The 143,655-nt window shown below is 43.0% G+C and overlaps 1 protein-coding gene, 1 long non-coding RNA gene and 1 pseudogene across 10 annotated transcripts; 2 read left to right on the top strand and 1 right to left on the bottom strand.

Annotated features, from left to right (window-relative positions):
- Positions 1-21,966: 21,966 nt before the first annotated feature.
- Positions 21,967-88,556, bottom strand: LOC131487838 (uncharacterized). Of its 9 annotated transcripts, XR_009249994.1 has the most exons (6): positions 88,506-88,556; positions 75,849-75,931; positions 75,541-75,622; positions 75,014-75,137; positions 68,727-68,874; positions 58,160-59,227 (listed from the first exon to the last, which is right to left on the bottom strand). It is a non-coding gene; the product is annotated as an uncharacterized LOC131487838 (long non-coding RNA). The 9 variants fall into 9 exon arrangements; XR_009249993.1 differs by adding an exon at positions 72,184-72,980 and having other exon boundaries at positions 75,014-75,931; XR_009249989.1 differs by having other exon boundaries at positions 75,541-75,931.
- A 10-nt stretch (positions 88,557-88,566) lies between these two features.
- Positions 88,567-139,867, top strand: NUP160 (nucleoporin 160). Its single transcript, XM_058688986.1, has 36 exons — positions 88,567-88,724; positions 88,993-89,104; positions 94,104-94,314; positions 94,626-94,848; positions 96,166-96,244; positions 97,093-97,207; positions 97,704-97,862; positions 103,805-103,882; positions 104,139-104,236; positions 105,849-105,933; positions 107,509-107,577; positions 110,853-110,936; positions 111,492-111,662; positions 112,419-112,518; positions 112,791-112,956; positions 113,415-113,542; positions 113,632-113,792; positions 116,366-116,499; positions 117,188-117,258; positions 118,116-118,275; positions 118,880-118,949; positions 120,363-120,461; positions 121,396-121,515; positions 125,738-125,833; positions 125,933-126,027; positions 126,123-126,219; positions 126,309-126,414; positions 130,852-131,012; positions 132,169-132,229; positions 133,189-133,299; positions 133,490-133,613; positions 134,539-134,640; positions 135,263-135,404; positions 136,590-136,715; positions 138,213-138,317; positions 138,789-139,867. The coding sequence occupies exons 1-36, from the start codon at positions 88,571-88,573 to the stop codon at positions 138,876-138,878; spliced, it is 4,263 nt and encodes a 1,420-aa protein (XP_058544969.1). The 5' UTR covers positions 88,567-88,570; the 3' UTR covers positions 138,879-139,867.
- Positions 139,868-141,531: 1,664 nt separating this feature from the next.
- On the top strand, positions 141,532-141,630 carry LOC131488935 (U6 spliceosomal RNA; annotated as a pseudogene).
- The last annotated feature ends 2,025 nt before the right edge of the window (positions 141,631-143,655 follow it).

The following is a 143,655-nucleotide window of genomic DNA, read 5'->3' as shown; positions in this document are numbered from 1 at the left end:
GAGCGACTCATCTCCATTTACCAACAAGGGCAGCAGGAAGTGAACTGCTTACCAGCATAGGCTCTAGAGCCAGACTTAATGAATTCAAAGCCAGGCTCTGCAACTGACCAGCAAGGTATGTGACCTGCCTATGCCTTGGTCTCCTCATTTGTTGCGAGGATAAATAAGTTAATAAGCTTATAGGGCTTAGATCACAACCAGAATATAGTTGAGCTCTCAGAAAATGTTATAGGAGCCCCTGGATGGCTCAGTTGGTTAAGCGTCCAGCTCTTGATTTCGGCTCAGGTCATGATCTCACATTTTGTGAGATCAAGCCCCACATCAGGCTCCTTGCTGACAGTTCAGAGCCTGCTTGGGATTCTCTCTCTCCCTCTCTCTCTGCCCCTCCCCTGCTCTTGCTCTCTCTCTCTCTCCCTCTCAAAATAAATTTTTAAAAATCTAAAAAATATTATATAGTATCATTATATTCATACAATGTTCACTATACCTCTAAGGAAATTGAGGCTCAGAGACGTTTGGCAATTTGTCTAAACGACGTTTCAAGAAAGGAATCAGCAAAATGGGGGAAGGGGGGTGGGAGGTACAGGCATCCGGTTATAAGATGAATAAGTCATGGGGATGAAAGGCACAGCACAGGGAATATAGTCAATGATGCTGTAATAGCATCGCATAGTGACAGGTGATGGCCACACTGTGTGCAGAGCATGACGTAGAGATGGCAAGTCACTACACTGTACTCCTGAAACTGATGTAACGTTGCATGCCAGTTCTACCTCAATTTAAAAAGTCAATATATAAATTAAAGTAAAATCCTTGATCGAAGGCAGGAAGGAAGGGAGGGAGGAAGGAAGCTGACAGCTCAGAGCCTGGAGCCTGCTTTGGATTCTGTGTCTCCCTCTCTCTCTCTGCCAGTCCCCCACTTGCACTCTGTCTCTCTCTCTCAAAAATAAAAATAAACATAATTTTAAAAAAGAAAAGAAAAGAAAAGATGAGTCAGTGGTTTAGGTATTCATTTCTGAAGGTTTCCAGGAAAATGAATTCTAAATCCCAATGTGAGGGGCACCTGGATGGCTCAGTCGGTTAAGCATCGACTTCAGTTCAGATCATAATCTCAAAGTTCGTGGGTTCGAGCCTCGCATCAGTCTCTGTGCTGACAGCTCAGGGCCTGGAGCCTCCTTCGGATTTTGTATCTCCCTCTCTCTCTGCCCCTCCCCCACTCACTCTGTCTCTCTCTCTCTCAAAAATGAATAAACATTTAAAAAAATAATAAACAAAAATAAATCCCAACGTGACACTTCATTTTAATGTATGAAATCCCACCCAATAGTGAGGCTCTCTCATTGCCAACCCGGACTTCGTCTGTTTTATTTTAAGGTCCTTTTCTCCTTGAGAAGCCTGAGGGAAGATGGACACTTGCTACTCAGCTTCTTTCTTTTATATCTTTCATGATCATTTTAGAGTCTGGCACCAAGTAAGTGCTCAACAAACGTATTATATGGAGAATATCTCAGTGGTTGCCAGAGGTGGGAGGTATGGAGGGGGGTGCAAAATGGGTGAAGGGGGTCAACAGGTACAAACTTCCAGTTACAAAATAAATAAGCCATTGGATGTAATGCACAGCGTGGTGATTATCATTAACAATACTATGCTGTATATTTGCAGTTGCTAAGAAAGTAGGTCTTAACAGGTTTCATCACAAGAAAAAAGACTTATAACTACTCGTGATAATGGGTGTTAATGGAACTTCTTGTGGTGATCATTTCACAATATATACAAATATCAAATTATTATGCTATACACCTGAAATTAATATGTTATATGTCAATTATATCCCAGTAACAAGACAAGGAAAGGCAAAAAGCATGTGTTGTATGAATGAACAAATGAGAGAATGGGTGCATGGCCTCTAAGGTCCCTCCCAAATCAGACAGACTCCATGCCACCCACCCCTGCCCACCCAGCTTGCTTCTCTGTGACTCCCATTTCTTAATCCCAGTGTTTCTGAAACAGGGGTGTTGCAAGGGCATTCTGAGGACACTGTGGAGCTGAGGTGGCCTTGGTATGTGGTGACACCCTGGGTTTCCTCATTCTTCATTCCCTTGGGCCAGTTTTTGACCAAGAGGGTAGAGATGGGGAAGGGTGGGGGTGGGGAGTAGAGGTGGGGGTGGGGTTAGGATGTGGGGTGCTGAGGTTGAGGCTGGGCAGGTGGATGGCGTGACTGGAACCCTCATACACGTTATAGCAGTTGGTCAAGGTCACAGGCGTTACAGGCAGAGGAAGGCTGGGAGTCCTGCTAGACATTCACTGTTAAGATAGGAGACCTGGGCCTTTACTTACAAGTAATAGAGGCCTATCTCAAACGAGCATAAGGAGAGGTGCCTGGGTGGCTCCGTCCATCAAGCATCCAACTGGTGATCTCAGTTCAGGTCTTGATCTTGGGGTTGTGAGTTCAAGCCCTGCATTGGGCTCCATGCCAGGTGAAGCCTACTTAAAAAAAATCAAACAAGCATAAGGAAAAAAGAAAAGTATGTATTATTGTTCACATAACCTGGAATTCAGGAATGGGGTCAGTTTAGGGTATGAATCTAAACATTCCAACAAAGCCTCAACTTTTCTCCATCTCCCTGCCCTATCGCTTTTCTCTCTGTGTTTGTGTTTCCTCAGAAGGCAGGCTTTCTCCAAATGATGGCTGCTGACAACCCTCAGGTGACGTCCTTCCAGCTTTAGCCGTCATGACTGTGGTTAAGTTGGGGGCAGATGGAAGGGGTTGTCAGGGGGAGGAAATGGAAACTGTTCCCTTTTGTCAAAAAATCAAAAGCTTTCTCAGAAGCCCCGAGCAGACTTCCCCGCAGGTCTTATTGGCAAAAACTGGGTCACATGGATACCCCTAGCTGCAAGGGAGGCTGGGAAGGGGGGAAATAGGGTTGTTGTTGGCTTGGGCATATCATGACCCATTGCCTAGGGCTGGTCATATGGTGACATCACCCAGAACAAAATCAGGGTTTCTTTTTTTTTTTTTTAATGTTTATTTATTTTTGAAGGGGGGAGGGGCAGAGAGAGAAGGAGACACAGAATCCAAAGCAGGCTCCAGGCTCCAAGCTGTCAGCACAGAGCCCAATGCGGAGCTTGAACTCATGAACCGTGAGATCATGACCTGAGCTGAAGTCACTTAACCGACCGAGCCACCCAGGTGCCCCAAAATCAGGGTTTCTTAAGCCAGAGAAGAGGAAGATGAGATTGGGTGCCTACCACACGAAGGTGTTAGGAGGTCACCTCACTAGATCACAGAGGGAGAACTGGGAGGAGACGCTTTGCAGAAGATGTGGAAACGCCAGCTGGACAGAAACAACTAATGTGCACATTACATTTGGGAACAAAGAGGGGAACGCCAGGGAAAGAGTTCAATCAGGAGAGGTGGCCGTGGCCCAAAAGAGGAGGACCAGCCAGCTGTGGGCAGCACCTGTCAGGACGCTTCCTGGAACCTACAGCTCTTTCCCTAAGGATATTCTGCAGTACGAGTGCAGCAAATCCAGAGGAGTCTTGGTGAGCAAGGAGCAAGTGAGACGTCTCCTCACCTCACGGAGTAGTTCTTCCTACTGTTTTTGTTCGACCCCCACGATTCATGTGCCAAGGCGACCCTAGACCAAAGCAACAAAGCTATAGCCTTGGGGCACCAAGGGGAGACACGCCAAAAAATCTTCAGTGGTTTCCAACTACCATGAACTCAAGTCCAATTTCAGAGTCTGGTCCCAGTACCCTGTCTCATCTGAGAACTTCCTCTGTCACTGTTTTCCGCCTTCAGCCTCTGCTCCAGCCCCTCCAGTCTCCCCACATCCAGCCTGCACCTTCCTGACTCCAGGATCTTGTGCTCAGCTGTCCTTTCTGCCCTTTCCTAACCGTGACATCTCTGAGCCTCCATTCTCGTATTCATAAGATGGTAGGCAGTTCTCCTATCAGGTGTTGCAAGAGTTTTGGAAATGAGACAAAACACGGTAAGTGCTTCAGAATACTGTCTGGCACATAGTAAGGGTTCAAGACATGTTAGCTCTTATAATTCATGAGTCCCTGTTTTAAAATCTTTACCAGTTTGGGGCTCCTGGGTGGCTCAGTCAGTTAAGCGTCCGACTTCGGCTCAGGTCATGATCTCGCGGTTCATGAGTTCGAGTCCCACAGCGGGTTCTGTGCTGACAGCTCGGAGCCTGGAGTCTGCTTCAGATCGTGTCCCTGCTCTCTCTGCCCCCCCCCCCCCCCCGCTCTCGCTCTGTCTCTCTCTCAAAAATAAAGAAACATTAAATTTTTTTTTTTTTTAATCTTAACCAACTTGATGTACTTATTATAGTACTTACTCTTTCCCTCCCTGCCGTCTGGGACTGAATGTGTCAAGGGGGTGAGCCTCATGAGGCCCAGGGTAGCGTGTCTGGCTGCCCTGGGCACCTCGTTCCTCTTTGCGGTGGCATGCCAAACACACAGCCAGCTGCTCTTGGACAGTTCAACCCAAACTGAAAGACAGCCGTCCTGAGAAGGGACAGGATGTATCCATCCAGGACATTTGGGAGAAGTCAGGGCTAAGCTGGGCAGAAAGTCAGCCTCCAGGGCTATTCCCCCTTGCTGGCTGTGGGGCCACACCAGGAAGTGGAGCCCACCCACAATTTCACAACAAAGTTCTTGGGAAAGTCAGATGAATTCATTCACCAATGGTGCGGTTAGGGCCTGTGGCCAGGCATCTCCCCCCAAGGGCAGGAACCTGCCAGTGTGAGGAGGTGAGGCCTGAGTGCCACTCGCCTCCCTTCACAGCCCATCAGCAGTGACTCAGCAGGAAGCTAGCCAAGGCCTGAGTCACTCCCTCCCCTGCCGCCACACCCAGGGTTTTCCTCCAGGGCTGGGAAGGCTGCTTAGAGCCGGAGGTGTAAATCTTCAGTACCTGGGTCTACCCAGGCTAATGAAATCACTTCTTTAACATAGCTTAGTGTTTAAGAGCACAAGCTCTGGAGTTACACTGCCTGGGTTAGAAGCTTGGCTCTGCCTTTTATTTAACCTGGGGCAAGTTTCTTAGATCTTCTGGCCACAGTGTGCCCATCTGTAAATGGGATACAATAACCGTATCTCCCTCAGTGGAGTGAAAGAACTTAGAGCAGTACATGATGTAGTGATACCTCCTCTAACACACTAGGCCAGCCCTACCTCAGGGCCTTTGCACTTGCCATTTCTCTGCCTAGAATGTTTTTTGCCCCAGGTGGCCAGTTCCCTCACTTAATTCATTCTGGATGAAATATTCGTTTTCTTAGTAGGGCCTACAATATCTAACTCCTCCTCCTCCAAAACTTCTTACTCTTTCCCATTTCTTCTCCTTAGTCCTTACCACAATCTCATCTACTATGCATTTTATTCATGTGTCTTCTCTACGGTCTGTCTCTCTCCACCCACACTGAAATTCAAGCTCCATTTTTTTCTGTCTTTTTCACTGCTGTATTCCCTAGACCTACAAAAGTGCTAACAGGGGTACCTGGCTGGCTCAGTTGGTAGAGCATCCAACTCTTAATCACAGGGTCTTGAGTTCAAGCCCCATGTTGGGTGTGGAGCCTACTTTAAAAAAAAAAATGCTGTGGCACCTGGTGGCTCAGTTGGTTAAGCAACCGACTCTTGATTTTGGCCCAGGTCCTGATCTTACAATTCATGAAATCGGACTCTGCACTGTCAGGACAGATTCCAGGATTCTCTCTCTCTCCCTCTTTCTCTGCCCCTTCCCCACTCAGGCTCTCTCTCTCTCTCTTTCTTTCTCAAAAAATAAACATTAAAAAAAATGTTTTGAAAAACAGATCACCAGTCAAGATACTATTATTCCATTACAGTGAGAATCAGAGAAAAGTTTAAAGTTGAAAACCTTACCACATTCTGCAAATCTGCTTTTGGTTCATTAATACTTGAAGGGGTGCCTGAGGGACTCAGTTAAGCACCCGACTTCGGCTCAGGTCATGTTCTCACAGTTCGTGGGTTCGAGCCCCACGTTGGGCTCTGTGCTGACAGCTCAGAGCCTGGAGCCTCTTTCGGATTCTGTGTCTCCCTCTCTCTCTCTCTGCCCCTCCCCCACTCACGCTCTGTCTCTCTCTGTCTCAGAAATAAATAAACATTAAAAAAAATTTTAAATACTTGAATAAACAGATTCTCAAAGCTTCGAGACATCCAGTGTTAGGGTGGAAAACTCTGTTAGCCACAGGGGCTGGGCAGATAGCTGATAAGGTACGTATGTAATTCAGGTGGGGCCGTGATTCAGGTGGGGCCACTCAGGAATGGTGAGAACCAAGGACGTTGGGAAGGCAATCCCCAGCTAAAGGCATTAAAGTTAAAATTAGGGGTGCCTGGGTGGCTCAGTTGGTTAAGCGTCCGACTCTGGATCTCAGCTCAGGTCATGATCTCATGGTCCCTAAGATTGAGCCCCACAATGGGCTCCGCTTTGACAGCATGGAGTCTGCTTGGGATTCTCTCTCTCCTTCCCTCTCTGCCCCCCTCCTTCCGTCTCTCTCTGGAAATAAATACACTTTTTTTTTTTTAATTAAAAGATAAACTGCACATCTCTAAACAGCATTTCCCTGATTCCAGATTCTAACTGTAAGTTTATCTTAACATCCTTCTGATCTTCCTGATTTTAAAATATCCAAATATTAATACGACTCAGAGCCTCTCATTCTCCCACATCCTGACCTTCACAGGTACAACAGTCAGCTCAAATTTCAGCTACCCTGTTTTGGGCTGTTTTGCTGCCCTTTTAACTCCCCCAAACTTCAGCTGGGGACAACTCACCAGCATGTTCCCCATGCCTAGAACCCCATGCCCGTGAAACACAGGAATGACTGAATGAATGAATGACTTGATGGCTTAGAGGAGGCAGTCTCAAGGGCCCGTGGTACCTTCCTGACCTCCATTATGCAATCTTCAGTAGTCGCCAGGAAGACATCTACTGTCCAGTTAGAGTCTCTCTCCAGAACTGTTTCTCCCCCACTCCTCAAAGGTGAAGATCCCTTAAAAAGACGCCAATTCACATCATTAAAGAGAACTACATCAGTGTTCTGTGTTGTCCGCTGCATCTGCATAGAGATTGGCATGACCCAGCCCTCCTCCCCAAGGACAATTGCCGAGGACTTGCTTCGTGTTTGTCTAAAGGCCCATCCTGGTGAATTTTCCAGGATGAAAATGAAGAGAGCTCCAAAAGTGTAGAACATTTACTCCTAGAAATGGAAAATGCCAGCATCCCTCCCTCCCACTCCCCTCCCCTGACCTCCTCCATAGAATTTTCTCATTAAAATAGAAAGAAGAGGGTCACCTGGGTGGCACAGTTAAGCATCCAACTCTTTTTTTCTTTTTTTTTTTTTTGAGACAGAGCATGAGCAGGGGAGGGGCAGAGAGAGAGGGAGACACAGAATCGGAAACAGGCTCCAGGCTCCGAGCCATCAGCCCAGAGCCTGACGCGGGGCTCGAACTCACAGACCGCGAGATCGTGACCTGGCTGAAGTCAGACGCTTAACCGACTGCGCCACCCAGGTGCCCCAAGCATCCAACTCTTGATCTCACCTCAGGTCATGATCTCGCAGTTTGTGGGTTCGAGCCCCACACTGGGCTGTGAGCTGATGGCGCCCAGCCTGCTTGGGATTCTGTCTCCCTTTCTCCCTGCCCCTCCCCTGCTTGTGCTCTCTCTCTCTCTCTCTCTCTCTCTGTCTCACTCAAAATAAATAAACTAAAAAAATTTTTTTTAATAAAAAAAATAAAATAGAAAGAAGAAATTAAGTCGTCCCCTCCCCACCCCCACACCTTGTACAGATGGGAAAATGGAGCCTAGACAGGCTTGAGTTCTAATCTTTACAGGCTGTGTGACCTTGAAGTTCCCTGAGCCTCGTGAGCCTCATCCTTGAAATGGGAAGAAAAATCAAGTGAGCTGACTGGGTACTGGGAAGATTCAATGTGAGCCACACCTCCTCCTGATTTAGCCCCGCCCCCTTGGCCTCTGACCAAGGCACTCAGTGGGAGACACACGAGGCCACACGCGCGCGCGCGCGCGCGCGCGCGCGCGCGCACACACACACACACACACACACACACACACACACACACAAGATGTAGCCCGCCCCCTGCAGGTAGACCCTTTAAATATCCCGTATTGCCATTATCATTGCTGCTTCGGTTCACCCCCTCTAGGCCAAGCCAAGGCAACCAGCCCGTTCGGCCTGCCGCCCTCACTGCCCCCCACTGCCCTGCCTCTCAGAGGAAAGCACTTTGAAAGCCAAATCCCATGTAACAACAGATGCGAGTCTGTGCAGCATAAGTGAGAGCCAAATCGCAGTGGTGACTTCGGCAACCCCCACAGGCTTGTGGCTGCTCCCTGCTAGTGGCCCCAAGCCCCCACCCACCCCAGCCATTCGCCTGTAATAACCGTTTTCATGGAAGCCTTAAAAGGTCGCTGCTCACTGACACACGGGAGTGGATATTTTCAGGGAATTTCTGCCAGACACGTCACCATGTGAAGACATCACAGGAAGCCCCCGCCAGCCCTGTGGCCTTGAAGCCATCACTCAACCCGGTATTTCCTGAGCTCCCACAGCACCTGGTGCCGACTAGGTAGCACTTAACTCTCAGATTTCAGGGTGTGTGTGCTTCTTGGCCGCTCACTAACCTGCCAGTGCCTGAAGGGTTGGGGTTGAGTGCCTGGCACCCAGTAGGGCTGAATAAATACTGTGTGACTGTAAATCTGAAGAAAAGCCATCCAGAGAGGTGTTCTCTTGCATCCCTATCCCTCCCTATCTAGGGAGAGGAGGGGCAGGGGCAGGGGACAGGGGTGTGGGGGGCAGAGGACTTCCAGACTTTCTCCTCAGTTTCCTCCAGGCCTCCGTAGGCCTGACCATTCTTCCTCTTTCTCTTCTTCATTGACAATACAGCCCTTGACCTCTAAGCCTTACGTGGCTCAGAGGGTGGTGAAAAGATCTAGAAGCCCAGAGACTACCTTAGAGGATAGGTTTGCTACCTGCTGTGTTACCTCATGGCAAGTAACCTGGGCATATCTCTAAAGCTCTGGTTTCTAATCTGCAAGGACAGGAAACCAACATCCATTGCACAGGTGCTGGGGTGTTCAGACACACATTCGTATCGTCAGCTCATTCGATCCACAAAACGAAGGAGCTGGACATGTCATTTCTGAATTTCTTCTGGGAAAGAGTTCAGTAGATGCTTTCAAAACCACTCCAGCTCAGAGTCCCGGAAAGGACCGGTGATGTCACAGAGAGAGCACAGGATATGAAGCCAGCTGACCTGGTGTCTGGTCTGTCACTTCCCCATTGTGCTGATGTTGGGCAATTCGTACGGGCACTCCGAGCCTCAGTTTCCTCATCTACAAAATGGGAATAGTATCCCACTCACAAGGCTGCCTGGAGGATAGAATGAAATGGGGTACAGAGGAGCCTAGCACTGCACTTAGCACACAGTAGGGCTCAGCCATGTCAGCGCCTGCCCCCTTCCCGAACTACTCAGAGAAGATTTAAGGATCAGCCTTTATGCAAATTACCGCTGCTAACTGCTGAAGGCCTTCGCTTGGGTTTGGTTTGTGAGAAGGAAGCAGAAAGTTGCACCTGATGGGTGCCCACGGCAGAGGTTTCACTTTTGCAGACTTTGCTCCGAGGCAGTGTTGGATGGTCATCTATGCAGACCCCAGCAAAGTCAGAGAATCTGTTGCCCCAAAACAAATACATTTCTCAAAAAAATAAAACACAAAAAACAACCCCCCCCCTTTTTTTTTTCCATTTTAAAAGGTCTCCCTTCCCTGTGCTAAACGTAGTCCAGAATCTGGGTCACCTCCTCTGAGAGGCCCTCTTTGACATCCCACCCAGCCCCATTTGTAATTCCAGCCCTTCTCCCACCTCTGGCAAATCCCCATGGCCCTCGCCTGCTTTATTTTTCTCCACAGCACTTAGCACCACAGAACACACATGCACACACACACATGTGAGCGTGCACACGCATTTCCCCCAATGTAAATACTGTGAGGGCTCTAAATTGTCGGGGCTTTGTCATCTGCAGTGTCTCCAGTGCTGAGACCAGGACCTGCATTAGTAGGCACTCAATAAAAGGTTTTTTTGGTTTTTTGTTTTTTTTTTTTACATTTATTTATTTTTGAGAAACAGAGTGAGACAAAGCGAGAGCGGGGGAGGGGCAGAGAGAGAAGGAGGCACAGAATCTGAAGCAGCCTCCAGGCTCTGAACAAGCAGTCAGCACAGAGCCAGAGGCGGGGCTCGAACCCACAAACTGTGAGATCATGACCTGAGCCGAAGTCGGACGCTCAACCGACTGAGCCACCCAGGCGCCCCAATACAAGTTTTTTAAAAGAATCAATCTGGGCCCCAGCGAAAGCCAAGCTGGCAGTTACGGCCAGATAATAATAAAATACCACCTGAGTCCCTCATTTCCCAGTTCTCAAAGCCCTTTCACAATATTTATTGGATCTTGTGCAGAAGACTTTGTCTCTGCGTTTTCTAAGGGAAGAAGCCTAACTCAAGAGATGAAGTGTTTCCAGAAGACAGAGGAAGCTCTTTTGGCCTTCTGGCCTCGGGCAAGTCACTTCCCAGCTCTAATCTCATGTTTTCCTTATCTGTAGAATGAAAAGATGTGGACTGGGTCCCATTTGGGGCTAAGACTTTGAAACTCTGAAATCCCCTGACCTGATTGTTAACCCTTTAAAGACTGAGTCAAATGATGTCACTGGCAAACCGTGACTGCAGAATCAGGACATCCCGCCCCCTCGGTCCATGGGGTCCCATTTCTGGTTCTCTTTCAGCCCCCACTCCACTGGGGGACCGTGGAGAAGGGCACGGCCACGTGGCAACCTGGAAGAAAAGTGTTCTGGACAAAAGGAGCAGCGAAAGCACAAAGGCCGTAAGGTGGCAACAAGCTTCATGTGTGTTCTCGGGGAGAGACGGCCAGTGTGGCCCAGGCAACGTGAGCAAGGGAGAGGTTGGTAGGAAATGAGGTCAGGGAGGTGGCAGGGGCCAGCTCAAGCAGAGCCTCGTGAGGAGTTTGGATTCTGTTCTAAGCGCACAGAAGCCATTCGAAGATGTTCACGGGAGAGTGACATGGTCTGACACAGGTTTTAAAAGATGACTGTGGCTGTAGTCTGGAGAATGAATTGTGGCTGGTACGAGAAAAGAAGCAGGGAACCAGTGAGAAGGTTTTCGAAGAGTCAAGGTGAGGAGAGATGTGGCTTGAGCTGGGCGGGGGTGGGGGGGCAGTGCAGATGGAGACAAGTGGAGAGATCACAGATGTTTCTGGAAGCAGAACTAACAAGACTAGCGGATGGATTCGTTAGAGGCTAACATAGGGTAGCAAGGAGAGAAGCCAAGATTTTAGACTCACTGCCTTCCCCAACAAGACGTTATTCTCCTTTCCCTATTTTGTCTCTACCTCTCCTCTCTGCCTTCTCTTCCCCATCTCCAAACCTGTCGATTTCCACAGGCCACACACGCCCTGCCATTTCAGTGGCCCCTCCCCTTTCTGCTTTCCTCAGTCCCAGGAATTTTCTTCCTTCACTGAATCTCTGGATCCTTGTGTGTGCACATCTATCAACAGGCACCAAGATTTCTCTTTCGACGGCTGTGTTCTGTACCCCTTTTAGGTGATCGATTCTTTAAGGGTAGGCATCCCAGCAAAACTTCAGGACAGGATGGCATGTTAGCTATGAGCACAGCCAGAATCTCATTCATTAGTGACGTCAGATAACTTACTGACTTCTCTGAGCCTCAACTTCAGGTTGAAAAAAGGGGGGGGGGGTGGGCGCGTGATTAAAGAGCTTACGCATATAAAGTGCTTAGTACATTCTGTGTCTGGCTTTTAGTAAGCCTCGAATGAATGATAGCTAGGCCATTATTTGCAAGACAGTTGTGCTGCTTATGACTGTGACTTGAGCAAGTGGTTATCCCTCTTTGAGTCTCAGTTTGCTCATCTGTAAAATGGGATGTAGACAGAATTCAGCTCTATGATTCTCAATGCCTCTGTTCCATTTGTTAACACTTTAGAATCTACCTTAGGTAATGTTACCCAAAACCCGTGTGATGTGATTTATTCTTCCTAAGGTTGCACCGCCCTCTATCGGAGGTACTGTCAGCATTTGTTAGATCCTCAAATCAGCTTCTACTTAAAACAAGCCCAGATCTCCCTACCTATGTTCTGAGAACAATCTCTTAAGTAAAATCTCTCTCCATGTAGCGATGGATTATAATTACACAAACAAAAACAAAAAGTGGGTTTTTTGCATTTTAAAATTCTGTCCCTATTCTATTCCTTTTTTAGGTCCTTATAAGAATTCAGGATTTTTTTTTTTAATTTAGGTATTTATTTTGAGAGAGAGAGAGAGAGTGCATGAACGAGCAGAGGAGGGGTAGAGAGAAAGGGAGAGAGGATCCCAGACAGACTCGGTGCTGTCAGCATGGAGCCTGACTTGGGGCTGGAACTCACAAACTGTGAGATCATGACCTGAGCCAAAATCAAGAGTTCGGCACTTAACTGCCTGAGCCACACAGGCACCCCAGGGTTTTGTTTTATTTTTTAATTAACTATTTATTTTGACATAATTTCAAACTAATGAAAAATTTGCAAGAAAATTTACACTATATCCTTCACCTAGATTCCCCAAATGTTAACACTTAACCTAATTTGCTTCGTTTTCTCTCCTGAGTCTCTCTGTGTCTCTTTCTCTCTCCATGTATATACAGACAGACAGACACACACACACACACACACACACACACACACACATACATATATATCTACTACATATATTTTTTTCTGAATCTTGGAGACTAAATTAGACACGAAGCCCTTTTATCCCTCAATCTTTTATTAATGATGATATGATATTACTTTCAAATCTTCAGACTTTATTCAAATTTCTCAAATTATTTCAGTAATCGCTATAGCAGAAGAAAATCCACATTCCATTTTACATTCAGTTATCATGTCTCTTTAGTTTTCTTTACTCTGGACTAGTCTCAAAAATGCTCTTTGTCTTTTAAGACATCGACATTTTTGAAGAATACAGGCCAGATATTTTGTAGAATGTTCCTTTATTTGGGTTTGTTGGATGGTTCCTAATGATTAGATTCCAGCTGTGCATTTTTGGCAGTAAGACCACAAAAATTTAGGATTTTTTTGGGTTTAAAAAGAAAACAGTACATATTTAGGAAAGATATGCAAAAATGATATAGAAAATTATAGAATTATGTATTTCTTTCTTTCTTTCTTTACATAAACAAACATTTGGGGAGCTTTTTAAAAAACACTGATGGGGGCGCCTGGGTGGCGCAGTCGGTGAAGCGTCCGACTTCAGCCAGGTCACGATCTCGCGGTCTGTGAGTTCGAGCCCCGCGTCAGGCTCTGGGCTGATGGCTCGGAGCCTGGAGCCTGTTTCCGATTCTGTGTCTCCCTCTCTCTCTGCCCCTCCCCCGTTCATGCTCTGTCTCTCTCTGTCCCAAAAATAAATAAAAAACGTTGAAAAAAAAATTTTTTTTTAAAAATAAAAAACACTGATGAGGGGCGCCTGGGTGGCGCAGTCGGTTAAGCGTCCGACTTCAGCCAGGTCACGATCTCGCGGTCCGTGAGTTCGAGCCCCGCGTCGGGCTCTGGGCTGATGGCTCGGAGCCTGGAGCCTGTTTCCGATTCTGTGTCTCCCTCTCTCTCTCTGCCCCTCCCCCGTTCATGCTCTGTCTCTCTCTGTCCCAAAAATAAATAAAAAACGTTGAAAAAAAAATTTTTTTTTAAAAATAAAAAACACTGATGAGGGGCGCCTGGGTGGCGCAGTCGGTTAAGCGTCCGACTTCAGCCAGGTCACGATCTCGCGGTCCGTGAGTTCGAGCCCCGCGTCGGGCTCTGGGCTGATGGCTCGGAGCCTGGAGCCTGTTTCCGATTCTGTGTCTCCCTCTCTCTCTCTGCCCCTCCCCCGTTCATGCTCTGTCTCTCTCTGTCCCAAAAATTAAAAAATTAAAAAAATTAAAAAAATAAAAAACACTGATGCCCATCCCATCCCTAAGAATGTTGATAAAATTAGGATGTTGCTTGAGTATTAGTGTTTTTTTTAAAGCTCTCCCAATGCTTCTACTGTGCAGTCAGGATTGATGTCTACCCTGCTAACTCCAAAAGGGACGTTAGACAAGTTACAGAGATCCATAAAAATACAAAGGTAAATTGGAAGAAGGGGAGGGGCATTCAGTAGGAGAAGGATATGCATGAAGTCTCTTAAGCTTGCTTTGGGTGGACAATAAATTTGTTCTAACAAGCAACGTGAAGATAGTGAAATAATATTAAAGGCAGAAATCCAATTTTAAATGACATATACAAGATAAAACTACACTGTGCCTAAAAAAATAGAAGCGTCAGAGATCGCATTTGAATGGTAACATTAGGGGTGATCTTTATTTAGGCCATATTTTTCTTTATTTTCAAATTTTCCCTTAAAGAATCTGAGGTCCTTTTTATAAATAAAACGCTTTTCAAAATAGCAGTAGAATTTAAATAATTTTCATTTGCGAAACGCCCGGGTGGCTCAGTCGGTTAAGTGTCTGACTCTTGGTTTCGACTCAGATCATGATCTCACGGTTTGTGAGTTGGTCTCCCACACCGGGCTCTGTACTGACAGCATGGAGCCTGCTTGGGATTCTCTCTCTCTCCCTCTCTCTCTCTGCCCCTCCCCACTCATGTGCACGCGTGCATTCACACACTCTCTCTCTCAAAAGAAATAAATACACTTTTAAAAAAAATTAATAGTTTTCATTTGCATAGCACTTAATTTGCAAAGCTCACATTATCTCCCAATAGTAATAGTAAGTAAATGAGGACTGTAGGCTTGCTGTGCGTGTCGGGTACTACACTATAAGCTTTACGTAGATTCTCTTTTAATTCTTACAGCTAATCTTTGAGGTAGGTTCTATTATTAAGCCCATTTTACAAGATGAAGAAAGAGACTCACAAAGGTTAAGTCACTTGCCCAAGCTTAAACAGATTCCAAGTGTCAGGACAATCACTGTACTCGAAAGCTCTAACATTTTGCCACTAAGGACACCAGTATCTAACTGCTAGGAGAAACATTCCACTCCTCTGCCTGTTGTTTGTTAAAAGCTATTTTCCATATCAGATGAACGTGGAATATGAGAAACGACTTGTTATGCTCTGCTTGGTTTGCTTTGAAAATGAAGTGAGAACTCTTGCTGGACTTTGGTCAGTAGTTTGCCACCAACATTCAGACATGTGCTTTTTTTCTAAAAAGCAAACACACCAAATAGATTACAGTAGCTAGGCAAGATTCAGTAATTTCATTTATAATAAGGATTTTACACATGATGCCCACATTTCCAGAATGGAGTCATTCTTCAAAAGGAAACTCAGAGAATATCTTTAATGTTTTCCCCGTGCATTGAGACCACACATTTTTACTGAGATCTGTCTAAAAGGCTCAGGAGTAGGAAAACAAAATGTAAAAGTCTGGTTTGGGTTAGCGTAGCTGAGTTTTAATCGCTTGTGTTTTTAAGAAAAAGAATTGGAAAAATATGTGGACTCTTCCACTGGGAGTTCTAGAACCAGCACAGGGCGGGGGTCAGGAATCCTGGGTCCTGGTGAAGTCACTTCTCCTCTCTGGGTTTTTATGTCTTTATTTATAAAATGAAGAGATTGGACCAGACCATCACTAAGGAACCTCCCAGCTCGAAAATTCATGATTTTCCAACTGGATTCTCCTGCACTGTTCTTAATTACCTGACTCTAACGAATGGCCTGAATGGCCGCCCTCTCTTAGGTCCGGGAAGTCCTGAGACGGTGCTGGGGCGTTTTTGGACAACACAAGGGAAATGAATCAGGGTAGCTTTCCCCCTGTCCACCCTCCATCCACTGAGGCTGCTCTCAGCTCCAGCCAGAGGCTGGAGGCCCCAGAAAGAAAAGAGAAAAACAGGAAGGATACAGAATAATTGGATTTGGAGAAGAGGAAGGAGACAGTGGAGGAGAAGAGAAGGAATGAAAGGTCCCTTTTTGTTAAGGATTTTCATATATTTAACCATTCCAACATTTCATATATTTAACCCTCCTCACCATAAAGTCTATGTGATATATGCTTGTATTCCAAATCGGATCCAGTAAATTTAGATCTGTAAAGAATCCTTAAACAGTACTGCATTCATTTAAAATTCTGCCAAATGTTTTTCACTAAAGGAAAAGCTTTTTCTTCCTATCCCTCACAGTTTCTAGAGCTGTGTTGTTCAGTATGGTATAGCTATGGCCAGCTACTAGCCACCTGTGGCTATTTAGATGTAAATTTAAATTAATGAAAATTAAATCAAGTTTAAAAATCAGCTCCTGGATCACACTAGACCACATAGCAAGTGCGCAAAGCCACAGGGGACTAGTGACCACTATATTGAATATAGCGCAGACATAGAATATCTAAGTTCTTGAAGCGAGTTCCACTGGAAGGCACTGTTCTAGACTGTTTGATTAAGGGAAAATGGAGTTCGGACATCTGACAGAACATTAGAGAGTGGGAGAACAAGAATGATATGGTCAGTTGTTAGCACTTATAATAATTATAATCGTGCCAGGTGCTGGGCGAAGCAATTTATATGCATCCTGTCACTCCTTAAAACACCTTTATGAGGTAGATACACATATTACCTCCATTTTACAAATGGTAAAACCAAGGTTTAAAGAGATGATGTTGCCCAAGGGCACGTTGCAAGCAGGCGAACCCAGTCTACGGAGCACCAGAATCCATATGACTTATTGCCTCCTTCCCTCAAGTTTAAGGGGCAAGACAGACCTCTAGCTGGTTGCAGTAGGCGTGATAAGTGCTAACCACCCTCTCAGCACTGTCCTTGGCACTGGGGACAGGATGAGCTGGAGCCCGAGCCCCCGCTCTCAAGGGCTGGGGAGGGACAATGGAGTCAACAAATAAATTAAGGGATCCTTTCAGCCACCGACTAAGGCTAAGAAGTGAACAGGCTAACATAGATGGGGAAGGGGCTCCTTGAGGCAATGGTGGGGGAAGGGCCCTCGGAGGGGTGACATCTGCACTGAGACCTGAATGAGGAGAAGAAACCAGCCAGAGGGAGAGCAGAGGCGTTGACAGTGCAAACATTCGAGGAGAGCTGGTGAGCTCCACAACTAGGGATGAGGGGGCGGGGAGGAAAGCACTGGGTGTGTTAAGTGGAGAGCCAGCTGTCCCTGCCTCAGGAATAGAGCCATCTCGGCTACAGGATGAGGAAAGAAAACCCAGAGGGCCACCAGGCAACTCTCCTCATTCATCTGCACTCTGGACACCCCGGTGGAGCCACCTTTTCATCTCACCCTAATTGATGGCCAGTCTTCTAAGTGGCTTCCTGCTTCCATCTGTGGCTCCTGGAATCTATCTCTACTCAGCAGCCACAATGACCCTGTTCCTCTCCAAGGGCAAAGAGTAAAAGGCAAAGGCATTGCCATGGTCTGCAAGGCTCTAAACGGTCTTCTCACAGCCATTTTCCTGCCTTCCCTCCACCCTCCTCCTGTGCACTCCACACCAGCTACACTGGCCCCTTGCTGTCCCCAAACACTCCAGACTCTGGGCTGCTCTGCTGGCATGCTCCTCTCCAAGTTCACTGTAGAGTTCACTCCCTCACCTCCTTAAGTTTTGGCTCTGATGTCACCTTCTCCACGAGGCCTCCTCTGACCACCATATTCAAATTCCAAACGCTCTGCTTTGCTTTGCTTTTCTCCCTATCAATCATCCTCTGCTAACATGCTGTGTCTTTTCCTGCACTTCTTCAACGCACTGAGACTATGTATTTCTATCTCCTGTCTTATCCTTGCCATGAGAGGAGTCTTTGCTTTGTTCCCTGCTGGATCCCCAGCCCCCTAGAACATGCACATGGAAAAGCACTTGGATAAGTATAGAATGAACACTGAGCTCTACTCTCTTAGGGGTCCTCTTCCAGATTTGGGGCACAGTAAATGTGACAGAACCCCCTTCTCCCTATGACCCCTGATTTTTGTTTATTAGTCACCGATGACTGAACCAGTAAATGGTGTATTTTTAAAAATATTTAAACCGGTGACACCTTCCAGTTTAAAATTTTCCTAGGCCCCTGCAGACCTATCCCCAGCCTAAGACACAGACACTGTAGACCAGCGCCAGCCAACAGAAATAGAATGCAAACCACATATGTAATTTTAAATTTTCTGGTAGCTGCATTGAAAAAAGAAACAGGTGATACTGGCACAAAAACAGACACTCAGATCAATGGAACAGAATAGAGAAACCAGAAATGGACCCACAAACATATGGCCAACTAATCTTTGACAAAGCAGGAAAGACTATCCGATGGAAGAAAGACAGTCTCTTCAGCAAGTGGTGCTGGGAAAACTGGACAGCGACATGCAGAGGAATGAACCTGGACCACTTTCTTACACCAGACGCAAAAATAAACTCAAAATGGATGAAAGACCTCAATGTAAGACAGGAAGCCATCAAAATCTTCGAGGAGAAAGCAGGCAAAAACCTCTTTGATCTTGCCCGCAGCAACTTCGTACTCAACACGTCTCCGGAGGCAAGGGAAACAAAAGCAAAAATGAACTACTGGGACCTCATCAAAATGAAAAGCTTCTGCACAGCAAAGGAAACAATCAGCAAAACTGAAAGACAATCGACGGAATGGGAGAAGATATTTGCAAACGACCTATTAGATAAAGGGTTAGCATCTAAAATGTATAAAGAACTTATCAAACTCAACTCCCCAGAAAACAAATAATCCAGTGAAGAAATGGGCAAAAGACATGAATAGACACTTCTCTAAAGAAGACATCCAGATGGTTAACAGACACATGAAAAAACACTCCACTCCACGTCACTCATCATCAGGAAAATACAAACTAAAACCACAATGAGATACCACCTCATACCTGTCAGAATGGCTAAAATTAACAATTCAGGCAAAGACAGATGTTGGCCAGGATGTGGAGGAAAGGGAACCCTTTTGCACTGCTAGTGAGAATGCAAACTGGTGCAGCCACTCTGGAAAACAGTATGGAGCTTCCTCAAAAAATTAAAAATACAACTACCCTACGACCCAGAAATTGCACTACTAGGTATTTATCCAAGGGATACAGGTGCGCTGTTTTGAAGGGGCACATGCACCCCGAGGTTTATAGCGGTGCTATCAACAATAGCCAAAGTAAAGAGCCCAAATGTGCATCGATGGATAAACGGATAAAGAAGATGTGGTACACCACATCTTCTTTATCACACACACACACACACACACACACACACACACACACACACTGAAGTATTACTTGGCAATCAAAAAGAGTGAAATCTTGCCATTTGCAACTACGTGGATGGAACTGGAGGGTATTATGCTAAGTGAAATTAATCAGTCAGAGAAAGACAAATATCATATGACTTCACTCATATGAGGACTTTAAGACACAGAACAGATGAACACAAGGGAAGGGAAGCAAAAATAATAAAAAAAACAGAGGCGGGGGGAAAACATAACAGACTCTTAAATACAGAGAACAAACTGAAGGTTGCTGGAGGGGTTGTGGGAGGGGAGATGGGCTAAATGGGGAAGGGGCATTAAGGAATCTACTCCTGAAATCATTGTTGCACTATATGCTAACTACCTTGGATGTAAATTAAAAAAAGAAAAAAGAAACAGGTGAAATTAATGTCACCGATACATTTTGTTTAACTCAGTATATCCAAACATCACCATTTCCATACGTAATCGATATGAAAATTACTAACAAGATAGTTTACATTCTCTTTCCATACAAAGACTTCCGAGTTCGGGTATATTTTATACCTAAAGCACATCTCCACTTGGACCAGCCACATTTCAGTGCTCCTAGCCATATGTGGCAAGTGGCCACAGCACAGCCCTGCAGTCTCTGAGGGAGAGAATGTGGAATACACGGTGCCTCACCAGGAGCTTTGGACCTGTGACCAAGGCTGGTAAAAATCTCGCAGGAGCCCACGCTCCAGAAGCAAGCAAGCTTCATTCTCTCTCATTCCCTCCTTCCCTGCCCAAGGCCACTTTAGTTTCCTGGGTCTCCCATGGGTGCTGTGGGTCCCTGGTCCTGCTGCTGGGTCTCTTCCACATCAAAGATTCCCCGCTGGGACACTCCAGTGACCCACTGTGGAACCAGACTCTGCAACGGGGAGAATCTGAGGTCAGCCCCCTCCGTCCAGGGGAGGAAAACGTGGGGACCAGACGCCCTCTCCCAGCAGCCCAGGGAAGGAATGCACGCAAGCAGTTCCCTTGTCCAGAGACAGGAGCCGTATGCCCAGCCCTAGGAACGGAAGGAGAAGGCGGGACTGGCCCTTCAGCTGGAATTTCTGTTCATGCTTCTTTCCAGGAAAAAAAAAAAAAATTCTGGAGCAATTTTGGCTTCCCTCTCTCACAAGTCAGGACAGTTGACTGGTTCCCAGGGTGAAGTTATTTGGACTTCGGCCCCCCTTCTCATAGAGCTCTTTCCCCAAAGGCTCTGCCACATGGCCCCGTTTTACATGCGCTGCTTTCTCGGGCTTCAGTCTGGGCCACCCCGTCTCTCGGACTCCCACCCCCTTACTGTATTTTTATCACCCTCCCCTCAACCCCACATGCTCTGTTCTGCCTTTTCCCTCCGCCCCATCAGGCTCTGCTGTGGTTTTTGATGATTTCCCCTTTGTTTAATCATTCTGCTGAAATGGGACCCAAAATAGAAAACAAGGCAGTGCTGACTTGGATGGGAAATAGACCCACTAGAACAACTTCAAGTAACAACAATGTGCTAATCGCCATTCCTAACATTGCCAGCTCCCTCGTTTATGGACAGAGTGTCGTCTTACAAACCAGGGCAGTGCTTTTACTCTGCGGACAACACGTGTGTGTTGAAGGCCTAGTACGGACAAGGCTGTATTGTGCCAGGATCGGGGTGGGGAGGGGCAACAGAACTGGGCCCGGGTGTCAAGGTTTCTGCCCCAAAGGACCCTGTAGGGAATAAAGACAATGCGTGACCTGCCCTAAAGGCTTTAAAGCAGGCTATAAGGGAGGTGGGGGGCTTCATGGCTGGGACTTGAAGGATGGGAAGGATTTAAGGGGCAAGAACAGTAAGGAATCGCCGGCCTTGCTGATGGACAGGATGCAGGAGAGTGTGGGTCAGGGCAGAGGGTGGGAGAGAAGCACCCATTCAGCACAGCAGCCAGATTAGCCAGGGCTGGTGCCGGATGGCCAGCTCAAAGTGTTCAATATCATCCTCGAACGAAGGAAAGATCGCCAACTTCCGTGCCCAGGATCCCCATCAACATTTGCTGCCCGTTAATACTTCCTTCACTTCAGTGCTCCCAGCTCCGGGAGCATCCAAATCAGAAGGCTGACGGGGGTGAGCCTGAAGAACCATCTGGATCCTCCCAGCCGAGCGGCCTCCACCACAAGACTCCATTTCTGCAGACTGTGGGCCACTTGGACTGGATGAGAACTCTAGCTCAGGTGGCCTGAGTTACAAAGGCTGAGGCCTCTCCAGATCTGGCCTCCACTGCTGCTCTGTGGGCTGACCTCTTCAGACGGCGCAAAGGGTAACCCTCCTGTGGAGCGGCTAGGTGAAGACGATTTTCTCTTTTGCAAAAACAGAATAGAGAGAAAACAAGAAAATGTCTCCAAACCTCTCCGCCCTACGAGCGTAATCCCTACTACTTAGGCAACCAGCCAAACGATGGGGAAAGTCTGAAAGAGCTGTACAAATCACACAAATTCGAAGTCTGAGGCTTAATTTTTAATCTCGCCTGGTACCATCCCCCCAAGTACAGCTCAGTGATCCAAGAGAGGCTGTTCCTAGTCCCCATTTAAGTGGTGCCCTCCACACACACCCCATCACAGCACTTGAGGCATTTTTTTTTAATGTTTATTTATTTATTTTTGAAAGAGAGCGAGCATGGGTAGGGAACGGGCAGGGAGAGAGGGAGACAGAGAATCCCATGCAGGCTTCGCGCTGTCAGCACAGAGCCTGATGCGTGGCTCGAACCCACGACCCGTGAGATCATGACCTGAGCCGAAGTCAGATGCTCAACCAACTGAGCCACCCAGGTGCCTCATTTGGGCTTCTTGTTGATTGATCATAGGTCTCCTTCCTCAGCCCCTAACCAGACTGTCTCCCCAGAAGAGCAGGGACTGTCATGGCATTGGAGTATCCCGAGTGTTTTGCAAGAGGGTTAACACAAAGTGGGCACTCAATAAATACTTGTGAAGTTCACAGAAGGTTGAATGGTGGTATCCATTCCACTCCATTAGATCTGGAAATGCACATGCCCTCGACTCTGACCGAAAAAGAAATTGGGAGGGTGAATCTGACTTCCATTTTCCCCAACGGAACCAAGAGAAACTCTGAACCACACTGGTCAAAATCGCTTATTACACCACTGTTTGTAATAACAAAAGCCTGGAGGAGCCTAAACGTCCACGTGGTTAAATAAATTACAACACAGTTACACAACGAAGATACTATGCATATTTAGAAAAGAACAAGGAAGCTCTTTGTGAACTGAGGCAGAAAGATTTCCTGGATATAATCTTTAGTGAAAAAAGCAAAGTACAGGACAGTGTTAAAGTGTGTGATCAGTGGGGAGGGGGGAAAAAAAACAGGGTGGGAGGATGTGTTCATATGTGCTCATTTATGCAAACAGTATTTCTACTGGGGTGCAAAAAAAAAAAACAACCAAAAAACAAAACCCCACGAATTGTAATGTCTACCCGCAGGGGCAGGGGAGCCGAGAAGATTTTTCACCATAAACCTTCTTATAACTTTGGAGTTTTGAACCGTAAGAATGTATTACCTGTTCTGAAATAAAATCAACTGAATACACAACTATGTTCATTTATTTAAAATATATATTGATTGGATAATTTGATGTATATAGTTTTGAGTTTCCCTCGGTGGCTTTCAGGAAACATAAGCCAGTATCCCCTCCCATTCCACCTAAGCCTGCCCTCGCCCATCCTCTCCCCCGCCACTCCCCTCCTCTAAAATAAGGCCACGTTCCTGAAGGTGGGGCCCCAGAAGGAGGCTGTGTCGCTTGCTGTAGGCGTGCGGTGTGCGGAGGACAGGTAAACAGCAGCTTGTGGTGGCAACGCGAACCCCCTCCATGCCAGTGTGTTGCTGTAAACAATGAAAGAATGTCATCATTCATCATGTTTACCTTCTAGGGAGTTTTTCAAAAACAACTTTCCTGCTTCCTTAAGCTACTAGATAAAAAAATAAATAAATTTGGCTCTGCTCTGAGTCCACTGGCTTAGCTGAGTCCACTGGCTTACCACGGAGTCTGGGGGTAAATCTGGGGGTAAGGAGCAGCGGCAGCTTCTTGGGCAAGTGGCGTATCCTGGGTGCTGAGAGTCCTGTCTGGAATCAGAATTATTCTTGAGCTGATGGAAAAAGGGTCTTTGGAAGCCACAGTGTCCACAAACAGCAGGCCAGCCCGGCGAATCCAAACTCATCTCCTCACTAGACTCTGAAGGCAGTAAGCAGGGTCCGGCTCATGGGTGTGCAACTCTCACTTAGGAGGGTCCTGGCATGGGGCCCCTGGGGGGGCTCAGTCAGTTAAGCACCTTGGCTCAGGTCTTGATCTCAGGGTCATGAGTTCAAGCCCTGCACTGGGCTCTGTGCTGGATGCGAAGCCTACTTTAGAAAAAAAAAAAAAAAAAAAAGGCGGGGGTAGGGGGACGTCTTTGCACTTGGTTTAATGCTCTGTTGTCACAATCTCAACATTCTTAATAAATTTTTTAAAAGCCCATATTTGCATTTTGCACTAGGCCCTACAAAATACATAGTCCTGCGGGAAGTAGCACAAAAATCCTTGTCATCTCAAGTCTCATGGTTTATCGTTCGTTATGAAAAATAGTGTTCTCCTTCACCAGTGTACCTGACTTCATCAGAACCTTTTCTGAAAATCATTTCAGGAGAGCTTTAGGGCCCAGACACGGGTCCCCATGGATATGTGGGAAGGCAAGGGCATGCATGCTCAAGGTCAAGGGACAGGGGCAGGGCAGCCCGCTCCCTACCAGTCTGGGAAGACCCCGGCACCGCCAGCATTTCTCGCCATTCCTGGCTCACACAAGGTGCCGAGAGCTACTGGTTCACAGGATGGCACCTTTGAGGAAAATCCAAAGAAGTCACAGGGACAGGCCTCTAACTTTTTGCATTTGTTCTTTGATTCAAGAAATAGGGGCGCCTGGGTGGCTCCGTCGGTTAAGCCTCCGACTTCGGCTCAGGTCATGATCTCACGGTTCGTGAGTTCGAGCCCCGTGTCAGGCTCTGTGCTGACAGCTCAGAGCCTGGAGCCTGCTTCCAATTCCGTGTCTCCCTCTCTCTCTCTGCCCCTCTCCCACTAGCTCTGTCTCTCTCTCAAAAATAAAACAAAAACATTTAAAAATTAAAAAAAAAAAAAAAGAAGTACTGATTGAGTACATACATGCTGGGCATACAACAGGAAGGTACTTTCCCTGCTGTCCTGAGCTTACAGTGTCGTGGGGCTAAGGCAATGCACAGCTAAATGACCACAGTGATAAATAGGAATTGCAATACGCGCTGTGAAGGAAACAAATGGAGGCAGAGAGAGAGAGGGAAACAGGTGGGTGGTGGGGATTACTTGGGTAGAGTCATTAGGGGAGGCTTCCAGTGGCCTGAATTTACCACCCGATGGGGCACTCGTGGGCAGAATAGCAAGTATAAAAAGTCCTCTGCAAGTATCAGACGTGCCTTGTGGAAGGGCTGGTGCCCACTGAATGTGAGCGTTAGCCTTCACTCAGGAGCACTGAGTCCCTCAAGCATGCCGGCCTGGGAGGCAAGAGCCCTGGGTCGGTGGGCCCGCCATCGGCACCGCGCTCGAAGGTTTACAAATCACTTTTCATGCATCTTCTCAGCCACAACAACCTTTGAGACCAAGTGTGGATTATCATTAACTCCACTTTCTAGAGGGAGGTTCAGAGGGGCTACTCTAACTCGCCTGGGTCACACAGGAATCAAGTCTCTCTGAGGAGCGCCTGGGTGGCTCAGTCAGTTAAGGATCCGACTTCGGCTCAGGTCATGATCTCAGGGTTGGTAAGTTCCAGCCCCACACGGGGCTGTCTGCTGTCAGCGCAGAGCCTGGTTCAGATCCTCTGTCTCCCTCTCTCTGCCCCTCTTCCGGTCACGTGTGCATGCTCTCTTGCTCTCAAAAATAAATAAATATAATTAAAAAAAAAAAAAAAGGTCTATCTGATGCCAAGTCTATCTGAGGCTTTTTCCAGTAAGCCAGGTCATTCTGTGTCAGGTACCTCCCATGTTCAGAAAAAGCTGCCTTCGTTTCTGAGATATCATGTGAAAGGCACTGGGAGGGCCCCGCTGCCTGTGACACTGCCCAGAACCACAGCCCTAATTAGAATTGCAAGGGCCCACTGAGATCCTCGCCAGTCTCCTCACCTTATAGCCGAAGAAAACACAGACTCACAGAGGGAAGGAAGTTCACGACAGAAAAGAACCACAACCCAAATCTCCAGCCCAGATCTTTCCACTTCACTCAAGACCCCCTGGGTTTGGCCCTCTTTCATCTACAGAGAGGTCAGCCCTTGTGCTAGGAGAACTTTGTGGGAAATAAGCATAACCAGAACTAAAATGTAAAAGGTTGCTTAGCAACTAGAAAGGTGGGCATGTGTGTTTTTGCCACCTGGCCTCCACTTTACCCTTTTTTCTGATGTTCCTCATCCCCAGGCTTCCTCTAGAGGGACCACTCACATCCACAGGGTCTGCACCCCAGTGGAATTATTTCCAGGAGTTCATTTCACTTCCTGATTTAGGAGTCAGCATGTGACTCAGGTCTGGCCAATCAGAGCATCACATTTTCCTGGCCACGGTAATTGGCTCAGGAATAGATATGTGACCTCAGCTCAGCCATTCTCCCTTTGTCCCCCCAGAATCCTCTATCTTGAGAGTAGGGCAGGAGCAGAAGATGTGGCTGGGATCTATTAATTCCTGCTGGTGTTTTTCAGCCCAAGTCTTTAGCCTGCTAGACAATTCGTCCTAACTGAAGGCCCTTCTGCAGCCCTTTTGAAATGGTAGTTAAGCAATCAAGTGATAACATTGTTTCCCTTATTTCCTGACAAGACTCTTTTCTCGGAGAGGTATACTTAACTTGGAAAATGAGACCCGATGCAAGAAAATTCAGCGGACACAAAGTTTTTGCATGAGTCCTTTAAGTCAGTGATTCTCTGTGAGGTCCCTAGATCAGCAGCACCAGCAGCCCCTGGGAACTTAAAAATGCAAATTCTCAGGCCCACACCAGACCTGAGGTATTAGGAACTCTGGGGGAAAGGCCAGCAGCTTGGGTTTTTCAGAAACTCTCCAGGTGATTCTTATGCCCACTAGAGCTTGAGAACTTCTGCTTTAAACCACTAAGCCGCCTGTCTGGCTCAGTCGTTGGAGCTTGACTCTTGATCTTGGGGTTGTGAGTTTGAGCCCCACATTCGGTGTAGAGATTACTTAAAAAAATAAAATCTAAAAAGAAATCAAAACACTAAGTTCAGTCCTATATGAATTTACATAAAACATTCAAGTGTGAACTATGTGTCAGGTTTTCTTTAAATAAGTTCTACACCCATTGTGAGGCTTGAACTCACCACCCTGAAATCAAGTCACATGCTCTACCGACTCAGCCAGCCAGGCACCCCTCAATTTTTTTAATTGTTAGAAAATTTTCAAATAGGGGCACCTGGGTGGCTCAGTCAGTTGAGCCTCCAACATCGGCTCAGGTCATAATCTCACAGCTCATGGGTTCCAGACCCACATCAGGTTCTGGGCTGACAGCTCAGAGCCTGGAACCTGCTTCAGATTCTGTGTCTCCCTCTCTCTCTGCCCCTCCCCGGCTTACACTCTGTCTCTCTCACTCAAAAATAAACGTTTAGGGGTGACTGGGTGGCTTGGTCGATTAAGCGTCCGACTTGGCTCAGGTCATGATCTCACGGTCCATGAGTTCGAGCCCCACATCGGGCTCTGTGCTGACAGCTCAGAGCCTGGAGCCTGCTTCGGATTCTGTGTCTCCCTCTCTCTCTGCCCCTCCCCTGTTCATGCTCTGTCTCTCTCTGTCTCAAAAATAAATAAACGTTAAAAAAAAAATTTTATTAAAAAAAATAATAATAAACGTTTAAAAAATAAATAAATAAAAATTCAAATATGAAAGGGAAAAGATGCCTAAAACTTATGTCTCACTCCAGAACAAATTTTACAAGATTATTTGATGTTAACCTAATGACCTGACAACAAGGTTCAGCCTCAGACTTACATTCTCACTCGGCTACCTGCTGGCTGTGTGAATTCTGGCAAGTTACATCACTTTAGGCCTCAGTTTCCTTATGTAAAACACCTGCAATAATAACACCTCCTTCACAGGTCAAGTGACATTAAATGAGATCGTGTAAAACTGCTTGCACATAAGATCTCAGTACATTTCAGCTCATTATTATGTATATGGGATTAAGGCTACCAGTTACGTATTTAGAAGCACTGACTCCCTTGTACCATCCCAGGCTGGCTGAGAACACGAGTACCGTTTGTCTAGCCTGAGATCACACCAAGTGGAATCCGAAAGCCTACATCCGAGGCTTAGCACTGCCGGTATCTTACCACGTGGCATTCAGTGAGCCAACTTTCATCCCAGAACCTCAGTTTCCTCAAGTGTTAAATAACCGGATGTGACTAGCTGAGCTCTACGGTCCTTAGACCTGGCACTCTAAAATCCTATGCCTTAAGTTTTGAAAAGAATTTTTCTAATCGGCTGTGGGAGGCACAGGCGTCGGTGCCAAAACGCGTCCGAGAGCAGCTCTTTCTTAGGACGCACGGAAGGAAAGAGAACAGAGCTGTACAGGGGGGCATGAGAGGCAAGCAAGCCTTCCCACGGAGCAAATGTCCCCATAGATTTACCCACCTGTCTCAGGGACCACCCCGTCCCCAGACCGTACCACCATGGAACCCATTTCCTCATTCAGCCAGGAGAAACGCTCTCCCTCTCTCCGGGTCCTGCCAGTTGCTTCATCACCTGGCTTGCGCCGAGTACTCAGCAACTCTGGCCAAGGGCCCTCCCCGAACAGAAAACACAGCAGCCGCTACCCCTTGAACCTGCCAGTAAGAACAAGAAGTTCAGTCACTGCTGGGTTTTAAGCCAGGTTCCAGCGCATCCCGCATCCCGTAAGAGCGCCGCTCTGCTTCAGCCAAAACAGCGTGGCATCACGTGACCTTTTTCCCCTTCGTCTTTTTATTTGTCTACGCTTTCCATGGTGTTTCTCTCTACACTGTAGGTTTATTATTTCTGTTTTATCCTCAAAGCAGTCGTCTTCGGAGACCCTCACCAAGCACAGTGAGTCTTCTTTGGCCGCAAGAGCACAGTGTTCCGGGAGGGTGGCGGCCCCGGGTCACGGGCATCCTGGGCAAGTCACTTAGCATCCCAGGCTCTGCTCGTCACTGTCGTAAAGTAAGGGGAGGTTGGACCAGCACATAACCTAGAATACTTCCCAAATCTGCTAACCGCCATTCAAGGGGTGGTGGCAGGCACAAATGCTATGCAGGTAGTCCTACCCCCTCTGCAACCCCTTCTGCAACCCCCTCGGCAACCACTGCCTGGTCTCGGCCAGCTGTTCATGGATGTGAGTAAATAGGGAAGAAAATGTGAACTGACTGATGCAAATCCACCAACAGTACAACGCTGATATCCTGCTAAGGGATGGGAGGGGTGTCAGCAAGTGGGGAGGTCTTGAAAGGCTCACATAGTTCCCCAGACCCCCAAACTCATAAACGACAGACTGGGAAGATAGGTGGCATCTGGAGTCACCCATCTCGTCCATATTTCAGATAAGGAAACCGAGGCCCAAACCGGGGGAGTGAGTCCTCGAGGCCAAACAGAGAGTGGGTGACCCCAGGTCGATGCTCAGCCAACAACAGCCCCCTACTCTGCTTTTATGTCATGAAAGTTAGTGGGCCCAGGGGAATTTTTTTACCAAGATGATAGATCAGATGGACCCTTCAGCCCTGCTGAGATGCCCATCAAAGCTGAAAATCACCCTCTGGCACCGCTATCCCCTCAGTAGGAACAGGAGGTGGTTCTGACCCCGGCTGCATTTTTCCCAGGCTAACTCAGACAAAGGGCCTGCCTGGCCTTCCCATGTTATCTCTTGATCTTAATCAGCTACAGTCCATTTTCTGTCATGTTTTATCCACAAAAGCCTCCTTGGCTTCCCAATAGGAAAGCCAGGCCAAGGTCCCAGAGTTAGTATAAAGGCCAGGCTGAGACTGGTTTGATGAGAGAAAATACAAAGGATGTGCAGGGTCTGCAGCCTACAGTAACTTCAGAAATCCACACCTGTGCACACAAAGACAGCTCGGGGCAGCAGAAAGGGCGGGCAGACGGGCTCCGGTTCAAGTTCCAGGTACTTCCCAGCTGCGTGACTTTGGCTAAGATGTTCAGCCTTCTGAGCGTCACTTTCCTCATGTGTAAAATAGGGGTGTTATCACTTTCTTCGCATGGTCGCTGGCTTGTGCAGGGAGCATCAGTAGCTCTGGGCCTGGAAGATGGAACTCTGGGGCCCGTGCTCTCCCGACGCGCCACACCGGAGTAGTGCCAGTAAACGATCAGAAGTTTGGCCTGACTTGGAGGTGGCCATGGGGTGGGACGGGCACAGCCCATGCCTTGGGTTTGAGGATAGCTCTGTCGCTCATCAGCCGTGGCCAATGGCTCCTCTTCCCGAAGATTCACTTTTCTAATCTCTAAGTGGAAAGCTTTTCCTGCACCTGAGATTCTGGTGATGAAAATTCTTCATAAACAGTAAAGTATGCCAGCGTTATCTCTTCTCATTAGTACAGCCTGGTATGTGGCCACATCCTCCTGAGACCTTGGACAAGTCATTCAACCTTTCTGGGTGTATCAGTCAAGGTCCCCGCAGGAAACAGATGGCACCGTCCAAACTGGGCGATTTGACTCCAGTGTCAGAATGCAGCTACTTACAAAGACCTGTGCGCAAGATGGATCGTGTGGCGTCTCAGGGCTCGTCACTACAAGGAGCCCTTATTCCACCGAGGCCTTGAAGGAGCAAGGGAGAAGCAGTCGCTCTCCTCTGCCTTCTGCTCGGCTGTGCGTGCTTCCCTCCGGCCTGATCAAACTGGAGACCAGAGAATAAGGAAAGCCACCAAAGCAGTGCACACAGGCCTGCCTCCCAGGACAAAGTGCAGGTCGGGAAAGGGTGGAGAGCCGGTCTTGGAGGGGCATTGGGCAGGTACTTAGCACACTAGACTTCAGTGCCTTCCACAGGTAAAGGGCAGTATTAAATGAGATGATGTCCCTTCCAGTTCACCATCTGGTAGAACCTCAGCACTTTCCCAAAGCTTCAGACCAGAACCCGGAAGGTCTAGACCCAGAAGGGAATCCAACCCTCTCCTGGGGAGATCTTTAGCTTTCCCAATTAATCAAGCGTAAGTACATCCTTTTTTGGCAGCCCCAAATTTAAATTATCGTCTTTGAGTCTCATACTCAAAGCAGTGGGCAAGCCAGCCAGAGAGGGATTAATTATCTGGATTACTATGTTTTAGTATTTCTTTTTTTGTCTCTCATTTTTTAAAATTTTATTTATTTTTGAGAGAGAGCATGCACCGAGAGGGGCAGGGGCAGAGAGAGACAAAGGATCTGAAGCGGGCTGTGGGCTGGCAGCAGAGAGCTCGGCGCGGGGCTCGAACTCACAAACTGTGAAATCGTGACCTGAGCCAAAGTCAGAGGCTTAACCAACTGAGCCACTCGGGTGCCCCTTTATTTTTCTCTTTTAACCAGGGTGAACCAGGTGCCTGTCCCAAATGCTAAACAGATGCCCTTCTGCTTTCATTCATTGGAAGAAATAGAATGCAATATAGACGTCTCCTTAAGCCTTATCTTTAGAAATAATAAATTGCATACAAGTGAACACCCTGGAGCTATCTATTTTTTTCCAGCACCTTCTAGCTGACAGTCAACGTGGCTCCCAGGGGAGATATCAAAGAGCTGAGTAATCTTGAAGAGACAATAGTTCCCAAATCCCCTTTTTTCTCTCCATCCCATTCCAGATGGGTGACATAAATCAAGTGCCTATAAAAGAAAAGATAAGAGAGAGCTTCCCAGGCGATCTGGGACAATAGTTAAAACCATGGGCTCTAGAATCACTAAGGCCAGGATTCAAGTTCTTGCTCTGTCCCTTAACTAAGCTCTGTCTCCGTGACCTCAGACAAATGACCTAAGCTTCAATTTCCTTATCTGTCAAATGAGCTTAATAATAATGCCTTATCTACCTCCTAGGGTTATCTCAAGACTTGAATGAAATAGTACAAACACTTAGCACATAGTAAACATTCAGAATAAATGGTAGTGCAGGGGAAATGGGGAGCTGTTGATAGATCTAAGACACTAGATCCCTAACAGTGGCTCTCCCCTAGCCATGGGACTTGAGCAATGCGTCTTCTATGGCCTTCATCACTTTCCCTTGCGTTAGCCATTCATATCACCCTCAGGCTCTAGAGATACCATTCACAATGCTCGTCATACCCACAGCCTTTTGCTGAGAAGCACCCCCTTCTCCCCACTATTATGGATCAGGAGTAGCTTTTTTAGAATTTTTTTAATGTTTATTTCTGAGAGAGAGAGAGAGAGAGAGAGTATGAGCGGGGGAAGGACAGAGACAGAAAGAGAGGGAGGGAGACCTAGAATCTGAAGCAGGCTCCAGGCTCCAAGCCGTCAGCGCAGAGCCCAGCACAGGGCTGGAACTCACGAACGGCAAGATCATGACCTGAGCCAAAGTCGGAAGCTCAACCGACTGAGCCACCCAGGCGCCCCATATAAATCAGGAGTGGCTTTTAGCTCTTCGAGCAAATCATCATAATAAAAGACTGCGTATTAGTTATTCCACCATTCTAAAATACAGGGCAGAGAAAGGCCATCCCAATCCTGTAATGCAGATGGTGCCAGAATCTGGAAGACTGCCTTAACCAGAAAATCTACATGAAGCTGAAAACCTACCACCAAGCTGTGACAACGCAAAAATGCAAATAGTATCTGTTTAAGGGCAGGCTGCAAACAGAAAGCATACTCAGAAAAGGAAAAAAAAAAAAAAAAAAAAAAAAAAGGACAGGAGAGAGATAGGAAAGAGATTGAAACCTATTTACCTTGTATTTATTTATTTTTGAATACTTTTATGTATTTTACTGTTTATTTCATTATCTTAAATTTATTAGAAACTGGCAAGGGGGTTTCCTATGACATCATGAGGTGAGGACCAGAACCCCAGAAAGAAGCTCTATTCTTCCCCTTTTTACAATCGAGGAGACTGTAGCTCAGAGAGGGTGAGTGATTTACTCAGAGTCACACAGCCAGTTAGAAAAAAAGTACAAACTCTCAACAAATGGATGTGTATGCTTTATGCTACCCCCTTCAAAAGTAGTTTGCTAGTACTGTGTATAAACAGCTCCTGAAGTTTGCTAACAGTACAGATTGTGAGTCAACACCACAAACTACTTCTCAATGTCGTAAAATGTCATCATCGTGCTCCATTTGCATTGTGGGATGGTGCCTGAAGAAAATTTTTTATTTAACCTGTTGTCTAATCTTTTACACCCATCTTTTATGTTGATAAACTACTGGCCTAAAGGAGCAAGCCAAAAAAAAAAAGGGGGGGGGTGCAACTGGGTGGTGCAGTCGGTTGAGCGTCTGACTTCGCCTCAGGTCATGATCTCACAGTTCGTGAGTTCGAGCCCCGCGTCAGACTCTGTGCAGATGGCTCAGAGCCTGGAGCCTGCTTCGGGTTCTGTCTCCCTCTCTCTCTGCCCTTCCCTGCTTGCGTTCTGTCTCTCTCTCAAAAATTAAAAAAAAAAAAAAAAAACATTTAAAAATTAAAAAAAAAAAAAAGGAGCCAGCCAAGAACTTGAGGCGGGGGCTCCTCCAGGCTTGACTTGCACATAGGCTGCTTCATTCACGCAGCCTTAGTGACAAAAATCTTTATCTACAATCTTGACTCTGTGCTTTTATTTCCCCCCACTCTCCTCTTGCCAGCCCCACTGCATTAGCTCCATTCGGGTCTTCAGATTATCATAGTGAGCTCCCCATCATCCCCCCCCCAGGTGCAGCCTCTCTCTGTTCCAATCTATTTTGCACCCATTACTGATTATTTACCCACAACGCCACTCATAGCACAGTACTTAAATACTCCCAATAGCTTCTGATTGCCTATGGAAAGGCTATAGAAAGTCTCTTATTCCCCATCCAAGACCTTCCATGATCTCTTTCTAATCTGCTCTTCCAATATTAACATCCTTGCTCCAGTGCTCCCAGCAAATTGTATTTTTCACTAATGCCTCAACTCCCCATATTTTCCCTGAAATGATGCATCCAGGGCCCAGTCTCTCTCTCTCTCTCTCTCTCTCTCTCTCTCTCTCTCTCTCTCTCTCCCCTCCCCTCCCAGCTGTACTTCCTCAGAGAGGGTTCTGTACTTAAAAGTCTCTCCCCCTTGCCTGTAAGATAACTGACAGTGGCTTCTAAGGCCACATACTTCCATGTTCAAATTCAGCAGAGAAGAGGCACGTCTGCTTCCTGGTAGATCTCACTGTCCCTGGCTTGCTTGACTTTTGTCACACACCATCCTTGAATCAATGCTTGTGGCTGGGGGATGGGATGGGTTCACTGGAGGAACTCCCTGAATTTCCCAGTCATGAGGTTTGGGTGAGACTGACCCTCATCTTCAAGTTCAGGTAGGAGCCCTAATTGACCTAGGGTAATAGACGCTCTGCAGGCCTTTTCTTTCATGAAGCTTTTCCTTTACTCCCCTAGCTAGAAGGCAAATTCTTTCTCATTTTGAACTTGGATGCATTGAACTTGGAAAGCTTTTCATCAGCACTTCCTTTGTTGCCATTACCACTGTCTACCTTGCATTAAAGATCGCTGTCTTATCTCTGCATCCTGAACATAGATCATTATGCACATCACATCCACAATCTCTGGTGAGAAATGGCTCGGTCCACAGTCCTTGGCTAACCAGCCACCTCTGGATTACTTCATGTGATCATATCCACCCTGTCTCCCTGCCGGCCATGCTGATTACACCTGACCCAAAGGCAGCCAATGGTAGGCTGGCCAGCAGCTTCTGGAGTGTCTGAAATGAACAGTTCTGCCCAGAGACCTCAGTGATTAGCTTTGAAGACCATGAGTGAGCTGCCACAATGACAAGGCAGAAGTCACAAGATAAGGCAATGACACAGAGGGTGGAGAATAAATACTCTCATCTTCTGGGGTAGGGAAGCTGAGACTCAGAGATGCCAAGTAACCTGCCTAACAGGTAGCCTAATCCTAAAGCCTACTCTCCCAACCAGCACACCATACTCTCAAGTCGCTCCCAAAAGCATCTACGTTACATTCAGTGCAGATAAATCCTTATTATACAAGCTAATGGAGGGAACTGTTTGCAGGGAATGAACAAAAAGATCCTTGGTCATTCACTGGTGGTGGCTCCTTTCTGTGGGATGGGTCTGGCCACCTAGGCCTCTCTTCCTACCCCTGAGTCTTTTGGTCTCTCCTTTCAAGGTTGTCCAAGAACATTTCCCCCCACATCATACCCTGATCCAAAATGGTTTTCATCTACTCTCAGCCAAGAGAGGTCTCATTGACCCTAACTATGATGAGCAGAATGCAGAGCCCTGGAAGAAGGCCACTGTAGTAGATTCCTGTGGGGGAGGCCACCCAGCCCACAACAACTCCCAACTCTCAGAAGTTTCCTCCACTCCTACCCAAGAATGGGTGCCAGCCAGAACCGTGCTAGGTACCTCCATTTCCATTGACCTGTCTTACTTTCACAACAACCTTGAGACTTACAACTGAGATTAAGTCAACCATACAAGGCCACAGTTCTCTAACATGCTATCATCATAATTTTGACTCAGGTCTGGCTGAGTCCAAAGCTCTTGTTCTTTCAACTGTTCAATGCTGCCTTCAAAATGGAAAGGCAAATGAGACTATTGCATTTGACTTAGGATAAGTCAACATAACTAAGGTTTTGGGTTCATTTTCTTTTTCTTGGCATCAATAGTACTCAGACTGTTATCTTTAGCCTTTATCTGGGCAGTGACACATCTGTAAAACACCAAACAAACTCTCAACTTGCTTAACAAGCTAGTATTGTGAGTCTGGGGAGTCTGTGCACATGGTCACGTCCAACCACGGGATCAGTGTTGAAACAAGTGACTGTCCCAGGGGTGCTCGGTCAGATGGCTCAGGATTCTCTTGCAGTGAGGATATTACTGATGAGAAATTTTTAAAGGCCTGAGGGAAAACCCTCCCTCAATTATGGAACACTTCCAGTATATCTGAGTGGAGTTGGAAATGTGTATGTAATATCCTGATGGGAGTCTTTTCTGCAAGTCCGAAGTTGTTTAGGCAAGTTGGTCCAGAAACACTCCCCAAATGTAGCTAAACTCCAAAAATTAAATGGCTCACGTTCTATTTTCAAATCACTGTTTCTCTGCAAGCTTCGATTACTCCAGTCTACTCAAATAACACCACACTGAGTTGAAAGAAGGAAATATTTTATCTATTTCATTTCTAAAGTCAATAAATTTATTCTGAGGGCCAGCATGCGGCAGGTGCTAAAGATTCAGTGGTGAATAATCACCATGTCTTCCATTAAGGCGCTTCAGTTTTTAACTCATAAGGTGTTTCTGCACTTCCATGAGAGTACCAATGAGAGCTTCTGTCGGTGCATTACAGTTCATTTGAGTGTCATCATCATCCTGGGGGAGGCAGAGCAGCTTTTACAATCTCCATATTACAAATAAGGAGCCTGAGATGAGAAAAGGGATGTGTTTTCTCCCAAGGCCCACAACTTGTAAATAATAGACTTGAGATTCAAGCTCACTTAAACAGGGAGTCCCATTTATGGAATCAAGAGTGCTCTCCGATTATATTTGAGACTTGATATTTCTTGAGGATGCACAGATTTCTGTTCGTGGTACTCCAGAGTAAGGGTTAGCATATTATGGCCTGTCAGTCATATATGCTGCCACCTGTTTTATAAAGAAAATTTTAGGGGAACCTGGGTGGCTCAGTTGGTTGAGCCTCCAACTCTTGATTTCGGCTCAGGTCATGATCCCACAGTTCATAAGATGGACCCCTGCATGGGGCTCCCGATGACAGCAGGGAGACTGCTTAGGATTCTCTCTCTGCCCTCTCCTACTTGTGCATGTACACACCTATGCACGTGTGCACTCTCTCTCTCAAAATAAATAAACTTTTAAAATATGTGTGTGTGTGTGTGTGTGTGTGTGTGTGTGTGTGTGTGTGTGTGTATAATTGTATTGGGACACAGCCACACTCATTCACTTGCAAATTAACTATGATTGCTTTCATGCTACGGCAGAGCTGAGTGGCTGCAATGGAGATGAAGACTGTGCGGCCCAAAAAGGCCTAAAATGCTATTTCTGGCCATTTATAGAAGATGTCTGCTGACCATTGGCCCATAATATAAATTTAACTGATCTTCCCCTTGATCACTGTCTTTGGCTAGGGTCATGGGTCAGCCTGAGACCAGGATCAGGGTTCAATCTGAGGCTCTTGAAGATTGCAGATCCACAAATTCTACCTTTTATAGGGCTTTTCTCCTTCTGCTTGGCCTTAGATGTTGCCATGTGTCTCCACCTCTTCCGGTATGACTTGGAACCCCAGAAGAGCATATGACTTCATATCCAAAGGAGGAAAGAATGTGCATAAACAAGGACTTGATTTGCCGGAAAACTGCCCTCATTAACTCTATTCTATAGCCACAGCACATTCCATTCACCATATGTAACATGCAACTCAAGAGGAGGCTACCCAAGAATGCACTTGGGTTCAAAAGTCAAAATAACTCTCTAAGACCAATCCTGTGCTTACCCAACTGTGCCTGAATTCAAAACAAGTTCGCCTTCCCTCTCAATTCCAAGGGAAGACCAAGAAAATTTGCATATTTGAATGGTCAGGGCTTCTAGTCACCCAGTTCATGCTTCTCTGCCCAACATGCCCTTCGTGATGCCTTCACAGTAATTTCATTCCCAGTGAGAGTCTTTACACTAGACACCCTCAGCTCTCATGAATTCAATAAATAGGACCCAAGTTCTGTCTTTGATGCTAGGCAAACCTAGTATGGTTTGGGGGAGGAGATGGGAGGCATTTAATTCAATTTGTCGATTAAATTCACATTGACAAAGACCTCAAACTCAGATTTTTCGCATCATCTACAGAAGAATTTAACCAGGGCCACTGTATTATGCTGAAGTACTGCACTTGACACTGGGCCATGTCACTTAGAACCTACTTTGAATTAATACTGCTTTTGGGGCACCTGGGTGGCTCAGTCAGTTGAGCATCTGACTTCAGCTCAGGTCGTGATCTCACAGTTCATGGGTTCCAGCCCCACATCAGGCTCTGTGCTGACAGCTCGGAGCCTGGAACCTGCTTCGGATTCTGTGTCTCCCTCTTTCTCTGCTCCTCCCCCATTCATGCTCTGTCTCTCTCTGTCTCTCAAAAATAAATTAAAAAGTTAAAAAAATTTAATGTTGCTTTAGAACTTCATTATGGCTTGTAAATAACATTATAAAACTACATTTGGGGGGATAAAAACAGTCATTTGTTAAATCCAAACATTTTAAATATACCACATTTGTATCACACTGATTCAGGCATTCTTCATATTTCCATTTATCAGGAGATACCCCCCCCCAAAAAAAAAAAAATTCTGAACTTCTTTTGACTTCCAGAGGTCCCGATGCCTCAATCAAAATAATCTAATCAATTAATCTAATTAATCTAATCAAATCAATCTCAATCTAATCAAATTAACCAGTGCCTGAAAGTGGGCACTGGTCTTTCCAAACAACATTCCCGAGCTTGGACATAGTTGAGTATGTTTTACATCCTACTATCTTACCCCACATTATTTGTACATCTCAGGATCCATGTAGGCCAAGGAGAAGGAACTCCTATAATTATCACCTCTTCTACACACTGCCCCCCTGCAAAAGGGGAGAAAGATTAATCCAGAGAAGACCTTATTTTAAAATCTTAGACATGGGGATGCCTGGCTGGCTAGTTGGTGCAACACGTGACTCTTGATCTCAGAGTTGTGAGTTTGAGTCCCACAGTGGGTGTGGAGATTACTTAAAAATGAAATCTAAAAAAAAAAAAAAAATCTTAGACATGGAACAATCTCAGAATTGTTTACTACATCAGTGGAATCAAAATGCAAGCTCCCACACACACAGCTGTAACCCAGTATTGCGCACATTTAAATGTCATTAGAAGAATAGCAACCAGCTGAATTGTCTGCCAATCACCTATTTAACTTGGTCCAGTGCTGTCTACAAAGCTGAAGTTACCATATATGTGTATGTTTACACATATACCTACGTGCACATATAATGTATATAGCTACTCACACACGTATATAATGAATTGAATTAATACTAATTTCTGAAATTTTGCTTCCACTTTCAGGTGATAGAGATGAAAGTTACTGCATCTTTACTTGATCTGGTAAGACCCAGAGTCTAAAGGGATTGGATCGTTTGTTCATTTGATAAACCTTTACTACCTCGCTGGCTCAGTTGGAAGAGCATGTGGCTCTTGATCTCAGCATTGTGAGAGTTCAGGGTTGTGGCTCTTGATCTCAGGTTGTGTAGAGATTACTTAAATAAATAAAAACGTTTCCAAAAAATAAGTAGATAAATAAACCTTTATTAGTATGTGTAGACACCCCGCTCTTTTGAGCAGTGAACAACCTGCTCAGCTATACATGGCAACCTTGAATGCAGGAAACTCAAAGATGAATGAGACATGATCTCTGCCCTTGAAGAGCTCATCTGGTCAGGGAAAGAAATATGGAAACAAGTATGATATCATATAAGTGACATAATAAAGTGAATGTAAAAATATTATGGCAGGGAGCAGCGAGAGAGAGAAGTGAGCAAGGATAATGAGGCATGAAAATATGGGGCCAATTTAGAGGAGACCGAATATGCTCGGGCCAAAGGGGGAAGGAGCTATGTGCTCTGCACCAGTGGTTCCCAAGCCTAGAAGGCCATCTGAATTCCTTGAGGAACACTTTATTATTCAGCCATTAAAAAATGAGGAAATCTTACAACTTGCAACAACCTGGGCATTATGCTAAGTGAAATAAGTCAAAGAAAAACAAATACTGTATCATCTTACTTATGTGTGGAACCAAAAGAAAAGAAAAAACCAAACTAATAGAAAAAGAAATTAGATTTGAGGTTACAGAGGGGCTCAGGGAAACAGGAGGAAGGTAGTTATAAGATAAATAAGCATCAGGGATGTAATGTACAACAGGATGACTATAGTTAACACTGATATATGCTATATAAGAAAGTTAGGAGAGCAAATTCTAAGAGTTCTCATCTCAAGGGAGAATATGTATGTGTTTGTATCTATGTGAGACAAAGGCTGTTAACTAAACTTACTGTGGGAATCATTTCACAGTATACATGAATCAGATCGTTATGCTGTATATCTTAAACTTATACAGCGCTATATGTCAATTATATCTCAATAAAACTGGGCGAAAAAAAGTAATGATTTAAAACTAAAAATGAGGGGTGTCTGGTTGGCTCCATAGGTAGAGCATTCGACTCTCGATCTCAGAGTCCTGAGTTCAAGCCCCACGTTGGGCATATAGGTTACATTTAAAAAAAAAAAAAACTAAAATTGGGGTGCCTGGGTAGCTCAGTCGGTTGAGCGTGCAATACTTGATTTTGGTTCAAGTCATGATCTTACCGTTCATAGAATCAAGCCCCGCAACGGGATCTGAGCTGACAGCACAGGGCCTGCTTGGGATTCTCTCCCTCTCTCTCTCTCTCTCTCTCTGCCCCTCCCCTACTCATTCTCTCTCTCTCTCTCTCTCTCTCCCTCCCTCCCTCTCTCTCTCTTTCAAAATAATAAACACTTTAAGAAAAACTAAACTAAAAATGAAAAAAGAGAAAGGAAATTACAGACCCTCCCTGCTCACCCGTCCAGGTGGAGCCTAAGCCTCTGCCTCATACCAAGCTCCCCCAGGTGGTTCTAGTGCTTTGCTGGTTAGGAACCACACGTGTGAATCAAGTCCCCACCCAGTACCCAGTTACTCATGGTGAAATAGTAGTGTTCAGAACTTTCTCCTTACAACAAAAGGGAAACGAAAGTTCTGTGGTCACTAGAACTAACTGCCCAGGTGAAATTTCAGTTCTGCTTTAGAAAGAGTAAAGCACCTGAGGCCTGAGGTGACCCATCCATCCACTGGGCTAGCTACACGGCACGTGTAAGAACTTTCCATCCACTGATGCCGCAGCTGCAGGGATGCAGGGAGAGAGAAGGGGCAGCCCAGCCAAGAAAGTGGCCTTATGGGCAGGAATCCTGATGAGGAACGTGTTCTATTGTCTGTGAACCTGACCATGATAGCACCCCACCAAAGGATTCTTCCTTCCTGACTTCCTTGGTTCTGGCCTTAGTTACAGCCTGTGTGTTTGGGCAGTTCAGTGCTAGCTACCCCCTTGGAAGACGGAGCATGTTCCTAGGACACCAGTAAGGCAGGCGCACACACACACACACACACACACACACACACACACATACACATGCATGCGTACACACACACACAAAATAAAGGGGGGGAATTTTTTTAAGTTTATTTATTTCTTTTGACAGAGAGAGCATGAGTGGGGGAGAGGCAGAGAGAGAGAATCCCAGAGCCTGATGCAGGGCTTAAGCTCACAAATCATGAGATCGTGACCTAAGCCAAAATCAAGAATTGGATACTTAACTAACTGAGCCACCCAGGTGCCCCTAAAAGTTTATTTTTTCTAAAAAAAGCTCTGATGCCATCATAGGAAAAAATAATATTTTCCCTTAGGTTTATTTATTGTATATTGTCCTTAGTTCAAATTATTTGTGGGAGTTGAGGTGCACCACAATTTTTTTGCCTTTTTTTTTTTTAATTTTAGGTTCATGGCACAATTGAACGGAAAGTACAGAGTTCCCATATACACCTGTCCTCACACAAACCTCACTCCCCCTGCTATTAACATCTCCCACCAGATGGTACATGTGTTACAATCCACGAACCCACACTGACACATCATCACCCAAAGTCCACACTTTATGGACAGATACATAATGACAGGTGTCCCCATTGTAGTATCGTACAGAATAGCTGCACTACTTTAAAAGTCTGTGTCTCCCTCTCTCTGCCCCTCCCCTGCTCACTCTCTGTCTCTCTCTCAAATTTAAATAAACATTAAAAATTTTTTAATAAAATAAATCCTCTGTGCTCTGCCTACTCAACTCCCTCCCCACGAGTCCCTAGCGACCATTAATGTTTTGACTATCTCCGTAGCTTTTGCCTTTTCCAGAATGCCATGTAGTTGGAATCATATAGTATGTAGCCTTTTTCAATATGCCATTTAAGTTCCCTCCATGTCTTTTCACGGCTTGAGAGCTCATTTCTTTTTTTTTTTTTTTTTTTTTTCAACATTTTTTAATTTATTTTTGGGACAGAGAGAGACAGAGCATGAACGGGGGAGGGGCAGAGAGAGAGGGAGACACAGAATCGGAAACAGGCTCCAGGCTCCGAGCCATCAGCCCAGAGCCTGACGCGGGGCTCGAACTCACGGACCGCGAGATCGTGACCTGGCTGAAGTCGGACGCTTAACCGACTGCGCCACCCAGGCGCCCGAGAGCTCATTTCTTTTTAGCAGTAGCAATATCCCATTGTCTAGACGTACCATCGTTTATTTACCCATTCACCTACTGAAGGACATCTTAGTTGCTTCCAAGTTCTGACAGTTACTAAAAAGCCGTGCAGGTTTTATGCGGCCACACGTCTTCAATTCATTTGGGTAAATACTACAGAGCATGATTGCTGGGTCATATAGTAAAAGTATGTTTGGCTTTGTGTAAGAAAATGCAAACTGTCTTTCAAAGTGGCTGCACCATTTTGCATTCCCACTGGCAATGAATGCGCGTCCCTGCTGCTTCGCATCCTCGCCGTTTGGCCATTCTATTGTGTGTGGTAGTACCTCATTGTTATTTTAAATTGCAGTTCCCTAATGCCGTAAGTTGTTAAGCATCTTTTCATGTGCTTACTCGCCATCTGTGTCTCTTCTTTCGTGAGGTTCCTCCTTAGATTATCAACCTTACATCTTTCTTCTTTTCTAGGGTGCCTGGGTGGCTCAGTCAGTTGGGCGTCTGACTTTGGCTCAGGTCATGATCTTGCGGTCTGTGAGTTTGAGCCCCACGTTGGGCTCTGTGCTGACAGCTTGGAGCCTGCTTTGGATTCTGTGTCTCCCTGTCTCTCTGCCCCTCCCCTGCTCATGCTCTGTCTCTCTCTGTCTCAAAAATAAATAAATAGGAACATCTTTCTTCTTTTCTTGTTTTAAATTTTTAAAAAATATTTATTTATTTTTGGGGGGGTTGGGCAGAGGGAGAGGGAGACACAGACTCTGAGGCAGGCTCCAGGCTCTGAGCTGTCAGGATAGAGCCCAATGAGGGGCTCAAACCCATGAACTGCAAGATCGTGACCTGAGCCGAAGTCAGACGCTTAACTGACTAAGGCACCCAGGCGCCCCTCTTCTTTCCTAATATATGCATTCAATGCTATAAATTTCCCTCTAAACCTTGCTTTCACTGCATCCCACACATTTTGATAAGTTGTGGTTTCATTTTCATTGAGTTCAAAATATTTTTTAATTTCTCTTAAGATTTCTTCTTTGACTATGTGTAATTTAAGAATGTGTTGTAGTCTAAATGTAGCTTTGCCAAGGTGTGTTTTATGGCCCAGAATGTAGCCTATTTTGGTGAATGTTCCACATGAGCTTGAGAAAGAACATGTAATCTGTTGTTGGATGAAGCAGGGTATAGATGTCAGTTATATCCAGTTGATTGATGGTTTTGTTGAGTTCACCCCTGTCCTCACTGAATTTGTTTGTTGGTTCTGTACGTTACTGATAAAGGGTTGTTAAAGTGTCCAACTATAATAATAAGCCCAAGATTCTATTTCTCCTTGCAATTCTGTCCGTTTTTGCCTCACATATTTTGCTACTCTGTCGTTAGGTGCATACACATTAAGGATCATGTGTCTTTTTAGAGTAGTGACCCCTTTAACATTATGTAATCCCTGGGTCTAAAATCTGATCTGTCTGAAATTAATACAGCTACTCCCACTTTCTCTTGATTCATATTAGCATGATATATCTTTCTCCATCCCTTTGCTTTTAATCTATATACATCTTTATACTTAAAATGGAGGGTGCCTGGGTGGCTCAGTCAGCTGAGCGACCAACTTGGGCTCAGGTCATGATCTGGCAGTTTGTGGGTTCGAGCCCCACGTCGGGCTCTGTGCTGACAGCTCAGAGCCTGGAGCCTGCTTTGGATTCTGTGTCTCCCTCTCTCTCTGTCCCTCCCCCACTCACACTCTGCCTCTCTCTCCTTCAAAAATAAATACACGTTAAAAAAAAAAAAAGCATCTGACTCTTGATTTTGGTTCAGGTTAGTGAGATTGAGCTCCATGTCAGGCTCTGCACTAACAGCGAAGAGCCTGCTTGGGCTTCTCTCTCCCTTCCTCTCTCTCTGCCCCTCCCCAGTGTGCTCATGCTCTCCCTCTCTCTTTCTCAAAATAAAAAAATAAACTTAAAAAAATTTAAATGGGTTTCTTATAGACAAAACGGTCTTATCTTCCGATCCACTCTGACCAGCTCTATGTTTTAATTGGTGCATTTGGACCATTGATGTTTAAGGTGATTACTGGTATATTTGGATTAACACCTACAATATCTGTCACCTTTGTCTATTTATTACTCGTGTTCTTATTCCTGTTTTTACTTTCATACTTCTTCTGCCTTCTGTGGTTTTAACTGAACATTTTACGATTCCATTTTCTCTCCTTTCTTAGCATATCTGTTACGCTTTTTAAAAACTTGTTGTCATAGTTTTCCTAGAGTTCGCAATATTACATTTACAACTAACCCCAGTCCACTCTCCAAAAGCCCCATACTCCGGAAGTAGTGCAAGCACCTTATCATAACCAAATATTCCTAATTCCTCCCTCCAATCTCTTATATCATTGCTGTCATTCATTTCACTTACACAGAAGCACGTGCAAGCATGCATACGTACATGAGCATACATAATCAAATATGTTGCTGTTATTTTGAACCAACTATTCCCTATGACATCAGTTAAGAATAAGAAAAAATAAAAGCGTTTGTTTTACCTTTGCTTATTCTCCAATGCTTTCCCTTTCTTTGTATAGATTGAGATTCGGACCTACATCGCTTTCCTTCTCTCTGAAGAACTCCTCTTAACATTTCTCGCAAGGCAGATCTACTAGCAACAAGTCCTCTCAACTTCTGTTTGTGTGAGAAAGTCGTGATTTCTCCTTCACTTTTGAAGGGCAATATGGGGGGGTACAGAATGCTAGATTGGTGGGGGGGGTTTTCTCTGAGCACTCCAAATACTTCACTCTTCTTGCTTACATGGCTTCAGAGAAGTTGGATATAATGTTCATCTTTGCCCTTCTTTATTTTCTTAAAGTTTATTTATTTATTATTTTTTTTGGGGGGGGGGAGGCAGAGAGAGGGAGAGACGGAATCCCAAGCAGGCTCCGTGCTCTCAGCGCAGAGCGCCAGGCAGGGCTCTCACTTGCAAACTGTGAGATCGTGACCTGAACAGAGATCAAGAGTCGGATGCTTAACCAACTGAGCTGCCCAGGTGCCTTGCTCCTCTTTAGATAATGGTTTGGGGTTTTTTGTTTTTTTGTTTGTTTGTTTTCTTTCTGGCTTCTTTCAAGATTTTTTCTTTATCTGCAATTTTCTGATGTTTCAATATGATACTTTACACATAGTTTTTTTGGTCATTTATCCTGGTTGGTGTTCTCTGGCTTCTTGTGGGCCGGGGTCTGACATGAACTTAGGGAAATTTCTCAATCGTTGTTGCTTTAAATATTGCTTCTGTTCCTTTTTCCCTGCTCCTTCTAATATTCCCATTACATGTATGCCAAACCTTTTGTAATCGTCCCACGGTTCTTGGATATTCTATTCTGTTGCTTTTTTCGGTCTTTTGTTCTCTGTGCCTTTCAGTTTTGGAAGGTTCTATCGTCATATCCTCAGGCTCAGAGATTCTTTCCTCAGCCGCGTCCTGTCTACTCATGAGCCCACGAGAGACATTCTTCATTTTGGTCCCAATGTTTTCTTTATTGCTAGCAGTTCATTTCATTCTTTGTAGAATTTTTATTTCTGTTTACATTATCTGTCTGTTCTTGCATGTGGGACGCCTTTGCCACTAAAGCCCTTGGCATATTAATCATAGCTTTTAAAAATTCCTGCTCTGATAATTCCAACATTCCTACCATATCTGCCTCTGGTTCTGATGCTGGCTCAGTTCTCTTCAAACCGTGTTTTTTGCCCGTTAGTATGCTTGTTGTTGTTGAAGGATGGACATGATGCGCTGGGTAAAAGGAATTACAATGAGCAGGCCCTTAGTGACGAGGCGGTAAGGTGTAGGTGGAGGGGACATATTCTAGAACCCTCCAGTGAGGTCTCTGTCCTTTGGTGAGCCTGTGCCCCTGGACTGTGAACTTCACCGGCGCTTCTCAGTTCCTTCCCCCATCCTTCCTCCTGGAAGAGACGGAGTTATGTATTGCTCTTGCCTCAGGCAGGCTAAGGCTCCACTAAAACCCCAATAGGTTAAGCTCTGGCAAAAGTTTCTCCTGAGGGCAGGCCCTGTTAAGAACAGAATGCTCTGACAGATTTCAAAATGGCTCCTTTTTCCCTCCACCTGCCAGAAGTATGAGTACTTTTCTCCAGTATTTACTGTGAGGACCTGATAGAACTCCTGAAGGTAAAACTCCCCAAAATAGCCTCCCCCGCCACCCCCTCCCCCCTTTAATGAGTCCCCCTGGAGTTTTTTAACTCTCAGAGTTGACCACGCTGAGCAATTTGCCCATTACAGTTCAGGTTTCTCTACCCTGGCCCTGCTTCCCATGGCAAGTTCTGCCCCTGGAAGTTGTGACTCTCTGTGTGCAACTGTCTTTCCAATTTGGGGAACAGCAGTTTGCTCTGTGACCTCATTTCTTTGACCGATCTAAGAAAAGTTGTGGATTTTTCAGTGCGTTCAGCGTTTTCCTTGTTAGGACAGAATGGCAATGTCTAAGTTCCCTACATGCTGGAACCAGAAACCGGAAGTCCCCACACCATACGTTTTTCAATACTGAGGTTCTCTGAAAGGTTCTACTCTGTGCTAGAAGAACTGAATTTCAGTTACCAGTTGTCAAGCACCGTCTAGGAACCAGATGTCTGGCAAACACTCTCACTAAGTCTTGTTGTGAGGCCCACTTTACAGATGAGGAAGCGGATACTGGAAAAATTATAATCACTTGACAAGATTGCATAAGAAAGTGGGAGAGCTAAGATGAAAAAGCAGCTCTTCTAACTCCAAGGCCATGGACTTGACTTTAGAAAATGAAAAGTCTAGGGATGCCTGTGTGGCTTAGTCGGTTAAATGTCTGACTTCCACTCAGGTCGTGATCTCCCAGTTGGTGAGTTCAAGCCCCACATCGGGTTGTCCCCTGTCAGCAAAGAACCTGCTGCGGATCTTCTGTCCCCTTTCTCTCTGTGCCCCTCCCCCACTTGGGCACTCTCTTTCTCTCCCCTCTCTCTCTCTCTCAAAAATAAACATTAAAAATTTAAAAACAACAAAATGAAAAGCCTCAAGTGGTTTCTGGCTTCTCTTCCTCCTCTCTCTGGGACCTTCACTCGGGTTTGGGTTGGCATGGAGGTGGGGGGGTTGGGAAAGCTGAGGTCCACCCACTGAGTCAATGTGATAGCAGAGCCTCCAGCAACTATACGGGAAATACAATTCGGGTTTATTCTGACCTCCCAAAATATACTGCCTTAATTAGCAGACAGCTAACTGTCACCGTCCAGTCTCAGCGAGCAGCTCTTCCATTTTATTTTTTGCTGTACAGACCGGAGGTCCTTAACCAGGGTCTACAGATTCCGCAAGGGTCCTCGGGGGGCGTCAAGAGGTTTGTGAAGCTCTTGAAACCGTGTTCCATTTTGTAAGCGTGAGAAAATGCGAATCCTTCCGAGGAGAGGGCTTTTTCTTTTTCATTAAATTCTCAAAAGAGTCCTCTAATGCAAACGAGGTTTAAAAATAATCAATATAGGCTTTGTCCAAGAAGAATTTGTTTTTAAATTTTCTAACTGCAGCCGAGGGAGAGGACCAGATACAAGTAAGGAATGCAGGAATTCATATCAGGAAATAATAATCACACTAATACTTCAGTAATTACTTTTTTCCTCTGTGCTGATAGAGACATAGATCTGGCTTTGGTGAAACCAGAAAAAAGAAACCCCAACAATTTGTGCTGAGACCAAGAGGATGCATCTGTTTCCTGAATCAACCAGATCAAATGAGCAGTGCATCAAACGCTGCCTGTGCTGAGACTTTATTTTCTTCCAAAGAAAGATGAAGCAGTCACACTCAAAGGGGGCGGGGAGGGGGGACTATGCCCAAGCCAAAGGAAAAATATAGTCTCTTCTTTGGGGTATTGCCAACGGATTTCTTGATATGGTGCCTTCTCCAAACTAAATTTCACTCCTCACAGGGATCATTTCTAAAATGCTTGTAAAGTAACTCTACTCTCTGAAATCTTTATACGTTGGAGGCTTTGGCTCAGACGGCCTGATTTATTTCAGCCAGTGCCACATTGTGTGTTTGCCACCCACTCCTGTATCTCCCCCGTCTTCCTCATGCTCTTCATGATCCAGGCATGCTTAATTCTTTCCTGTGCTCTCAACTGCCTCTGCACCTTTGATTTGCTCTTCTCTCACATTTGCTGTTCCCTCTGCTTGAAATGTACGTCACTCCCTTGAGCCTCTGACTATCTCCTCCTCAACCCAAGGCACATCTCTTCTAGGGAGCTTTCCTCAACCCCTTAGGACGAATTGTCTGCCTGTGAATATCTTCACAGTTCCTGTGCTTACCCTATACCAGCACCCAGTACACCACTCCCTTCTAAGCTCCTTGATGGCAGGAGCCACATCCTTCACCCGGGACCTCGAAGTGTGCTTGACATCTAGTAAGCTTTTACTGAACATGTGTGAAATGAATGAGTAATTTCCCACCAGTGCCTAAATAAGGGGCATTAAATAATAGACCCTTGTGCAAATATGCTGCTGTTGAAAGTAATAGAAATGCTCTCTTTTTTTTTTTTTCTTTTTCCTCTTAGAACCTGGGGGTTTTACAAATACTGACCTTTCAATATCAAAAAAGCTCGATTTGGGGCACCTGGGTGGCTCAGTCGGTTAAACGTCCAGCTTCGGCTCCATCCACGATCTCATGGTTCGTGAGCTCAAGCCTCACATCGGGCTCTCTCTGCACTGACATTGCAGAGCCTGCTTAGGATTCTCTTTCTCCTTCTCTCCCTCTGCCCCTCTCCCACTCTCTCTGTCTCTCAAAATAAATGAACTTTAAAAAAAAACAAAAACTCAAAAAAAAATTTTTAATCTCAATTTAACACCCCCACCTATATCAAAGGCGCTGTAAGCGAAAAAAAAAAGATTAAATAATCTTATTTATTACAAGAAAATGGATTATGTAATACATTAAAACAAAAGAAAAGGTTTGGATTTTAGTCTCAAAAATATGTTTTCTTTTTTCTGAGGCCATTACTGTGACTTTCAAGGTAAAGGGCCATCACTGACCATTTCTTTGAATCTGCTGCATGTGAGAAACTCCTTTAAGTATCTGGTTTTCCAAGAGGCTGAATCATGGTCACTTATTTAGGCATAAGGATGTGCAATTCTAAGTTTGAGAAATGCGGTTGCAAAACAGAGAGAACTATATAAAGCCTTTAACTTCCTTCCTCTAAGAAAGATAATGTGCGGAGAGCAGAAAGGAAAACGAACCAGAGATCAGGGACTCCAGTAATTACATCTGATTGGGAAGACCCAAGCCTGGTCTCTGATTGCTTAATGTGCTTAAGGCATATGAAATTAATTGAATCGCAACAAAAAGAAAGACTCTAATCCCAGAAACGGGATTTGAAAGAAATCCAAATTCTTAAAAGGAGAGACAAGCTGCTCTCTTTCCTGAGGGCAGGTAGATGCATAAAATGACCAGCTAATGCTAGAATTCTGATTCTCTTTTTCATGTTGAAATGGTATAAGATCATACGTTTTTAGATTTAGATGAGACTCTGAAGATCAATTACTCCAGCGCTCGCTGGTACCCATCCTGATTTGACTCAGAACGCTCTGTCATATCCCTGCAGAGCACAAGGGGGGTCCAACCTAAAGTAGGCTTCTTCAGAAGGATGTCTTCCGTCCTCTGAATATTTGCCTTAAGCATCATCTGGTCTAAACACCTTCATTTCTTTCACAAGGAAGATGATGTCTAAATACAGGCTCCCCACAGATATGCCCATCGCCTCGTGATCAACAAAGTGTGTTCTCATCAGAGTAGCTAATTCAATAAAGAATAACCCAACAGCTCTCCAAGGTCACCCAGCTTGCTAATGGTGGAAGCTGGACCAGAACTCTTTTTTTCTTTTTAGCATTCCTTTATTTTTTTAATTTTTTAATTTTTTTTCAACATAATACTTAATTTTATTTTTTTAATTTACATCTAAATTAGTTAGCATATAGTGGAACAATGATTTCAGGAGTAGATTCCTTAGTGCCCCTGACCCATTTAGCCCATCCCCCCTCTCAAAACCCCTCTAGTAACCTTCTGTTTGTTCTCCATATTTAAGAGTCTCTTCTGTTTTGTCCCCCCTCTTCTGTTTTGTATTTATATTATTTTTGTTTCCCTTCCCTTCTGTTCATCTGTTTTGTCTCTTAAAGTCTTCATATGAGTGAAGTCATATGATTTTTGTCTTTCTCTGACTAATTTCACTTAGCATAATACCCTCCAGTTCCATCCTCGTAGTTGCAAATGGCAAGATTTCATCCTTTTTGATTGCCGATTAATACTCCATTGTATATATATCCCACATCTTCTTTATCCATTCATCCATCGATGGACACCTGGGCTCTTTCCATACTTTGTCTATTGCTGATAGAGCTGCTATAGACATGGGGGTGCATGTGTCCCTTCGAAAGAGCACACCCGTATCCAGTGGATAAATGCCTAATAGTGCAATTGCGGGGTCATAGGGTAGTTCTATTTTTAATTTTTTGAGGAGCCTCCATACTGTTTTCCAGAGTGGCTGCACCAGTTTGCATTCCCACCAGCAGTGCAAAAAAGGCCCTCTTCCTCCACATCCTCGCCAACATCTGTTGTTGCCTGGATCAGAACTCTTGGTGTGATACTCTTTCCCCTTCACCACAATACTTCCTAAAAACTATCCCCAAAAGCTATTTGTACAATTCTGAGCAGGAGGGTTTGGCCACATCCAGAGATAATATGGAGGCAAGTTAAATATCCTGCTGTTTTACAGTGAATTCACAAATCCCTTCATGAGGTGGGCACATCACACACAGCCCCTATACCAGGAAACGTGAAAGAGGTATCTCAAAGCTGAGGGGAAACTGGTCACACCACGGCTAGTGGTGTTTCGCCTGGTTCCAAAGCACTTCACGGGATTCTGGGGGAGGGTGTACTATGAGCAGCACTCCCGAACTTCAATGTGCATAGAAGCATCTGAAGATCGTAGAAAATGCAGACTCTGATCCACAAAGTCTCGGGGGGGGGGGGGGGGGTCTGAGAGCACAGATTTCTAACATTCTTCCGGGGTTTACCAGTGCTGCTGGGGGGGGGGGCGCACACTGTGAGGGGCTAGTTGTAAGGAAGAACATCACTGTAGGAAGCAGGAGACCCGCGTCCAAATCTCAGCTGCGCGTGTGGGCCACGTGACTTGGGGCAAGTCTCCCTTCAAGTCTGCAGCCTCGCCTGAAAAGTGGGAGGTACACGTCTCGATGTGTATGTGCCAAGAGCCTTGGGACTGTCCTCTGTCATCCCATTTCTGGGACCATATCCTAAGCATGTATGCATATGGATGTGTGGACACATTTTCGACCATCAAAGGTGTTTATCACGACATTTTTTGTAATAGTGAAAAACAAGAAGAAACCTAAATAGCCCAAATTAGGGAAACATTTTAGTAAGCTAGGATAGATCCATGGAATTGAATATTAAGTATCCATTTAAAATCACATTTAGAGGGGCACCTGGGTAGCTCAGTCGGTTGAGCAGCATCCGACTCTGGCTCAGGTCATGATCTCACAGTCTGGGGGTTCGAGCCCCACATGGGGCTCTGTGCTGACAGCTGAAAGCCTGGAGCCTGCTTCCGATTCTGTGTCTCCCTCTCTCTCTGCCCCTTCCCTGCTCACGCTCTGCCTCTCTTTCTCTCTCTCTCTCTCTCTCTCTCAAAAATAAATAAACATTAAAAAAAATTTTAAGTCACATTTAGAGAGACAATATAAGAATATAGGAAACTGTTCATGCAATAACATACTAAGGTTTTTAAGCCAAAATACAAACTTGCAGATACAGAATAATCCCTACAGTAAATATATAAAATCCCTGCCCTTGCTGATTCACAGGGACATTGTGAATAAAATGAGAGGAACTGACAACTCACTATATAGCTAGGAGGTATTATGACTCTCTTCTGATGGCATTGAGAAAATCCAGGTCAGGTCTGTTCGCGTGCTTTGGCAGCCTGCCCTAATTCTGCAACATAACATTTCCTAGAAGGGCCAGCTCCCATCTGAACATTCCCTCTTAGCAGACAGAGTTCATTCTATGCTCTAAAATATGAATCCAAGGAGCAGAGAATGTGTGTCTCCTATGTCTGTTGTTACTCTTGAGAAAGAGGAATGAGGGGACGATTTTTTAAGATTTTTCTGCTCCCAACTAGTTAAAAGATGAGGTATGTAGGGTAGAAGGTGATTTTAGGATCAAACTTGGGTTTGCATGTCAGATTTGTCATTGATTGTGAGACCTTGAACAACTCAAACACCGATTTCTCTGAACTTCAATTTGCATATCTACAAATCAGCTCTCGTAGGATTCATTTCATAAAATAGTTTGAGGATTAAGTGAAATAATTAATGGAAAATGCCTAGCACAGTGTCTGGTACACAGTAGATTCTCAGTAAGTCATAGCTAATTGTGGACAACAGGCCCTAGGGTGGCCCCTATGGTCACACCTTGTCTGGTTACAGGTGAGACGTTGGACTTGCTCATAACCAGAGGAACGTGGTCAATGTGATTCGAGTTACAATTATATAGATAAGGCTCGGGGCTGCTAGCACACTCTAGAGAGATCCACTTTCTACTGCTGGCTTGGAAGAAGCAAGCTGTCATGTCATGAGAGGGCCGTTAGAGAGGGTCATGGGGCAAAGAATTGTGGGAACTACGGGCCACCTGTGGTAGCTAAGAGTGGCCCCTGGCTTAAACCAGCAAGAACACTGAGAGCTCAGTCACAGAACCATAAGGAAATGAATTCCGCCAACAACGTGAAAGATCTTGGAAACTAATTCCTTACTCCTGGAGCCTGCGGATTATAGTGCAGTACAGCGGCCGCCTTGACTACTGCCTGATGACATCCTGAGCAGAGGATCCAGCTAAGCCATGCCAAACTCCAGACCAGGAGATAACAAATGTACTGTTTTGGAGCACCTGGGTGGCATAGTCGGTTAAGTGTCAGACTCTTAATCTCGGCTCGGGTCGTGATCTCACAGTTTATGAGTTCAAGCCCCGCATCAGGCTCTTGGCTGATGGCATCATTCTGTCTCTTCTTCTCTCTGCCCCTCCTCACTTGTTGTCTCTCTCTCTCTCTCTCTCTCTCTCTCTCTCAAAAATAAATGAACTTAAAATTTAAAAAAATTTTTTTTGATGTTTATTTATTTTTGAGAGAGAGAGAGAGAGAGAGAGAGAGAGAGACAGCGTGAGTGGGGGAGGGGCAGAGAGAGAAAGGGAGACACAGAATCCAGGCTCTGAACTGTCAGCACAGAGCCCAATGCAGGGCTCAAACTCACGAGCCGCGAGATCATGACCTGAACCGAAGTCGGATACTTAACCGACCGAGCCACCCCAGAGTCCCAATAAACTTAAAATTTTTTAATGTGAAAATTTTAGGGGTGCCTGGGTGGCTTGGTCGGTTAAGCGTCCAACTTCGGCTCAGGTCATGATCTCGCAGTCTGTGGGTTCGAGCCCCGCGTCGGGCTCTGTGTTGACAGCTCAGAACCTGGAACCTGCTTCGGATCTGTGTCTCCCTCTCTCTCCGCCCCTCCCTTGCTCACACTCTGTCTCTCTCTCTGTCTCAAAAATAAATAAATATTAAAAAAAAATTTTTTTAAGTAAAATGTAAACATTTTTAAAAATTCAGGGCACCTGGGTGGCTCAGTTGGTTAAGCCTCCGACTTTGTCTCAGGTCACGATCTCACAGTTTGTGAGTTTGAGCCCCGTGTCGGGCTCTGTGATGACAGCTCAGAGCCTGGAGCCTGCTTCGGATTCTGTGTCTCCTTCTCTCTCTGCCCCTCCCCTACTTGTGCTCAGTCTCTCTCTGTCTCTCAAAAATAAATTAATTAATTTAAAATAAATAAAATAAAAATTAATGTACTGTTTTAAGTCTCCAGATTTGTGGCCATTAGTTACACGGATATACAAAGCCAGCACCCTCATGTAAAGTAGAGGACTGACACTTATCTTTTTGCCCATTGCAATGAACAAGCTCACCTCCAAGTCACCAATGTTTATTGAACACCCACTATTCCACTGGAGCTGAATCTTTGAATAGGGGACAGAACCTACCCTTTGTGAGCTAAAGGCTGGTAAAGGAGACAGAAAGACCAAAAAATCGAAAAATGGCAATAAAGGCAGTAAGTGCTACAATCAAGTGGAGCTTCACAGTGGTAACATTTCACCCGGATCATGAGGGATCGGGCTGAATTAGGAATTAGCCAGGCACAGAGGGGAAGGAAAGAAAGGTGTTCCAGAGCCATGGACTGACACAGCAAAAGCATGGGCATGAGGGGGTACACGTTGTACCAAGTGACTGACAAGGGAAATTTTCATCAGATAGAAGTACCCGCGGATAATATATGACGAAGGAATTTTAGATGTAGAATATCACCGTCCGTGCCCCTAAACCCCTGGTGAAATAACAGTTCTAGGCAAAGATCATTATCTGCTAAAAGACAAACAACCAGACATCACCTGTTCTTTTTTTATTGTGGTAAAGTCATGTAAAATAAAATTCACTTTTTTAGCTAGTTTAAAGTGTCCAATTCAGGGGTGTATCGTGCATTCACAGTGCTGTGCAACCATCACTGCTGCCTAGACCTAGCACATTTTCATCTCCCCAGAAGGAAACCCCATTCCCATTAAGCAGTCGCTCCCCATTTCCCCCTTCCCCTAGCCCACAGCAATCACCAACCTGCTTTCTGCCCCTGCAGATTTGCCTATTCTAGATATTTCACCTAAATAGGGGAAACCACATAATCTGTGGCCTTTAGGTCTGGGTTATTTGGCTTCACATGTTTTCAAGATTCAGCCTTGCTCGACATGTGTCAGTCCTTTGTTCCTCTTTCTGGCTGAATAATACTCCATTGTCTGGATATGCCACGTTTTGGTTATTCATTTACTATCTGATGGACATTTGGGTTGTTTCCACATTTTGGTTACTGTGAAGAACGCTACCATGAACATTTGTGTGCAAGCGTTTGTTTGAATGCCTGCTCTCACCTCCTTTGAGTATTTTCCCAAGAGGAGAATCGCAGGGTCACATGGAAATTCTACGCGTAACCTATGGAGGAAGCGCCAGACTGTATTTCACGGCTGCTGTGCCATATTCTACATGCCGCCAGCAATACATGAGGGTTGAAGTCTCCCCACGTCCTCGTCAACACTTATTTGTTTCCTTGCCCATCACGGCAGTGTGAAGTGATATCACCAAGTGCCTTCGGGGAAAGTACACCTATGAAGTATTCTTGACAAAACTGAACTGACTTTGGGTGAAGCCCCTGGAGCTGTGCTGGGCAAAAAAAACCCCAGTAACTGCTAGCCACAAGTAGCTGTTCGTACTTGCAGGGTCTCCAGTCTGCATTGAGATGTGCAGGAAGTGTCCAACCCGTGCTGGATTGCTCAGACTCCAAGGAAAAAAAGAACACAAGATATTTCGTGATCTTTTCTATACACTACATTGTTCATATTTTGGGTATATTGGGTTAAATAAGACATAGTAGTAAAGTGAATTTCATCTTCTCCTTTTCGTTTGATCAATGTAGCTCCTAGAAAATGTTAAAATTGCCTTTGTGATTTACATGATATTTTCATTGGGCAACACTGCTTGAAATCTAAGTACCAGTTTATAGGAAATGCAGAGAACAAACATGTAAAACGACACCATAAGGTCGCCACCATTAAAATCTAATACGTGGGTAACTCTACAAGACAAAATACTCAGTTTCTTCGATAAATAACTTGCAAGGTTAGAAAAAGAGGGTGGGAAGCCTATGGGTTAAAAGAAATCTGAGAGACATACCAACGACCTTGTTTGGATATCAGAGAAACCAGCTCCAGCAATCCACAGAAATTTGAACACCTGCTGGATATTTGATAACAAGGAAGTATTGTGTTTTTGAGAGTCCAAATGGTATTGTGATTACCTTGTTTTAAGGATCCTTAATCCATAGATATACTTATTGCGATATTCACAGATGAAACAATATGATGTTGGAAATTTGCTTCCAACTAATCCATTAGGAAAAGTAACGGGGGCATGGGCGGGACAAGATCGGTCATTCACTGATAATTGTTGAAGCTGGGTGATAGTATATGGAGGGATCAGTATACTATCCTCTCTACTTTTATGTGTATTTGACAATTTCTATAGTAAATGTTTTCAGCATGGAGTGTTTAGGGAACTGCAAGAAATTTTAAACAATACAATGTTGACATATAGCTAGGAAAGAGAAGGGAACTGACAAGAGACTAAAGTCAGCAGGAGACCAGACCACAGAAGGCCTAATAAGCACCACGAACACACACTAATACAGTTGGGTTTTACCTCCAGGGTCTGGCGCCTAACAAACTTTACTGTGCATCAGAATCACCTGGGAAGTGTAATGAAACCACATTAGTAACCACGAGTTCCTTTCATCATATGGGGTAGTGCACCTCTCCCATGCCACGCAGATGCTCCACCCCTATTTGATGGGGACGCAATTCATGACAAGCCACAGGAACCTGTTTTCCTGTCAATAGTGCTTTGTCCAAGGGGTGGAATGTGACATCAGCAGGGCCATTGAGTGTCTTTCCCCGAGATTGATATATGAACAATGGAAGAAAGAACTTCCCATTTGGATGGCATTGGGAAGCTGGAATTCTATAAGCTTGGAAATACCAGCAGCCATTTTCGCAGACACACGGAAGACAGTTTAAAGTAGGAGAGAATGAATTCCAAATATACGTAAAAAGAGCAGAGTCCATAGAGAGAAAGAGAACATTTGATCCTGACCACTGCTGTCCAATAGAAATATAATGTGAACCAGGGGTGCCTGGGTGGCTCGGTCGGTTAAGCGACCGACTTGGGCTGAAGTCATGATCTCGTGGTTCATGAGTTCGAGCCCCGCCATCAGGATCTGTGCTGACAGCTCAGAGCCTGGAGCCTGCTTCAGATTCTGTGTCTTCCTCTCCCTCTGCCTTTCTCCCCAGCTCATGTTCTGTCTCTCTCTCAAAGTGCAAGCTGCACGTGCTGTTTCAAGTTTCTAGTGTCTATGTTAAGAAAAGTAAAAGGAAACAGATGCAATTAATTTCCATGCTATATTTTATTTAATCCAATATTTCCAAAATATTAAATATTATTTTCAACGTAATCAATATAACAGATCATAGGGGCACCTGGGCGGCTCAGTCGGTTGAGCATCCAACTTTGGCTCAGGTCATGACCTCACAGTTCTTGGGTTCGAGCCCCATGTCGGGCTCTGTGCTGACACTGCGGAGCCCATTTCTCATCCTCTGTTTCCCTCTCTCTCTCTGCCCCTCCCCTACTTGCACTCACATACACACACACTCTCTCTCTCTTTCAAAAATAAATAACATTAAAAAAAAAGGTTGAAAGATCATTAATGACATAGGGGTTTTTTGTTTTGTTTTGTTTTTTACAGCATAGGAAATATAGTCGATAATACTGTAATAATGTTGCGGGTGACAGATGGCAACCACACCGATGCTGGTGAGCATTGAGCAACGCACAGAATTGTCAAATCACTGGGCTATACAAGTTTTCTCTTCGTTACGCTATCTGAAAGCCGGCATGTGTTTCACACCTCCATCACATTTCAGTTTGTGTTACCCACGTTCTAAGTGTTCAACAGCCACATGTAGCTCGTGGCTGCATTATTAGCACACCGCTAAAGCCATTCCCACTGAAGCCAGCTCTTGTTCTAATTGTGTTTTCTTAGATTCTACATCGGTCTCTTTGGCACCCAAAGTAACAGCTGAAGTTGTTTACATCTCCCCTGAGATCCAGAGTTGATGCTCTGAAGTCAGCTCCTTCAGGGAATTCACACCACCAAGACGTTATGTCCCCTGCCCTAAATCAACCCAGGGCCCGGTAACAGACTACCAGGTACAGTTGCTATCCCCCAAAGGCCACCTGATTTATTCAAACTAGCTAGTCCTAAACTGCCTTGCCTGTCCTGCAGGAATCCCAACAAAGGCTGTGGTCTACGCCCCCTCAACGATCCCACTCCACCCCCGCTCCCTTCCACCTCGTGCTTCCCCAAATGGTCCTGTGTGGCATAGCATACCCTCTCCTCTTAGGAAATTAATTAATACTCTAGTCTTTCTTTTTTTTTTTTTTTTAATTTTTTTTTTCAACGTTTTTTATTTATTTTTGGGACAGAGAGAGACAGAGCATGAACGGGGGAGGGGCAAAGAGAGAGGGAGACACAGAATCGGAAACAGGCTCCAGGCTCCGAGCCATCAGCCCAGAGCCCGACGCGGGGCTCGAACTCACGGACCGCGAGATCGTGACCTGGCTGAAGTCGGACGCTTAACCGACTGCGCCACCCAGGCGCCCCTATACTTTAGTCTTTCAATGGTATTGACGTCTCCACATCATCATTTAGTCACCTCCATAAATTAAAATCTCACAGATATAATTGAGATCATTTTACCCCCTAAACTTCCTTGTCAGAGGAAATAATAGATTCCTTTTTTGACCTAAGCTAGTTTGAGACGAGTTACTGTCACTTACCAACCTAAAGAATTCAGGCTAACATAGGCAGATCCCCAGGTTCTAACCTAAACTCTAGAAACTACATCTGAATACAATGATTCTTATATAGCTGGCATAGACCTCAGGCAGGAGTTTGGGAACCCTCATTGTGGGCCAAAAGGCCACAGCAAGTTCTTAAGTAGATGAAATGAAATGATCAGATTTGCGTTTTAGGACAATCCCATCTGGCAGTTGGTTTGGAAGACGGCCCAAGAGGGCAAGAGATGAGAGCAAGGCCGCTTTACAGGCCCCATGGGGCCGCACACCGATTGGTGGTGTGCATTCCCCAAGCGTGCCCGCCATTCCCAGGCCACTGGGTGTAAAAGGAAAAGGAAGGGATGTGGGCATTTGCTGACATTCCTTTTGTGCTGCTTGCCCAGGAGGGCGTATTTTTGGGAAGGGGTGTGTTCTGAGAGTAGGGAGGAAGTCGCCACCCCATTGGAAAGAATCTGCCACCCTGCCTTCCAGCTGAAATATCAGATAGAGTCTGTTCTTCTCCATGGGCGGCAGGGAATGGAATGGCCAAGGGTTTTTTTGTTTTTGTTGTTGTTGGTTTTTTTTTTTTTTTTTTTGAGAGAGAGAGGTTATATGAAAGAACACGATGTCTTAGGCTCACAAAGGGAAAAAAGATAAGGGAAAAGTGGCAAGTTAGAAAGTCCATTGTGTATGTTATCTCTGTTATTTTAGATTAAGAAAAAGCAAATATGGCAGATTGGGTTTACCATTTCTGCCAGCCTGGTCCAAAACTGTTGCTTTTATCCTTTTTCCTTGGTTTTGCATTTTGGCAGAGGCTCTCCCCGGGAATTTTCTGGTGCTCAGCACCACATTGCCTTGCTAAGGAAGAGATCGGAAGGCCCACTGGGTGAAGCAAGGGACTGCTGCAAAAAAACGAAAACATAAAAAACATCTCCCTAAACTCTAGAGACACGTGGACACCTTTGGCATGCAGGTGCTTAAAAACACTTTCTTTTCCAGGGGGTATATGAGAAATAGGATTGGCGTTGCAGCAAATGGAAAGATAATGGAGAGGTTGAGCATATCCAGGGAGGGCAGCAAGCTGGCTCCCGAGAAGCCCCACTACTCTGGTGAATACAGTCCAGGCCACGTCTGTCCTCAGCCCCAGCCATTCAGAATCCAGATCTTATCAGCACCCCAGGGCAGCCTTAGCTCTTAGAAGCAGATACACATTACCTAAGCTTGTAAAACTAACGGATAAAACTAGAATTCCAATTCAGTAAACAGTAGACTTTGAACAGTAGACTCGCTAAGGCTCAGACACTTAATGTACCGGAGCTTTAGCATATAATCAGAGTAGTAAAAGTAACAATAGAAGCTAACATTTGCCAGGCTCCTCCTATGTGCTAGTCACCGCGCTAATGCTTTACGTGAGTTTTTTCACTTACTTTGAAATAGGTACTTGTATTGTCCTCAAATTACAGATGAAAAAATTGAGGCACAAGGAAGTTATGCTTAATTTGCCCAAGGTCGTATGTCGACTCCCCCATCTGACCCTTGAACTAGAACTGAACAGGACAGAAAGTTGACAGAAAACTTGAATGAGAGGCTCTGTAAGCACAAGCGTTGTTGCTTTGGGGTACAGGTAGAGCACACTATGCCCCCACACCCCCGCCCAGGCCCAGCCCTGCTCCTCACTCACAAGACACGTGACTTTAGAAGCCTGAGGAAGAAGCGTTGGCACACTCTTGGTACTTCTTACATTGAGTCCCTTCAACTTTGGCCACAGTAATGGTCCGGTGAGATCGCCACGGAGGCCCAAATGCCCACGTCAGCGTGACCAAGGCATCCTCTCCCTGAAGACAGACCCCCAGGGGACACCAAATTTTAACTCACTGGAGAGTCACTTCCTCAGGACACCTCCTCTGACATCCTCCTCGCGTCCTCATTTGCCATCTTGCCACAATATACACAGCACCCTCCGCTTCTGGTTTTAGCGCTTATCAAATCGGAGTTGAAGAAATGTGTTGACCGTCTACCCCTCCTCTGCTGGACTGCCAGCCCCATGAAAGGAACCACGTCTGTTGTTAGCCTCTGCTCCAACCCCGCACCTCATATGATGACCGGGCATAACAAACAATAAATAATATTCCTCTGCTCCTGAGGACAGACAAGCTTCTCGAGTCACCTTCAGAACCTACTCGCTCTCCTGCTTGCTCCGATCTGGTGACCCTCCGCCATTCTGCCGGCATCACCACCACCTCCAGGAGCCAATTCCAACAGATACTCTCAGTCTTGCTTTACTAGATCTCAGAGCAGCTCTTGACAGGTGACCACTCTCTCTGGTTTAAAATGTTTTCCTCTAGGGGCACCGGGGTGGCTCAGCTGGTTAAGCATCTGACTTTTGATTTCTGCTCAGGTCATGATCCCATGGTCAGGAGATCGAGCCCCGCGTCAGGCTCCATGCCCAGTGTGGAGCCTGCTTAAGGTTCTCTCTCTCCCTCTACCACTTCCCCTCCCCCACCCTGCCACACTCTCTCTCTCAAAAAAAATTCTTTCCTTTAGGGGCTCCTGGACGACTCAGTCAGAAGAGCGTGCAATTCTTGGTCTTGGGGTTGTGAGTTTGAGCCCCAGGTTGGGTGTAGAGATTACTTTTTTAAAAAATCTATCTATCTATCTATCTATCTATCTATCTATCTATTGGCACCTGGCTGGCTCAGTCAGTGGAGCATGTGACTCTTTATCTCGGGATTGGGTGTTCAAGCCCCACACTGGGTGTAGAGATTACTTAGAAATGAAAATTTTGGGGCACCTAAGTGGCTCAGTCAGTTAAGCATCCCACTCTTGATTTCCGCTCAGGTCATGATCTCACGGTTCATGAATTCAAGCCCCACGATGGACTCTGAGCTGACAGCATGGAACATGATTGGGATTCTCTCTCCTCTCTCTCTGCCCCTCCTCAGCTTGTGTTCTCTCTCTCTCTCTCTCTCTCTCTCTCTCTCTCTCTCTCAAAATAAATAAATAAGCTTTAAAAATTTTTTTAATCTTTAAAAATAAATTCATTAAATCCTTTCCTCTAAACACAACAGGAGGCCACTTCACACCCTAATGGATGTGTGAAGGATGGCTATTATTTTTTTTCAGGATGGCCATTATTTTTTTTAAAAGCATTTTTTAAACAGAATATCAGCGTTGATGAGGATGTGGAGAAATCGAAACCCTCGTGCGCTGGTGCAGTTGCTGTAGAAAATGGGATGGTGGCTCCTCAAGAAATTAATCATCGAATTACCATATGATCCAGTAATTCCACTTCTTCATATATAACCCCCCAAAAAAGTCAAAGCAGGGTCTCAAAGAGATATTTGTATGCCCATATTCATAGCAGTCTTATTCACAATAACCTAAAGGTGGAAGCCACCCGAGTTATCCATCAACAGATGAATGGATAAACATTGTGTGTGTGTGTGTGTGTGTGTGTGTGTGTGTGTGTGTGTGTGTGTATGCATACAATGGAATATTTAAAACAAATTTTTTAATATGAAAATATTTTTATTGAGGTGGCTGGGTGGCTCAGTCAGTTGAGTGTACAACTTCAGCTCGGGTCATGATCTCACGGTGAGTTCAAGCCCCATGTCAGGCTCTGTGCTGACAGCTCAGAGCCTGGAGCCTGCTTCTGATTCTGTGTCTCCCACTCTCTCTGCCCCTCCTCTCCTCACGCTCTGTCTCTCTCTGTCTCTGAAAAATAAATTAACCTTTAAAATTTTTTTTTAAATATTTTTATTTAAAAAAAAATTTTTAAGTTTATTTATTTCGAAAGAGAGACAGAGAGGGTGTCAGCAGGGGAGAGGCAGAGAAAGAGAGAGAGAGAGAGAGAGAGAGAATCCCAAGCAGGCTCCACACTGACAGTGCAGAGCCCAATGCAGGGCTCAAACTCACAAACCATGAGATCATGACCTGCGCCAAAATCAAGAGTCTGTCACTTAACTGACTGAGCCACCCAGGCGCCCCTAAATATAAAAATATTTTTAGGGGTGCCTGGGTGGCTCAGTCGGTTAAGCGTCTGACTTCAGCTCAGGTCATGATCTCACGGTTCGTGAGTTCGAGCCCCGCATCCAGCTCTGAGCTGACAGCTCAGAGCCTGGAACCCACTTCAGATTCTGTGTCGCCCTCTGTCTGCCCCTCCACTGCTTGCACTCTGTCTCTTGCATTGTCTCAAAAATAAATAAACATTAAACAAAATTTTAATTAATAAATAAATAATTAAAATAAAAATACTTTTAAAAGCTTTTAAAAAGGAAGGAAACTGATAAATGCAAGACATGGATAAACCTTGAAGGCATTATACTAAGTGAAATAAGCGAGTAACAAAAAAGGCAAACGCTGTATGATTTCACGCATATGAGATACCTAGAGTAGTCAGTCATAGAGACAAACAGTAGAGTGGTGGTTGCCTAGGGTAGCAGTGAAGGGAGGATGGAGAGTTGTTTAATGAGTACAGAGTCTCAGTTTGGGAAGACAAAGAAAGTTCTGGAGATGGACAATGGTGACGGTTGCAAAACAATGTGAGTGTACTTAATGCCACTGAACTGTCTATGTTAAAATGGTTTTACGTCATATATATATGTATACATATACATATATATACATATATATGTGTATATACACATATGTATATACATAACCTTTATGCGCAACATGGGGCTTGAACTTACAACCCTGAAATCGAGAGTCACATAGGAGCACCTGGTGGCTCAGTCGGTTGAGTATCTGACTTTGGCTCAGGTCATGATCTCAAGGTTCGTGAGTTTGAGCCCCACATCGGGCTTGCTGCTGGCAGTGTGGAGCCCACTTTGGATCTTCTGTCCCCTTCTCTCTCTGTCCCTCCCCTGCTCACACACTCTCCCTCAAAAATAAATAAACATTAAAAAAAAAAGTCACATGCTCCACTGACTGATCCAGCCAGGTGCCCCTGTTACATATTTTTTACCACAACAAAAAATGCTTTCCCAGCATGCCTGGGTGTCTCATTCAGTTAAGTGTCCGACTTCGGCTCAGGTCATGATCTCATGGTTCGTGGGTTCGAGCCCTGCATTGGGCTCTGTGCTGACAGCTCAGAGCCTGCAGCCTACTTCAGATTCTGTCTCCGGATCTCCCTGCCCCTCCCCCATTTGTGCTCTGTCTCTAAAACAAATAAACATTTTTTAAAAATTTTTTTACATGCTTTCTCTCGCAGCTTCTATTATACTTCATGCTCTTGGCTTCTCCTTCCCTACCTTCTTAGTCTCCTAGTCAAGCCATTTCTTAGTCTCCTAGTCAATTCCTTCTCTACCTGGATGAGAAGTGCTGTAGTCCTTCCTTCCTTCCTTCAACAAATATTTGAGTGTCTACTGTATGCTAGGAATAAGCAGTGAACAAGAGACACAAAGTTTCTCCTATGGACCATATATTCTTACTAGATAGGTAATAATCTAGAAACAAGTAAGTAAATATGTAGCATGTTAGATGATCATAAGAGATACAGCAATAGATAGATAGATAGATAGATAGATAGATAGATAGATAGATGAAGCAGGTTAGGGGAAATTGGGAGTCAAGGATAGGGGTTGCTATTTCTTTACAGGATGCTCTGTTAAGGTTACATTTGAGCAGTGAAATGTAGGTGGTGGGGAAGCAAACAATGCTGTTATATGGAAAAGCTTTCTAAGCAGATCACAGTGCAAAGGCCCTGAGGCAGAACAGAGTGCTTGAAGGATAGCAAAGGGCCCAGGGTGATGGAAGCAGAATGAGATGAGTGTGTACTCCAGGAGGTAATGGGGCTGGGGATATAGGTCATAAACAGCCTGAGAGACAGTTTCTGTCTGATTGAGAAGAGAAAGCAAATAGAGGAATGACATGACCTGACAAATGTTCTGACAGGACCATTCTGGTTGCAGAGTTAAAAATAAACTAGAGGAGGGGGACCCCTGGGTGGCTCAGTCGGTTAAGCGTCTGACTTCAGCTCAGGTCATGATCTCACAGTTCATGGGTTCGAGCCCTAGGTCCGGCTCTGTGCTGACAGCTCAGAGCCTGCAGCCTGCTTCAGATTCTGTGTCTCTGTCTCTCTGCCCCTCCCCTGCTTACACCCTGTCTTTCTCTGTCTCTCAAACATAAATTAAAAAGTCAAAAAAAAGGAAGAAAAGAAAGAAAGAATATATTGGAGGGTGGCGCCTGGGTGGCTCAGTCAGTTAAGCATCTGACTCTTGGTTTCAGCTCAGGTCACGATCTCAGGGTTCCTGGATTCGAGCCCTGCGTAGGGCTCTGTACTGACAGCGTGGAGCCTACTTGGGATTCTCTCTGCCTCTCTCTCTGCCCCTCTCCCCCTCTCAAAATAAATAAATAAACTTTAAAAAAGAATAAACTAGAGGAGGGAAGGGTGGAAGTAAGAGCTACTATAATAATCCAGGGGAGAGGAGAAGATGGCTTGGACAAGAGAGGCAGTGGCAGACATAATAACAAGTGGAAAATGAAGGAGCTCTCCTGGAGGGAGGATTTATTGACTGACTGGATACAGGATGTGAGAAAAAGAGGAGTGATCAGGTAACTCAAAGCCTGGGGTTTGAGCAACTGGAGGATGGAGATGCCATTTGCAGAGTTAGAGAAGACCAGGAGGGTGAAGGTCAAGGTTGGGCTTTGAGCATTTGGGCTGAGATACCTATCGGATATTCAACTGGAGACAGCTGGACACGTGGACCTAGAGTCCAGCACAGACATAGAACTTGGAGGTCCAATCCTGGGTCCTCCCTCCTTTTCCTCTTCACCCTCTATATGATCTCACCCATTTCCTCAGCTTTCCATACCACCTGTAGGCCTCATGGGCATTTGTTCTCTGCTGGTATTTAAATGTAAGACAGCACCACGTGACATTGCCTCCCTTCCCTGAAAGTTCTACGTGTGAGGTAACTGGCAGTTTCACTACCCCCATTGTGCGCTCTAGTGAAGTTGGCAATCGCTAACAGACATGTGCCATCATGCAGCTGTACAAGAAAACAAAGATCACATTTTTTGAGGGTTCCTGACTGTCCAGGACTTTTTTCAGAAGTTCCCTGTAGAATTTTCAGAACAAAAATAGGTGTGAACTGTGTGCACTTTGGAAACGAATGAGTTGGCCACTGTAGGGCTAAGATTGGTATTGTTCGCAGAATGAAATTCCTGTTCACTGATGTTGTTTTGGGTTGGGCTGACCTTACGAACTGGATTTCTTTTCAGATGGGTGTATTTTTCCTTATTGCAAATTTCCTTCAATTCATCAGCAGAAATTCTAGCCACTTTGCTGGGAGCTTGTGACCCTGGGTTGGACGGCTTAGGTATTCGCCTTTTGACAAATGCTTATTTATTTATTTTTTTGGACTTTCTGCTTGGCACTTCCCGCTTTCCCCCTGGTGACCTTTTCTGGCACTACTTTCTGGTTTCATCCCCTACAAATCACTTCCTTTGGGTCACTTGAGTCTTTCTCCCATAGGAGAGTCTAATCATTTTCAACAAAAAAGTTGAAAAAGACCTTCCTAGATTCCTGCCCTACCATTTATTCAGCGATTCCTGGGTTTCGTGACTTGGGTGAAATTCACACATCCATTGCTATATTTATCCATACTAAGAATTGCCATGGTGCTCAAAAGGGCACTGCATTTTCTAATACAATCTACACAGTACCTTGGGTAATTTGTGGCAGGCCCCAAGGTTCTCTTGTGGCCTGAGAGAACTCATTTTCTCTGGATTTGCCTGTCCATAAATGTTTACTTATTTACCTATAATCTATCTTCCTACAAGAAGAATGTATGGCTGCTTATAAAAATGTAAGCACTGTAGCAAAATAAAATAAGTTTGAGATGAGAAACATACAGCAAAGGGAGAAGAAGTAGGATACAAGTCATGAAGTCTCTGCTAAAGATGGATCAGAGTCTCCTGATAAGCAACACAAAGAGAGAAACATTATATAATGAGCTATAAAATGCACAGAGCCCCTAACGGATAAAAAACACCAGCTGTATAGGACGAGCACAATTGCACTGTCTCCCAGGGGTCCACCCGAAGGACTTTAGAAACAGTGTCCTACTGTCTTTCTCAAAGTGCAGTGAAGGATTTCATGGGACCTCCTTGTAATACCAAAGCACCAGTTAGCAGAAGTATTTCTACCTGAGGCTACAAAAACATGATTAACCTCCTCTGACACTACCAGAGGGTGAAGAACGAATGGAATGACCTCCATAGAAATGCTGTGAGGGCCTCAGGGAAGAGAAATGAGAAAAGGGTCTGGTGACAGTTCTCTGATTTTTAGGGCACTGTAAGAATGCCAAACATGGGGTGCCTGGGTGGCTCAGTCGGTTGAGTGTCCGACTTCGGCTCGGGTCATGATCTTGCGGTTTGTGAGTTCGAGCCCCACGTCGGGCTCTGTGCTGACAGCTCGGAGCCTGGAGCCTGCTTCGGATTCTGTGTCTCCCTCTCTCTCTCTGCTCCTCCCCCACTTGTGCTCTGTCTCTCCCTCTATCAAAAATAAATTAAAAATGTAAAAAAAAAAATTAAAAAAAAAAAAAAAAGAATGCCAAACACCACTCAGGAGCTGAGGGTTTGATCAGATCTGCTACCAGGGCCATGATACCAAAGAACCTGTTTATCAAATTCAGTGATCTGAATGCCATGGTGACCGCCCCCCTCCCTTCTTTTGTCCCCCCAGAAGGAAAGTGGGATAGGAGGAAGCAGTCTTGAGAGGCTGAGGGACAGCCCCAAGAAGGGATGTGAAAGAGGGCCTCACTTAAATAGGGCCGGATGAACTTCTGTGGGTTGCTTTGGCCCCATACTGACTTTTATTGGGTTTTTTTTTAGCTTTTAATGAAATTCAGGTGAGTCTGTTGTACATTGTCTAGCGAGGATGGTAATGGTAGATGTTAGATTTGGTTTATTCACAGTCCGAGTTCACACAGCATCTTTTTCACTAAACCTTGCTTTAGCTTCTTCCTATCTGGGCATGTCAGCCTAAATTTCATGATATAACTCAGGAAATGGAAAAATGGTTTTCAACTAGTGGGGGAAAAATGAATTTAGATCAGCAAAACTCAACTCTTGTAGCCATGATTTAATTGTTGCTAATGTGAAGTTAAAAGTGTTCTCATTCTTGGGGCCCCTGGGTGGCTCAGTCGGTTGAGCATCCGACTTCGGCTCAGGTCATGATCTCACGGTCCGTGAGTTCGAGCCCCGCGTCGGGCTGTGTGCTGACAGCTCAGAGCCCGGAGCCTGCTTCCAGTTCTGTCTCTCCCTCTCTCTCTCTGCCCCTCCCTCACTTGTAGTCTGCCTCTCTCAAAAATAAATAAACGTTAAAGAAATCTTAAAAAAAAAAAAAAAAGTGTTCTCATTCTTAAGCTTAAGTCAGCATGTAATTGACACACGAATTTTCATAACCAGCCTGTGAAATGTACAAGGGGGATCCAAATGAATCCAAGAAAGTAAGGCTCGTATGTTTCTTTGCATTAAGAAAGAATGGAGGGGGGCGCCTGGGTGGCGCAGTCGGTTAAGCGTCCGACTTCAGCCAGGTCACGATCTCGCAGTCCGTGAGTTCGAGCCCCGCATCAGGCTCTGGGCTGATGGCTCGGAGCCTGGAGCCTGTTTCCGATTCTGTCTCCCTCTCTCTCTGCCCCTCCCCCGTTCATGCTCTGTCTCTCTCTGTCCCAAAAATAAATTAAAAAAAAAAAAAAAAAAGTTGGAAAAAAAAAAAAAGAAACAATGGAGGGGCTCCTGGGTGGCTCAGTCGGTGAAGCGTCAACTTCGACTCAGGTCACAATCTCACAGTTCGTGGGTTCGAGCCCTGCACTGGGCTCTGTGCTGACAGCTCAGAGCCTGAAGCTTGCTTCCGATTCTGTGTCTCCCTCTCTGTCTCTGCCCCTCCCCTGCTCACGCTCTCTTTCTCAAAAATAAAATAAACATTAAAAAACTTTTTAGAAAAAAAAGAAAGAATGGAGGAGAGGGGAAGAAAGGAATGAAAATTCTGAAATACTGACAAATATTAATCATCAAAAATTAAAAGTCCCTCAAAAGGAAGGATAATAATAGCTTTCTCTGAATCACCATTCAATCTGCACAGTATATCATCACCAACAGGAATCTTGCACTTACACGGTGGGGGCTTGCGGGGGGGGTGGGGGGGAGGGAGGGCAGGAAGCATTTTTTTTCTAACTTCTTTTTCAGACTAATGACTACCTTAATCTCCAGTATGGTAATTCAATATCATCTAGAGTTGAGACAAATACTTCTGTATAGGCTAAGTTACGCTAATAAATTTATTTTTAAAAAAAATAAAAAGTTTCAAAAGTATGTGTTACCAAACTTAGAAATTGAAAAAAAAAAAAAAATGTAAGACTTTCAAAACTGTATGTTACTAAAAATAACACTGACCCTTGATATTTGTCTGAAGAATCTCTGGAGAGAAAAGGATTTCATCCATTGGAGATAAATGGGGCCAACTCATCCGTGATCTTTGGTTTAATTAGCTAACCTCTTCCAGATGGAGGACATTCAAAGCAAAGGAATATTTCTGAGCCCCCTGGAATTGTTAATAAGCATAACAATATGTTACATGTACAAGAAAATATGTGTCTTTTATCTTTGTCTTTAAAGGGCAAATGAGGAAGTACTTGGTAGCATTATGATTTTCAGTTTGATTACTGAAAAAGAAATGCCCGAATTTTATTCACTGCTGGACAAACAAACTGAGTATTTGCTTTACTCCTATGCTAAGCATGGGGGTGGTGGATGAGACAAGCCCCCGGCCCTATGGAATCCACCATTTAAGTAGAGGATACATTCCAGTGCCTGGCGCAATGTAAGGGCTGGATAACTATTTGTTGAATAAAGAAGTGAATGATGTAGACGTTTGTATAAGGAATCACATTAATAAAGGTCTGAACAAGTTACTGTGGTCAGAGGAGAGCGTGGGGGACCTCAAGCTGTCAGAGAAGGCTTCACAAAGAAGGTTGTCAGGAACACAAAAGACTTCCAGACACAGAAAACAGCATGCTTAACAGCATGGAGAGAAGAAAAGAGTAACATGTATTTAGGCAACAGCTAGTAATTTGGTGTGGCCGGAGCATAATGTGTATATACAATGTGCCTGGAAGATAGTGAGACCACAGAAATGGGCTGGGGCTCATTTAAAGAGGACCCTGAAAGCCAAAGGTTAGACTTGATCCTTGAGTACGTTAATGGAATTTTAGAAAGATAATAGAAGACACAGTATGGAGTATGTATAGAAGTGAGAAGGAAGTAAAGGATACCAAAGGCTAAGAGCCTTGTTTGTGACTGGCACTAGGATGGGTCCAGCACATATTTACATTAAATCTCATTTAATCCTTGGAATACTCTGAATACAAAATACTATCCTAATTTTCGGGGGGGGGGGGGGAGGGGGAGGGGGGGGACTCAGAGAGGTTAAGCAACTCTCCATAGCTCACACAGCTAATAAAAGATGGAGCTAGGATTCGAAATCAAGGCAAGAATCTCGGAGAGTAAAAACGCCATTGGACCTATACGAATTAGTATCAGGAAAAATAGACACTGGAAGTTTGGAGAAAGTTAGCAAGTATTAAGAAAGACACACATGCAAGACACAGAAAGAAAAGCATGACTATACAAAAGGATATTTACAGTAAGGGAGATACAACACAGGAAGTGGGAAGATAATCATAGAAAAACCACAACATGTGTTTTTAAAATGCAAAGCCCCAGGGAGGAGAAAGCAAACGATACAATAATGCCATTCACTCTGGCCTCCTGTGCATTTGGTTTCGCTCTTTACTTTTTTTTTTTTTTTAAACTTTAAACAATTTGTTATGAGAGTAACAAAGATACAGCTCATGATCTTGCAACTCTAATGCCCTAAATCAGAAACAGATGGTACCTAGTGTACCCTGTTTCCTAGAAACAGCAGAATTTTGAGGACAACACCCTCCGTGCACCGCACCACTGATTTCAGTTCCTTCACAAAGACTAATACACGGCTAAATAATGTGGTTGCTGGGCATTGTATTGAAACATCTGTTTTTCTTGCTCGAGAACCTTCTTGAAGGTCAAAACTTCTCTCTGTTTTATTGTGTGTGTGTTTTTTTAATTTCAAAAGTAATCCATTCTTATCATTTCTGAACATGGAAGAAAATTAAAATCCCCTGTAATCCTTCAACCTTGCAATAACCAATGACCACTTTAACATTTTGACAACATTCTTCTGGTTCTTTTTCTTTTTTTTTTTTTTTTTTAATTTTTTTTTTCAACGTTTTTTATTTATTTTTGGTACAGAGAGAGACAGAGCATGAACGGGGGAGGGGCAGAGAGAGAGGGAGACACAGAATCGGAAACAGGCTCCAGGCCCCAAGCCATCGGCCCAGAGCCTGACGCGGGGCTCGAACTCACGGACCGCGAGATTGTGACCTGGCTGAAGTCGGACGCTTAACCGACTGCGCCACCCAGGCGCCCCTTCTGGTTCTTTTTCTACACATACACGGGCATAAATACACACACATGAACACACAAACTTTATAGAAAATAGGATGTATACAAATTGTCTTCTGATCTGTTTTGTTCATTGGATATATCATTAATGTTTTTTTTTTCATATCCCCAAATATTTATGATGACCACTAGTATTCCATCATATCATATAAATTAACTTATTTAACCAATCTATTTTTCATCCAACAAATTCTGTTCATGGAACACCCACTTTATGTCAGAACTGTGCTTGGTACTGGGTGCACAGTGGGGAGTGAAACAGCCAAAATTCCTGCCCTCATGGAGTATACTGTCCTGTTACTGATGTGTAGCTTATTCGAGAACTTTTTTTAAGTAGGCTCCATACCCAGCATGGAGCCCAACGTAGGGCTTAAACTCAGGACCCTGAGATCAAGAACTGGGCTGAGGTCGAGTCAAACACTTAACCAACCGAGCTACTCAGGCACCCTACTTATATTAGAACTTACATTATTCGAAAATTGCACAGTGAAACCTGGCAAATGCTACCTCTACTGGGTGGTTAAAGTTAACATCATTGGTGAAAGCTCATGTAGACAGTTTGTCCCCAGCTTAATAACTAAAACCCCAGTTTAATAATGATTTTTTTTTAATCAAGAGACATGCTACAAAATATCTGACCAGTGCTCCTTAGAACTGTCAAGGTCATCAAAAATAAGGAAAATCTGGGGCGCCTGGCTGGCTCAGTTGGTAAGAGCATGCAACTCTTGATCTTGTAAGTTTGAGCCCCACATTGGGTGTGGAGATTACTTAAAAATAAAGTATTTAAAGGGACACCTGGGTGGCACAGTTGGTTAAGCATCTGACTTTAGCTCAGGTCATGATCTCGAGGTTCGTGAGCCCTCACAGCCAGCTTTCCGCTGTCAGCGCAGCATCTGCTTTGGAAAATCAGTCTCCTTCTCTGCCCTTCTCTCTCTCAAAAATAAATAAACCTTAAGAAATGTTTAAAAAATAAAATCTTTATGGGGCACCTGGGTGGCTCAGTCGGCTAAGTGTCTGACTTCAGCTCAGGTCATGATCTCACAGTTCGTGGGTTTGAGCCCTGCATTGTGCTCTGTACTGACAGCTCAGAGCCTAGAGCCTGGAGCCTGCTTTGGATTCTGTGTCTCCCTCTCTCTCTGCCCTTTCCCTCTCACACTGTGTGTGTGTCTCTCTCTCAAAAATAAACACTAATTTTAAAAAGAAAAAATAAAATCTTAAAAAAAAATAAGGATAGTCTGGCAAACTCTTACAGTCTTGAAGAACCTAGGGAGACATGACAACTAAATGTAATAACGTAGTGTTCTGGATAGAATCCCAGAACAGAAAAAGAATAGTAGGTTAGGGGTACCTGGGTGGCTTAGTCGGGTAAGTGTCTGACTGTGGCCCAGGTCATGATCTCGTAGTCCATGAGTTTGAACCCTCATTGGGCTCTGTGCTGACAGCTCAGAGCCTGGAGCCTCCTTCAGATTCTGTGTCTCCTTCTCTCTCTGCCCTTTCCCTGCTCACACTCTGTCTTTCTCTCTCAAAAATAAATAAACATAAAAAAAAATTAAAGTAGCTTAAAATTAAGGAAATATGAATACAGTATGGATTTTAGTTAATAAAATGAAATCAATAGTGGTTCATTAGTTGTGATGAATGTAATATACGAATAGCAGTTGTTAACAATGAAGGAAATGAGGAGGAAGGATGGATGGAGTACAGAAGAACTCTCCGTACTATCTTTGCAACTTCTCTGTGTATCTAAAACCATGCTAAAATTAAAAGTTTATTAAAAATAAACACTGTGACAGTCATCCTTGCTTATTGAAGCACATCTCTGATTGCTTCCTTTGGATAAAGCCCCAAGAGTGAAATTGCTGAGCCAAAGTGTATACAAATTCTTATTTAGTAGAGATTAATTTTACAGTGTTATATATAGATGTTTTGCTGACTTTCTGAAGATGGGTTAGCCTTATGACTTTATCCCTGTATTTTCCTAGCTGGAGATCCAGGAGCTGGAAGAAAACCTAAGAGACCATGAATCCCAACTACCTCATGTTATAGACGAGAAGGAGTCAAGTGACTTGCCCAGGGTTGAGCGCCTTGTTAACAGTGGGAAGTAGAACTCGTATCCCTGCAGACTGTCATCTGGGCTGGGCTGGGCTGGGCTGTCCATAAGCATGTGCAAAAGAAATAAGTTTTCTGACTCATAGTGGAATCAGTGATCAACAACCAGACCTGCCTCTATTTTCTGTAGGTAAACATAAGGGTTTGCTTCCTTTGTTTTGGACACAGTTGCTAGGAACGAAAACGATTTTTAAAGTTTCAGAATAGATTTATTTTTATTATTTTTTAATGTTTATTTATTTTTGAGAGAAAGAGAGAGAGAGAGAGAGAGAGAGAGCGCGAGCTGGCGGGGGAAGGGCAGAGAGAGAGGGAAACACTGAATCCGAAGCAGGCTCCAGGCTCTGAGCTGTCAGCACAGAGCCGAACATGGGGCTCAAACTCACGGACCATAAGATCGTGACACTTAACCGACTGAGCCACCCAGGTGCCCCTGAAAGAATGGATTTAGACACAACTAATAGAATTGCTTGACTCAATCCCTGGGCAAATTGTTTTTCCTTTCTGAGCTGTTGCTTCCCAATCAGAACAATCAGAATTCCAACACCTACTACGCCTCAATCTTCTGAGAGGGACCTCGTAGAAATTAAGTAGCTAGAGCAGATTATCAGCAGGAGCCTTAGAAAGAGAAATGTCATTTAAGGAAAAGGCATTTGAATGAGAACAAAGGGCACAGTTTCTGTTAAGCAGTCTGTCATATCCCAAGAAAGTTCATTTCCTTGCCTGGTAGGGTCTCTAGACAAGGAAAATCCCAGACTTGGCATCGGTAAGGAAGAAGAGGGCGATAGGAAGGAAGGGAGAGAATTGTTAGACTTCTTGGCTGGAAATCAGAAACAAATAGTTCCCGAGCCTGGCATTGTCAGGGGCCAGCGTCAGGACCAGCCCAAGAAGGCAGAAGAGGAACATTACCGGTCCTGACTTGGCTCCACACACCGTTAGTCAACAGAAAGTGGTGCGTAAGCAGGATTCTGGAGGATGCAAGAGAAATGTAAACAATCACTGGGTGCGGACCTGCGGTTGCCTATAGAAGCTTTGCCAGGCCCGAGATTGCAGGAGTACATTTTGACTTTTAATTCCCAGACATTCTTCCAGGATTTGGGCAATGACAAAGGCGAGCTAAAACAAACTAAAGGCTGGGAATTAGGAAAGCACTGGCCTCTAATCTCAAACTGGAGCCTCTAATCATAGTCCTAACCCTCGCTCAGGTTAGCGAGCATCTTTGCTCTGCAACATGGAAATGACTTATTTTATTTGCCTATAAACATGTCAGCACCTGCACTGAATTGAAACTTGGCAGACAAAATGAGGAAGGGGCAACACTTCTAAAAACTCTTCCTAGTTTTATGATTTGAACCGTTTACGTCTTTGAAACAGTAGAACAGGAGAAAGACATTAGATAACTTTCAGGATCAGATAAAAGGAGGAAAGAATTAAACAGATGGCAAGAATCTCCCATTATTATTTATTGCAGTCATGATTTTGCAGACATGCAAAGATGTGGGCAGTTTGATTGGCACTGCTTGTGACTGTGCAGCAGAAAAAGAAGTGATGGCCCTGAGTTTCGAGAGAGAACAGGATGAGGGGCACCTGGGTGGCTCAGTCAATTGAGTGTCCGACTCTCGATTTCAGCTCAGATCATGATGTCTCAGTTCATGGGACCGAACCCCACATCATGCTCTGCGCTGACAGCGTGGAGCCTGCTCGGCATTCTTTCATTCCCTCTCCCTCTGCCCCTCTCCTCTGCTTGTGCTTTCTCGGTCTGTCTCTCTCTCTCTCTCTCTCTCTCTCTCAAAATAAATAAATAAACACTTTTAAAAAGGTGGGTGGGGAACAGGATGAGATGGGAGCATCTGGGTGTGATCTCAAAAGAGTCCAGAACTAAATGAAAATCTATACTTTAAAATGTGGATTTCTAGCTTAACTGTATTGTGTGCTTTTTACCTAGAAAAGTAGTTCTGGGCTCCATTCATGCAAATAAAAACTCTTTACTGGATCAGCTTTGATCTTGGTCGGTAAGGTCAATATTAATTATATTTCACTGAGATGACTTAACTGCCCCCTGTTGGGCTTACCTATGAGTCTGGTTCCTTGTTGCTGCCTTCAATCCTACCTCTGGAGTTCCATTCCTTTAAATTGGATGGTAAGCAGATTCTGTATCACAGGTCAATACCAGTCGACCAACAGAAGTCTGAATCACTGTGTTGAAATGATATTAAGGTAGAAAAGGCTCCCACAACTGATTAGCAAGATAACAAGAAAGGGAAGAGAGGCAATGTCTGTGGGTTAAGGCAATGTGTGTTGCAGTACCCATTCTTCTGGAAAGGGTTATTTATTAAGCTTTTATCTATCATCGGCACCTCAGTGTGGATATACTGGAGCTGGGTTTGTAGATACAGCACTGGTATTTTTAGAAGCAAAACTCAGGATGTATGGTTTAAGCAAGGACTTTCTTTTACTGATTTTGTAAATTAAATCATATACCAGTTCTCACAAAGATATACAAGTAATATTTGATTAAGCATGAAATGAATCACAACCTATTGAAATTTGTGGGAATTGTTACATAAAAGGTAATGAAAACACTCCAGGGCACACCTACCCAAGGATAAGTCCAAAGCACAGGACAGTCAAGTCTGGCTGGGAACCCTGCGCTTTCAGGGGCCATCAGAGGGCCCTGGTCTCTGAAGTCATGGTGGTTTCAGAAGCAGGTCGAAAGTATAATGAAAAAAGGAAGTGAAAAGTCACTGACATACTTCACTTATTCCACAATTTTGCTTTTTTAAAAGAAACTTCTCTGCAGGGCTCTGCACTAAGCGTTGCCTTGGGAGAGCTTCAGTCTAGATAGCATGGTCAGGGCAATTATTAACTACTTACAATATCATCCTGGCTCCCCCTGAATTCACTGACCTTACAGTGATGTCTTCTCTTTTTCAGCAAGGATCTTGTGGGCCCACACACGTTAAGGCTCTCTATATTGAGGTCAAATCAACCTTTCAAAAAAAAAAATTATTTACAAAGTTGATTTCAGCTGAAATAAAACTTACATCTACAACAAGAATTCACCAAGTATTTTTTAATTAAAAAAAAAATGGGGGGGGGGGGGGCGCCTGGGTGGCTCAGTCGGTTGAGCATCCGACTTCAGCTCAGGTCATGATCTCATGGTCTGTGAGTTCGAGCCCCGCATCAGGCTCTGTGCTGACAGCTCAGAGCCTGGAGCCTGCTTTGGATTCGTGTCTCCCTCTCTCTCTGCCCCTCCCCCGCTCGTGCTCTGTCTCTCTCTGTCAAAAATATATAAACATTTTTAAAAAATTAACATTTATTTATTTTTGAGAGAGACAGAGCACGAGCGGGGGTGGGGCAAAGAGAGAGGGAGACAGAATCCAAGGCAGGCTCCAGGCTTTGAGCTGTCAGCACAGAGCCTGACATGGGGCTTGAACTCACAGACTGCAAGATCATGACCTGAGCCGAAGCCAGAGGCTCAACCAACTGAGCCACCCAAGTGCCCTTCACCAAGTACTTTAAGCACGGAGTTGTAAAGAGAAACATTTCAATAAACTCTAACTCCTCAGCAAGAATGAAAAAGCTCTCTCCACTGTAACTCCATCCTTCTCAACCACTTCCCAACCCGGTTCTCTCCATACATTCAAGACTTTTAGCCTAGAATGCTTTCTCCTTCTTGTGCATATCTTTTACTACAATGATCACACTTTACTGTTATCTGTATTTCTTTGTCTATTAAACCTCAAAAACAGAGAACAGGAAATGTGTATTCTGTCCAGATACCTCCTGAATACTTCGTCACTGCCAGGCACTGTGCCAGGCGTGAGAGATACGACAGAAAACAAGGTGGACAAGATCCCTGACTGCATAGAGCTCAATCCAGCGGGGTCTTTCTAACCCAAGTGCCTAGCTCATGGTAGGTGTGCAATCAAGACTGAAAGAATAGGGGCACCTGGCTGGCTCAGTCTGTAGCGCCTGTGACTCTTGATCTTGGGGTCGTGAGTTCAAGCCCCACACTGGGCATAGAGCTTACTTTAAAAGAATAAATGAAAGACAAAGAAAGAAAGAAAGAAAGAAAGAAAGAAAGAAAGAAAGAAAGAAAGAAAGAAAGAAAGAAAGAAAGAAAGAAAGGAAGGAAGGAAGGAAGGAAGGAAGGAAGAAAGAAATGAAGCTTCTGCCAGAAATTTATAAATTAGTTGCTTAGGTTAATACAACAGCACATAGGTAAAAGGCAGAAATAGGAAATCTTAAGTCAATTGCATTGTGGTTGAATCCCGAGTCACTTCCACCATCACTAACGGCAATTATTGAAAGTAACAGCCCAAAGAGCAGGAAACCACATTCTTAGAATCCAAAAGAAAGCAGATTATGTAAAAAAGCTTTTGATGTGGAAGAATACTAATTCCGATTAAAAAAACTGTTACCTAAAAACTAAGATCTGGGGCGCCTGGGTGGCTCAGTCGGTTAAGCGTCCGACTTCGGCTCAGGTCATGATCTCACGGTCCGTGAGTTCGAGCCCCATGTCGGGCTCTGTGCTGACGGCTCAGAGCCTGGAGCCTGTTTCAGATTCTGTGTCTCCCTCTCTCTCTGACCCTCCCCCATTCATGTTCTGTCTCTCTCTGTCTCAAAAATAAATAAACATTAAAAAAAAAATTAAAAAAAAAACAAAAAAAACTAAGATCCATATACATGGAGAGTAGAACTCCTGACTTATTCTGATGCTTCTTAAACTGACTATATCATGGAAATAAAGGTCAAAGAAGGCTCCGTAGTCAGGAAATGCTGTGCACTAATAGATACATATTTTTTAAGTTTATTTATTTGGAGGGGAGAGGCAGAGAGAGAGAATCCCAAGCAGGCTCCACGCTATCAGCACAGAGTCTACTGTGGGACTCAAACTCATGAACCGTGAGATCATGACCCGAGTCAAAATCAAGTGGGATTTAACCAACTGGGACCACTGAGGCACCCTAGATATTTTTAACATATTGGGAAAATGACAATAAAACAGTGTTTCTGAATTTTTTTCCCATAAAACAATGATCCAATGAGTTTTTCCCTGAAAAGAGTATAAAGTGTCTAGAAAACATCACGCATAAGCCCCTCTCACAGCTTCACAAAGCACGCTATCATATTAATGTCTCTGAAAAGTTCTGCAGAAAAGAAATATGTTTAACTGTGTTAATCATCATTTCCCATACTTACTTAAACCACCAAATTCTTTTTTTTTTAATTTATTTAAATTCAAGTTAGTTAACATACAGCGTAGTCTTGGCTTCAGGAGTTGAACCCAGTGATTCATCTCTTACGTATGACACCCAGTGCTCACCCCAACAAGTGCTCTCCTTAAGGCCCATCACCCATTTAACCCATCCCTCCCCCCAGCTCCCCTCCAGCAACCCTCAGTTTGTTCTCTTTATTTAACAGTCTCTTATGGTTTGCCTCCTTCTCTGTTTTTGTCTTACTTTTCCTCCCCTTCCCGTGTTCATCTGTTGTGTTTCTCAAATTCACATATGAATGAAATCATATGATATCTTTCTCTGACAGACTTAATTCACTTAGCATAATACATTCTAGTTCCATCCACGTTGTTGTAAATGGCAAGATTTCATTCTTTTTCATTGCCAAGTAGTATTCCATTGTGTGTGTAGATTTCTTTTGTTTTAAATTTTTTTTTAACATCTTATTTATTTTTAAGAGAGAGTGAGAAAGAGCAAGCGAGCAAACAAGTGAGGGGCAGAGAGAGAGGGAGACACAGAATCCGAAGCAGATTCCAGGCTCTGAGCTGTCAGCACAGAGCCTGATGCGGGGCTTAAACTCACAAGCTGTGAGATTATGACCTGAGCCTAAGTCAGGCACTTAACCAACAGAGCCACCCAGGCGTCCCTTTGTGTTTGTAGATTTCATTCTTTTTCATTGTCAAGTAGTATTCCAGTGTGTGTGTGCATGCGTGCATCACATCTTTTTTTTTTTTTTTTATCGCATCTTCTTTATCCATTCATCAGTTGATGGACATGATAGCACTGCTATAAACATTGGGGTGCCCCTTCAGATCAGCATTTTTGTATCCTTTAGATAAATTCCTGGTAATGCAATTGCTGGGTCATAGGGTAGTTCTATTTTTAATTTTCTGAGGAACCTCCATACTGTTTTCCAGAGTGGCTGTACCAGTTGCATTCCCACCAACAGTGCAAAAGAGTCCCCTTTCTCCGCATCCTTGTCAACATCTGTTGTTTCCTGAGTTATTAATTTTAGCCATTCTGACAGGTATAAAGTGGTATCTCACTGTGGTTTTGATTTGTATTTCTCTGATGATGAGTGCTGTTGAGTATCTTTTCACATGTCTGTTAGCCATCTGGATGTCTTCTTTGGAGAAGTGTCTATTCATGTCTTCTGTCCATTTCTTCACTGGATTATTTGTTTTGGGGTATTGAGTTATAAATTCAAAATGGATGAAAGACCTAAATGTGAGACAGGAAACCATCAAAATCCTACAGGAGAAAACAGGCAGCAACCTCTTTGAACTTGGCCACAGCAACTTCTTACTTGACATGTCTCCAGAGGCAAGGGAAATAAAAGCAAAAATGAACTATTGGGACCTCACCAAGAGAAAAGCTTCTGCACAGTGAAGGAAACAATCAGCAAAACTAAAAGGCAACCGACAGAATGGGAGAAGATATTTGCAAATGACATATCGGATAAAGGGTTAGTATCCAAAATCTATAAACTACCAAATGCTCCTTTCAAAGAATATCTCTTAGGTTAGGAAAATCGGCTTTAAACTTCAACTTATAATACCGTTCACTTCTACTTACTTATTAGTGGTGATCTAGAAAACCAAGACATTCTCACAATACAGTGTCAAATGATAAAAGTATTTTCTTACAAAAGTATCTTTTAATAAAATTTGCTGCGCAAATAATAATCTTAGCAACATTCTGCATTTTGCTTCTAAATGAAGTCACCAAATAACCACTAGATGGCAGTATGATTCCATTTATATTACAGTCATCCCACAGCAGCATAGTAATGGTTCAAAAGATATTTGAGTTTCCTAAGGATTCCTTTGCAGGCTTATTCATTCATTTAGTAATTCCTTCAAACATTTTTAGGTAACTTCTAAGTTTCAAGGACTCTGATGGATGTTGAAGATCAGAAAAGGAATGACAAAGCTCACTGTAAACACTATAATTATTGGATTCCTAGGAAACTGTAAGGCGACACCCATCAATTTAACAAACACTTTTGTGGAATGAAGAGAAGAGAAGAGAAGAGAAGAGAAGAGAAGAGAAGAGAAAGGGAGGAAAGGAGAAAAGGAAAGGAAGAAAGAGAAAGAAAAGAAAGGAAGGAAGGAAGGAAGGAAGGAAGGAAGGAAGGAAGGAAGGAAGCAGGGAGGGAGGGAAGGAAGGAAAGAAGGAAACTACATAAAACATGCACACTGATTGCATGACATTTTAAGTTATCAACACAGAAATGAGAATACGGCACATGTGGAAAGCCTGGTGATAGACAAGCATCTGAGAAATTTTCACTGTCTGAACTAAGTGTCCCAAAGGCCACAAGTTGTGCAACTCGAGAGTCAATTTTGACCCAGGAAGGACATGCCTGTCCTCAGTCCTGGGGAACTTCTGGAGGGGACTCAGTTTCGAACTCGGAAATTAGGGAGAGATGAAGGTGAAGATCCAGCCTGTCTCTGGCTTTTGGGCCACAGGTCTGGAGCTTCAGTGCCAGAAGAGAACTTGTGGGCGCCTGAGCGGCTCAGTCGGTCAAGCGTCCGACTTCGACTCAGGCCACGATCTTGCCATCTGTGGGTTAGAGCCCCGCATCGGGCTCTGTGCTGACAGCTCAGAGTCTGGACCCTGCTTCAGATTCTGTGTCTCCCTCTCTCTCTGCTCCTCCCCCACTCACACTCTGTCTCTCTCTTCTCTCAAAAATAAATAAACATTAAAAAGAAGTACAATACCCTCTCCCTTAGAGGCAGGGAGATGGGCAGCAGCAGGTCAGTGAGGCAGGGCTAGAGCTTGAACGCAGGCCTTCCAATGCCCAGCTGACGTTCTTTTCAATATTTCATCACCAATTTTGGAACTTAGAGTAGATCCTCCCCTAAACTCTTTCTCTCCCCTCAACTTTTTTTTGCGGATTCCCAGCTGGCTGAGCATCCTTGGACAAGATGTCATGTGCATGTGTCTCACGTTGGATTCCCCAGGAAACAGACTTGGAGGCAGAGATTTGCGTGCAGATTGCTCTCAGGAACAGTGCCTGGAAGGGACTAAGGGAAGCAGGGTTGGGCAGAAATAGAGGTTGAGGCCTCAGACCCATCCCACTCAGCACCCTGGAGCTGAGATGGTCCTTCAGAGTTGTCCTAGATCAAAGCAAGAGGGGAGGATCTTCCCATGTTGGCCACTCACTGGTTGCAGGGGGCATAATCATAGACAAGGCAGCTCCCTTCAGCTAAAAGCAAAAATCAATGGACACAAATCAAGGAGTTGGCGGGGTTCCCATTCCTTTTTGGAGGCTGTCGGAGGAAATCTGTTTCTGTGCCTTTCCCAGCTTCTAGAGGCTACCCACATGCCTTGCTCCTGGCCTTCTTGCTCCATCTCAGTCCCTTTCCATCCTCAGAGGGAGATGCTCTCTCCTTTTAGGGACTGTGTGATTAGATAGGGCCTACCTGTGTGATCCAGGCTCACATCTCCACCTCTAGTTCCTCAACCTTACTCACACTTACAACGTCCCTTTTGCCATGTAAGGCAAAAGGCACCCTTTTCAGGTGCCAGGGATTACGATGTAGACATTTGTGGGGGCAGGGAGGGCATTATTCTACCTACCACAATCTGGATTAAACATTTTTGCAAGAATACTTTATATATTCATAGCAGCATTATTTATAATAGCCATAAAGGAAAACAACTCAAATGGCCAGTAACTGATGAAAAAAATGTAGTATATCTGCACAACGGAATACTGTTTGACCGTAAAAAGGAATTTAGTACTGATTCACACTCTAACACAGATGAACTTTGAAAACATTATGCCAAGTTAAAGAAGCCAAATGGCCACGTACACAATATTCCATTTGTGTGAGATGTCCAGAATAGGCAGATCTATAGACACAGGAAAGTTGACTTCAGTAGTTTCCACACGCTGAGGAGAGGGGAAATGGGCAGTGATGTTGATGGGTATTGGATTTCTTTGGAGGATGATATAAATGTTTCAAAATTAGATTGTGGGGATGGTTACATAGCTATGTACATACACAAAAATCACTGAACTGCAGACTTTATAGGGGCAAATTTTATGGTATGTTAATACCTTCATCAAGTTGTTTAAAAATCTTCTACAGATGATGCCATATTCTTTCACTTTGCATCACCCAGGAGGCACGTTACACCTGGTTGTCCTTATTAGTGAGTAATGCTAAGATTGAACTCTGGGTTAAGATAGTAACAACTGATGGGAACTATATTTTTAATAAGTGCTTCAGAAAAGTTATCTGTCTTATAGGAATAATTTATCATACGAGGATGTTACAAAAATGAAATGAGAATATGATATATTTAGTAAATCGTAAATATGGTACATAGAAAAATGTCCCCTTTCCCCACAACCCAAGGAAGATGTCCACATACTAATCCTTGGAACCTGTGACTGAGTACCTCACATGGCAAAAGGAACTTTGTAGAATCTAGAGATGAGGAGATTATTCTAGATGATTTGGGAGGCCCAACCTAATCACAGCAGAGAACTTTTCTCTGACGTCAGAGAGAAATGTGACATTACTGGCTTTGAAGATGAAAGGGGCCACCAGTCAAGGAGAGGGTTGGCATCATGAAGCTGGAAAAGATACGGAAAGGGACTCTCCTATACAGTCTCCAGAAAGAATACAGCACTACTGACCCCTTGATCTTAGCCCAACAAAACCCATGTTGGACTTCTAACCTATGCAACCATGTAAGCCACTAAATCTGTGGTCATTTACTGTAGCAGCAATAGAAAACTCATACAATAAAGCACACTGAACTCTAAGAGCATGACATACACGAGTGAAATAGTTCAATACAGTAATATCCAAATTTCCCCAACCTATGGGTAAAAGTACAATTACATTAAAAACATGAAGAGGGGGGCGCCTGGGTGGCGCAGTCGGTTAGGCGTCCGACTTCAGCCAGGTCACGATCTCGCGGTCCGTGAGTTCGAGCCCCGCGTCGGGCTCTGGGCCGATGGCTCGGAGCCTGGAGCCTGTTTCCGATTCTGTGTCTCCCTCTCTCTCTGCCCCTCCCCCGTTCATGCTCTGTCTCTCTCTGTCCCAAAAATAAATTAAAAACGTTGAAAAAAAAAAAAAAAAAAACCATGAAGAGGGGCACCTGGGTGGCTCAGTCAGTTGAGCACCCGCTTTCAGCTCAGGTCATGGTCTCATGGTTCATGAGTTCAAGCCCCGCACTGGGCTCTGTGTGGACAGCTCAGAGCCTGGAGCCTGCTTCCGATTCTGTGTCTCCCTCTCTCTCTGCCCCTCCCCTGCTCACCCTCTGTTCCTCTCTCTCAAAAATAAGCATTAAGATTTATATATATATATAATATATATGCATATATATGTGTGTGTGTGTGTAAATATATATATATGGTGTATATATATATATATATTTACACACACACACACATATATAAAATGAACAAATTCCACTGACTTCTGGTCCCACCTACTCCAGCTGGCATATTTTCAGTCCCTGCTAAAGAGCCCCGCAAGCATTTCTGGGAGTATCCAAGGAGCATGTGTGTTCATGAAATAATCCATCTCCAAGTAATCCAGGTAATTCCACCAAGTTACTATTAAGAATTGCTGTGCTGGCCAGGCTCCAGTCTCCTCGGGGGAACCACCCCTGCTTTCTAGGACACAAGTCCTTCCCAGGTACTCACCCCACTCCTTTGGTCACCAGACTTCTGGAAGGCACCCCCTCCAATATGCTGGAGGCTTTAAACTGGAAAAACTGCTCTGGGGTCATCTGCACAGGAGGAAGACTAGTTCTCCTTTTTGTGTATCCTCCACATGATCAGTCTTGACGCAGTACTTGAGGGCGCTCAATGTTTTATAGATTTTATAATGTACTTAGTCTTTTTGTCTTCCTAGTTCCCCACTCTGCTCTCCATGGACATCAGATATAAGTCCAGTAGGAACCAGGGAGGTAGGCGAATCACAATGTACTCACAATGATCCCTCCACTACAACTAAGTCCCAAATCAAACTACTACAGGTTCCTTTTGCCCTAAGGCAAACTTTTTTCCCCAAGTCCCTTTTCAGTCCCCTAGCAAGTAGGTTTCGGGCAAACCCATCACACAAGTTTGACAGATGTGCCCAGATATGACCAAATCCCACTTGGACTCAAGTTAAGACTCCCACTGTATGAACAAGGCAGTCTACGCCTGGGACAGTGTAAGTGTTTCTCCCTCAAGGAGATTCAAGAATTTAAAGAAGGTAGATAAGCTTAAATTAGGACAAAGACCTTGGAAGTCAGGGCAACAGGGAGCCCCTGAAAGGCTTTTTTGAGTCCCCGAAACTTTTTAAGAAGTGTTAGAGACTGAATGTCTGTGTCCTCACCACCACCTCCCAAATTAGTATGTTCAAACCTAATCCCTACTGTCATGATATTTAAAAGTAGACTTTCCAGAGGTCCAGTGTGTGGGACTTTTCCATACCACCAGGCAAATTAACTCAACTCCTGTGGACACTGACCAGATATCCCACAAACTTAACTCAATTCTGACACTATCTACCTGGAAATAACATCAGATTTCATAAGTTAAGGGCTCAATCCCACAACACTGCTCCCATTTCAGATGCCAATTGCAAGTTCAGGTTGTCGCATGTGCTTCTGACCATTGGCTATAAACTGGAGGTTCCCACAACCCCTTCCTTCAGTTTGATTAACTGCTAGAGTGGCTCACAAAACTCAGAAAACCAGTTTACTTACTAGATTTTGGTTTATTACAAAGGATACTAAAGGATATGAATAAACAGCCAGATAGAGATACATAGGGCAAGGTCCTGAATGCAAGAGCTTCTGTTCCCACGGAATTTCGGGCACAGTACAATGGTTTATTCCGGTTCACCAATCTTGAAGCTCTCCAAACCCACCCTTCGGGGCTTTCACGGAGGCTTCATTATATAGGCGTGGTTGATTAGATCATTGGCCATTGGTGACTGAACTCAATCTCCAACCTCGCAAACCTCCCCAGAGATTGGGGGCTGGGGTGGGGCTGAAAGTTCCAACCTTCAAATCACATGGTTGCTTCCCCTGGCAACCAGCCCCCACCTTTAAGTTACCTAGGGACTTTCCAAAAGTCATTTCGTTAACATAAAAAAAGACACCTTTATCCTCTCATCACTTAGGGAATTCCAAGGGTTTTAGGATCTCTGTGCCCAGTATGATTCCTAGATTTCTAAATCAGGTCACTGGGTACTGATAGGCACATAATCACATAATGGTGTAGAGTGAGATAAAATGAGTTAAGTCCTGGATATGTTGAGGTTGAGAGGTCTGTGGGGGAATCCCAGTGATGTTTGTAGGCAGATGAATGCAAAGACTGAGCACTCAAGGGACTGGGTGCCTGGCTGGCTCAGTCAGTAGAGCATGTGACTCTTGATCTTGGCTTCGTGAGTTCAAGCTCTATGTTGGGCCTAGAGCTTACTTTAAAAATGAAAACTCTAAAAAAAAGTAAAAGAAAAAGAATAGGCAGTTGGATGCATAAGGTTGGAGTTCAAGGGAGAAAGGTTTTTACACTGGAGATCTGCATCTGGGAATTATCAGAATGTAGCAATCTAGTATTTAAAGCCAGAAGACTGCATGAAATCCTCAGGGGAGTTATTTGTAAACAGGCTCAAAAACTGAGCTCTGGGGCACTCCAACATTAAGAGGGTTGGGGAAAAGAGAAGCAAATTAGCAAAGGAGTCTGAAAAGAAACAGTCAGTGAAATGGGAGGAAAACAAGAGAGTGTAGTGTGGTGCCCTGGAGGCCGTGTGAAGAAAGTGAGCAAGAAAGCAACTAATTGTTCAAATGCTGCAGATGGTCAAGTTAAGTTCAGGGTTAAGAATTCAGGGGTGTCTGGCTGTCTGAGTCTGTAGAGCATGCAACTCTCGATCTTGGGGTCGTGAGTTCGAGCCCCACATTAAGTGTAGAGATTACTTTAAAAAAAAAGAAAAAGGAATAAGAGTTCAGAGTTAGATATAATGGATATCATTGGAGATCTTGAAAAAAGCTGCTTCAGTAGAGCAGCAGGAGCAAAAGCCTGATAATAGTGGGTTTAAGAGAGACTGGAAGATGGGACTGCAAGCTGGTGCAGCCGCTCTGGAACCTCAGTATGGAGGTTCCTCAAAAAACTAAAAATAGAACTACCCTACGACCCAGCAATTGCACTACTAGGCATTTATCCAAGGGATACAGGTGTGCTCTTTCAAAGGGACACATGCGCCCCCATGTTTATAGCAGCACTATCAACAATAGCCAAAGCATGGAAAGAGCCCAAATGTCCATCGATGGATGAATGGATAAAGAAGATGTGGTACATATATACAATGGAGTATCACTCGGCAATCAAAAAGAATGAAATCTTGCCATTTGCAACCACGTGGATGGAACTGGAGGGTGTTATGCTAAGTGAAATTAGTCAGAGAAAGACAAAAATCACATGACTTCACTCATATGAGGACTTTAAGAGACAAAACAGATGAACATAAGGGAAGAGAAACAAAAATAACATAAAAACAAGGAGGGGGACAAAACAGAAGAGACTCATAAATATAGAGAGCAAAGTGAGGGTTACGGGAGGGGTTGTGGGAGGGGGGATGGGCTAAATGGGTCCGGGGCACTAAGGAATCTACTCCTGAAATCATTGTTGCACTATATGCTAACTAATTTGGATGTAAGTTTAAAAAAAATAATAATAATAATTAAATTAAATTTTAAAAAAGAGAGAGATTGGAAGAAAAGAAATTAAACAGAAAGCTCTTGAATTCTGCTCTAACAGTGAAGAACAGCTCTGAGGTAGGAGATAGTAGCTAAAGAAAGCAGAGATCAAATGAGGGTTTCTGTGTGTGGTGAGAAGGAAAAATAACAGCATGTTTGTGTGCTTAGGGAAGCAAGTCAGTAAATAGGAGCAGGGGTTGAAGACGTAGGAGAGAGGATATAACTGCTAGAATGGTGTCCTTGAGTAGGTGATCTGGAAAAAATGTAAAAAGGTTGTCCTCCCGTAAGTTCAGGGATGGTTCAATTTATAGTGGTAACAGTACAGGAAGACAGAGTATGTGGGTACAGATGAAGGCAGGTAGGGAGAGGTGGTAGTGAGGGAAATTCTCTTTCGATTGCATCAATCTTGTAAGTGAAAATGCAAGCTGAGAGTGAGGAGGAGGGAGGAGGTGTTACCGGTTAGAGAAGTTGTGAAATACTCATATCTTGGACCATAAGTGGACAAAGAAGTACGATGTGTTTGTTGGGCAGCAATATGGACCCACTCAAGGTTTAGAAGCCTAATGGAGGTAGAGGAAGTCATCTGTATGATTGCGTATTTTATTCCAGCCCTGTTCAGCTGCAGACTTGGATTCAATCAAAGCTGTAGTTTTTACCAGAGCATAATGAAGAGGAAGAGAGCTAGGCAAAGGAGTAATTTAAATGGAACTTAAGCAGAGCAAGAAGGAAACCTCAAGGAAATGAGGGACAGTGAAAAGGTGGAAGAACAATGGACACAGTAGGTGGGATGGAGGGATGGCATCACTAGCGTTGGTGTCCTAGGAGCAAGCTGGAAAGTTAGGCGGGAGTGGTCAGCATAGGATCAATGAAACAGAATGACAGCGAAAGGTTGCAGTCACTGGTAATAGCAAGAATAACAGAATTGCTTAACAAATGTTGACTACTGAGGAAAAAAGAAAAACATTTTCCCCTGAAAATCAGCATTTTCCCCAGTTCTGGGCATCTATTGTGCCCTAGATATGGGCAAAGTCACAATATCTTCCAAACTTCAAGATGAGGAATGGAAGCAAAGGCAAATTCCCTTCACGTACGCAAGTGAGCAGTATTTACGTAATCTCAGCAAGTTGTATCAATGTTTTATCGAACGCAGTATGTATCATTACACAAGATTACACGAATACAGCCTCTTGAAAAGATTCCAATACAAAAGATTCCCTCTCCCCATTCCACATGTCAACCGAAGGCCAAAAGGGAGACCAGGAGACTTACGGACTGCCCACCCCAACGCAGGGAAGGGTGACCGCGAACTCGGAAAACCCGGCAGAGGGCGCTCAGCTGCCCCGCCTCCCCGGACCTCGCCCCTCCCGGGAAGCTCAGCTCCACCGCCGCCCGCGCCCGGATTTTCAAAATGGAAACAAACCCGGCCCCGCCCCGCTCCCGGAGGTCGCCGGGAAAAGGGCACCGCCCCCTGGGGGGGCATCCCAGCCGGCCAGGCGAAAGTTCCCGCAAGCAGAATCGGCTCGCGTTTTTCCTTTCCCTTCTGACTTCCTCCCTGCCCACTTTCGTTCTCCAGCCAACTGACTGGAAGCCTTGCAACGAACGGTCTTACCCTCTCTTCTCCTCTGGCTTCCTCACCTGTCCGCAACTCCGCCCGCCCCACCCCCGGAAGTGACGATGGCCTCCCATCCTTGCTTGCGTCCCGTCGAGCCTTGCGGCGGCGGCGGGAAGATGGCGGCGGCGGGAGCCCTGGAACGGAGCTTCGTGGAGCTCAGCGGTGCTGAGCGCGAGAGGCCGAGACACTTTCGGGAATTCACAGTGTGCGGCATTGGTACGGAAGCAGCTAAGAAGGACGCGATCCGGTCCTTCCCCTCGGGCATCTCCTATGGGTCCCTACATGTCTGACCCCTCGTTCATACTCCTAAGTCCACATGCCTATAGCCCCGGGATCAGAGCTTGCGTAGTGTCCTACTTTGCCCTCCTTTCTTCCCCTTGTCTTTGTATGGATTGTCAGTCGTCACCCTCTGCTTTCTCAGTGCCTTCAGTCCCTGTCATCCCTAAAGAGCTAGGTGTGCGGGCTGACCAATCTTCTTTTGCAGGGACTGCAAATGCCTTGGCTGGAGCCGTGAAATACAGTGAGAGCGCGGGAGGCTTCTGTTATCTGGAAAGTGGCAAGTTGTTCGCCGTCACCAGAAACAGGTTCATTCATTGGTAAGTGCTGTGTTCGCCAACCCCCCTGGCAGGTTGGGCTGTTGGACTTCTGACTTCTCATGGCTGTTCCCAGAATGTCATTCTCCGAGGCGGTAATAGACAGGAAAAGAGGACTGTTTTCACATCTGAGTCAGGGGAAAATTAGGGAGACGCAGAGTACTAGGAGAGTGCTGGAAGGGCAGCACTAAAAGCAGAGGAAATGAAGCTTATGGGATAAAGCCCCAAAGTCCAGTCTTAAACTTGAACTCATTGTGTTTTTATAGTGTTCTACAGCTTCCTTAATTCTTCAAATACATTTGAGCTCTTTCACGTCAGGCATCTGAGCATGTCTAGTATCTAAGTTTGCTAGAGATGGAGTGGTGAACAAAAGCAACACCATTTCCATCACGCAAGATGTTGTAGCTGTTTGAACACGGGTATGGACCTGCTTTTGATGGTGCAGTTTTATGAAGGAAAATACACTAAAGTAAGGGACTGCGACATAGGTGTATAAATACAAATTTTTCATACTTGCCTCATAGGAAAAGTATAGGGGCTGTGAGAGGCTAATGAGAGGACCAAATGTTATTAGTGAGACAGAGAAGGCCTTCAAGGATATCACATTTAACCCGAGATCTGTAGGATGAAAAGTTGGCCGGGCAGGGAGGGGATTGGGGGACAGAGCCGTCCAGCACACAGCATCACCATATGCAAAATCCATGAGGTAGAAGGAACTGGGCAGGTTTGAGGAACTAACTGGATGGAGATCTGTGTGGCTTAAGTACAGTGGGCGAAATGGAAAGTGGTGTGAAGATGCTGAGACGGGGGAAGTAAGCAGGACTCAGATCATGGAGGACCCTCAGATCCTTTCTAAGCGTTTTGGATTTTTTCCCCCCGAGCACATTGAGTAATCACTGAAGGATTTTAAAGAGTTACTCTTTACTAACATAACCAAAATTGCATTAAGAAAAAAAACAGTTTAGGGGTTCCTGGGTGGCTCGGTTGGTTAAGCGTCTGACTCTTGATTTCAGCTCAGGTCTTGACCCCTTTTCTTTTCTTTTTAAAAAGAAAAAAAATCATTTTACTCTATGGCAGGTGGATTTCAGTTAGATAGGTATAATACAAAAAAAACTGCTTGCTTTAATGATGGCCCACGTGAGAGATGCTGGTGGCTCACTTACGGGAGTAGCTAGGAAAGGAGAAATAGATGGATTTAAGATGCATTTAGAAGGCAGTTTCACTAGGACTTGGTGACAGAGTGAATATGGGGTAGAAGATGGGAAGGGAAATGGAGGGAACAAAGTCAGTTCCCTGGTTTCTGGTGTGACTAACAAGATATTGGGTGGGCAAGTTGCCTTTTACTAATACAAAGAAGATGGAGAGATGTGAATAATTCTTTCCGCTACATTTGAAGTTACCTGTGTAGGAGCCCTTCAGAAATGTCATGTAGGCCTTGAAATGTATAGGTCTGAGGCTCAGAAGAGAGACCTATGTTTGACGTACAAATCTCATTTAAGAAATACTTTTTAGTACCTAATATTTTCCAGTCAGTGTTCAGGGACTGAGAATATAGCAGGGAACAAAACAAAGTCCCTGCTCTTGTGGAGGGAAAGAGGCAATAAACAACAATAACCCCCCAAAACAAATAAATACAGTTTGTCCAGTGATGAGTGGAATAGAGAACAGGGAGGCAAGGTGAGAGGAAAGGGAAATGCCTGCAGGACATGCCTGCAGTTACCTTTCATAGAAGGTAGTCAGGGAAGACCCAGTGAGAAGTTGGCATTTGAGCGGAAGAAGTAGGTATCTGGGGGATGAGATTTTTCAGGTAGAGCCTTCCAAGAAAAAGGAACCAAAAATGCAAGGAACCTCAGACAGGAGCTTGTTCATTGTGCTCAAAGAATGGCAAGGGGCCAGGAGTCTGCAGCTGAGTGATCAAAGGGTAGAATAGGAAAGTAGCCACGGGTCAAATCAGGGCTTTGTTGGTAACTTTAAGGCTTCGACTTTTGCTCTGAGTTAGATGAGAAGAAGCCATTGAAGGGTTTTAAGTGGAGGAATGACCTGATCTAGGTTGTGTTTTTAGAGGATCGCTGTGGCTGCTGTATTGAGGACAGGGTATAGTGGGGAAAGGTTGGGAGCAGGGAGACTGATTAGGAGGTTGGTGCCACGGTCCAGACGAGATGCTGGCAGCTTAGGACAGGGTGGTGTTGGCAGAGGCAGTGAGAAATATTCTGTTTGTGGATATGTCTTGAAGGTGAGTTTGTTAGAATTACTATTGGTTCAGATATAGGGTATACAGAAAGAGAAGCATCAAGGGTGACCTCCAGAGTTTTGTCTTGAGCAACTGGAAGTTACAGAGATGCCATTAATTGAGTTGGAGAAGAGTGAAGGTGAAGTAGGTGTTTTGGTCTCTTTGTTTTTCAGGTTTGCTAGTCTAGGTGTTCTGTAACAGGTTTCATTTGAAACCCCTGTTAGATATCCAGGTGGAAGGGTTGGGGCAGTAGCCAGTTCAGTGGAGAGTTTGGACTAAAGATATAGATTTGGGAATTGCTGGCATTAGATGGCATTTAAAGCTATTACACTGGGGGTGCCTGGGTGGCGCAGTCGGTTAAGCGTCCGACTTCAGCCAGGTCACGATCTCGCGGTCCGTGAGTTCGAGCCCCGCGTCAGGCTCTGGGCTGATGGCTCGGAGCCTGGGGCCTGTTTCCGATTCTGTGTCTCCCTCTCTCTCTCTGCCCCTCCCCCGTTCATGCTCTGTCTCTCTCTGTCCCAAAAATAAATAAAAAAACTTTAAAAAAAAAAAGTAATAAAATAAAGCTATTACACTGAATGAGATCACTTAGAGATTGCCAGAAGTATTGGCATTTGGGGCCAGAAAAACCTTTGTTGTGGGGAGCTGCCCTGCACATTTTAGGGTATTGAGTAGCATCCCTGGTCTCTACCCACTACAGGCCAAGAGCACCCCCTCCCCAGTGTGACAAGCAAAAAGTTCTCCAGGTACTATTAAATGTTATTAAGGAGTGGGGTAGATCGTTCCCCTGTTGAGAACTTGTGTAGTGGAGGAAAGTTAAGGTCTGAGGACTAAACCCTGGAGCACTCCAATATTTAGTAAGATAAGGAGACTAGGAAGGAATAGGAGGGAAATAAGAGTTGAACAAAAAGAGAGTGTTATCTCAGAAGCTAAGGGAAATATTTCAAGGAGAAGAATAGTGAAAAACTGTTAAGTACTGCATATAAGTCAGAGAAATGAAAATAGACCTCTGCGTGGTGGAGGTTTGTCAGAAACTGCTCCCACTGTGGTACAAACATCCGAAGTGGCTGAGCTCTGGAGAGAAGATGACAGGAATTGTGAGTACAGAATAGCTCTCTTAAGGAGCACCGCTGTGGGAGAAGCAGAGAACTCCAATTCTCGAAGGAGGGCAAAGCAAGTGTATGGAGGAAGTATAATAGTGTATGTATACACAGTCAAGAGCAGTCACTAGAGGGGAACTGCGGAAAGTGAGATATTAGGAAAAAATATAGATATGGGAAAGGAAGTGTGGGAGAGTAACAGTGAGCCAGGAGCTAGTCTTCAAGGAATGAAAGAGACCTGCAGATAACTGCGGTGGGCAGGGGTCGTAGGTGGTATCTGGCTGCACATGCCTCAGAGCTGAGTAGTTCGGGCAGGGAGGGAGGAACAGTGGCGCTGGAGTGGCAGTGGGGAGCAAGCAGGACAGCTGTGCCCCACTTTGAGGCCCCAGCACAGAGAGTGTGGTAGAGAGAGCTTACCACCGTTAGAGAGGACTCTGGGGGGTGTCCTCAGGGCAAGATCCAGGACCCAACTTTAACCATAAAGCAGGAAGGTGAAGCAGGTTTTCAGAGACGAGGTTGAGAGTCCAAAAAATTGTGCTGATGACGTGCCGTGAGTTACCAGAAGCAAAGCAGCCCCAGGAAATTAGAGTTCACATGGCGCGTACAGCTTCGGGGGTGGAAAAGATGCGCTTTGAGAGAATGGGTACAGTAAGCAGATAAGACACCCGAAAATCAAGGTTGGAGGAAACAAAATGCAAGCGTCAGGTCCAGGAGAAGGAGAGGGAATGCCTGGAGACACAGGGAAAAAGCAGGAGAGGGTAGTATCATCGAAGTCAAGAAAGAAACTCTCAGAAGGACAGCATTGTCAAGTATGGGGAATGCTACTAAGAGGTCAAGTAAGAACAGGACTGAGGAATCCACTGGAATTGGTGTGGTGACCTTGGTAAGAAGAGGGCAGGTTGAAGAGTATGAGGGAGATGAGGAGATAGAGAAGACATGGCCATGGAGGGGAAAGGAGAGATGGTGATAGCCAGATAGTGGCAGGAATGGGGTGATGGAAAGGGAGAGGCCAGGGAAGAGCGCATTTGAATGTTGAGGGAAGGCTTTGGCAGAAGGAGAGATGGACACAGAAGGGGTATACTTGAGAACATCAGAGGTTGCCCTCGAATTGCTGAAAGGAGACTCGCTCTTCAGGGGAGGATGCAAGCAGACTGGTAAATGAGCTGATGAGAAGGTAGGGCCCTCCCAGCACGGTGTTTTCTATGATCCAGTGCTACCATATGGCAGAGCTGCGCCTGAAGAGGTCTTCCCTGCATCCAAGAGGAAGTCACTGAAAGGGAAAGAGTCACATTTGTTAGGGTCACCGTAGTATGATGCTGTAGTACTGATAGTAGAGGCATTCCACTGTAAGTAATGGGGGTGCATGGTGTGAATTTTCTTTATAGTGGGGTTCAGTTACTTTGAGTATCATCATCCTAAATAAATAAGCCATCAAGTTTGGAAATGCCTCCATTTTAACAGAGAATCATATAGTAAGATTGGAATTTTATATGGTGCTGTGGTTGGCAAATGAATGTATCGTGATGGTTTAGATTCTAAAAGTTGATCTGAATTTGTTTACCCAAAACTTTGAAATTGGGAAAGTTCATCTGGAAGCCACTTCCATATATTTCAAAACAACAGTCAGTTAGGAAAGCATAAACTGTTTAAACAAATGTCTCTTTTTTAATAGGAAGACCTCTGGAGATACATTGGAGCTGGTGGAAGAGTCACTGGACGTAAATCTGTTGAATAATGCAGTTCGCCTCAAATTCCAAAATTGCAGCCTCTTACCTGGAGGGGTTCACGTCTCTGAGACTCAGAATCATGTGATAATCTTGATCTTGACCAATCAGACAGTGCACAGATTACTTTTACCACACCCTTCCCGGATGTACAGGAGCGTAAGTTGGTTAAGAGTAATATCCTTTATTTCCCAAGTTACTCTGGTTGTCACACATCTAATGCTGGAGCAATATCCTTTAGAAATTGAAGGAAAATTGGATTTCTTGGTAGCTCTTACCAAGCATACTTTTGATAGTTACAATTTAAAATGATCAGACACATTTTTAAGTTGAAATAATCTTGATGAAAAAGAACAGCTTTGTTTCCAGGCTCAATTGTTTCTTTTAAAGCTTTTGTAGCCGTTGAAAGGAACTGAGCAAAATTCAGCTTATTTTGATTTAACAGATTTTTCTTTTTAATTACTCCACAGGAGTTGGTAATTGAAAGTCAGATGCAGTCAATATTTACTGACGTTGGAAAAGTTGATTTCAGGGATCCTTGCAACTCTCAATTAATTCCAGCAGTACCTGGACTCTCCCCTAATTCTACCTCCTCGGCAGCTTGGCTTGGCAGTGATGGGGAGGCTCTGTTTGCTCTTCCGTCTGCTTCTGGGGGAATCTTTGTTCTTAAACTACCGTCTTATGACATACCTGGTAAGAGTGGGAGCTGAACTTGGATTTAACTTTAAGCAAGGAATGTTGGCAGTAAAACAGACCTTAGAAGACCATACCCATCATACAAGGCAGGAATTGTTTCCCTGCTCCCCCCTGAAATTGATCATTCAGTGTTGCTTGCCAAAGGAGTCTCTAGTGCTTTCACTGTTTTGTTTTGTTTTGTTTTGTTTTGTTTTCTGAGAAGGTAAGATTTTATACAGCGGATGAGGAATTGTAAAGCTTTTTGGAATGTGGGAAGACATAACTGTAAGACAGCCTAGTCTAAGGCCTGTAGTAGAGATGAGTTGACTAGTTATCTACCTTCAGGTTGAGGTACTATAACTAAAATAAGTTAATTGACACAAGGAAGTTCGGCTGCTGATAACCTGCTCCAAGTCACCACTGTCTCCTGCCTGGATTATTGCATTATCTTCCTAAATATCCCTCAGATCTGTTCTTACCCCTCTACAGAAACTTCTGAGATACACTTAAATCTAAGTAGAGTCGTGTCACCCCATTGCTCAAAACCCTCAAGTGAGGGTTTGTTCTTCATATCATTCTGAATAAACCCAGAGTCCTTACGTTGGCTTTCAGGGACCTCTTTTTTCCCCTTCGCCTTCTCTACACCAGCCTCATGCTTCTCGCAGTTGCAATTCCTTGAACATACCGGGCACACTCTTACATCAGGGTTTTTGCCTGAGATAGTCTTTCTCCAGCTGCCAGCCTGGCTCATTCCCTTAACTCCTCAAGGTCTTCACTCAGTGTTCCCTCAGTGTGTGAGGCCTTCCCTGACCACCCTTTTCCAAATTGCACATACACACGCAGTATTCACTGTATGCTTTCTGTTTTCACTTATTACCATTCTGCTTAGTTTGTGAGCTGTCTCGGCTTCTGCCCTTCTCCCAATGGAATGTAAGTTTTATGAGGACAGGTGTTTTTTTTTTTAATGTTTTGTTTACTGCCACATCTTCAGCACCTAGAACTGTGCCTGACACATGAAAGGAACCCAATGATTCTTTTGGGAAGAATGACTGTTCTGAGCAGCAATCAGGTTACTATTTGTAACTGTTTGGCAAAAATTTTCCCTAGCAATATGTTAGTGCTATTTTTATCAATGCAATAATGATTCAAGATATTTTAAGTGTGATGTATGTGGAAAGGTACATCCTAAAACCCTCTTATTCAGTATGGAAATGGAGAAGCCTGTCACCTGTTGTAAGGACCTTGTTCATGATTGGATGGATCCTTGTTTTTGAGTTTCTCTGAGTCTGATCAAGAGGTGCCTTGGATGTCACCGGTCTGTTTTCAATCTCGTAGGGATGGTGTCAGTTGTGGAACTAAAACAGAGTTCAGTAATGCAGAGACTGCTTATAGGCTGGATGCCAACAGCTATCAGGTAAGTGGTGTCTGGTGGGCAAACCAAAGGGCCCAAGAATTTCATTTTTGCACTGGTCAGGAACTATTAGTGATTCTAGTCTTACTCTAAGGCAGATAAGCATTATACTGGAAAGGAGAAGAGTCTGCAAAATGTCACAGTCCATCTGAGGAGAGCCACACCTCAGACATCTTGATAGCAGAAACTGATTTTTTCTGTATTTTCTCATGATATTCAACTCAGTGCTCTGCCCTGACTCACTAATTTTGTGTAAAATTAGAAGTAGAAAGTTTCTGATGATTAAAACTCTATTCCTTTCTCATGTAGAGCCCTTTAAAGTATATCATAGTGATTGGTTATAGACCAAGTAGAAAATATAGTTATCTGATACCAGCATGTAAACTCTTGGTTCCTTGTGTTGACTAAGAGTGTACATTTATAGGGGCACCTGGCTGGCTTAATCGGTAGATCATGGCAATTCTTGATCTTGGGGTTGCGAGTTCATGCCCCATGTTGGATGTAGGAAATACTTAAAATCTTAAACAAAATGGTATATTTATAACTTTATTTTATCTGTTTAATTACAAGTTCTAATAATCTTGGGGTGCCTGGGTGGCTCAGTCGGTTAAGCATCCGACTTCGGCTCAGGTCATGATCTCGCGGTTTGTGTGTTTGAGCTCTGCGTCGGGCTCTGTGCTGACAGCTCAAAGCCTGCAGCCTGCTTTGGATTCTGTGTCTCTCCATCTCTCGGCCCCTCCTCTGCTCATGCTCATAATAAATAAATGTTAAAAAAAAAGTTTTTAAAAACAAGTTTTAATAACCTGATAGTTAGAACACTACGAGCCTAAAATTGGGCTTTATGTTTTTAGAGGTGACCAGGGGCCTTCAGATCGTCCCCTCGCTCTTGCTGTTCATTGTGTCGAGCACGATGCCTTCATCTTTGCTCTGTGCCAGGATCATAAACTACGAATGTGGTCTTATAAGGTAAATGCTACATTTATAGTTACTGTAAGTTAAAATAGCCTTGCAAATTGTAAGAGAATTGAAGTCAATCTTGCTGTTTCTGTCAAAGATTATTAAGATCACTGAAGTTTGGAAATTGCAGGCCATTTCTACATTCAGACAGTTTCATTTAGCTTTTTCATACATTTCTCCCCTTTTTATATATTTTTAAATTATGAATCCTACAGAATTAAGATAGTACAGAGAATAATCTTCACTTAAGAGGAATGAATGTGTTTTGTAAATGCAAGTTGATAAAACAGTTTTCAGGATTCATAAGCAAAACAGTTAGATGATCTTATTTATCAGACTTAAGAGACATTTTCATCTCAGACTTTAAAAAAAAATCTTTAGTGTCCCTCAGCAGATAAAAGAGGAGTGCTAGGTGTGATGAGTGCACATCCTTTCAAAGGGGAAGAAGTTTGTTTTTCCTGACTTGGATATTCTTTGATACTACTTGTTGACTTATCTTGAGCAGGACCAAATGTGCCTGATGGTGGCCGACATGCTGGAGTATGTTCCTGTGAGTAAAGACTTTCAGCTCAGTATTGGAACTGGACATAAGTTACGGCTTGCTTATTCCCCTTCCATGGGACTCTACCTAGGGCTATTCATGCATTCACCAAAACGCGGACAGGTATGAAACAAATAAGACCTGTATCAAGCTACGCTGTATGTACTGATGTGGGCAAGTAGCGGGAGATACATTTGAGTCTATTTAAGCTCTTCCCACCAACCTAGGTGTTTCATGTGTTGTTTCTGTGGAGATGATGGGTTTTGTGCTAATGTGTGAATCAAAAAAATTGTGAAGAAGTCGTGGTGAAAGGGAGTAGAGAGTTCAAAGGAACGTGAAAGGAAGTTAACCAAAGCTAAATAAGAAAGAGCCAGTTTGGACATCTGGGTGGAAAAATGGAGTTATGAAAGGGATGCAGGTGTTACTAAGTGGTTGGAGGGAAGTTAATTTTTAGAAATAATTTTGCTCGTCTTCCAAACACTAGCTGTTGTATGTAGATGAGGTATTTAGGATGTCATATAATGGTAATCCTGTAATAAACAACCATTCGTTGGATATTCTGTGTTTGCCATGATGCTGGGCCCCTTATGTACATTAATAGCAAATACTTGGACAGTGCTTACTCTGGGCTCACACGCTTTATGCATGTTATCCATTTAATCCGGATAACATTTCACTGAAGTAGGGTCTGTCCTCACTGTGCTGGAGGTGCCCATCCGGGTGCCTCTTCACCCTTGTTGGGCTCTGATGCCCAACTACAGGTTGCCCCTCCATATGATGCCTTGTTCATGCCTTTTGAGCTGATACTCTGCCACTCCTATTCAGTGGTCACCCTCCTTCCCTGCTTGGGCTTTAATCACCAATACAGACTGCTACTCTATGTGAACACCCTCCTTGTTCTGCTTGAGTTTCCACCCTATACCAGGCCTTCCATATGTGTAGAAGGCTTCACACTCTGCTCATGCATCTACACTCTAAGCCAAATGTGGATACTCTTTTTACCTCCTTGGGCTCTTGATTCATCCATCCTATGACCCTGACCTCGGTGTCAGTTTCCTCCAGTAGTCCACAGAACTCAGGGAAACAGTAATTTACATTTGCCAGTTTACTATATGACAAAGGATACAGATGAACAACTAGATGAAGAGGTATATTGGGTGAGGTCCAGAAGGATCCTGAGTTCAGAGGCCTCTTCCCTGTGGTGTAGGAGTTTGCCACCCTCCTGGCACATGGATGTATTCACCAATCTGGAAGCTCTCCTTATACCATACTTTAGGGATTTTTATGGAGGCATCATGATGTAGGTATAATCCATTATTACTAGATTTCCAGCCTCTCTCCCCACCCCAGAGAATGGGGGTTGGGGCTGAAAGTTCAAGCTTCTAATCATGGCTTGGTCTATCTGGTGACCAGCCCTAATCCTTGAAGCTATCTAGGAGTCATCTCATTGGAACAAAAGGTGTTTCTGGGGCGTCTGGCTGGCTCAGTAAGTAGAGCATGAGTAAGTAGAGACTCTTGATCTCAGGGTGAGTTCGATCCCCATGCTGGTTGTGGAGCCTACTTGAAAAAATAAAAGGCATTTAGCACCCAGGAAATTCCAAGGGATTCTAGAGCTCTGTATCAGATGCTCCTATCATCTTCATCATTCAGGAAATTACAAGGGTTTTAGCTTAGTGCCAGCACCCAGTGGCAGAGACCAAAATATATTTATTATTATTATTTGATAGATTCTGATAGAGATTATGTTGGTTCTGTAGATGATGCTGGAAAATATTGCCATCTTTGCAATATTAAGTCTTTTGGTCCATAAACATGGAATGTTTTCCCATATATTTACATCTTTAATTTCTTTTTACAATGTTTTATAGTTTTCAGAGTAGAAGTTTTGCAATTCTTTTGACCAGTTTATTCCTGGGTATTTATTCGTTTTAATGCTAGTGGAAATGAAATTATTGAAATGAAATTATTTTCTTAATTTTATTTTAAGATTACTCAGTGAACGTTTATAGAAATACAGTTGATTTTTATATCATTGGTCTTGTATCATGCAACCCTGCTGAATTATTTTATTAGTCCTAATAGGGTTATAGTGGAGTCCTTAGAACTTCCTGTATACAAGATAACCTCATCTGCAAATAAAGATAGTTTTATTACTTCCTTTCCAATTCAATCAACTGAATGCCTTTTTTTTTTTTTTTTTTTAATTGCCCTGGATAGATCTTCCAGTACAATATTGAATAGAAGTGGGAAGAGCTGGCATCTTTGTCTTGTTCCTGGTCTAAGGGAGAAAGCTTTCAGTGTTTCACCACTGAGTATGACATTAGCTGTGAATTTTTCATAAATGCCTTTTATCATGTTGAGGAAGTTCCTTTCTATTCCTAGTACTGAGTGTTTTCTCATGCAAGGGTGTTCAGTTTGGTGCCATTGCCTTGATTCATTATAAGGCACCAATAATTTTACCCTCTTATTTAGGCTTGTGCATCATCAATGCAAAAATATCAACACAGATATTGCAGATAATGTATTCTTATGAAAAGAGTTTTGGCCTCACTGATCCCCTGTAATAGTCTATGGTCTACATTTTGAGAAGCACTCCTCTAAAAGACTCAAAATTGAGTGTAGGAGTGGTGTGAAATTGAGCAGAGCTGTTATCTCCTTTCTTTTGAGCATTATGGTTCTATTAATGAAGCCTAAAATCAGATAAACCTTTTTGGCAGTTAGACCTACTCATGTTATGGTGAACTTGTAGACTTTTTTTTCCCCCTACACAAATCCTGCTCTTCAGCCTGTATTTTCCTCTAATAGGCACAGTTGAAATTTATTTTTCCTTTGTCTCTAATATTTATATCCATTCCTATTCATTTATTTCTGGTGTTTCCTTTGGTTCTTTGGATTCTAATTCTTTAGTAAGTGTATTACTTCGGTTATTTCCAGGATCTTGTTCTCATTGATCATACAAGCTGCCGTCTGTATTCCATCTAAGACCTTAATACAACTCTCAAACAGAAGTCCTGTAGACTATGGTGTGTGGTCCACAGACTGGTCCTGGGCCACAAATTCTTGTTTACCAGTTTGCAGTAAGATAGCTACAGAACATTAGAGTGAACTTTCAGATACTTTTATAGTGGTTTGACATTGCTACAGACATCCACATTCAAGATTCCTGTATGTTATAAATAAAGTATCAATCTGCAACAGGTTGGAAATTAAATAAAACAAAAAACTAGTCCTTTACCACAGGTAATTTGAGAAGCACTATATGCTTGGCCAGCATTTTTCCAACAAGAAATACCTTGTTTTGCTATCTACTATACACATATTGTGGTGTATGTGTATACAAAATATGTTGTTACAAAATATGTAACAAAAAAAAATATATGAAACATGTTTACCTTTACTATGAGTGATGAACTGATGAACTTCGATACTTTGTTGTTGTTGTTGTTGTTGTTGTTCTTATTGTTTGAATGCTGGTTGAGACCTGCTAAATTGATTTATATTCCACTAACAGGTTGCGATCTGCAACTTGTAAAATACAACTCTAGACTAGGATGAATATGAACACTGCATATATCTTTTGTATTTCATACACTCCTACTTTTTCTCAGAAGGGACTCTCTGTATATTTTTTTTTTTTAATTTTTTTTTATTAACGTTTATTTATTTTTGAGACAGAGAGAGACAGAGCATGAACGGGGGAGGGTCAGAGAGAGAGGGAGACACAGAATCGGAAACAGGCTCCAGGCTCTGAGCTGTCAGCACGGAGCCCGATGCAGGACTCAAACTCACGGACTGAGATCATGACCTGAGCGGAAGTCAGACGCTCAACCGACTGAGGCACCCAGGCGCCCCTGTATATTTTTCTTTTAGTACTACCCTCTAGTAACTTCTGTGTTATAAAGAGAGAACCATTGTCACTCTTACCAGTTTACAGTGAATTTTCTTTTTCCAAAAAAATTACTTAAAATATCCATAAAGTATCATTTTTGAGTTTGAAATTTTTTGTTTTGGCAATAGAGTTAAATACTACAGTTGAATTATTTTATACAGTTTTGTTTTTAGTAGAAGTTAACTAGTGTTGATTTGTATTGTGCATATGTTTTAAATTATCTCTGGCACTTTGGTAAAAATACAAACTTAAAACAGGCTTCTGACCACAATAAGATACCACCTCACACCCGTGGGATGGCTACTATCCTCCCCAAAAAAAACAGAAAATAGCAGTGTTGACAAGGATATGGAGAAATTGGAACCCTTGTGCACTGGTGACGGAAAGTAAAATGTTGCAGCCACTGTGGGAAACAGTATGGCAGTTCCTTTAAAAGCTAATTGTAGCATTATCCTATCTATGATCCAGCCATTCCACTTCTGGGTATATACCCCAAAGGATTCAAAGCAAGGTCTCAAAGACGTATTTGGGGACACCTGGGTGGCTTAGTCGTTTAAGCGCCGACTCTTGATTTCAGCATAGGTCATGATCTCATGGTTGGTCATGAGATTGAGCCCCACATTGTGCTCCACGCTTATCATTCTCTCTCTCTCCCTCTGTTCCTCCCCTGCTTGTGCTCACATGCGCATGTGCTTTCTTACTTAAAAGATAGTGTTTTCTTGTAGACAGTCCAAAAAAAAAAAAAAAAATTTGTACGCCCATAGTCATCATACTATCTACAGTAGCCAAAAGGTAGAAGCAGCCCAAGTGTTCCTTGACAGATGAATGAATAAACAAAAATGGTATATACATAAAATGGGATATTATTCAGCCTCAAGGAAGGAAATTCTGACACATGCTACAACATGGATAAACCTTGAGGATGTTATGCCAGGTGAAGTCACAAAAAGAAAATACTGTTAATATTCTACTTATATAAAGTGCCTAGAGCAGTCAAGTTCATAGAGACAGAAAGTGGAATGGTGGGTGGAAGGGACTAGAGGGAGAAGGGAGTGTAGAGCTATTTAATGAGTATAGTTTCAGTTTTACAAGATGAGAAAAGATCTGGATATAGGTTGCACAATAATGTGAATGTATTTAATACTACTGAACTGTGCTCTTAAAAATGGTTAAGATGGTAAAAAAAAAAAGGGGGGGGTTTACAATGACAAATGTTATGTGTATTTTACCACACCTTTATAAAAATTGGTTTCTAGGGGCAGCTGGGTGGTTCACTCGGTTAAGTATCCCACGTCTGATTCCTAATCTTGGCTCGGGTCTTTTTTTTTTTTTTTTTAATGTTTATTTTTGAGAGAGAGAGAGACAAAGCACAAGCAGGGGAGGGGCAAAGAGACAGGGAGCCACAGAATCTGAAGCAGGCTCCAGACTCTGGGCTCGAACCCATGAACCCATGAACTATGACCTGAGCCAAAGCCAGACACTCAACCTGCTGAGCCACCCAGACACCCCTCGGCTCAGGTCTTGATCTCAAGGTTATGAGTTCAAGCCCTGCATGGAGCTCTTGCCATGCAGGGCATGGAGCCTACTTAAAACATTTTTTTAATTGGGGCGCCTGGGTGGCTCAGTCGGTCGAGCGTCCGACTTCAGCTCAGGTCATGATCTCACGGTTCGCAAGTTCGAGCCCTGCATCGGGCTCTTTGCTGATGGCTCAGAGCCTGGAGCCTGCTTCGGATTCTGTGTCTCCCTCTCTTTCTGCCACTCCCCCACTTCTGCTCTCTCTCTGTCTCTCAAAAATAAATAAATGTAGGGGCGCCTGGGTGGCGCAGTCGGTTGAGCGTCCGACTTCAGCCAGGTCACGATCTCGCGGTCCGTGGGTTCGAGCCCCGCGTCAGGCTCTGGGCTGATGGCTCGGAGCCTGGAGCCTGTTTCCGATTCTGTGTCTCCCTCTCTCTCTGCCCCTCCCCCGTTCATGCTCTGTCTCTCTCTGTCCCAAAAATAAATAAAAAACGTTGAAAAAAAAAAAAATTTTTTTAAAAATTTAAAAAAAAATAAATAAATAAATGTAAAAAAAATTTTTAATTAAAAAAATAATTGGTTTCTGAATGTTCATAACTTGTTAGAAAAGTAGCATGTTGATTTTTTTCAAGTTATGAATTATTAACTTGTGTTTTAACAGTTCTGCATTTTCCAACTGGTGAGCACTGAGAATAACCGCTATAGTCTAGATCACATTTCGTCCGTTTTCACTTCTCAGGTAGGTTGGATCATCCTTTGCATATCACTCAAGTATAAGAAAGAATTGGCTGACTTAACTCTGTTGTAAAGGGACGGAAATCTTAAAATGAAATATTTACTGATAGATGCAGACCAAATTTCATTTGAGTTTTACCAAGTTCGTGTGGTACTATCTTCTGTTTTTATGCTTTTGACCTCCTATTAATACAAATTTAAGTTGCTGTAAGCTATTCCTCTCTCATATTTTAACCCCTTTCCCCCACATTTCCTCCTAGGAGACACTGATTGACTTTGCCTTAACCTCAACGGATATCTGGGCCCTGTGGCATGATGCTGAGAACCAAACTGTTGTGAGATACATCACCTTTGAGCAGTATGGATCACTTCCTCTGTCGTCTAGCCTCACCCCTAGGGGTTCCATTCTAAGAAAGCAAGAGAACTTGTTATGTAGAACCGAAGTCAAGTGTTTGCATTTAAAGGATTCAGTCCTGGGTTTGCCTACTGTTAACTATTTTCCAAAATTCCTCCTTTTACATTTTGTGATGTTTCTTACCTTTTGGTTTTAGAACAAAATGAAGGATTCTTAGGGTTGGAATGAGATAAAATGCCATATTTCTTGGGAGCAATAGCACCTATCTAAAATACTTCTAATTTGGGAGTTTACTCTGCTTCTGAGCAGACTATTTCCAGTACCCACAACTTCCAAAAGATACTGCAGCCCCTTTGGGTTCTCAATTTTCTCATCATAAGAGAAATTGATTGCACAAGTATAGTGCTCCTCAAACTTTTTTGTTTTAAACAGGAAACCGTTTTTTTCAAAAGATAATGAACTCCAATATATAAAACTAGTATTTTGTGAGAATAAAATTATAACAATTTAATGTTATTGTTGGTTATCTCTAATAATAGATATATTTGGTCTCTAATATTTTAATGTGCATAATAGTTTTAAATGTTTTAATAGCTACAAAATACATTTGAAAAAAATTTCTTAATCAGACACTTATATACTCCTGAAACACCCTGTGCAGGATTCCCTGGAATATAGCTTAATGTCTTTGGAACTAAACTAATTGAACTTTAGGGATCCCTCATAATCAGTCCTATACTCTAGACTAGAACCATAGGGATAGTTGCCCCAGATGGTTGAGCCACATCTCAGATAATATGAGCGTACTCCTTATAGATGGCATTCAAACAAAGTGGTGATAAGCAAAGAATCTGGTATCAGATAAGAGTTTGAGTCCACTTGTGAAATTTAGCTGTGACAAAGCCTTACTTTTCCCATCTACAAAATGTGGGTGATACGTCCTTCAGAATTACCATAAGGCTTATAAGAATAATATCCTTAACTGTGCCTAGCATAATATCTAATAATAGTAAATGCAAAGTAAAAGTTAGCTATTGTTTGTAGATTTGTGGTTAGAGTGTTCATTTCAGGAAGATGCCTGTTAAAACTGGTAAGAGCAAGGGCACACTTGGCCGGCATAGTGGAGCGTGGGACTCTTGATCTTGGGGTTGTAGGTTCAAGTCCCATGTTAGGTGTAAAGATTACTTTAAAATAACATTCTCTCAAAAATAAACATTAAAAAAAAAAAAAATTAAGGGGCCCCTGGGTGGCTCAGTCGGTTGAGCGTCCAGCTTCGGCTCAGGTCATGATCTCACGGTTTGTGAGTTCGAGCCCCATGTCGGGCTCTGTGCTGACCGCTCAGAGCCTGGAGCCTGTTTCAGATTCTGTGTCTCCCTCTCTCTCTGCTCCTCCCCTGCTCGTGCTCTCTCTGTCTCTCTCTCTCTGTCTCTCTCTGTCTCAAAAATAAACATGAAAATAACATTTAAAAAAAAAAAACTGGTAAGAGCACTTCTATAAAGCCAGACTGTTGACAATAAATTTTACTTATTTATTTTGAAATCTTCAGTACATCAACAGCATCAGCTTTTAGTCATCATTTTTATGTAGACTGATGGCCTTTTTTGTTTCCCTATAGTAATGTTGCAGGTCAATGGAATTCAGTTTTTATGCACTCTCTGCCAGAGGAAGAGATCATTATCAGAGATGATCAAGACCCCAGAGTAAGCAACATTAAAGTCTTATGTAAGAGGATGATTTACCCTGATCATTAGTTTGAGAAGAACCAAGTGTATTAGTCCGAATCCTTTCAGCTGCACGTGAAAGAAACCCACCTCAAACTGACTTAAGCTTAAAAGGAAAATATTTGTGCAGCTGAGAAATGGAGAGTTACCTGGCTTCACCCAAGGCGGGAACAGTGCCACAATGCCTTCAGGGCTTGATTTCTCCTTTGTATTTTGTTTTCCTTCTTGTTGGGTTTATTCTCAGGCAGGCTCCCTGAGCCTATGCATTGTGTGAACTACGCATTCTGTGGACCCCAGAGAAGAGGGAGAACCACTGTCCCTGGTCCTGAAGTAGACTCTCATTGGCCTGGCTTGAGCAGTGTGCTGATTTCTGACACAGTCACTCTGATCAGAAAGAATAGAATAATCTGCCTTACCATGAGAAACATGTCCAATGTGCACCTTGTTCTTGTGGAGGTGGTGAAGTCAGTTGAGTATGGGGAATATGGGTAGAGGAGGAATGGTTCCCCCAGAGGAAGGTAGGGATTTGTTAGTAAAAGAAGGGTAATGGATCCTGGGTAGGCATAAACACTAGGTGTCCACTAGTGTTTATAACCATGTTGGTACATGCATATAAGCTAGAAATCAAATAAATTCTAGTAACAGTATATGCTATGAGGAAAATAACTTTAAAATGCAAATGGGGTACCTGCGTGGCTCAGTGGGTTGAGAGTCCCAACACTTGATCTCAGCCTTGGTCTTGATCTCAGGGTCGTGAGTTCAAGCCCTGCATTGGGCTCCACACTGGGCATGAAATCTCTTTTTAAAAAGATGATAATTCAGTAGAGAGCAAAACAGGCCAGTCTCCCTATTTTCAGAGATATCCTCAGGTTAAGAAGAAGAGAAAAAGGCATCAGTTGATGCCTTTATGTTAAATGAGGTAGAAGATTATGGGCCCTGGGTCACCCCCCAGAACCCCAGGAGAAGGAAGGAAACTTGAGTGAAGATTAGTCCGATTTGCTACTTCCTGGCAAATCTGAATTGTGAAATTTGGGCAAAATATTTGGGCAACTTAAGACTTTCCGTTTTTCTTCTCTCTACTTAATCTTCCAAGTAGTGACAGTTTATTGCATTTTTTGTTTGTTTTTACATGTAATGCCTATTGGTTCCTTTTATATGTGAGACATAAGATGAGTACTTTATGGATGGTGGAGAAACCAGTTTAGCTTAATTCTTCTCTTACCAGTGTGTATCACCAATAAACCTGTGTTCGCCTTTCCATATAAGGCTGGCATTTCACAAGCTATGTTTTCCAGTGGAACCCAGTAAAGTACTCCATGAGGAATACGCTGATTTCCTTATAGTATGCCTAGTTGGCTCAAACACACTGTAGTCTCTTCCTTAATGTGAAAATATAGAACTGCTCTAGTACTTGGTATTGCTGAAATACAGAAGGGCCATGTTTTTATAATGGAAACTCAAGTGTTGGCGCTAATGTGATTAATTCTTCCTTCAAATTTTTCCAAATTTTACCTATTTAGGATGATACTAATTTTTGTTTTACTGTTCTAACAGGAGATGTATTTGCAGACTCTATTTACACCAGGACGATTCATAAATGCAGCTTTATGTAAAGCTTTACAGGTCAGCAAGAAAAGATTTAATGTTTATTTAAGACTGTCTCTTGTATAGTCATTGTATAATTAATAATTACTATTAACTTTTGTTTTATATACACAAAACAAACATTTTTGCAGTTACATAGGCATGTGTTTATAAATGTCAGTGTAATTTTTTTGTGTGTTTTTTCCACTAAATAAGACTCCCAACAGGAAGGTAGAATTGTGGGTACTTTCCCAATGACTACTGAAGCATACTAGTAGTTGAAAGAGAAATGTGTGCTTACACTATTGTAAAAAGATACCGTACTATACTGCATATAATCTCTGTACTTGAAAGAAATTTAAAATGTTTTCTTCGTTAGTTTTGATAGTACTCTACATTTACCTTTTTGTTAATACAATGGAGATCTGACATGTTCAGATTCAAGAAAAATCTGAAAATTGAGTCTTCAAAGTCACATGGCTTAAGAGATACTTAATGCTTTATAAAAAGATTCTTTACCTTAAAGTCACTTAGAGGGGCACCTGGGTGGCTCAGTCAGTTAAACATCTGACTCTTCATTTTCGGCTCAGGTCATGATCTCACAGATTGTGAGTTTGAGCCCTGCATTGGGCTCCAAGCTAACAGTGCTTTGGATTTTCTCCCCCCCCCCCCCCCCTGCTTGCACACCCTCTCTCTCTCTCTCAAAATAAATAAACTTCAAAAACAAAATTAAAGGGGCGCCTGGGTGGCTCAGTTGGTTCAGCATCTGACTTTGGCTCAGGTCATGATCTCGTGGTCTGGGAGTTAGAGCCCCACGTCAGGCTCTGTGCTGACAGCTCAGAGCCTAGAGCCTGCTTTAGATTCTGTGTCTCCCCCTCTCTCTCTGCCCCTCCCCTGCTCACACTCCATGTGTCTGTCTGTCTCTCTCTGTCTCTCTCTCTCAAAATAATAACATTAAAAAAAATTTTTTTAATTAAAAAAAAATAAAGTCACTTAGGCTTCCTTAAATTGCCAATTAGTTCGTGGATTTGAAATAGAATAGTGGGGCACCTGACTGACTCAGTCAGTAGAGCATGCAACTCTTTATCTCAGGATTGTGAGTTCGAGCCCCATATTGGGTGTGGAAATTACTTAAAAACAAAATCTTGGGGTGCCTGGGTGGCTCAGTAGGTTAAGTGTCCAATTCTTGGTTTTGGCTCAAGTCATGATCTCGTGGTTCATGGGATCGAGCCCCGAGTCGGGCTATGTGCTGACAGCAAGGAACCTGCTTGGGATTCTTTCCCTCCCTCTCTGTCCCTTGGTGCCCACACATGTGCATTCTTTCTCTCTCTCTCAAAAATAAATAGGGGTTCCTAAGTGGCTCAGTCAGTTAAGCACCTGACTTTGGCTTAGGCCATGAATTTGGGTTCATGAATTTGGTCCCCACCTCGGGCTCTCCACTGTCAGCGCAGAGCCCACTTCAGATCCTCTGTGTCCCTCTCTCTCCCTCCCTCCCTCCCTCCCTCCCTCCCTCCCTCTCTCTGTCTCTCTCTCTGTCTCTCTCTCTCTCTGCCCCTCCCCAGCTCATGTGCTCTCTCTGTCTCAAAAATAAACATTTAAGGAAACATTTAAAAATAAATTAATTAAATATGATAATCACTCATAGACTTGCAAGACCCCTTAAAATCTCCTAACCTGACCCTCCACACAAAGAAACACCTTCTGAGGCTTTTAACAGCTTTTCAGCTTCTAATTGTCTCTGCCTCCAGTGACAAGTTTCTCACTGGCTCTTGTGGAGTTCTTGCTCCTGAGCTGTATAATTTAAAGGTTCTTCCCATTTGGATCAAATTTAGTCCCCATCCTTTTGGTGAATTCTTTCTTTTGGAACTTCATAGAACATGTCTCTCTTCTAGAAAGCAACTTTTCAAATATTTCAAGAATCTTTCCGTATTGTGTTTCTCCAATACACGCAGTGCCTTAACTTTCTCTCAGGTGATACCATTTATAGACCCTTGACCTTTCTGTTACATACATTCTTAAATATCTGGCTATTACATGTTTTCTGTTTTCTCTCTGATAGAACTTCAGTGTGACATGATCACTCTCTCCAAGATGGTTCGTTTGTTTGTTTAAGTTTATCGGTTTAATGGGGCGCCAGGGTGGCTCAGTCAGTCAAGTGTCGACTTCGGCTCAGGTCGTGATCTTATAGTTCGTGAGTTCTAGCTCCACTTTGGGCTCACTGCTCTCTGCACAGAGCCTGCTTCAGATCTGCTCTTTCCCTCTCTCTTTACCCCTCCCCTGCATGTGCACGCACTCTCTCTCTCTCTCTCTCTCTCTCTCTCTCTCTCACAAAAATGAATAAACATTTAAAAATAATAATAAAGTTTATTTAGAGAGAGAGCACTCCAGCAGAGGAGGGGCAGAGAGAGAATCCCAAGCAGGCTCCATGCTGTCAGCACAGAGTCCGACATAGGGCTGGAACTCACAAACCATGAAATCATAACTTGAGCCGAAGTCAATAGTCAAACGCTTAACTGACTGAGCCATCCAGGTGCCCCCAAGCTGTTTTTTCTTTTCCTCTCATCAGCCTTCTTCCTTGTTAACAACAATTAAATGTGTATTTCTTATGATATCTCTTGCACACGGAGATATTAAACAATCACTAAAGACATTTATTAAATGCTTTCCTTTAGGAGAGTCATTCGTAGTAGAGTGGCCAGCCACATGACTACTCTGGCTTGCTTTTATACCAGTCTCAGGGGGTATGTGTTTAACATCATTTTATAACTTCCCTCCAGCTAAGCAATGGCCTTTCCAGGGCTTTTTGTTTTTTTTAGTAATCCAAGTGTATCCTGTTATAATTCTGTCAGATTCATGGATATCTATTGTTCGTTCTGGTCTATAGAAATGATTTCAGAGGTGCCTGGGTGGCTCAGTTGGTTAAGCATCTGACTTCAGCTCAGGTCATGATCTCACAGTTCGTGGGTTCGAGCCCCACATTGGGCTCTGTGCTGACACCTCAGAGCCTGGAGCCTACTTTGGACTCTTTGTCTCCCTCTCTCTCTCTGCCCCTATCCCCTCATGCTCTATCTCTCTCTGTCTCTCAAAAATAAATAAATATTCTTCAAATAATTTTTTAAAAAGAAACGATTTTAAACTTGCTATGATTTTACTTACAGAAATTATTTGCACAGCATTAGAAGTAGATGGGTATTTTAGGCATGTTCAGTTTCTATTGTATAGTTACGTATTGCCTCCATGCCTTCTAAACTGAAGTTTTTTTCATTCAGTTTTGGATGATATATAATACTCTAAAATGTCTCTCTTAATTTTAGATTTTCTGTCGAGGAACTGAGAGGAATTTAGATCTTTCCTGGAGTGAACTGAAGAAAGAAGTCACTTTAGCTGTTGAAAGTGAGGTGAGGGGGGCACCTGGGTGGCTCAGTCGGTTAAACGTCCGACTTTGGCTCAGGTCATGATCTCACAGTTCGTGGGTTCGAGCCCCACGTCGGGCTCTGTGCTGACAGCTCAGAGCCTGGAGCCTGCTTCGGATTCTGTGTCTCCCTCTTTCTCTGCCCCTCCCCTACTCATGCTCTGTCTCTCTCTGTCTCAAAAATAAATAAACATTAAAAAAATAAATAAATAAATAAAAGAAAAAAGAAAGTGAGGTGAGGTTTGGGTAGAGAACAAATGATAATTTCTTGATATAGGGTAGATTGGTACTGGGGAATGGTTCAAATAGTTCACTGCACCTTGTTAGTAGGAAGTATAAATATTTAAACCTTTTAATTAGAGAATATATATATATATATATATACATATATACATATATAAATAAATAATCTATGGCATGTAAGGCCTAAGGGATATTCATTTGGTTATAATTTAGTAAAATGATATTAGGCAGTTAGGTTTTGGAGGAGAAAGATCCCAAATGGTATTAACAGTTTCTTTTTTGTCTTCTTCTTTGCCAGCTCCAAGGAAGTGTAACAGAGTATGAATTTTCCCAGGAGGAATTTCGAAATTTACAACAGGAATTCTGGTGCAAGTTCTATGCCTGTTGTCTTCAGTACCAAGAAGCCCTCTCTCATCCTCTTGCCCTGCATTTGAATCCACACACAAACATGGTGTGCCTACTGAAAAAAGTAAGGGAGCTAAAGCTAATCCTTAATCGTCTAATCCTTTAGACGATTCAGTGGATCTTTCAGAGTATCAGTCTGTTGTATGTTGTAGTTAGCTTTTTAGGACTTTGTATTTTTTTTCTTAGAATTCTAGTTCATTTCTATTTAGATAGTCTCCTGCGTTATTTATAATTTTCTTGCATTTTATTTTATCTTATTATATATTGATTTCACATGTAAAGAGCTACAGGAATAGCACAAAGAACTTTTGTATACCCTTCTTCCAGATTCATCGTTTGTTAACTGCCATTTGCTTTCCTTCCTTCTATACGTTTTTTTCTTCCTGGGCCACTTGGGAGTTAGTTGTAGACATTATGCCCCTTTGTCCTTAAATATTTTACCACGTATCTTAAGAACAGAGTATCCTTACGTAACCACAGCACAATTTAAAGATCAGGTAACTCGATACTGATATTGTATCATACAGTTACATTCTGATTCTACCAATTGTGCCCATAATTTTTCCTCTTGATTAGGGTCTGATCCAAGATCTTGGATATATTTGGTTGTCATGTTCATTTAGCTTAATCTAGGGCTTTTGTCAACCTTTCTTAGTCTTTCATGACCTTGATATTTTTTGAAGACCATACCTGTTTTATAAAGTGTCCCTCAGCCTGGATTTGTCTGGTATTTTCTGCTGATAAGAATCTGGTCTCAATTTTTTTTACACCCATAAACATTAATTAAAAAAAAGTATAACTGGAAAATTTATATTTCCAGGGGTACCTGTCTTTCCTTGTGCCTTCCTCCTTAGTGGATCATTTGTATCTCCATCCTGATGACGACCTTTTGGCTGAGGATGAGGCCGCCATATCTGATGGTAATAATAATTACTGTGTCCATATTTAACCCCTTCCTACATGAACCCTGTGCTTTGTTTCGACTGGATGCAAAAAAACATTGATTGCCACTATGACCTCTCCTGGTCAGTTTACCACAATATAGATGCTATAAGGAAAACTGAAGAGACCTAAGCATCTCTAAGACTTCAGATAGATTCTTGGCATTTAATTATTAATATTTTATTTTAGTATAATGTTAATCAGTAGCTCTTCATTGGCTTGAGTCATGAATATTAACTTTCTCTTACAGATGTGGAAGTTGCTCGGGACGTCATGTGTCTTATAAGATGCCTTCGGCTGATTGGAGAGTCAGTAACTATGGACATGTCAGTAATGATGGAAATGAGTTGTTACAACCTACAGTCTCCAGAAAAGGCTGCAGAACAGATTCTGGAAGATTTGATCACTATTGATGTGTAAGGAGAATTTAGGGTAAAGTGCATTTCCTAATGAAAATTCAGCAATTTTTAGTGCCAGTGTCAGGTTTTTAATGTACATTCAAGTACGGACAATAGTGGCTTATGGATAAAGTGAGCTGTCATGGTTCTAAATAGGTGTTTCCCCTTTTAAGCAAAATCTAACATGTGAATTCAGATCTGGAAGCTAACTCATAAGTTATGGTCAGTTAAACTACTAACTAAGCTATGAATTCTAAAACAGAAAAGTATTTTCTCACATTCATTTTCTGTCATTTCTGAAAAAATGAGGAAAAATTCTCTATATGAAGTAAAGGTATCTTATATGCCAGAGTGATTATCTCCATTTCTTTATTGTGTAGCTGGTCTTCCCGTTTCGTAGAGCATTTAGTTTATGGAACATAAACAGTCTGCGTTACATATTCTCAGTTGTAATGGTTTTCTAATTGTCCTTCTAGAGAAAATGTGATGGAGGATATTTGCAGTAAGCTACAAGAGATCAAGAACCCAGTCCATGCCATTGGGCTACTTCTACGGGAGATGGATTACGAGACAGAAGTAGAAATGGAAAAGGGGTTCAATCCAGGTAAATGACAAAAAGCAAACATGTCTCTGATTTAGAGAAAGCAATTTAACTTCTTCTAACTTTTCCTTTTTTTTTCCTCTTAATCATAGCTCAGCCTTTGAATATTCGGATGAATCTTTCCCAGCTATATGGTGGCAGCACAGCAGGATATATTGTGTGCAGAGGTGTGTGCAAAATTGCCAGCACTCGCTTTCTCATCTGCCGAGACCTTTTGATCTTACAGCACCTATTATTGAGGCTGGGCGATGCGGTAAGTATGGCTTGAAGGAAAACTTGTAAAATCTACTCACACAGAGCAGAATGTCAGCCCTATGAGTGCAGACTTTTGTCTTTGTCCACTGCTCTGTCACCTATGTTTGACCTGTAGTAGGTGCTCTATAAATATTCGTTGAATTAAGAATGAGTAAACAGTATAATCTAAAATTACAAATTAAGAACGTATATGAAGTGGGGCGCCAGGATGGTTCAGTCAGAAGAGCCTGTGACTCTTGACCTCGGGGCCATCAGTTCGAGTCCATCCCATTTGGGGTATAGAGATTACCTTTAAATAAATAAGTAAATACATACATACATACATAAACAAACAAACTTTTTTTTAAAAAGTACATAAAGGGGCGCCTGGGTGGCTCAGTCGGTTAAGCGTCCGACTTCGGCTCAGGTCGTGATCTCGCGGTTCATGGGTTCGAGCCTCGCGTCAGGCTCTGTGCTGACAGCTCAGAGCCCGGAGCCTGCTTCGGATTCTGTGTCTCCCTCTCTCTCTGACCTTCCCCTGCTCATGCTCTGTCTCTCTCTGTCTCAAAAATAAATAAACGTTTAAAAAAATTTTTTTAAGTACATAAAGCAGATTATTTTATAATTAACCTTTGTATATATAGCAGTGGGGAAATTTCCCCAGATGGCTTTCCCCAAATTTAATATTGTTACTAACTACTCTGCATGTGGTAGCCAGGTACCATTTAGTGTGGAGAAAAGAGGAAAAAGAAGAAAAAGAATTCTCTTTCTGCAGTACAAAATTTAGCCTAAGCACATTTTTGAGATGGCAGTGTCTTTGGGATCCTCCCAACTCTATTCTGTGCTTCCTTTTCCATCCTAGTCTTCTTAGGCCACCAGACTCTTGTCCGATAGTCCTTGTCTCTCACCCTACTGAAAGTTCCATGTTTAGAGATTGCCTTTCCACCCTCATGCAAAAGTCCCACTTGTCTCAGGTGGTCATCTCACACGAACCTTGACCTGAGGAAGCAGTCTAGTTATCTCATGTTAATATGTAAATAACTGAAAGGCGTTTGGGGCTCTCAGAACTAGTCATACTTTTTTTTTTTTTTAATGTTGTTTTATTTATTTTGAGAGAGAGCACGAGTGAGGGAGGGGCAGAGAGAGAGAGGGGGAGAGAGAGAATCCCAAGCAGGCTCCGCGCTGTCAGCATGGAGCCCAACTCAGAGCTCAGTCTCAAACTGAGATCATGACCTGAGCCAAAACCAAGAGCTGGACACTTAATCAACTGAGCCACCCCGGCGCCCCTGTTTGTACTTTTTAAGTCAGAATTTATTAGCCCAAATATATTGATAATGGTAGAATTTCAGGTAAAAATAAGGAAAAACATTTAGGAAGATGATTTGTTTAAGCCACCAAAGAGAAACAGGAACCTTTTCTGAGAGGCCATTACTTAAGGCAGCCATTATTAAGTTCTTCTCAATCTTTGTAGAATCTTCCATTTCTTCAGGGTTTTTAGTGGGGTTTTTTGTTTGTTTAATTATAACCATTGTTTTTTTCTAAATACAGAAGTAATGGATGTTCTTTATAGAACCTTTATATGTAAGCCTCTCTGTAAACAAAAAGAAATTAAAATTCGTCTGTAATTGACCCAGCTGATAACCACTGTTTGCTTACATTTTAGTGTATATCCTTTTTTCTCCTATGCAAATGTTTTGTTTCCATTATTTCTAGAATTAGAATATGCTACATGGTATTTTTGGAATCTAATTGTTTTCTACTTTACACACCTCATCTGCATTTTCACATGTCATTAAGTATTCTTCTACAAAATTATTTTTTAAAGTTCCCTACACAGTTTTAATTTATGCAGCCATTCCCATCTGTGGCCTGCCAGGTTGTTGCCAGTTTTTCCCTCCTACCTAAATACTTTTGTACACCTCTGACTATATCTCTAAGATAAATTCTCAGAACTAGAATTGATTGGTCACACACTATGCCCCTTCCTTTTTTTTTAATTTATTTATATTAAGAGAGAGCACGAGAGAAAGGGAGCAGAGGGGCATAGAGAAAGGGAGAGAGAGAATCCCAAGCAGGCTCCACACTGCACATCCGTGCAGAGCCTGATGCGGAGCTCAATCTCACAAACCGTGAGATCATGACCTAAGCCAAAATCAAGAGTCGTAGTCTTTTAACCACTGACCGAGTCACCCAGGCACCCCAGGCTATGCACATTTTTAAGGCTTTGGGTGGTTTTGCCAAAATTTTCCTCTAATGTTCATAACTGTCTTTACCCAAGGCTAGTAGCATAAAGAAAGGCTAGATATCCCTGTTCCTGTTCTTGAATTCTGAACCCACACATTCAATGAAAGTTACACTTTTGTTGTTTTCTCTTTCACTATCAGCATTTTTGCACTATTAAATATTTGGGTAGCTATTTTTGCTACACTAAAATTTAATGAGTGTGTTGCCTTTATTTATGTACATATGTTGCTTTTTTTTGTATGCCCTTTGTAACTGTGTTTTGTTATTTATTTTACCTCCACCTGACCCTTAAGTGTTATCATCACTAATCACTGTGTCCCATCTCACCCACCCACCCATCATGTATAGGCGATCTTGGGAGCTGATCAGCTCTTTCAAGCCCAGCAAGACCTACTACACCGAACCTCTCCTCTCCTCTTATGTTATTATCTCATTAAGTGGGGAAGTCAGTGCTTAGCAACTGATGTTCCAGTTGACACACTGTGAGTTTCATTATTCTAATTATTTTTAAAATAAATTGCAAGTTTGATTAGTTTTTTCATCATTTTCAAAAAGCTGTAAACATAATGCAGTAACATGATTTGCCTTTAAAATTCAGAGAGCTTTAGATGCTTCATTTTCTAACGGTTGAAGACAACTTATAAGAATCAAAATACCAAGTATGTATTTATTATACGTATGGCATTTTGAAAAGAAAAAATGTTTATTCTGAAGTGGAAGTGGAAAATATATGTCATTTCTAAAATTTGTCTTAAAAACTGTCGAGATAGGTGACTTTTCACAAACACCCACTTTTTTAATGCTTATTTAAAACTGAAGTATAGTTGACACAATGTTACATTAGTTTGGGGTGTACAGTTATTACATGTGTGTGTGTGTTTAACGTAAAGATAAATCCTACTGAGGGCGAAATAGTTAGATGAGGTCGCAGGGAAAGTCGGACCACACACAAAAACATACCAGTTATTAAAGGTAGGCTGAGCTTCCTTAATAACCAAAATAAAAAGGGAAATCTATTACTTACTAGATTTACATTTTCAATATAAGATAAACCATCCTGTTTGGCAGTGTTCTTTCAGTAGAACTTTTATGTGCAACTTACTAATCAAATTGACAGTGTTCCTGGTAGGAGAGCTTGTTGAAGCAATGTCTCTTTGTCTGTTCTCACAGGGAGTCCAACCTCCAACACTTGTCAGTACTGGAACTAACAGACTCTGGTGCTGTAACGGGAAATAAGTTTGGTAAGGACTAGTCTGTGCATGCGTTTGATTTTAAATTGGGCTTTTATTGCATATTCATTAAAGTCCTTTGCCACCTTTGCTGCAGAAAGATTAGGTAAGCTCTGCTTTCATTTGGGGAGGTTAATAAGCTAGCTGTGGCCAGAGCCCTCTGGCTGTGACAGGGAGTCCATGAAACCCCGTGAAGCCCAAATCAGGCATAAATTAAGGGTGTTGCATATATGAAAATATGTACATGTGTATTGCTGCTTTTCCATTGTTTATTAATGCTCCAGTGATTAATTCAACAAAATTATTTTTTAAATTTACTAAGTTCATGGGAGCTTTCGTAATCTTGTCTTAATAAAAATTCAAGAGGCATCATCTCTCATGCTTAAGAACCATTCTGGAGAATTTGTTTTATATTATTTTGGTAAAAGACTTGGAATCTTGGGGCACCTGGCTGGCTTAGTCAGGAGAGCATGTGACTCTTGATCTCAGGATTGTGAGTTTGGGCCCCATGTTGGGTGTAGAGATTATAAATAAATAAACTTTAAAAAAAAAAAACAAACGTGGAATCTTGAGACCATATTTAATGTAAACACTTCCTAAGGAAGATGCTTAGCTGTAGTGAGGTCAGTGAAAAAAAGAAACGAGTGCAATGTTGATTTAAGTGACTTTTTGTTGCATTTGTATAGTACTGCACACTTTACAAACTGCTTTTATTTATATTGCCATTAATGACACCCATGGCGCATTTCATGTTTTGAAATAATAAATGTTCTTTATTACAGATATAACATGAATTGGTAGACTATCTTAATTGAAAATTGATATTACTGTCATAAATTGGTGATTGTCATAATTTTTTTCTTTTTAAGTATCTAGCCCTCAGACAATTGTGGAATTATTCTTCCAAGAAGTTGCAAGAAAACACATCATAGCCCATCTCTTCTCTCAACCAAAGGCACCTCTGAGCCAAACTGGGTTGAATTGGCCTGAGATGATTACTGCAGTTACCAATTATTTATTGCAGCTTCTGTATCCTTTTATTTAAAAGCCAGTTAGAAGGCTTTTTCTGTCTAAATAGTCGAAGGCTCTTCTATTCTCCCTGTATAATGAAGTTTTTTAATGAGGTTGAGTGCTATTCCCCCAACAAGAAATGATAATATTTACTATCAGATGTCCTAGTTTTTATTTTCCTCAGGAGTTAGCCAGATTTTATTGGTACACAAATATGTAATACTTAGATCTCTTTTACAACATTATACGTGTATCAGGTATTTATTGAATGGCTCTGTACGTCAGGCACTATATGCTAGATGCTGGGTGTCCCACGGGCATCAAGAGTATGTGCAATATGCCAGAGTTAGAAGTGATCGTCCAGGGATGAAATACGTGCTTTAGCCCCTAGTTAACTGAGGTCTGAGTTAGGTAACTAGGCTTTTAGTGTATAGCCTTTAAACTATATTTGTCTTATATTAAGGTTATATAGTTATGTGGAAAGAACATGTGCTCTAACCCCTTCTCTTTACCTTCTTTTTTAAAAATTAAGTCATTACATGGAGTTTGATGCCCAATATGTATATGATTTAAAGTTTTGCCAAAAAAAAAAAAAAAAAAAATCTCCTTATCCAGTGACTAGATGGCCTAGCAATCCTGGTTGTCTCTTTATGGAATGTTTGATGGCCAATTGTCAGTATGTACAGTTGCAGGTGAGTACTGTTGAATACTTCTGGTTTTGTTTTGGTTTTTGTTTTAGTCTTTATTTTTGAGAGAGATAGAGACAGAGTGCAAGTGAGGGAGGAACAGAGAGAGGGAGAGGGAGACACAGAATCCAAAACAGGCTCCAGGCTTAGCTGTCAGCACAGAGCCCGACACGGAGCTAAACTCATGAACCGTGAGTTCATGACCTGGGCTGAAGTTGGATGCTTAACCTCCTGAACCACCCAGGTGCCCCAAATATTTCTGGTTTAGACGTTCTTTTAAAGAATGGGATTTCTGGAATTTTAAATGTTAACCTGCATTTTAATTGGCTGATAAAAAGAGCCACAATAATTTAAACTTGACTTCACCAAAACATACTCCAGAAAATCTATAGAGAGATTTTCTTTATGTACTTCTCTCTTGACATGTCATTCCTAACATTTTTTTCTAGAGTATCTTGGCTTGTTTTTTAATCCTATTAGCCTCTCTTAAAAAAAAAAAATTTATGTTTATTTATTTTTGAGAGAGAGCAAGCTGGGGAGGGGCAGAGAGAGAGGGAGACACAGAATTTGAAGCAGGCTTCAGGCTTTGAGCTGTCAGCACACAGCCCAACATGGGGCTCGAACCCACAAACTGTGAGATCAAGATCTGAGCTGAAGTTGGACGCTTAACCGACTGAGACACCCTGGCACCCCCTATTAGGTTCTCTTTATAGTAAAACAAACATAACGTTGTCTTCATATAAATCCTTTACAGGATGGGCACCTGGATAGCTCATTCAGTTAGGCAGTCTGACTCTTGGTTTCAGCTCAGGTCATGATCTCATGGTTCCTGGGTTCATGCCCCGAATCGGGCTCCATGCTGGCAGTGCAGAGCCTGCTTGGGCTTTTCTTTCCCTGTCTGCCCCTCTGCTGCTCGCGTGCACTTGCTCTCAAAATAAATAAATAATTTTTTTTTTTTTTTTAAGTTTTACAGAGTGTGTGCATGCAAGCGTGGGAGGGACAGAGAGAGAATCAGGGCTCGAACTCCAGAAATGGGAGATCATCACCTGAGTTGAAACAAGAGTCCAATGCTTAACCAACTGAGGCACCCAGGTGCCCCGATAAATAAACTTTAAAAAAAAATCCTTTACAGGAATCTAGTCATTGAACCAGTAAATAATAAAGTTGGGAAATTGCTGAATTGGAAAAGCATGTGTGTGTTTATATGTGTTGGTATTGAGTTTTGTTCACGTTTTTAAAGTGTCTAACTTAATACAAGAATAGATTAACAGAATTAGATTTTAACTTCTGGATGATTTCAGGAAATACTTTTCTGTTGATTGACCACTATCTTTTCTCCCTCTGTGAAGAGCTTGGGGGTGGTTATCGCATTAAATAGCACTTACTTTCTAATCAGAAAGCACCTTTTATGCCTTTCAGGATTATATTCAACTGCTCCATCCCTGGTGTCAAGTCAACATTGGTTCCTGTCGATTTATGCTGGGACGTTGTTACCTGGTTACAGGAGAAGGACAGAAGGTAAATTGTATTCAAATGATGAACCTACTTCAGTGCAAAGAGGACAGTTAGTCTCCGTCTAACTAGGTGAGGGGGGATGGGGTGGCACAGAATCCTCTAAATAAGGATAAAGACAACTAATTTCAGCAAGAGCCATGTGGGGTTGTTCAGCTTTCTTGTACTTTTGCAAATTAGTTAGAACATAGGAAAACATGAAGAAGAAAACATTAAAATCCTTTTGCCCCAGGATGAATTTTGTAAATCAAATTTATTACTCGATTACATTGTTTTTATTACATATTTTTTAAAATGTTATGCTGCTTTCTTCCCCCATTATGGTAGTTTATCTAATTTGTTCCCTGACATCCTATTAATGTACATTTTCAGACATGCAGGAAAGTTTAAAGACTTATAATAAACCATCATATACTCACCACTCAAATTCTACAAATATTAACATATTAGTATGCTTATACTAATTTTCTTATTAAAGTTTACCTTTTAATAGCATTTAAGTTAAAAAGTGAGATAAAGAAAAATATTAAATAACGTGTCAGAGGGGTGCCTGGATGGCTCGGTCGGTTGAGCATCTGACTTCCGCTCAGGTCATAGTCTCACAGTTCGTGAGTTTGAGCCCCGTGTCAGGCTCTGTGCTGACAGCTCAGAGTCTGGAGCCCACTTTGGATTCTGTGTCTCCCTTTCTCTCTGCCCCTCCCAACTTGTGCTCTGTCTGTCAAAAATGAATAAACATTAAAAAAAAAAAACAAAAAAAAAAACCTTTAGATAACGTATCAGAATTTAGAACAGCAGAAAATGTAAACGTAGTCAACAGTCTTAATTTTTCTTTTTTGGCTTTCCTTTAGCACCTGAACCCCGCACCCACCCACCCTAATTGTTAGCACTTAGAATTGAAACAGTCCATTATAAGTCATTTTGTATCCTTTTACTTCTCCAGGCTCTGCAATGCTTCCGCCAGGCAGCATCTGAAGTGGGCAAAGAGGAATTCCTGGATCGCTTGATTCGCTCAGAGGATGGGGAGATTGTATCCACCCCCAGGATGCAGTATTATGATAAGGTACATTGTGGCTCGGTTTGGTCTTTCTTACCTGTGTAAAAATGTATCTGAAATAATGGCTTTGGTATTGGGAGAGAAAAATAATGTGAAAATTAAGTCATTCCCGGGGCGCCTGGGTGGCTCAGTCGGTTAAGCGTCCGACTTCGGCTCAGGTCATGATCTCGCGGTTCGTGAGTTCGAGCCCCGTATCGGGCTCTGTGCTGACAGCTCAGAGCCTGGAGCCTGTTTCAGATTCTGTGTCTCCCTCTCTCTCTCTGACCCTCCCCCGTTCATGCTCTGTCTCTCTCTGTCTCAAAAATAAATAAACGTTAAAAAAAAAATAAGTCATTCCCTGAAATTCCAAAAGAAGAGAAATGAATTTGCCTTGAGAAATTTAAAGAAATGTGTATTTTAATGAAACTGGTAAATGTTTTTAACTTCAGTGAAATTCCCATTGTGATACCATTTTATTAGCCAAGTCATCACTAGAATTTTATTAATATCAGTCTTGCCGATAGCTCAAAGAATTAACTTGAATGTTGTATTCAGCCTTAGTTTATGATTTGGCCCTCCTCTTCTGGCCTTTTTTGCTCTGGTCACTCAGTTGTTGCAAGGGTGGCCTATTATTATCTCATGCAAGCCAAGCACACAGTCTGCCCTCCAAGACCCTTCTACCTGCTGTTCCCCTTTATCCAAATAGTCAAACCTCAAGCCCGCGTTTCATTGAGATCTCTGTGCATTTGTCACCACCTCAGGGAGTTCCTCTCTGTCTCCCCGTGTAGAATAGCTGTGGTGCTCGTGGGCTGCGTGCTGACCCGTACCACCCCCCCCACATGCAGATTGAGGCACTGTGAGCAGTCTCTGTCCTTGCCATCCTTTATTATTTTCCTCATAACATTTAACCATGCTTGTTGTCATATTTTGAGTATCTATTTGTTGTTATCTGAGTTCCCCACCAGAAAGTAAAGGCAGGCTTAACTACTTTGTTCATTGCTGGTTAAAGAGATAAAATGATTTTTTTTTTAATGAACTCTACACCCAATGTGGGACTTGAACTCATGACCCCAAGATCAGGAGTCGCATGCTCTACCGACTGAGCCAGCCAGGCACACCAAGATAAATGAAATAGATTTGTAACTCTTCATAACCTTCCCCATCCTACTAATGGGAAAATTATTTTGAATTCTAAGGATTTTTTTAAGGGTTTTGTTTTGTTTTATTGGGGGGGTGGCGCACAGATGAATGAGGGGCAGGGAAAGAGAGAATCCCAGGACGGACAGAGGGAGAGAGGGAAAGAGGGAAGTGGGGCTCAGCCAGTGTGGGACTCCAACTCACAAACTGTGAGATCATGACCTGAGCCAAGGTCAGATGCTTAACTACTGAGCCACTCAGGTGCCCCAAGATACGCCTATTGTTTTTCTTAATGATCTCCACACCCAATGTGGGGCTCGAACTCATAACCCTGAGATTAAGAGTTGCATGCTCCACCAACTAAGCCAGCCAGGCCCTCTGAATTCTGAGGATTTTTAATCTGAGACTAGATAGATTTGAGGGATTGATAAATCCCCTGAAATTGTGTGCAAAATGTTGCTTGTATTTTTTCTGTGGAGAAGCTCCATAGCTTTCATCAGAAGAAACTTACTGATTCAAAACACATGAAGAATCACTGCTCCAAAAAATGCAAAAAAAAAAAAAAAAAAAGGACTTAAGAATCACTGCTCTAGTGAACCCCAAAGTGGGCCTTGGGAAGAGAATACTCACAGAAGAATTAAATTAAAATGTGCTAATGTTTAATAGAAAGATCAACCTGGGGCGCCTGGGTGGTTCAGTCAGTTGAGCATCACACTGCCGCTCAGGGCATGATCTTGTGGTTCGAGAGTTTAAGCCCCACATCAGACTCGCTATTTCACTGCTGTCAGCGCAGAGCCTGCTTAGGATCCTCTGTCCCCTTCTCTCTCTGCCCCTCCCTGGCTCATGCGCTCTCTCTCAATAATTAACACTTAAAAATATGTATATAAGGATCAACGCTGGTTGATCCCTGGTGCCCTTATTTGGACCTATTACCAGGTGGTCATTTATCATTTAGTCTCAAAGCAGGTGTCTGAAAGAGTGACGGTGTCACAGCTGGGGTGGGGCACATAGTGGCACCTACACTCCTGTATTTCATTTTAGTAGATTATGTTTGATTGGTTAAATTAATTTGCACATTATATTGCTTAATTTTAATGAAAATCATCTTCATAATTTTTAAAAATTCCTTCAAAGAACCTAGATTAAGAAAGTACAAGCAGGGGCACCTGAGTGGCTGGATCAGTTGAGCGTCTGACTTCAGCGCAGGTCACGATCTCACATTTTGTGGGTGCGAGCCCCTCATTGGGCTTTCTGCTGGCAACGTGGAGCCTGTTTCAGATTCTGTCTCCCTCGCTCTCTGCCCCTCCCCCCACTCATGCGCTATCAAAATAAACGTTTAAAAAAAAAAGTACAACAAATGAGGACAAAATACGGCTGACACTTCTGCCTTTGATCAGCCATATGGGAAGGTAAAAACAGTGACAGTCTAGAATCAGGTTTGATAAGAATCAGCTGATAACAGTTGAACTTCTCAGGAATGCTATTTTAAAATAAATGTACCTTGAAATAAAATTTCAATTTAAGATAATATGAAACCATGAAAATTATCAAGGTATTAAACATCCTACTTACCTGTGGTGGAGTGTAAATTGGTGTCAACCACTTTGAAAAACTACCAGTGTCTACTAGCTGCAGTCATTGACGTATACCCTCTGACCCAGTAATTCCAGTTCTAGATCTACCCAGAAACACGTACGTATTTACCAAAAGAGATGTGCAGTTATGTTCCAAGCAACATATTCATAACACTCATACACTAGAAACCCAAGTGTCCATTGATAGAATGGATCATTAAATTACGGTATATTCTTTGAATGGAATACAGTATCAGTGAAAGGAATTACTGCATGTAATAACAGATCAGCCTTATAAACATGTTAAGCAAAATAAGGCAGACACACAAAAGAATTCATACCATAAGATTCTGTTCCATGAAATTAAAAACAAAACCAGTACAAGTCAGTAGTGGCTGGAAGGAGTCACATGGGAGCTTTGGAGTACTGCCATAACACAATTCTTAATTTAGGTGCTTGTTAAATGGATGTGTTTACTTTGTGAACATTCAATTAGCTACATACCTAGGATTTATGTACATTTCTAAATATGTTCTTTCAGTGGAAAGTATGAAAAACTAAGCACCTAAAAGATAAATGTGTTTTATACTGTTAATAAAAGAATAAGTACTAATAAAGATAATTTTAAACTGTTTTTTATCTTTATCTTCTATAAATTTATATGTTGAGTGTTTTATATGTATGTATTAGACAGTTGTGTGTATATAAGTAAATACATGTGCACAGGTCTAGGAGAGTATGCACATTGGTTTTTTTTAAGATTTTTTTTTTTTAATGTTTATTTTTGACAGAGAGAGAGAGACAGAGCATGAGCGGGGGAGGGGCAGAGAGAGAGGGAGACACAGAATCCGAAGCAGGATCCAGGCTCTGAGCGGTCAGCACAGACCCTGATGCGGGGCTCGAACTCACAGACCGTGAGATCATGATCTGAGCTGAAGTCGGATGCTCAACCGACTGAGCCACCCAGGCGCCCCATGCACAGACATTGTTAATAGGGTGGACAGTCAGATAAGTTTGAAGAGCACTGTTCTGTCTTGTTTTAAAAATGGGTTATGTCAAACATCATTCTCTTTAGGGTTTTATAAGGCTATGGCGGCAATTTATTTATTGGGCTTTAAATTCGTCTATGACCTAAACAGTAGGAAAAGTTAGTGAAATTGCCAACCAATACTTACTGAGAGCCCTAAACATTGAGGATGGAGCTGTGAACAAAAAGATCAATAGGAAATTTTACAGTAAGTCTGTTGACAGTAGAATCTAAAGGAAAGTCTTTTTTTTATTGTGTTTATTTATTTTAAGTAATCTCTACACCTAACATGGGTGGCCACCAACTCACAACCCCAAAATCGAGAGTTACATGCTCTTCTAACTGAGCCAGACAGTTCTCCCTAAAGGAAAGTCATAAACATTAACCACATAGTCCTGTCTTGTAGTCAGTATCTTTGATCTTAACTAGTTGTCTTTCTGATTGTTTTAAATCCTATTTCAGTTTGAAGTGCACTACCATATTAATTTTCATGGACACTCTATTTCTCTAGATTTTGCGTCTACTAGATGTTATTGGTTTGCCTGAGCTGGTTATTCAGTTGGCCATGTCAGCAATAACTGAAGCAGGGGATGATTGGAAAAGTCAGGTAAGAACTAACTGTAATCTAGTTATTTCCCTTTAGATTGGTCCTGGATGTAGTATTTCAATTTCTACTCTTCTTTTCCCCCCTATATTTGATATTTAGGCTACTTTAAGGACATGCATTTTCAAACATCATTTGGATTTGGGTCACAATAGCCAAGCATATGAAGCCTTAACCCACATTCCTGATTCCAGCAGGTAGTCAATCCTAGTCTTTTTTTAGAGAAGACAGTTTACCAGCTCTATTTAATCCACTGAGACAGTTTGCCTTCACTCCTTTTTTTGCCTTCTAGGCGGTTAGATTGTCTGCGGCAGCTGGTGGTTGTTCTTTGTGAACGCTCGCAGCTACAGGATCTTGTAGAGTTTCCCTATGTGAATCTGCATAATGAGGTAATTTTACGTGTCCACTGCTGACTGGACACAGCTGTGGTGGTTGTTACACTAGCTCCTTTGAAATCTGATTGCTTCCCCTTCCTTAGGTTGTGGCAATAATTGAATCACGTGCACGAGCTGTGGACCTTATGACTCACAATTACTATGAGCTCCTCTATGCCTTTCACATCTATCGCCACAATTACCGAAAAGGTGAGCGGTTGAAGCCGACAGCTTTGTTGGGGGCAACCTTAGAGTTTAGTCGTGTTTACAAAAATACTGTTAGACTTATGTAATTCTTACCTTATTTTTACTATTGAATGAGTGTTCTCTACAAGCATTTGGGAAAATTATATTTAATTACAAGATTGGCTTCACCCCTTTGAGATTACCAGCTAGCCTTAAAGAGATGCACTTATCCCATTCTAGAACATTCTTGAGGTATTTCCAGCGAGATGTCATTCCGTCTATATCTTCTGTCTGATTTTAAGACAAACTAACTTTTTTACTAGAGGCGTCTTGAATTCTTGTGGCTGGTGGTGACTTCTTGTGCCAGCTTGCTATTGGCCTTTTCTTATTTTTGTTGATTCTTTTGAGAATAAGTTATGGACATCATTATCTCATGCATAGTTAAGATGTATCTCCTAAGGACAGTTTCTTATTTAATTTCAATACAATTATTAGATTAAGGAAATACAACTAATTTCATGAATTAAATGTAAATATAATACTATTGTGATTTTTTAAAGTTTATTTTGAGAGAGAGAGAGCATGCATGTAAGAAGGGAGAAGGGAGAGAGAGAATCCCAAGCAGGCTCTGCACTCACAGCGCAGAGCCCAATATGGGGCTCAGTCTCAGGAACTGTGAGATCATGACCTGAACCGAAATCAAGAGTCAGATGCTCAGCCCACTGAGCCACCCACAGGCCCCTATCATGACTATTTTTATAGCACATTCCTCCTATACCATCCTTACCCCCTGGTCTAGAATCACAATATTTCAGGGCGCCTAGGTGGCTCGGTTGCTTGGGCATCCAACCCTTGATTTCAGCTCAGGTCATGACCTTGCGGTTTGTGAGTTTGAGCCCCACATCTGACTCTACAGTGACAGTACAGAGCCTGCTTGGGATTCTTTCTCTCTCTGTCTCTGTCTCTCCCCCACTCTTACTCTCTCAAAATAAATAAACTTAAAAAAAAAAAAAATAGAATCAGAGGCACCTGGGTGGATTGTCGGTTAAGCGTCTGACTTCAGCTCAGGTCGTGGGCCCAAGCCCCACGTCGGGTTCTGTGCTGACAGCCTGGAGCCTCCTTCAAATTCTGTCTCCCTCTCTCTCTGCCCCTCCCCCACTCATGTTCTGTCTCTCTCTGCCTCTCAAAAAAAAAAAAAAAAAGGTTAAAAACAGAATCACATATTGCATATTTGTCATGTCTCTTTAGTCTCCTTTAATCTGGAGCCCTTCTTTTGGCCTTAATTTGCCCTTGGTGTCATTGATATTTTTGAAGAGTACAAGCCAGTTATTTTTGTAGAATGTATCTTAGTTTGGATTTGTATGATGACTAATGAAGACTCTATCAGAACAGCTAAAATGAGCATAGCATAATGTATAGAGGAGTTGAATCACTGTGTTGTACACCTGAAACTAATGTGGCATTGTGTCAACTACACTTAGAAAAAAAAATTATGGGACACCTGGGTGACTTGGTTAAGCATTGGACTCTATTTCAGCTGAGTTCACGATCTCCCGGGTCCAGGAGATCAACCCCTGCCTGCATCTGGCTCCCTGCATTTGCTGACAGCACAGAACCTGCTTGGGATTCTCTCCCTTCCCCTCTCCCCCTCTCTCCCTCCTCCTCCCCCTGCTTACACAGGCACACACACCCTCTCACTCTTTCTCAAAATAAATAAATAAACATTAAAAAAATTTGAGCCTTGGAGGCTTAAAAAAATTAGTCTTTAAGACAGGAAAAAAAACACCTAAAATGAAGGGATTACATGTCTATTAGAAGATCTTATTTTACAAGATCACCATTGTGGTTCCCCTTTGGAAATGGTTACATTTTTATACCATTTTCACTCAGAAAACTTTTAATAAGGTTTCTTGCTGATTTTCATTGGCAAGAATAGATGGAAGTAATTTGTAGACATGCTCTTAATTTTCCTAATGGTAAAACGTGTGTGTATTACTTATCTCCTTGACCCATACAGAGAAATATAGGTGATTAAGTACCGCTCCCTGTTTGCTTTTATAGTTACAACATCCATTACATCAACTTGGTTAAGACCAGTTTAGCCTGATTAATGTCGAGGTCTTTCTGAAGCAAGGCTTGTTCTTCTAACAAAATGTCTTACATATGGCAGGCACTCAGAAACATTTGTTGGGGAGAAAAAGTCAATTAACTTCAATTTAAATAAAATTGTATAAACTTTAAAACTTGGAATGAAAAATAGTTTCATTTGAAAACTAAAAGATATTTTTAATGCCCTTTGATTTCTGGAGTCTCATGCTGTCTCAGAACAAGGTGTTCCTCAGTATCTCATTCAACCTGTGTAACTAAAGTTTTATAAAAATAATCTGTTCTTGAGCAGAGCATCCAAACATTTCTTGGTCTCATGGTGTGGAATTAGGTAACAATGTGGCTGAAACTAGCCTTCTAAACTAGTCTTCTGTACTGTTTGGGGATGTAGTATCTAAAAGTCAAAAATCGGGGCACCTGGCTGCCTCAGTTGGTAGAGCTTGGGACTTCTGATCTCAAGATCGTGAGTTATCACAAGCCCCACATTGGATATAGAGATTACTTTCTGAATGAATGAATGTCAGAAATAATATTTATATGATCTTTTGTCTTTTTTTTATTGTAGTAAAATACATATAAACTTTACTAACGTAACCACTTTTAGTATACGGTAATGCTAAGTGCATTCACATTACATGTAACCAATGTCCAGAACTTTTCATCTTGCAAAATGAAAACACTATACTCATTAAACAACAGCTTCCTATTTCCACTTCCTGCAGCCCTTGGCAACCATCATTCTTTCTGTCCATATGAATTTGGCTACTGGAATCATATAGTATTTTTTGTGTGTGACTGGCTTTTTTAAGTTTGTTTATTTTGAGAGAGAGATCAAGTGCAGGAGGGACAGAAGGGGGCAGGGAGGGAGAGAGAAAAATCCCAAGCAGGCTCTGCAGTGTCAGTGCGAGTCTGATGTGGGGCTCAAACTCACTAGCTGTGAGAACATGACCTGAGTCAAAGTCGGACACTTAACCAACTCAGCCACCCAGGCACCCCTTTTGACTGGCTTATTTCACTTAGCATAATATCTTCAAGGTTCATCCATATTGTAGCATGTAACTTCTTTTTGAAAAAAAATTTTTTTTAACATTTATTTATTTTTGAGAGACAGAAAGAGACAGAGCATGAGCAGGCGAGGGGCAGAGAGAGACAGGGAGACAGAATCTGAAACAGGCTCCAGGCTCTGAGCTGTCAGCACAGAGCCTGATGCAGGGCTCGAACCCACCAACTGTGAGATCATGACCTGAATTGAAGTCAGACACTTAACCGACTAAGCCACCCAGGAGCCCACATGTAACTTCTTTTTAAGACTGAATAATAATTTCATTATATATATATATATATATGTCACATTTTGTTCATCCATCAATGGATGCTTGGATTGCCATCATCTTTTGGATAATATGAGTAAAGGCTGCTATGAACAAGGGCATACAAATATCTCCTCAAAGCCCTGTTTTCCATATTTGGACTATATGTCCAGGAGTGAAATTGCTGGGTCACAAGGTAATCCCATTTTTAATTTTTTGAGGAACTGTCAATACTGTTTTCCATAGCAGGTACACCAATTTACATTCCCACCAGCAGTGTATAGCAGTTTCCGTTTTTCCACATCCTCACCAACACAGGATTGTGTGTGTGTGTGTGTGTGTGTGTGTGTGTGTGTGTGTGTGTGTTTTAATGTTTGTTTATTTTTGAGGGAAAGACAAAGCATGAGCAAGGGAGGGGCAGAGAGTGAGGGAGACACAGAATCCGAAGCAGGCTCCAGGCTCTGAGCTGTCAGCTCAGAGCCCAACGCAGGCTTGAACTCACGGACCATGAGATCATGACCTGAGCTGAAGTTGGACACTCAACCAACTGAGCCACCCAGATACCCCAGGATTTTTTGGGGTTTTAAGTTAAACTCAATCTTGTTTTAAATTTTAATATTTGAGGGACGCCTGGGTGGCTCGGTCGGTTAAGCGTCCTACTTCAGCTCGGGTCACGATCTCACGGTCCGTGAGTTCAAGCCCCGCGTCGGGCTCTGGGCTGACAGCTCAGAGCCTGGAGCCTGCTTCCGATTCTGTGTCTCCCTCTCTCTCTGCCCCTCCCCCGTTCATGCTCTGTCTCTCTCTGTCTCAAAAATAAATAAACGTTAAAAAAAATTTTTTTAATTTTAATATTTGATTAGTATAACAAATTCTCTAAAACACATTTTTTAATATTTTATTTTTTAAGTAATCTCTACACCCAACATGGGGCTTGAATTTACAACCCCAGGATTAAGAGTCACATACTCTTCGGGCAGAGCCAGCCAGGCGCCCATCTAAAACACGTTTTTGAAGTTCTGATGTCTGACTTATTATTGCCTCCTAGCTGGTACAGTGATGTTTGAGTATGGAATGCGTCTTGGCAGAGAAGTTCGAACTCTGCGGGGACTTGAGAAGCAAGGCAACTGTTACTTGGCCGCTGTTAACTGTTTACGACTTATTCGTCCAGAATACGCATGGATCGTCCACCCAGCATCTGGTGCAGTGGTATGAAAACTTTCCATCTTGGAGTTTGGAGATCATTTGGCTTATTAGGGTTGGTCCTTTTGAAACTGGTTTGGTCCTTTAGAAAACATCACCTCATTTTGCTTCATTTCATTTAAAATTTCTGCTGGGATATTTGTGAACTTACCTATTTTTGCAACAATTCGGTTCTGTATTACTACCCCTTTAGTTCTCAAGTTTAGAATTATTATAGGAAGAAGTATTGCAGTGTGGTTTTGGAATTAGACCTAACTTCAAGCAGATTACTTAATGTTTTGGTGTCCAGTTACCCTTTTGCATAAAATAGGGATGATGATGATGTCTACCTTGTAGGATTTGGGGGGTGCTAAATGAGATCATTCATGTAGATTGCTTAGAACAGTGACAGTGCCTGACCTGCAAAAAGTGCTCAGCAAATGGTCACTGCTTCCATTTCAGTCATTTTTGTTAATTAAATCTACAATTACTGTTTTAAAGAATGTGCACTTTGAGTTTTTCTTGTCATGCTGATGGGGTCATATATGCACAGCTACTTGTGCTTTGTATAGTTCCTGCATTACTAGGCTGGTTAGGGCTGGAGAATATAACTCTGGAACCAAGGAAAGTCAAGTCGTTTATATGGGGGTTAAATCCATGTCCTTAGACCCAATAACATGTTAGAGCTAAGTTGGCCAACTTGGCAAACAACTCCTGTGTCTGATAGTTACAGTACCTTTGTAAGAAGAGCTGTGCTGGTTGAAATAAACATAATTTATGTGGAGAGAATTTAAGCATGAGAGCTCTGGATCAGTTAATGATCTCAAAATACAGCTGACCCTTGAACAACACAAGTTTGAACTGTACAAGTCCACTTATACACAGCTTTTGTTAGTAAATACAATAATGTAAATGTATTTTCTCATGATTTTTTTTATTTGCTTCAGCTCATTTCATTGTAAAAATATAGTACATAGTACAGATAACATACAAAATATATGTTGGTCGACTGTTTATGTTATTGGTAAGGCTTCTGGTCATCAGTAGGCTATTAAGTTTTGGGGCGAGTCAGAAGTTATATGCAGATTTTCAACTGTACAGGGGTTTGGCGTCCAACCCCCACATTGTTCAAGCGTCAACTGTACTAACTTTTCACATTTAAGCACTTGTTTTGTCTTTACAGTGTGATCGCCCTGGCGCGTCCCCTAAGAGGAATCATGATGGAGAATGCACAGCTGCTCCAAGTGAGTTGGACATCTCCCGCGGATTCTTTGCTGGACAATAATTATATTGTTATGTTACAGTATTATTTGTATTAAATGTGTGTTTTTGTATAGTAGTTGTAAATTATGTACAGTACTGTAAAAATATTGTGAAGTTCCTTTTAGCTTATTTTCAAGATTTTAATCTGCTAGAAGTTGGCTGGCAGCTCTTGGAAAACTTCGTATGGCTGCACGAGAAATGAAGATGCTCGAAAGAGAGTGCTTGTTTTTGTTGCTTGCTGTATTTGAATCAGCTTAGTGTCAAACTTGTTTTATCGGGCTCCTTGCATATTACCATGGAGGCATTGTATTGCTTCTTAAAAAGCCTGGGCTCCAGAGTTGGACACACCTGGTTATAATTCTGCCTTTCTCACTGTGGGCATGTTCCTTTCATACTGATGTAGATAACTGCATCTCAGGGTTGTAAGAGTTAAAGGAAATTCTGTGTAAAGTACCTTGTAAGCATCTTCTCAACTGCAGCTGTTATTTGAGTACTTTGATTTGGCTCAGCTGCATGCTGGACACAGGGCTATTGCTTTATTTATTTTTAATTTTTTTTTTCTAACGTTTATTTATTTTTGAGACAGAGAGAGAGACAGAGCATGAACGGGGGAGGGTCAGAGAGAGGGAGACACAGAATCCGAAACAGGCTCCAGGCTCTGAGCTGTCAGCCCAGAGCCCGACGCAGGGCTCGAACTCACGGACCACGAGATCATGACCTGAGCCGAAGTCGGCCGCTTAACCGACTGAGCCACCCAAGCGCCCCCTGTTGCTTTATTTTTAAGTTCACTTTTATGGAGCCCTGTGTTTTCCCTCCAGTGCCTTTGGAATTGACACTGAATTCATGTTTAGTGGAAATTGACAGACTGAGTTAATAGGCACTGATGAGACACACTTCCTTTGTACTTTGGGAATTGAAAACATCTTTCTTTGGCTTCTAGCCAATCGGCAGATTGAAATTCTGGAACTGGGAGACCTGGAAAAAGAGTGTTCCTTGGCCCGAATCCGCCTCACTCTGGCTCAGCATGACCCGTCAGCAGTTGCAGTTGCAGGTAGGAATGAGGCATTCTGGGAGCACTGGCAGCACGCTTCGCTTCAGGCCGGGCGGTGGACACAGTAGGCTAGACTGGCCAGAGCCTCTCACTCTTCCTCTGAGATGCTCATACCAGGGGCGGCTTTGGGGCTTTGGGTCATCCACATACACCATTGTTTGCACTAAAAAGCTCTTTTCCATTTTCACAGGAAGTTCATCAGCAGAGGAGATGGTCTCTCTCTTGGTTCAGGCTGGCCTTTTTGACACTGCCATATCCCTGTGTCAGACTTTTAAGCTTCCCTTGACGCCAGTCTTTGAGGGACTTGCTTTCAAGTATGTATGAAATTGTCTTTCCATGGTCTTCATTTTCTTTCTTTTTTTTTAACGTTTATTTTTGAGAGAGAATGAGTTGGGGAGGGGCAAAGAGAGAGGGGGACAGAGGATCTGAAGCAGGCTGCACACTGTCAGCACAGTACCTAAGCCAGTTGTGCTCTATTTATTTTTTTTTAATTTTTTTTTTAATGTTTTATTTTATTTTTGAGACAGAGAGACACAACATGAACGGGGGAGGGTCAGAGAGAGGGAGACACAGAATCTGAAACAGGCTCCAGGCTCTGAGCTGTCAGCACAGAGCCCGATGCGGGGCTCGAACCCACGGACCTCGAGATCATGACCTGAGCCGAAGTCGGAGGCTTAACCGACCGAGCCACCCAGGCGCCTCCCAGTTGTGCTTTAAAGAAACGCTTTTGTCTAGTCTACCACGGTGATTTTTATAATTTCTTTTAATTATGATTTTTTTTAATCTTGATTTATAGCTTCTCTTGAGAACTCAAAAAACCTGGCATTCCTAGGCCTACATTCCCACAGGACAGTAGATAATGTGGCGTCAACAGTGGGGTCCATTTTAGAAAAGGCATGTATTCAATCCTTTAGGCCCCTGTAAGCATTATTAAAAAGTACTTTTTATTGAAGTAACCTTGTACCTAAATATTAGTCAAGTAGTTTGTGAATTGGAAATATTTTTTAAACTTTCAGAATTTTTCCCTTAGAAGTAAATTCTCTCTTAACACTTACCAATGGCCTTGTGGGTCCTCCAGTTATGTGGCTGTAAGGAGAGGAAAGAGCCAGTATTCCCCAGTAGTGAATTCAGCAGCAGACCAGAGCTAAAGTTATCACCTTATCTCTAGTTTTGGTAACAAAATAATGTGATTGTTTTCAGCAGATTAGTTTATGGCGTGTGGAACCATTTTCGTTGCAGATGCATCAAGTTGCAGTTAGGGGGCGAGGCAGCCCAAGCAGAAGCCTGGTCCTGGCTAGCAGCCAATCAGCTCTCATCAGTCATCACCACTAAGGAGTCCAGGTACAGCTCTAGTGCTCCTCTGCCCCAAAGGGCTTACCTTCCAAACACTTCCCCTAGTGCCCAATTCATGTCTACCTGAATGCACTTCAGTTTCTTTAGAATCCTTCTCTAACCCTAACCCTCAGTAAAATTCCCTTCCTTGAATCGCATTTACAATTTGTATTACACAACTTTAGAATTGGGGCATTTAACGATTTGGCAGTCCTCTGACATTAGTTTTCAACCCCTAAATTAGCATACCAATATCACTACTAAAATACAGATCTATTGCCCTCATTTTCTAAAGCAGAACTTCTGCATGATTCTAATGCTTGATCGGGTTTGGAAACAGTGATGTGAGCCTATTTCCTTGTTTTAGAAATCCGTAACAAAGAAGTTCAATGAATTGTGTAGTTGAGTAAAGATGTGATTAGTGGGAGAGATACAATCCATGTCATTTGGTTTCTAGTACTACCCCTAAGTCACATTGACCCTAATGATATTAGTTGCCATGTAGTTACATTTTCAGTTCAGTTGTGAGCTTCTAAAGATTTGTTTTCTCCTTGTAAATAGATGCTTTGAATGGCGCTGTAAATATCTGTTAAGAATCTGGAACTCATTAGTCCTTTCTGCTTTTATCAAGTGCTACAGATGAAGCATGGAGACTATTATCAACTTATCTGGAAAGGTACAAAGTTCGGAATAACTTATATCACCACTGTGTAATCAACAAGCTCTTGTCTCATGGAGTGCCTCTACCTAATTGGCTAATAAACAGTTACAAGGTAAGTGGTATCTTAACTCGTATAGAGTAAGAAGCTGGTCGTTATCAGTATGAATAACTTCATGAGATGATTAAAAAGTAGAGGTGATAATTTATGGAAACATGCTGACATATACTTTGGGCAACTTCTTAAAGTTAGCTAAAAACACTAAGAACAGCTGAACTTGAATTCTGTATGAAGTACTGGGTGTTTAGAATTAAAGTTCTACAGGTTAGTGATTAAGTTCATGCCTGCTTGTGTGCTCAACTGAACAATGACTATATGCATGACACAGTATTTACTGTTCATTACGCAAAAAATTCACGGGAGTGAGTGGAGTTGTTTTCAAAACTGCAGCAGGGTTTAAGTTTTGTCAAAATTGGGTTTTTGGAATGCCTGCATCAGAATTATTTGGGTAGTGGGCTTCTTCAAAATACAGATTCCTGAGCCCCATTCCAGACTTAGAGAATCAGGTTATCTGGAGCCAGGATCTGGGATCTATATTTTAACAAGCTCCTAATTTGAAATAATGCATGCTGAAGTGTGAAAGCTATATCTGAAATACATAGAGTAGAATAGGGAAAGAGAGAAGGTAATGCTTAAAATCAGGAAACCTGATCTTTTTTTTTCTTTTTGGGTTTTGTCGTTGTTGTTAAATTAGAAAGTAGAAAAGCAGCTAAGATGATGAAAGTTACAAATGTGATCATATCAGAATATGGAAAGCGTAATTACATAGTTAGTAGAGCCCTTCCAAACTGAGGTTGTTTTCACTTTTGTTTCACCCTGAGTTAAAAAGATTTAATTCAGGTACTGAAAGTTGGTAATTCTTTTAACTTCTTTTGCATTTGTCACTCATATATTTCTGGGAATTAACGTGAATATATCATCTCTTCAGTACGCAGCATTTCTGAGAAGGTTTGTTGACTTTTACTACTACTGTGGACACTGAAGTAGAAAAATAATAAAATGCGTCTTAGATTGCAAAACAGGGCAGGAAGACCACTTAACAGATAAAGTCTTACAAGGTACCCAGAAGTAATTGGGCTCTTAGGAATCCAACCCTTGTCCCAGGATAAGTAAACCAAGATGCTCATTTATTTATATTGAGAAGTATAAATCCCAGGGAATTGGACACTCTGCATCCTTTGGTCACTGCCCAGGTAAGATGGAAATAGGTAGATGTTCTTAATCTCTGACTCTTTACAGAAGGTCGATGCTGCTGAGTTGCTCCGTTTGTACTTAAATTATGACCTTTTAGAAGAAGCTGTGGATTTGGTTTCAGAATATGTAGATGCTGTATTGGGGAAAGGACATCAGTACTTTGGAATTGAGGTAGGCATGCATACGTGTTTCTGTATTATCACTCTAATAAAGTCAGGATGTGAAAGTAGATTGAGCTATAGAATAGTGGATCTACCCTTTACTATTTGTAGTTACACGATTAGTTATTTCATTTTTGTTGTTTTTTAAGATTTTATTTTTCGGGTGCCTGGGTGGCTGAGTCGGTTGAGTGTCCAACTCTTGATTTCAGTTCATTTCATGATTTGACAGTTCATGGGATCGAGCCCCACATCAGCTCTGAGGTGCCAGCTTGGGATTCTCTCTCTCTCTGTCTCTCTCTGTCTCTCTCTGTCTCTCTGACCCTCACCCACTTGCATGCATTTGCACACTCTCTGTCTCAAAATAAAGAAAGAAACTTCAAGAAAAAAAAAAAAAAGGTTTTATTTTTAAGTAATGTTTACACCCAGCATGGGGCTCAACTCACAACCCCAAGATTAAGAGTTGCATGCTTCACCAACTGAGCCAGCCAGGAGGCCTCACGACTAGTTTTCCTTATAATCAGGAACTGGCACTGTAGGATTTCCCAATTTCCTGTTTATAAAATGGAAATACATTTCATTTTTCTCCATCAAAGGAACGTAGCTTTAGTTAGTATTTAGAGGAAAGAGGTAATTAAGAACAAAATGCTATTTTCTGTGTTCCAAAACTGCTGAATTTCTGCAAGTGTTTTCTCGTTTAATCCTTACAGCCACCTATGGGAGATTGTTTTACCCCCCCCCTTTTTTTTAAACCCACAAAGAAACAGAGGTTCAAAGGTTAAGTAAGTTGCCAAAGCTCACACAGATGGTAAATGGAAGAGCCAGGTCTAAAATCTGGGTCTACAAAGCCAAGCTCTTAAACTCTCAGAAAAGTATTCAGAACTTTGAAAGGTGAGCTTTCCTTTTCCAAACTTTTCTTTCCAGTTAATTTGAATCTATATTTCAGACTGCAAATAGAAGCATTCATTGACAATTTAGAGTTTTATTGAGTGTATTTTTCCTTGATAGGCCTTAGGGTTACTTTAAGATAAGAGGTGACATGAATTTAAAAATACATTTGGGGGCGCCTGGGTAGCTCAGTTGGCTAAGCATCCAACGTTGGCTCAAGTCATGATCTCATGGTTTGTGGGTTGGAGCCCTGCCTCGGGCTCCATACTGACAGCTCAGAGCCTGGAGCCTACTTCAGAATCTGCCTTTCCCTCTCTCTCTCCCTCCCTTCCTCCCTCTCTCTCTCTCTCTCTCTCAAAGAATAAAAATTAAAAAAATAAAACATTAAAAAATTTTTAAAATACATTTGATTTCACTAAGAAAAGGACAAGTTTCCCAGTTGAAAAGAGAAGCGAGGAGGTGGGGGTGGTACAAATGTGTGTCTGTGTACATGTACATACATACACAATTTCTTACTGTGAAAAAAAATTAGTAGTTTATGTTGTCCAAACCTATGAAACTACCCAGAAGAAATGGTCCACTTTTGAGATTTTCTTCAAATAGAAGATATTTTTCTTTCCAGTTTCCATTGTCTGCAACAGCTCCGATGGTGTGGCTCCCATACTCTTCTATTGACCAGCTTCTCCAGGCTCTGGGAGAGAACAGTGCCAACAGTCACAACATTGCTGTAAGTCGGTCCTTTCATGAGGTGGGGCAGGTGTCTTTTATGAGTCCTTGCACTAGCACTCCCACCTGAAGCTGGCTCTTCAGCTCTCAAGGATTAAGGGGAGCACAGAAAGCATTTGTTGCCCTTAACATGCTGCTCCAATCCCTTTATAAAATGATTAGTTAAATCACATGTAGTCTCTCCGGTTCTGAGAAGATAGCCAGTAATGCATTTATTAAAATACTGGTGTGATTTGCATGTTTAGAAAATTCATTAGAACAGGAGTGGGATAGTGTGTGTGAACAGTGGAATCCAATTTTATCAGTAGAATCACAGAACAGACTCCGGTACTGAATGTTGAGTAAGTGAGGCAGAGTGGCGGACATCTTTATTAGGGGGAAGCTAGTTGGTGAAGTCAAAGTGATGACTAACTTCAGTCTTTTTTTTAGTCCTTGACCTATTCTGTAACGATTCCCTTCTTTTCTCCTCCAGCTGTCCCAGAAAATACTTGACAAATTGGAGGACTACCAGCAAAAAGTTGATAAAGCAACACGAGATTTATTATATCGTCGGAACTTGTGATCTGGATGATTGCCTAGCTTTTGTAACCGCTTGGTGCCTCTTAGGGCTTAAGACTTTACCCTACAGGAACCCTGGATTCCAGGACAATTTTTATACCTGCAAATGGTGTGTGCAACATCGAGTCTGCATCCTGCACAAGAGAAGAGGGCAGATGAGTCACAGAACCTGTGCTTGCTGGCGGTGCTAACACACAATTTCTGGTTCTCAACCTTGGTCTCAAACAGCTGCTTTTGTATATGATTCACAAGCTTTTTTAGAGTTTCTATTTTTTTAAACAACCGAAGACATTCTTTATCTGCAAATTGAAACCCACCCTCACTTGCCACAGTAGCTGATGGTGGTGGTTGGTTGTGGCCAACCACTGGACACAGCCACTACAGACCCTTTCATTCTTCCTGCCACTGTCTGTATTTCAGTGGAATTATTTTGGTCCAGAACTGACATGTATTTTCTGTCAGTTGCAAACAGAGGCTAATGATTTTGCATACTCTTTTCATTATTTATTGTGGAGTTTTTGTATGATCTTCAGTAAAGTATTAAATAACTTGCCTAAATTAAACCTAAAATTATGATCAGCTGTGAAAGAAGCTGGTTTTGAATCTGGTTCTGAGGCTAAAGTTGAGTAAACTCTTAGCTAAGAAAAAAATAGGGGATTTTACCTACAAAAGTAACCAATTTTCAAGGTAAATTCTGTTAACTTCTATGATTTATGATAATCAAGCCGGACTTGATCATACAACTTGTCTAATAATGTATTGGACCAAAATATAAACTTTCCTGGTCGGATTCAGAGTATTCATGTCCACAGATTTGGGGGGATCATGAAAAGTAAAATCTTGGATTTTATTCTGTATATTAAAATGTATCTTTTAAGGAAATGATCTGTATATTACTTGCTTGTATGCCCTTTGACCTCTCTTGAGTTTTTCATAAGCCTTTAATTTTTATACTATCAATACCATAATTACATTATATATTTTAAATAACAATGTGAGCTTCACTGTGGTATTGTTATTGGTAGATATTGAGATGTATGGCTCTTTTTTCATTTTAGCTCTGCCAAGATTAATGTGAAGTGTTTGATGTAATTGGGACTGGAAGAGCCCTTGCCCTGCCAGAGCTTCATCAACCCGTGTGGCTCCCAAGTATAGCAAGAAATACACATTTATAACCAAATATACACATATAAAACCAAAAGAAAGGTTTCACAGAATATGTATTTGTTGCTGTGTAACCTGACGCTTTCATGAATGACTAATGGGTCATAAGCCACAGTCTGAAAAAATCAAATCCTCTTGTAGCCATTTTGGAGAACAGGAAGTAGCTTGAGACTGGCCCTGTTCCAGAAATTTAGCCACCTGTGTTGCTCATCAGAGCAGTAGCTTCCATGGTGGCAGTTCACAAGACCCTGACCAGTTTTTCCTGTTGTCAGTATTTTGGTTCAAGACCCCACCCGTGCTGGAGCAAACCCAGCTCTTCTGTCCTTTTCCTTCCTTTCTTTCTTTCTTTTTTTTTTTTTAATGTTTATTTATTTATTTTGGGGAGAGAGCACGGCTTGGGGGGGGGGGGCAGACAGAAAGAGAGGGAGAAATGGAGAATCCCAAGTAGGTTCCACACTGTCAGCACAGAGCCCAACACAGGGCTCAAACTCACAAATTGAGAGCATGACCTGAGCCAAAATCAAGAGTTGGATGCTTAACCAACTGAGCCACCCAGGCACCCCTCTTCTATTTTCTCCCACCTTCTTCACTTTGGTTTCCAACCAGAACAGACGATGGAAATTCTTTCACTTCACTTTTCTCTCCACTTTAGTTCTGCATTTTTGTTTTCCTGGACTATGTGAGATTTTCATGGTCCATAGTAGCATCATTATTCCTTGTTTTTCCCACGCCAAAAATTTCTGATTACAAAATGTTACTAAAAGAGTTCCTCTTGGGGAGCCTGAGTGGCACAGTCATTAAGCATCCAGCTCTTGGTTTCGGCTCAGGTCATGATCTCACTCACGGTTTGTGAGTTTGAGCCCCACGTTGGGCTCCACACTGTCAGTGCTTGAAATTTTCTCTCTCCACTGCTCGCTCTCTCTCTCTTTCTCAAAACTTAAAAAAAAAAAGCTCCCTCTTAACGGGCACATAGCTAGCTCAGTCAAGGGAGACACAACTCTTGATATCAGGGGATATCAGGGTTGTGAGTTTGAGCCTCACGTTGGGTGTAGAGATTACACTAAAATGAAATCCTAAAAAAAAAAAAAAAAGCTGCCTCCTGTGCTCACTTCGGCAGCCCATATACTGAAAATTGGAATACAGGATACAGGGGCACCTGGATGGCTCAGTCAGTTAAACGTCCAACTTCGGGTCATGATCTCATGGTTCATGGGTGTCAACACAGAGCCCTCTTCAGATCCTCTGTCCTTCCCTCTCTCTCTCTGCCTCTTCCCTGCTGGTTCTCTCTCTATCAAAATACATGAATAAACTTAAAAGCCACCTAGATGGCTCAGTCGGTTGGGCGTCCGACTTCGGCTCGGGTCATGAGCTCACGGTTTGCGGGTTCGAGCCCCGCGTCGGGCTCTGTGCTGACAGCTCAGAGCCTGCAGCCTGCTTCTGATTCTGTGTCTCCCTCTCTCTCTGCCCCTCCCCACTCATGCTCTGTCTCTCTCTGTCTCAGAAATAAATAAACAACAAAAAAAAATTGGAACAATACAGAGATTAGCATGGCCCCTATGCAAGGATGACACAAATTCACGAAGTATTCCATTAAAAAAGAAAAAAAACAACTCCCCCCTTTTTAGTACTTAAGTGCCATTAAATAAAGATAAGACTCTCAAAGGGAAATTTTATCATTCTTCATGTAACAAGGTGTAACTGATAAGGTCCCTACCTTAACAGCCTGTGACAATAAAATATTTCCTGTGGCTAATAGAATTGATGATAACACATGAGTTTCATATTGACCATTCTTACCAAGTTTATCACTGATTTTTGTGACCTTCCAAGAAAAGCTAATCTGTTCTATAAATACATTGTGCATTGTCACCTCTGCCAGTCGTCCTCACTAAAACACTCGAGAATCCCGGGGGTCACCTCTCACCAGCTCACTATGGGTTTTTCTCTCCCCATTCTGATTCCCTCCCAAAGTCCAGGCTGTGTTGTCTCTTAAAACTGAAACTGCACTGAGCACTTAGGAGTAAAGAAAAACAAATGCTTAAAAAAAAAAAAAAAAAAATTGGATGTAAATTTTTAAAAATAAAAAGTTACAAGATATGGAAGCTTCTAGAAAATACGGACTGTGTGCATCCCCATAGATTGTACTATTTGCCCACCCTTTGGGTGCCAGGCTGTTCTGATATGGCTGATACCAATATTCCCCTCATGGCGGGGGTGGGGGGAGTAGTAATATAAATGTAAATGAGATTTCTGTTTAATCAATAAGTGAAAAGTCTTATTACAGTCTATAATAATTACCCTAATTTACCTCAACCTGGTGCATTTAAAAAAATTTTTTTTTATGTTTTTATTTATTTGAGGAGAAAGAGAGGGAGACACAGAAACCAAAGCAGGCTCCAGGCTCTGAGCTGTCAGCACAGAGCCTGATGTGGGGCTCGAACCCACGAACCTCGAGATCACGATCTGAGCTGAAGTGGAATGCTTAACCGACTGAGCCACCCAGGTGCCCCCATTTTTATAGATAGAACACAGTATGATAGAATACAGTATAATAGAAAGAACACAGTATAATAGAAATTTCTAAAGTGTTCTTTAATCTTCACAGTTCTTTCCAATTTTGTCTGTACCTAGAAACAGTCCTGTATTAATGTTTTTTCACAAATTGAGACCTTAATAAGTAACTCATTAACCCCAATCTACAAGAATATACCTTTCCACATCTGTATGGAATTCCATCATCAAAAGACGAATTTATTATTCAAATAGCCTATGGCTGTCTGTATACACTAAAAATAGCTATTTCTTCCAGTAAGTGAGGTTTCATGGTTTAAATGAACTTCTATAAAACAAGTCAAATAGTGTAGTATAATAAAGAATGTATCTGGTTGGGCACTTGGTTGGCTCAGTCAACAAAGCATGGTGACTCTTGATCTGGCGGTCATGAGTTTGAGCCCCATGTTGGGTGTAAAGATTACTTGAAAAATATTTATATATATATATATGTTTGTGGGGTGCCTAGATGGCTCAGTCAGTTAAGTGTCCAATTCTAGATTTTGGCTCTGGTCATAATCTCACGGTTAGTGAGTTTAAGCCCCGAATAGGGCTCCACACTGGCAGTGTGGAGCCTGCTTGGGATTCTCTCTCTCTGCCCTTCTCCAAGTCACTTTCTCTCTCTCTTAAAGTAAATAATTTTAAGAAAAAGAATATATATATGTGTATATATATATATGTATATATATATATGTGTATATATATGTGTGTGTGTGTGTATATATATATATATATATATATATATATATACACACATATACATATATATATGTGTGTATATGTATATATAACATATATATGGGTGCCTGGGTTGCTCAGTTGGTTAAGCGTCCTGCTTTGGCTCAGGTCATGGTTTTACAGTTCATGATTTCCAGTCCCATGTTGGGCTTGTGCTGATGGCACAAAGCCTGCTTCAGATTCCCTGACTCCCTCTCTCTCTGCCCCTCCCTTGCTTGCGCTCTCTTTCGAAATAAACAAACACTTAAAAAATACATGTATAGGGGCACCTGAGTGTCTCAGTCTGTTAAGCCTCTGACTTTGGCTCAGATCATGATCTCATGTGAGTC

This window comes from Neofelis nebulosa, chromosome 10 (assembly GCF_028018385.1).
Source record: "Neofelis nebulosa isolate mNeoNeb1 chromosome 10, mNeoNeb1.pri, whole genome shotgun sequence".
Lineage (NCBI taxonomy): Eukaryota > Metazoa > Chordata > Mammalia > Carnivora > Felidae > Neofelis > Neofelis nebulosa.
The sequence above is the reverse complement of the archived record's forward strand: the minus strand, read 5'-3'. Positions and strand labels throughout refer to the sequence as shown.

Bases quoted from the DNA above. Each gene is read 5' to 3' on its own strand.
- NUP160 (XM_058688986.1), top strand. From the start codon at position 88,571: ATGGCCTCCCATCCTTGCTTGCGTCCCGTCGAGCCTTGCGGCGGCGGC. The intron at 112,519-112,790 runs GTAATAATAATT...TTTCTCTTACAG, and splicing joins TGAGGCCGCCATATCTGATG to ATGTGGAAGTTGCTCGGGAC. The intron at 136,716-138,212 runs GTAGGCATGCAT...TTTTCTTTCCAG, and splicing joins ATCAGTACTTTGGAATTGAG to TTTCCATTGTCTGCAACAGC.